Source organism: Pyrgilauda ruficollis, unplaced genomic scaffold, assembly GCF_017590135.1.
Source record: "Pyrgilauda ruficollis isolate IOZ18807 unplaced genomic scaffold, ASM1759013v1 scaffold2, whole genome shotgun sequence".
In the NCBI taxonomy this organism is placed as follows: domain Eukaryota; kingdom Metazoa; phylum Chordata; class Aves; order Passeriformes; family Passeridae; genus Pyrgilauda; species Pyrgilauda ruficollis.
This window is the reverse complement of record NW_024519206.1, coordinates 6,742,240-6,886,418: the sequence shown is the minus strand read 5'-3', so window position 1 is coordinate 6,886,418 and position 144,179 is coordinate 6,742,240. Positions and strand designations below refer to the sequence as shown.

Here is a 144,179-nt window from a genome sequence, read left to right as displayed (position 1 = left end):
GCACCAAGACTTCTTTATCTGCAGGAATGCCAACAGATAGAGCAAATGACAGATGAAGCAGTCACTTGCAACAGTTTGGCTACAGAATTAGGGATACTTATTTTCCCCATTGTGAAATGCCCTTTGGTACTGGCAAAAAAACTCCAACAAACCAACACAAAAACAACAACAAAAAAAAGCTTGAAAAATTGGCGACATTTTCAAAGGCATCCAAATTAATTAGCATCCAGATCTCACATTCCTTTGTACCATAGCATGAGAGCTCCACATTTATTTTTCATAGATACACAAATTGTTGAAAGTCACCAGTTACCGTCTTGTTAAGGAGAGAAGTGTCCTTACTTTCTGAAAGGCTAGGGTTACTCCTGTTAAGTTTTCTAGTTCACCAACTTGTAGAATGCCATGGGAATTCTACTGCAACATAGGGAAGACAAATTTTTTAAAAGGTAGTAGCACTGTATTTCAATCTTGTCCTGTCTTAAATCCTATAAATTTTATTTGAAAGGTTTTCCACTTAACATTTTTAGGATTTCTGATCTTCTCAAAAAGAGATTTCTTATTGCTAAACTTTCATGGAAACTTCCATTTTCATTTTTATTGTATTTCATTTAATTTTATTATTAGTTAGTAATTAGTCCTTGTGAATTCTTTTGAAATATTCTTGTACAAAACCACAAATTAGAATCACAATATAATTTAGATTTATACCACTCAAGATCATCAGGTCTTAGCCTCTTGCTTAAACTAGTCTTGCAGACCTAACGCCCTTCAGGTTAGACAAAGGCCTTGTTCGGTTGAGTTTTAAATATGTCCAAGGGTAGAGGTTCTAGTTTGTCTCTACTACAGTGTCCAACCACATTCCTGGGGAAGATCTCTTCCTAGTTCTAACAGTAAATTCCCATCCTGCAGTCTATTGCCTGTTCTCTTCTCCCCTGGCTAAACTGATCAATCTGCAGTGACCCAGCTCTGCCCTTCCTGAAAACAGGTGTGACATCTGCCTGTCTCCACTACTCAGAGAGCTCCCACACATGCTATTCTATTCAGTGACTGAAGAAGTGTGTCTCAGTGAGGCTTGCTGGCTCCCTCAGCTGCCTCTGAAGATCAGTCTGGTTCCATGGATCTGCCTGTTAAATTTGCTTTGAGTCTTCCATGCTTCTTATTAATACAAGTAATACGTGTCCCAGTGTTGTTCCCCAGTATTAGGGGCTGACCTGAAAGAAGCCTTTACAAGTTACAGCAAAGCAAAGCAGACATCATGTTCCTCATCCTTTTCTTGTCTTCTGTCATTAAGTTCCCTGGCCCATTCAACAATAGGTCTACACTTAGTGTTCTGAGATAACAATAAGTTCTTAACTGCTTCTGTTGTACTTCCTGACAGCTGAGCTTTGGTTTTACTAATTTTACAACTGAATGCCCAAGAAATATTTTTGGGTAGCTCAACATTGCTTCCAATTTCTGTGCAACTCCTTTTAGCATTTGAACTCACACAGAAGTTTCCTATTCAGGCAAGCTGGCTTCCTGTGCTTGACCTTTTGGTGCACTGGAATGGACAATTCTTTTTCCTTCTTCTGTTGCTGAAGGTCAGCCAGCTCACCTGGCCTCCTTCAAGTCAGTTGCTCATGTGATTCTGCCTAGAAGTTTTACTTGACTATTTGACTTCCTCAAGTCTCTCAGGATTTTGAACTCTGTCTCCTCATTTCTGCCAAGGTTATCCTTAACTATTGCATTCCCAACCAGTTTTTATTTCTGAGTAGTAGCTATGCCAAGAAGGAATTACCCCTCCCTGCATCTTCATTGCTTGCACAAATTTTCCCTGATGTACTCCAGGAATTTTGTGTGTTTGTGTTCTGAGATTTCCCTACTCCAGCAGATATCAGTATGATTCAAGTTTTCCTTAACAAACAGGGTCTGCAGCTACAAGCCTTCTTCCAGATTTTTCAAGAAGGCTTTGTCCATTTCATATCAAACAGTATGTCATCCATCCATTGGAACCCTCCAGTCATGGTGTCACCTTCTGTCATGTCAAAGCAGGCTTGTGAATGTAGTCAGAAATTATGACCATGTCCATAACTTTTTTTTGTCACTGAAATGTAGAGCACAAATTCTTGTGCTGTTTGTTTGTTTACATTTTGTCACCTTCTCAGAAAAATAGCTTACTCAGATTGGGGGCTTGCTTTAAACCATCTGTGCATTCCCATGTTTAAAACCTTGCTGTCTGAAATGCAGGTTAAGGCACAGTTTTTCTGTGGTCTGCGTGCCCTGAGTTTGTAGTATAATGCAGTCTGAATGTTCTGAGTGTTGATAACTCTCCAGTGAATCTTTAGTTCTCTGCCAAACGGACCTACACATAACTAATGTGAGACCAGGAAATAATACAATAGTGTCTTATCTTGAAGGATGCACTAGGTGCCCCAGCGAGCACAGGGACCATGACAATACAGAAACCAAGATATGGCATTGGAGTTGGGCTCTTGTTCCAGCTTAGCCTGATGCCTTAAGTTTTAGCTTTTATCTTTTTCAAATTCTGTTCTGCTTCTGTCTGTAACTCTGAGCTTCATATTAAGTGTTAGCAAGCTCTCTTCTCAGGGCAGGTAGACAAAACAATCATTTTCCAGCTTGTCCAAGGACAACTGTTACAAGCTCCAGGCCCAAAAAGTATAAACAGTGAATTGAAGAGAGAAAAGCAAGGAGCTAGAACTTCATAATGTAGAGCTGTAATTGGACAATTAACTCCAACATGCAAATGGAACAAAACTTACAAAAGTGTAAGACCTTGTGACCGGTTGTCCCTTTTTGTGACCATTTTGTGTTCACCTTGGGTGTAGCCCTGGCCAGGCCCTTACACTGCCCAAGGTGTATCCATTGAGGCCTTTGAAGAAATACCCACTTTATTCATTTAGCTCTGTCTAGCCTTTGTTCTTGGTCAGCCTTCTCAAGGCATAAAGCCTGTACTATCTGAGGTTCCTGTCAACAAACTCTACTATGCAGGTAAAGCTTTTGTATTTTATGTATGTATGTGTAGCCATATGACTGTACTATGCCTTGAAAAATAATACCCTCTCTTACATCATGAAAACATAAGCTGTTAAGACATTGTTTTGATTTACTGAAATTTATTCTTTATCTCCACAATGAAAGAAAAACAATTACTTTAGGTTATGTTTCACAAAACGAGAGAAAATGTTTGTTCTGTCTTGAAGGAACAAAAAGACTTTCATACAGCCATGTACATAAGAATAACTGAACTTTGAAGAAACCAGCAAATGGTGGTTTAATAATTGTGTGTTTGTTTTCCTCTTACCTATTCTGTTGCTCAAAGATTTCACCTAGAATTTGCTAAAGATCTTAAAAAATACCTGGGTGATCTGGTGTAAGAAAAAGGCAAAGTTACTCAGTTAGATTGCATAGACCAGCAGTGGTTTAAGAGCAAAAGCTGACTGCAAATCTTAATGACTGCAAGATTCACTTGTGAGCCTCTAAATATACAGAACTTGTATATGTGATGTATATAATATATGGTATTTCCATATATTGGAACTCAGGAATCTTGGACTCATAAAAGGAAAGTTTGTATATGACAGTGTCCTTGTCACTTGCCTGCGCTGAAGTGGAAAATTCTGGTTCTTTTTGAGCCAACTCAGATCTTTGGGAATTGTCTTTTCTCTTAAATACTTCAAATAAAATGCTAAATATATCCTCAGCTTGCTAAAATTAGTGCAATCTGGTTGCTAGCAAAGGAGACAGTAGCTTGGTAGATGATTTAAACAGATGACATGTATGTGAATGATTTCTTTAAAGACAATGGGTTTATCCCCATTGTGAGAGGAGAATATGTCTTTAGGGTTTTTTCTGTAATGGGGTTATTTTTTTTTTTTTTTTAATCATGATCCAAATTTTTTTTAGTGATCAGAAGATACTCAGCTACTACAGACAAAATAGCAATAATCCTTTCTTCCCCTTCTGTGTAGGAAATAGCTCAGTTAGCTATTTTTATTTGCTTGCTCCTATGTATGAGAAAGTAGTTACCATCCCTGCAGAAGTTGGGTCCACTCAAGACAGCAAGTCTCATGAATTTCATCATCATCAAATGGGGTCTTCTTAACAATGCCTTGAAACAGTTTTCTAGGATTTATGTATTGGTGAAATATTTCTCAATTTTATTTCTAGTTTTCATGCCTTGAAACAGTTTTCAATGTCTAGGATTTATGTATTGGTGAAATATTTCTCAATTTTATTTCTAGTTTTGCAGATTTAAAAGGCACCTGAGGGCTTTGTTTGGAAAGAAATTTCCTTGCATTTCAACCAAGATTTTAAAAAAAACATTTTTTTTTATCCTTCTTGCTTTCATTTGCATGGGATAGTTACTCAGGATGAATAGGAGCGTACATTATCCAGCTGAGCAAAGGAAGTATTTTTCATTCAAGCAGATCAAATGGGGTTCATAGATGCAGATAGAAAGGTGGTCTCTGTTCATCTAACATCAGTCAAATGAAGATGGGACCCTGGATGTTTATATGTTGATGAACAACTGCAGAAGTCTGTATGTAAGTTTAGAATTAGACCAATTTAATGTTTTACCTCAATGCTTTGACCTATGTCTTCTATTTACTACCTTTTTTATGACAGAGGTGAGTTATTCCAGCCTGTTTCTGATTTTGAACTGGAATGCCTGTTGATTCAATCAGAAATTCAGGCAAATTTTGGAGTATATAACAAAGGGGTGGTTTAGTTTTCTGAAACCTGAAGAAAAACATGGTGAGAAAACTAGAAGGGAAGCTCCACAGAAGGTGCACAAGAGGCATCAGGGGAAATTTCTGACTTGTTTGAAAGCTCACATCATTAAAAAATTAAACAAGTGATTTACCAGAGCAATAAGGCAAAAATCTGAGGGAAAATTGAGGCTTAGATTTTGTAAGGATAGCAACAAACTACTCAACTATTCTTGGTCTTGTTTCTATAGTTGCTTGTCTGGCATACTGTCTGGAACCCTTTAATTCAGAAACATCTGGCAATAAAACTTAGAGATTACCTTTCGTGTTTTCATCACTTTCAGTCTCTAAGTCTTTGAGCACTCTGCTTCCTTGTCTTTTGAAAAATAAATATAAGGCTTTTTGAATATTTTTCATAAGTTCATGGAATTGGATTTCACTTTTGTGTAACAATACAGATATTTAATCACTGCAAATGAGTTCCAGGTGCTGGAGTCTTCACTCCTCAGGCTAAGAATATCTTTCTGGAATAAGTGCATCTCAGTAATTTTGTTCCTATATAAAAATGTTCATTTCATCTCTCACCCCCAACTGATTGGTGGTAGCATTTAACTATTTCTATTTTTTTTCATCAAAGATGCCTCTCTTCTTCATACAAAGCTGTACTAGTTGATTACAGGACCAGAAAAATAAGTTATGTTTTGTGTTACTTTGAAATATTATTTAATTTTGCTGATTAACGTATGGAGTCTTACAGTTTAAAAGGAGATGCAGTGATTTAAGAATATAAATCTAGAAAAAATGGAAAGTTAATAAAGATCTTTTTATTTTTAATGAAAAAAAAAATCTTCCTAGAGATTTCTGGGTAGTATTTGACCCAATAGATGTATCTCTTAAAATGCAACATTCCTATAAGATAAAAGTATTGTAATTTTGGAAGCAGTTAGGGGTATCTCTGTTCTCTATTTTTTTTATTTGAACATTACACTACTGAATAAAAACATTCATCCTTACAATTATCTGCTACTTATTCCATCCATTTTGTTCCAGGATCCACTGCAGATTACTCCTTTTCTCAAGCAAATTTTCAAGAAATATATTGCTTGGTTAGTTTATTATATGACTCAGTATTGTTTCTGCCTTGAATTTTGGCAGTTTTCTTTGGTCACTGGGTGAGAGCTGAGCCTTGTTTTTCCCTCAAGCTGCTGTCTACTGTTCTCTGCATGCTACACAAACACACATCCTAAAAAGGAGCAGTGCTCCAAGAGAACTGATGGACCTCTGGCATAGAATAGATCATGGAATTTGATTCTCTTCAGTATAAGTGGGTTTTAGTTGTTGTTTTTTTTTAAATTTCTTTTCTTGATACGAGTTGCATTTTGACAAGCATCTAAAGCCATAACAAATTAGACAAGCTGCGACCCATCATTCTTCTCCCTACTCCCTCAGTCAATGTGGAAGGAAAACATGACATGACCCTTTTGCACAAGCAGATTTGCCTCTGATGTGCTTGGCCCACTACTCAAGGCAGGGAGATGTGAAGTGAGAGTCATTCATTTTCTTTATTTCATTTGTTCCTTTCTCAGCTTTTTGTTACAGGAGTTACAAATTGAATGCTGCTGAGGGAGGGGATCATTATTTCGCTGGATAACCTAAAAAGGCAGTGTGGATTTCCTTCCCTGGAATAAATAGTCAGTGGTCTTGTCCTTCCTTGCATTTGTTATTTGCCAATGAGAATCCAGGAAGGATAGGAAAAGCACCTGTGAAATGCAATAATTTCTGTCAGCTCAGGAGCAAAAACAGGAGTACTTCAGCAGCAAGCACAAGGGAAGCATTACTCTGTTTACTGTTTGTTCCTTGAGATACATGCATACTCATGCTCTTAATTTGGGAGAGGGGTGTGTGTGGCATGTGTGAGGGTTTTTTTTGCTGGGGGAACAATCATAAAGGCAGCTTTTCCCTCCATGAATAATTAGTAGTTTGACTGGTCACACCCTGGGCTCAGGGAGAAGACAGGCTCCAGTGCTGGTGGGAGCAGCAGTGTGGCTGTGATAAGACAGAGATACGCTCAGCCAGGTAGTGTTTACCAACCTATTTTCTGGCATTCCAGCAGAATGGGCTTATCTGTTCAAATTACATTACGTTATGAGCAGCAAATAAATTTGCATTAGATTTCTCTGTTGCTCGGTTGGGTTTTTAATACATCAGTGCTTCAGATATTTTGTTACTCAATCTAATCTAACATCTATTATTGAATTTTCGGTTTCCTAATCTGACCTCCATTCTTTCTCAGACTTTTCCTTCAACACATTTAATGCACAATAAAAACACATTTTCACTCATCTCTGTCTTAATTTAGAGCACAGTGTACTTTTGATCTTGATTTGTTCCTTTCCTAGACATAGAAAAATGAGAACTTTAACAAAAAGAAGACAGAGAACATTTTGTGCTCTTTTTTTTATTCTGGTTGGTTTTGTTTTTTTCTTTGGTTGGTTTGTTTTTGAATTTTGGGTGGGTTTTTTTGAGTTTTTTGTTGAGGATTTTTTGTTGTTGTTTTGTTCTTGGTTTTTTTGTTGTTTTTTTTTGTAGGTTTTTTGGTTGGTTGGTTTGGGGGGAGTTGGATTTTTGCTTTTTGGAGGGCTTGTTTTTTTTCATCTGCTTGTAACTGGCATTTTTTGTTCTCTTGACTTCATAATTTGTGGTAGTGTTTGTCTTCTATCATCTTCTGTATATAGGGCTTGTGAAAAGTGACAAACTAGACCAACCTGTGAAAGCAAAGGCTTCTGATAATCCATAAAGCAGGAGCTCATAAGCAGTAACAGAGATTCTCATTCCTTTGCATATCCTTAAAGACTTGATTTTTGGGATATTTTTAAGGTTTTCCCTTGATATCTTGCTTGTGGACATCACATATAGAAATAATGGCTGCGTTACTGAGGCAAACTACTGTAGTTGACTTGTATTTACAACAAAGTCTTATCTGTGAAAAGGAATTCATATTTTCAGGGGTTTTTTTTCCTAACAGCCAACTGATCTAAATTCACCTGGTTTAAATTCATTCAGCAGTTCAGGAAAAGATCATTGATTATCGGTTCTTTAAAAATTCCCTTGTGTTCCAATTCTAGTAGACAGTTTCCATCTTGACTTTTTTTTTTTTGCATTCAAGAAACTGGTTTTTAATCCAAATACTGTATTGCTGGCAGACTGGTGCTTTGAGGGGTTGGGTTTTTTTGGTTATTTTAACTTTTTAAAAATTTTCTGGGTTTTACTAGAGCAAGAGAGAGAAATGTGTATTTGAGTTTATTGCACTTTAATATATGCACCAAGGTATCTAATAGTGCAACCTACTGCCTCAGACAAGAAAACCTCTGTTACTCAGAAATTGTAACAGAAGGCATCCAGCAGCTTTAACCTGGAGTTAATGATGGATAATAAGTTGATGACAATACTGATAACAGAATTTAAGTATTTTACCTTCAAGTGAAATTAGAATGAAATACCAATTAAGTTTGTTTTAGAGCCTTTATTGTTGTTAATTTGCTTTGCAATCCAACTAAACCTCTCACATTTCTTAATTCTGCATTACATTGTGGTATCCAACTAAGTGATTTGTCTACAAATAGGAAATAAAAGCCATATGATCATCATTTAGTTTTCAATTTGAGGGCATATACTGCTGGTTAAAATAATCTTATGGAACTTAACTTATGGAGTGGTATGTCAACTTTGAATTAAACCATTCAGAAAAGTTACACATCTTAATGATAATTTCTGATACCTCTTTTCAGAGTTTTTTAGTAGATTCTGCTATATTAAAATTCATCCTTTTTTAGAGCTTTTATAAGGACACACTGGGTACTTAACTTCTAAAGCAGCTTTGTTCAATGTATGAAAGCTCTTTTACAACTCAGCAGGTTTATCACACATGTTTATTTACCCCAAATGTACCTATTCATTCAATTGGTAGAGACTGACAGACTACTTTACTGTTTTTATCACTTAGCAGTGGCATCAACTGGCTTCCTTCCTGCTTTCTACATCAATGGAATAATGAGTCAAGTTTAATTCTTACTTCCCTTTCTTAGTGAAAATGATAACCAAGGAAGACTTTGGGTTCCTGTCTGACTGTGTGACATCTATTTTAGTTTGAGTCAAGTACATTTGTGTGCAAAATGCTGTGCAGAAATGAACTTCTTACTGAAAAGTTCATATTCCTTAGGTTTCAGACTTTAAATACAGACTCTCTAAATTTAGGGTGAGATTTGTCATCATGCTGAGAACAATAGCCATTCTAAGATTATAGCCCCTACTTTGTAGATCAGAAGGAAGAAAGATCTTTCAAACTGTAGCTTTTCTATTTAATGTGGTTGAATCCCAATTATTCTGAATACACAGAGTTGAACTTTTCATATAGTTACTGGAAAGATAAACATTTTTACCTAGGGATGAGTTGGATCTTGTTGGGTTCCTTGTTTTGAAACAAGCAGGTATTTTCACAGGGTGCAGACTTAATATTTTCCTCTGAGCATCAACATCTCCTCTTCATTTAAATTGGTGGACTGCACAGACACAACTTACATACTCCTTGTGCATGTGTCACACAGTACTAAGATCTTTTGTGGTCTGCTTTCTACCAGCATTCTACCAGTATTTTGTTTGCAGGGTGCTCTTGTGACAGGAAGGAATGATGAATCTGATTCCATGATTTTAGAAGGCTAATTTATTATTTTATGATACTCTATTATATTAAAGAATACTAAACTAAACTATTCTGAAGAATATAGCAAGGATACTTACAGAAGGCTAAAAAGATAATAATGAAAACTCGTGACTCTTTCCAGAGTCTCGACACAGCTTGACCCTGATTGGCCAATAGGTCAAAACAATTCACATGAAACCAATGAAACAACCACTGTTGGTAAACAATCTCCAAACACATTCCAAAGGAGCAAAACACAGGAGAAGCAAATCAGATAATTGTTGTTTTCCTTTTTCTCTGAGGCTTCTCAGCTTCCCAGGAGCAAAATCCTGGGTGAAAGGATTTTTCCAGGAGGTATGACTGTGACAACCAGCCCAACAAATGTTTCTGAGAACAGAAGTTGACAATGTGATCGTATCTTTTACTGATCTCCTTAGACAGGGTGAGAACATGCTCTTGGACAGCACAGGGGACTTTAATACCTGCTGTAGTGGGCCACCTCGTGTTAAGGAAAATATGACAGCGCTGGTGTGGTTGAGGGTGCAAGATCTCTGGACATACACAAGTCTGTGTGTCTCATCACAGTAAGCACCCTTTTCACACAGTTCAGTTCCACTTCTTACATCAGTGCGTCTTTTGCAAGCGTTGGTTAAATATAATACATAGAGCAGCCAAGGAAGCTGTTCCTTAAACCAGAATATCTCTTGCTTTGTTTGTCTGTGGAGTTATTTGGAGAAGGGCTTGTGTTGCTAGCAAGGAAGGGAGAGAAATTTCTTTTTGAAAAGGAAAATGTTTTCCTGGGGTTTCTCTTGCAGTACATTTAACTACAGATGGGTGTCAATGAAAATTCCAGGCAGAAGATTTCTTGTGATATTGTCAACAAAGTTACTTACATAACAAAATGATTTATTAAAAATAAGTTGCTCTGATTATAAAAGTGCCACATAAATATCACTCCTATTCCTACAGCACAAGAAAACAATGGACCCAGAAACTTCATGTATATAACAGAGTCTGCTTTAAAGTTTTTGACAACATTTGGCAAATTTCATTCCTACAGCAGGCACAATAGTTATTGGTACTAAGATTCAAGTTGTTATTCTTAGCTACAAACTTAACCACTAATAGTCGTCTACTATTGTCAGGCACCATATTACTGTTGCCAGAGAAGACATAAAAATGTTAATAAAAATTAAACTTTTAAAGTAAGCAAAAAAATCCACCAAATCCATGGATAAAATAAAATTGTGCTATCTTACTAGATGAAGAATAGAATTAAAAAATATATTTTATTTGCTCCTTCCTATTTTTTAAGTGCTTGTCTTTAGTACTGGGACTGTCTCATATATAGCCTCTGTATAAATAAGCTAAAAAAATAATTTGAAAGTAAATGAGTAAAGAAAAATTGAGTACTTATTTCATGTGATATGTATAACTGTTGATGAAATTGCTGATCTAAAACTAAACTAAATACCTCTATATGTATATTCCATTTTAGAAGTATCAGTGTCACCTAATATTTCAGTTGTCTGCACATCTAAGCATTTAAATAAGTTCTACATGAAGTTTACACTTAAAAAAGAATACCTACCTAAAAAAAAAAAAAATGCAGGAACTACATGTGTATGTCTGCAATATTTTTTATGTTAGCAATATTTTTGTGAGCTTGGGCACTATTCAGCAGTGGGATGCCTGTACAGGACTGGAGGATGTGGCCAACAGAGCTTACCTAGTAGCAATCAGAAGACATCACTTAAACCCAAACTTTTAACTTACTTGCCATCAGACTGAGACATACTTGAGCTCCAATTTTTTGAATTCCACCTAGGTTTTGATTATTATTACCTAATAGTCAGTATTTGATACCTCAAGATACAGATAGAAATTGCTCAAACCTCAGAAATACCTGCTGTATGAAACTTCTGTTTCATAGACCTGTGGTTTTTTTTCTGCTTTATCTTGTGAACCTTACCACGTGTATGTGCACTACTTGTGTAAGATTTATTTTGTCAAGTTAGACATTTAGCAACAAGCAAGCATGATTGCTTTTTTATTTAATGTCTTTTTTTCTGTTCAAAGATAAATATTTTCTCCTTGAACTTTCTTTCTTCACTGTGGTACAGAAGAGGAATTCAGGTACCTTTTTGTTCATATGAGTTTTGCAAAAGCAGAAGAATCATTGCCTGTACTGTTATTTCGCGTCTATGTCATGATCTTTGAGCTTTCAACTTTTACCCTGTTGCAAATCAAATTTCCGCTAGCACAAGCAGCTCCTGAAGCAGCCACTTTGGCCATAGTCAACCTACCTGGGTTTCCTGAGGATGTTCACCCTGTGGTTTCACAGATTCTGAAACAGGAAGCAATTTAGTGAATTCTATTCACTGGAGGGGTCAAATGCCCTCTGCTTAGAAAAAGACACTGACCTAACAAGCGTTACCAAGTGGAAATAACTTCTTGTGTTTGCTGCTCAGTTCCTTTATTGTCTTTCTTACATTGTGTTGTTTCTGCTGGGGCTTTACGTTTTTCACAGCACTACTCCGTTCAATAGATGTATTATATGAACACAGTCAAAATTTTTATTTAATATCTATAAACAATTCATACTTAAGTATGGACAGATCTGCATAAAGCAGTACTTCTCTCATTCTCTGTTCATTGGGGAGAGGAAGCTGTGCAAATTAGGTGTGCAATTCCAACTGACAAGCGCGGGACTCATATAATATTGAAGTTGCTCTTTAAGCTATGTGAATGATGACAAGATTCTTGACTTTAAAACCAAGAACAGTTGCTTTCAAAGCTATTTTTCCCTTATTACTGCTGTGGGAATGAATAAAGATTGAGGTTTTCTTCCAGAAACACAAAAGATTGAGGTTTTTTCCAGTACATTTTCCCTCTTCTACATGCAGGAACAGAACTTGCAGAGGTTTGTAACTATTGCTTCATCACTATACTTTTCAGTGAATAAATATTGCTCATCGATAAAACCTCAGGCAGACGGTCAATAATGGTTGAGTATTAGGTAAGGCTACAATGAATGTCTGGATAAATTTATAGGTTCAAGGAAAAGACAACAGAAAACTCTGAAGGCTAAAGAGAATATTTAAGCATTCTACAGGGATTAGAGCCAAGTTGTTCACTGGATAGCAGGTATCTTCTTATCCTTTGGGAAACCTAAGAGTTATGTGGGATTTTATTATTAGAAATGCTAAAGAACAGTTATGTCAGCAGCATTATCTTGTCCTAAAGATTCTTGCTTAGTTCCATATATAATTTTATTTAGTCCCATTAAAAGCAAAATAGATGTTTGTTTGCTAGGCATTTATAATAAGTTATAACTTGCACCAGAGGTGCAAGTTTCTTTAAAACTTCCAAATGTTACACATAATACTGTAGAGCTAGATACACCTGCCAAACCATCCTTTAACAGATTATGAACTTGGTAAATACAAAAGCAGAGTAACAGCAGAAGTCATCCTCTGAGATGGTTTCAGATCACATAGAACTCCTTTTTTCTATTTGAATTTTTTTTTCTTTACTTGTAGTACTGGACATTCTTTTTTTTTTTTTTTTTTTTTTTTTGGTGACACTTAACAGGCATATTATCTATTTCTTTGTAGACCTGAGAGTGAGTTAGAAAAACTAAAGAAAAAAATATCTGAACTTCACATGTTTGAAAATCTAGGCAAGAAAGAGAATTCCTCTGTTGTCCCCCTGCATTATAAGGTCACACTTGAGAGCTTTATTATCACACTGGATTTTTCTCCCTCTCCTTATGGATTCACAGCCATTTAATTTGTCTGCCAAAACTATTGGAGAATCTTTGTTTATCCTCTGTCTGCAATAGGTACCAAATGTAACATTGCTAGAGCTCATTTATGTTTTTCCTGGAAGCATAACAAATCTACTGCAGAACAGTCTTTCAGTCCATCTCCGAAATGTTTTCAGAAGCCTCTCATTGCTCACCTGTTTTGACTTCCTTCGCAGCCAGTTCTGGACAGCAGAATATGAGTTAGTGTTGTTTTGTGCCTGAGCAGCCTCCTTGACTGCTGCTCTTTACAGTTCCATCAGGGAGGTGTGAATGACTTGTGTAAGAGTGTTTTCAAGTGTAGAAAGGTCCTGGAGGCTGCTTGTACACCAGCACTAAGATAAAACTTTAATTTAGGTCCTGTAAAATATATAACTCAAGCCCATGTTGCAGGTGTCTTTATAATTATCTAGTTCATTAAAAATTATCATGATATTTGACTCATAAGCACAGGATCCCTAAAATACAAAATATCATTCTTGGGAATAGTGGGACAAAGCACATAAGCTCACCTCTTTTTTAGTAGGAAGGGAGTGCGTTAAACCTGAACATTCCCTGAACCTACATAATTAGAATCCCCAAATATCATTTAGTCATTAACTATTGATGTCTTCATAGATATGTAGAAATGGAGTCCTATTCATTACCATTTTTTGCTTACAAAACACTCAGGGGACTTAAGGGGTCTCTTGGCAGCGGGGAAGCCTTGAGAGACAGATGATAACTGTTGTGTTAAAAGGAAAGTATTTCCAACATTTGGAAAGGGCCATTGAAGAATATGATGAGTTGGCTTTTGTTTTGCGGATCGTTGTCAATGATTATCGATAAGGTTTTTCTGTACATCTTTTTTACTTAGGCCTAGAAGTTGTTCAATGAAAGATATTCATGTTCATTTTCTTGAATATGAGGGATTTTTTTTCAAAGATAGCAGTAGAGTTATCTACCCAAAAGACTAGTTTAGGAAATATGGAAATGGCCATATTCCAGCACATAAAAGGCAGAGCCAAAGTGGAGCTGGAGCTGAAATTAGCAAGGGATGCAAAGAATAACAAGAAGTGCTTCTACAGGTATGTCAGCCAGAAAAGGAAGGTTAAAGAGAGCAGCACTCCTCTGATGAGCAATGCTGGCAGACAAAGGAGGAGGAAGCTGAGATGCTCAGCAGCAGTTTTGTCTCAGTCTTCTATGGCAGACTCTTTCCACACCTCTCCAGTGGATGGATTGCAAGATGGGGACTGGGGGAAAACGAAAAGGGACCTTGGCCAACTTGATAGGGGAGTCCAAGGTAACTACATGAAATTCAACAAAGACAAGAGCAAGGGGCAATCCCCAGTATCAGCACAGTCTGTGGGATGAATGGATGAAGAACAGTCCTGCCAAGAAGGTCTTGGGAGTGCTGATGGATGAGAGGTTGGTCATGAGCCCACAACATGTGCTCACAGCCCAGAGAGCCAAATGTGTCTTGAGCTGCCTTAAAAGCAGTGTGGCCAGCAGGGTGAGAGAAGGAATTCTGCCCCTCTACTTCACTGTCATGACAACCCAGCTGGAGAGCTGTGTCCAGCTCTGGCATCCTCAGCAGAGGAAGGACACTGAACTTTTGGAGCAATCCCAGAAAAGTGCCACAAAGCTGATTAGAGGCATGGAGAACTTCTCCAAAGAGGAGAGAATTGGACTGTTCAGCCTGGGCAAGAGAAGGTTCCAAGAGAGACCTTATCACAGCCTTTCACTTCCTGAAGAAGGCCTAGAAGATAGCTGCTGAGGGATTTTTTAGCAAGAGCATATAGTAATAGGACAAGGAGTAATGGCTTTAAATTGTTTAGGGTAGATTTAGACTAGATACTTAGAAGAAATTCTTTACTAGGAGAGTGAGGAGGCACTCGAACAGGCTGATCAGAAAAGTTGTGGAAGCATTCAAGGCCAGGTTGGATAGGGATTCGAGTAACCTGGTCTGGAGGAAGGTGTCCCTTGGAACAGGATTATCTTTAAGACCTCTTCCAAATTAGACCACTTAGTGATTCTAGTATAAAAATTATTAACTTGCTAGATGTATCATTTCAGAGTCTGTCCACAGGATGATGATGTTCGCTTGACAAAAGAAGTCCTTTGGTTTATCATTTAGCTTTCTCTCCTTTTCCTCCCTTCCCCCTGCTTTGTGCTGTTGAAAGGCAGCAATATATTACACAATTTTCTGGTATCATGATGGTACTCTGAATCAATAAATGAATCCTCATGTTGCACAAAGGATACTGAGCAATTTTATTTCATAATAGGATGCAGAAAGTGACCATACTTTGCATTTCCTGCCCTCACAGTGGTTTTTGGCTTTCAAGTCTCCATCAATCTCAAGAAAGTAAGAGTCCAGTGAGATACAAGAAGCAGTGAAGAGACATGAAAACTAACAATAAGGTAGGAAGCAGACAGATCTATACCAAAGTTCAGGTTTCAGTCATACCTCTGTCTCCATGTATGTTGTCACACCACCCCCAAATCCTGCATATTGAAGAAGCTATTAACATCTGAGAGACAGAGTCTCTATCTGAGGAAAAGACCACCATTGAGCTCTGCATCACCACATTGCATTTAATTAACTAGCAAAACACCCTGAAGTAAAATTGAATTAGTCTCACTTAAACTAAGGAAGGTGAAGAATTTCAGATTTAATTTGCCAAATGGTATTTCATTATTTCAAGGGAAATGTGAAATTCATACATAAAATCAGTTATGGCCAGCTTGGTCATTGATATGGTAAAATTCTTGAATGTATCTGTGCCTTAAGCAGAATTTCTTCTCTTTTGGACAAAGTAAATTGACGTAATTTGCAGAAATTTTGTACGACTCTATGTTGGCTGAGACCAATTATGTGCAATACCCTGGAAGCAAACAGACTCAGTGTTTTGCCCTCTAATTGGATGGGTGAGATAAGTTGTGAAGTTCTTGTTCTTCCTTCACTCTTGGAAAGTCCTAACAAATATGTAGGAAGCTGCTTTGGAGTGCAGAAGGGTGTTTTTGCTTACCTTCTGTCTTCATGTTTTTTTTTTTTTGCGTGTGTGTACTACATATCACAATCTATCACTCAGTTTCTACTACAGAAGCAATACACTGCCTCTTTTTGGAGTAAAGTCTGCACCAGCTATATGTTCATAACTGACAGAATACATTGAAAAGACAGTTTCCATACTGAACTTCTCCATTCCTGTTGTTTCTATAGACTGTTACCAGCATATAAATAGACATTTATATTTTAAACATGGAATGGGTCTAAAATTTTGTCTTTTTTCTTTCTTTTATAGTAGCCAAATGACACACAAGCTTTTTCTATTGAAGATTTTTCTATTGACATCATAATGGTTGAGAAGCCTAAGGAAGTGTATTAGATAGGAATATTCACAATATGAGCTCAAGTTGTATTTTTTAAAATAGATCACAAATCCAATAACCTCTGATTCCTTTCCATTATAACATCTCAAATATTGTCTTCTAAAAAAAGAGTTTAGAACAAACCTTTTATCTATGTAATACTTTAAATCCCATATGCAGCTAACGCTGATCTTCATTTGAATAGGGAGGTATAAATACTTACGTGTGGAAAAAAAGCTACTGTCATTACACATGATTTTGAACTTCCATTTCTGCAGTTAAGAGATGATGCCTGCACAAATGATAAGAGAATATGATGGAAGCTGTAAAATTGTTAGTTAAGTTGGCATTTCCCTTCATGGAAGAACTTATGCGTATATAACTGTGGTGTGCTTTCATTATTATTCTAAAATCTGACTGTAGAATGTTCATCTTAATATTGGAATTATTACTATTTTGTATTTCTATCTGCAGTATTTCCCCTCATGTTCTATCCAGTTACCTTTAATCTGTGGGCCAGAGGGTGAGTTGGGTGCAAAGATGAAAGATTTGAGGTAGTTTATTATGGAAAACAGATAATTCTGAAGAAATATTAGGGCTTCTATACATAAAAACTTAATCCCCAAAGAGAGAGGTCTCTGGATAGGGCAAGAAGTAATGTGATTAATTTGACCATCAAGAACAACAGTCTTGCTCTAAGGGACAGTTAAGCAGTGGAGCAGTTTGCCTAGGCAGGCTGGATTCTCTGTTGCTAGAGGTTTTTTAGGAACTGGTTAGACAAATATGTTAGGTGCGGGGATAGTGCCACTGGTTACTTGGAACATAGGATGCACTAGACAGACTCCTGAGGTGTGTTCCTGCCCTATTTTTTGGTTTCTTCTATAAAGGTTCCAGGACAGACTACATGAAAATCATTACTAAAAATCTATTAAAACAATTACAATCACTTTACCCAGCAAACCATCTCTTTTAATTTTTTTCAGAGATGGCTTGGTTTACTGTGGCCTGATAGGTTTTATTAAATTGATCCTTGCCATTTATCATTCACCATCTGGTCTCTCCTAAGTGTTTATATATTGATTCCTTTGTTACTTAAATCTGACCGGGTAAGAAAAGGAAGCAGTTATCTTCTGTTCAGAGAAAACAAGTTAACCAACACCTGTAGCATGGGCCCTGCAATTCTTAATGAGTTTTTATGTTGATAAATCTGTCCAGCATTTTCAGTAGTCTAGTCAGTGCTGCTTTGCTGTCCTAAGCAATCCCTCAAGTTTCACCCTACAGCAGCCTTGTGCCATGCAAGTTGGCTTTAGATACCCTTGACAGGATTTACATAACCTCCACCACCCCGAGAGGAAGTGTTTTCTTTAAGCTGCACTTGAGGCCCTTACAATATCACAAGTTTTAGTCCTTCTCACATGGACATATGTCACACAGACATTTGTTCTCTCTAGCATTAATATGAATGTCTTGAACCCAGAAGTATTGTATTGTAGAGTAACCCTATGAAAACTGGAAAGGAGTAAAAAGACAAGAACAGTTTTTCTCAGCTAGCTACAAGACCTTGAAAATAGAAGAAAAATCTCAGCTGAAATTGGCTTTAGATTTTATAAACCATTCATGTGAAAAACATTTCCTAAGAATCTTTCATACCATCAATTTTTTATACATGGATGCTGTGATAAGCATTTTACATGAAAAATGCTCAAAGTAATTTCTGTTCTGAAAAAGGAAACATTAATTTAAAAGACAATAGAACAAAAACTTATGAGTATTTTATGACGTTATTTTATTTTGGCATTCTTTTTTATTCTTGTCTCTTACAGTTTGAGTATCCATTCTCAAAGACTGACATTTTCAATCCTGAAATATAGAGTTAAGTGTTTCTCCAATTAGAAAATCAGATGTGTATTAAGTTTTTGCCTGAGCTAGGCATTTCTTGCATCATATGTGTACAGTAGCAGTACATAATTAATAATATTTGCATTAGCAATAAAATTTCAGTAATTAAGATTTTATTTTTGCAAGGTGGGGGAACTTGAGAAGCCCTTATTGCCATCAGACAGTAATGTACCTGAAAACGGAGTGCATCCTGTTGCAGACCCTGTAAAGAATGAAAGAAATTCTTGTGGATTTGTCATTTACAATTGGTGAGTCCTATTTCCTTAAATAGGCATTTTAGAGGTGTTTGAGTGTTCTAAAACTACATAAACTTCCAGGAAAACTTGTTCTTCTGAATTGAATTACTGAACGTTCAAATGTTAACTAATAAAGCAGCTTTGCTTTAAAAATTACGGTGGCACATTTCTTATCATTAACTACTATTATCTATACATAAATCAACTCCATTGCATTCACTTGTATGCCACAATATTGTACGCTTTCTAAAGTCTTTCCTTCGGAATAACTGATGTAAAGCAGGAAAATGGAACACTGAGAGCAGAGACATTGAAATTTGCAATGAAGTGTATTGACATGGTATAAGGTGTAGTGATATTAATTTGCAAAGTGGAGGCACACCTGGGGTAAGAATATATAGGTCTGCAACATCTGTGCTTTTTTCGTGATACCACAATATTGTTGCAATGGAACTCAATTCACTTTCCTCTGCTTATCCTCAACAACTTGCTATTAACATGTCCAGTGAAATGGAGGGTCATAAGGCTTTGAAGCCAGTTTGAGGGAGTGCAACTTCAGATATCAAACCCTTCTGGTGCCTCAGACCCTGAGGTTATCTGAAAGCTTCTCAAAGTTGCCTGACATCCCTTCATTTTAGCCCTGTTCTTGAGGGAAACAGTAGTAAATTGGATTCTTAAAAATGCCTCTGTCAAAGTGTGCATCCTCCCAGTGAAACAGTAAGAAGCTTCTTATTGTGACTGGTTTTTATGAATTGTCAAGAATTCCTGGATACATGTTTATGGTATGACACAAGCCAAGATAGTCTGATAATCAAAACTAATGCTTATGTTCTCTTCTTGGGCTTATGTTTCTTTTCTAGATTTTATGCTTAAGGGAACAAAACACAATTAAGCACCGTGTGAGACTTAAGTAGGCAACCTTTTATACCAAATTGCTAACCTACTATTAATGTTAAATATTTCCAGGGAAATATACCTTCCATTCCAATTAAGTTTAAAACAAGCAGCTCCCTACCTTTGCTTGCACAATACTACAAATTTAAAATTCAGTTATGGAGGCAAGTTTTACTCTAATTATTTCACACCATTTTATATGTGACCTTAGGATAAATATTTCTTAGAGAAGATGCAGTGGAAGGGTGTAAAAAAAGTGGGATTTAATGTGATTAAACCCTTCTGAAATGAACATAAATGTTTTCACCAAGTTAATATAGATATAGGTGAATATGTTGAACGAATAGAGAAGCTGAACAGTGACTGCAACGAAGTTTAATTTGTGTGCATCAGCTATGTTTTTCTGCCAAAGCAATGACGTGCAACCAGTTCAGTAAACCTTCTTAAGGCTAAAACAAATTGAAGTGCAAAATTTTTCATGTATTTGAAGGTCCTTGTTTTCTACAGTGCACTGAATTTTTGAGCACTGTAGTCTTTTAGAGAATTAGACTTGATGTACATGGAGATGACATTGTTTCCACCAAAAATACATCAAAATTTTCCACTTTTCTGTGTATTTAGTGGCTACAATGAAATTTTAATTATCCAACAATGGATGCTATTTCAGTATGCAATAGCAATACGTGGAAAAAAATTATTTGCTTCATGTACATTATTATGCAATTATTTTTAAGATGAAGAGGTGTTTTAATGCTGAAGGTGAGAGGAGTTACACTTTCTCAAGTATTACACAATGACCTTTTTTCAAAGTCCTCTTAAGTCATCACTAGAGAGTTGATGATGCTCTTACAAAACACTCAATTATTGATTTTTAAGCACTTTTAAGATTCTTGAGATGAAGCTTATACGCTTGTGTAGTTTAGAAGATGCACCACAACTTATGCTTTGAAAAAGATGCCAGATATTTATGGTTGTATGTCACACATGAGCTCCCAAGGAAGTACTCTTCTAGTTGAAGTGCAGTCAAATAAAAAGAATAGAAAAAAGTGAAATGCTTTAGCAATAATTAACAGTACCTAAATACATCAGTATTTAAAACTTTATAGACATAACAACATGAAGTAAAAATTGTACTTTTCCTTCCATGTAATTTATTTCTTAAAATATTTCTAAAAATCCTTAGAAATTTTGGTGGAAAATTCCTTTAATTCATCCATGGAGACAAATGTCAAAACAGAAAATGGTGTTTAGTCTGTGGCATACTGCGAATTACTTTTGTTGTTGTTATTGTTTAATTGGGGTGGGGTTTTTTTAGGCTTTTTTTTTTTTTTTTGCATTAGGGAAGTTAGCATACAGCACGGCTACTGTATAATGGGGTTCTTATGTGGAAGTGTCTGTGAAGTAGTGGCATTTTTACATGCTTGAACAGATGTGGATTAAATTTCCCAAACAGAGAACATAATCTCATTCACATAAATGGATAATAATTTTCTTTCAAACTGGAGACATTTATTATGATATTTATATTTGTCTTTAGACTTCTGAATATGTTGGAAATTCATAGTCACTATGGATTTCAATATGGGTTGGGAGCTAGTTGTCCATCTTTAGGCATTTTTATATCTGTCAAAATCATAGTTTTGACTCTGAATTGGATTTTGCCTTTCAAAAACATAAGGATTAAATCAGTTTTTTAATTTGTAAGAATCCACACTCTAAGCAAAACATTTATTTTGCAAAAGTACGTATCTAAATAAATTTCTGAAATTATTTACAAATACTTCTGATTTTCATTTTTAGACTAAAATTCAGAGATTGTAGGCAGACACACTTGTATTCATTTATGTGTTTTGTGATGAAATGTCAAAAACCCATCATTTATATACCAATATATGAGGTATATTTACTGAACTGTAAGTACTGATTGTACTTACAATTTTCAATTTCTGTTTGTGCTAGCTTTCAGAAATATTCAAATAATTTTCTATTTCTTTGTTGATAATCTGGTCCCTAAAATATTTTTAAATAGAGTGAGCTGTAATTTTTGATCACAGAAACTAAATCTGGTTTGCTTAGAATTGCATAGACAGGACTGAAGTGGAATAATTTACTCAGGAATTTTTCTTTTATGAATAATGAGAATTTTAAAATTATGACAATTATTTTGCAGATTACTAAAAACACTATTAATGGACTAAATTTAGGATTACTATTGTAATTACTATTATTGCTATTATTATTAAATATGCTACTTCTCTTACAAAATTTTTTAAGTCACAATAGTCAGTTTTCATCAATGAATTATTCTACTGATTTGTAAATATCTTCATACATAATTATTTTCACATTGCAACTTTTTGATAGAGGCTGGGTTGTGCAATATATCTGGGTGAATAACAAGGATAGCTCAAAATTGGGGAAATCTTAAATTGGAGAACCAAAACCACTACAGACAGATAATGTGATGTCACATGTACAGACAGAAGGATCAATTTCATGTCCATATGTCTAAAAAACTGGATGTTTCTTCAGAGATTTCTGAGGAACAACCAGCCGTATGTGTGATTTCATGACTGAGAAATTTCCCTTGCAGGCTCTTTTCTGTCTTGTTTCTCTGTAGCTTCTATGTCACAGACTATGAACAGCCACGTAGTTTGGAAAAGGGACACTCGTGTGCTTTGGCATGACTGCTGGATACTGGGCAGGGAAACCTTCCAGGTGAAAGGAGAGATTTGTTCTTTCCCATAAGCAAGTCATCAGGCATAATTAGAGTAATAAGCTCGGCAAAGCCTTCTGGGGTTCAGCACAGAGTTGCTGAAGTTCTCATTTAAATAATATTGCTTATTACAGACATCCCCATGTCTAAAAAATGTAAAGATCTTAATTTTCAAAGAGGAGAAATGAAAAGCACTCACTTCTATGACGAGTTGCAGGAAGTCAGCCTTAAGATATTGGCAAAATCGGAATGACATTGTGCAGATAAATAACAGACCATTTTGTCAGATTCCATTTTACAGCTGCCTGTGCTGTTAAAAAATTGTTCTACTGCTTAAGAATATTACTTTTTTAAAAGGGCTCAAAACTGCTTTTAAAAGTGCTTTTTTTTTAAAAAAATAGAACATACTGAAGCCTTTCCCCAGACTTTTCTATTGAAAAAAAACCCAACAAAACAAAACAAAGTCAACACCACCCAACTGAGCAACCCCTCCACACCGAATGTCTGTGTGGTGCTACCAAGGGCTGATGATCCCTGTTCTCACAGCTGAACCTGGCTGTGATGTTGAAGGGCAGAGGGAGGTATGCTACGTAGCACCCTAATTGTTATCTTGTTATGCAACAAGGACAGTGTGTAATTCTGAACAGCATTACTGGGCAAGGGTGACATTCTTACAATCCTCCTACTTTTATGTCATTTGTCCCGGTAAATCACTCTCTAACTTACAGTCTTGCTGAACCTGTGTGGTATACTGGTTCACCACCTACAGAAATGAGGAGCTGGCTGAAGTGAAGATTATAACTGCAGGCCGTGGATGCTGGTTAAAATTCTCTATTATGCTCTATTGGCATTTCATAACAGAGAATGGATGGATTAAAAATGTCTGCTGATTGCTATACAGCTGGGACTTTTTAACAAAACGGCTGCATACTTGTGGTACACCAAAGAGCTAAACTATGTTCTCAGAAGCACTTAAACTGTGAATCTATGAAGATTCTAACTGGCAGGGATGAGGTCTCAGCTTCTGTCCCTCAGTGTGCTGGGTTATGTTCCTTGTGTGGGTGATGTTTCTGGGAAGTATGGAAAAGTTCTGGGAGTCTGGTTGATGCTTTAAGTTTTAGCTTTCATATTTTCCAGATTCTGTACTGCTTTAGTATAACTCTGAACTTCATATAAAGTGGTCACAAGTTCTCTTCACAGTTTAGTTAGACAAAACAATCCTTTTCCAGCCCAACAACTGGTGCAGCTTCAGGCCCAAAAACTGTAAACAGCAAATTGAGGAGAGCAATCTGGGAGGATGGGACTTAACCTGTAGCTGTAATTGGACAATTAACCCCAATATGTAAATGGACCAAAACTTATAAAAGTGTCAAAACTCGTGACCAGTTGTCCATCTTGGGTCCATCTTGGGTCCATCTTGGGTGTAGCCGTGGCCAGGCTCTTGTACTGCCCAAGGTGTATCCTTTGAAAGCCTTTCTAATAAATACTTACTTTATTGCTTTAACACTGACTAGCCGCTGTTCCAGGCAGCCTCTCTAGGCATCATAGTTTGATATGGTGAAGAAAATTACAATGCACTCTGCAGCTTTCTGTCTCTGTTTTTTCACACACATTCTGTTCAGCTACAGTAAAGCAAAATACACCATATTGCATAAAACTATCACAAATATTTGAATTGGATTCTCTTTTCAATTTGAGGGCTTTGTTTACTCAAAATACTACGTCAAATAAGTGAACTGGAACTCACAATTAACACAGCTTATCAGGCCAAATCAAGCCCAACACTAAATACAGTTATTGCTACCATCCCATCAGTAGTGTGTGCTGTGTGAATTCAGATCTAGCAAAATTCACTTTGACTTATAGCGCAAGATAAAGTTTTTCCTGACATCTCCATCAACATTTTACAAAACTTTTCACTGATATTCTGAAGTCTTATATGAAAGTCTTACGCAAAATTTCAGACTGCAAAAATGTAAATTATCTATTATTTTGCCTGTGCCCATTTCTTCTGTTTATCTAGTGTTGATGTGATGATTTTATTTTTTACTGCACATGCTTTTTGTTTTGCCTACCTCTCTGTAACTCCTGTAGATGAAACCTCCAGGTGATATTCAACATCTCCCCTCCCCCTGTTCTTCTTCCCAGTTTCAGTGAACATAAAGGTTGTACACAATGTAAAGGTTTGCCTTCTTTGGTACAAAACTAAATTACACTGTGTGCTTTTCTAGTCCCATGAAAAGACCTCTATACCGCACTACTATTACCTACACCACACATCATCCAGGACAGCACTTCAGTTATCATACCAGACAATATTACTGAGCTCATTCTTCTGCATAATTGCCATCCCTGTGGAAATTTTAGTCAGAACAAGAAAAATTATATGGGTTAGACTAGTTAGACTAGTATCAATAAATAAAATAAAAATGGGAACTTTTGTGCCAAATTGGTATTGACAAGGTAAATTTTGATTTAGAATTAGTGAAATGTGGCCTACTCCAATAGTGACTCACAAAATTTGACCTAGGTTCTTACCGTCTTCATTCCCTTAAATTTTTAATTTCTTAAAAATTTCTTAAATTTCATTTCTTATGTAAAAAAAGAATATTAAAAAAAGAGAACTGAGACCATCCTCCCTTTTCATGTTGAAAATCACTCAGCTGATGGCTATTGAGGGAATTGATCAGCTCTTGCAATTTTCCCGATCTTGTCTTCAGGGGTGCTAGATGTGGCTTGTTTGATATTTAACACTTATGATAGCTTTCTCTTTTAAAATAATGGTTACTATTTCACTATTAAAAACCCCTGCTATTAATAAGTAGAATGTGACACTATCATCATTAGCCTAAGTAAACATGAAAGCTTTTTTTTTCCTTCTTGTTATTCACTAATTTATCATAACAGTGATAAATAGGATGAACGTGATTTTGTATTCGTGATGAGGTGAGTTTTGTTTTATGTTCCTCTCTATTGTGATGTGTAGTGTTTTCACAAGAATTGCTTCTGGAGATGTTGTTACAAATAAGAGAGGTCTTCTGAACATACTCCTGTTATATTACACTATTAAGCATTCAGAACAGCAGATGATATCCATATGGAAAGCAAGAAAAAATATAAGAAATGCTATATTCAGACAGAAAAAGAAACTGTGTTTAGTGGTCTTGCAAAAGCACCACTATGGTTGGCAAGAATACTTTTCATGTTGACAGTCTTTGCTCAGAAGTTTAAGCCTAAATGCTCATCAAGAGTCAATTGCACTCTTCCCATAGACATGTTCCTCTTGGAAAAGCTGAGGGATGCTTGTCAGCCAGAATGGCAGCACAGATTTCTCTGCTATATTAAACCTAATATAAACTGCTATTTTTTAAAGGCACAGTGTGGGTACTTTGAGTTGCCATGCTAGCATTTTCCTGAAGCGATCAGTTCCCTACAAGATTATGTGTTTTCATATGTTTGGGGTTTTTTAAAGAAAATGCCAGAAATATTTGGTCTCTCTTAGCTCTGTTTAGGGACATGCTTGTGCTTTAAGGAGAAAACTCTGAATTTAAGCTCCATAAGGGCTTTCTAAATGAGCTTGCAAAATTTGATAGGCTGCACAATCCACTAAGTCACATTTATCTGACAGCATCACGTGCAATAAAAGAACTATTGCTAGAAAAAGCCACAGGATAAATTAGAAACCCTTAGAAGTTTTAGTAAATTATCTCTAATACTCTTTACTTACTACACTGTTGCAGCAAAGTGGCATGGGAAGACTACTGAAGAATCTAAGCTAGTTTATGCGGAAACTATTTCTGTATCATCAGGAGCCCTCTGGAGAATCATAAGCTACTAGGAAGCACACATTTGTTAGTACATGGTGAAATCCCATCTCTTTGCTGAAGGTATTGAAGGAATTTTACGGACACTGGCTCATTTTTTTGGTGACCTGAGCTCTAAAAGAAAAAAAAATCTGTGCAGCCTACAGTTGCTCTTTTCTAGTAAGGATGGCAGCTAAAACAATCAGATAAGCACTGGTTCAATCATCCTTGTTACTTTGCTATTTACTACTAGAAATTAGGCCAGCATCCTTGACATTGGTCATCTCTAAGAGGTAACACCTTCTTTTTTAGAAAAATCATGGCTAATTACATTTTCTTTAATTTTTCAAGCTTTCAGCTTTGAGGTTTAGTTTACTCCCTTTTTTGCATTTGCTGGTGTGGATGAAATATTCAACTCCAGGATATAGATATGTATTTTATGGACATCCCTATTTTTACTGTGTGATTCAGCCAAAATACTTGAATATTTTATCTTTTTACCACTGTAATTTGTTTATGGGTTTTTTTTTAAGTAATTTGACTTCATGTATATAAATGTAGAATCCTTGTGTATGAAGTGTGTTATGCATGGCTGTAACAATTTCCTTATTGCTTATTTCTGAACATTGCCCAAGAATATTCTATCAAACTAACCAATATATGTAATGTACACCCCTTTTACTATCCTAAGGTAGAGATATGAGTGGAATATTTAGCTTTTAAGTGATTTTAGGTCTGGCTGAGTGCACAGGTGCTTCTTTGCAGGTGTATATTACTTCTCCTTTTCATCTATGCTATCCAAGGAACGTGTACCAAAGATGGCATGTTTATGGTCATGACATGGACTTCCCAGAGAGGCAAAGGTAATTTTTATCCTGTTAGTTTTTGAAATTAATATTTTGTCATCCTGTTAGGAGACCTTGATGGTAAAGAATGGCATCCAGGCCAGACAATAAGGCAAAAAACCCTATTATGTCAACTTAGAAGTCCTCCTTGGTAGGTTTTTCTTTGACTTGTACTAAAGTGCTACCCCCAAAATATTTGGTACGTTTTTTTGTGCAATGAATTGGATTTACACAATTAAATTAATAATCAGAATTGGTAAAACAATTGACGTTAGAAGAAAGCAAGCAAGAAAGTTCCATAACTGAGGTATGTTTTTATTTGTATCTTCCTTGTCCAAAGGGGGAAAAAAGTCACAGTGACTCAGGGGACTGTGGTTAGTAAATTTTAGCTTTCCTTTGTAAAATGTGAAGGAAAACATCTTTCTTCCTTAGGCTATCATCAAAAACATACAGATGATAATATAAAGATTCAACAGTTTGCAACAGAAACATCCTGAATAAAGTACCAGATTGCAGAGATTGTAATCTTAGATATAAAGAGACTTATATTTTTGGGCTTTTCTGAGGCAAATCTACAATCTGAGGAATTTTATGACATTCTGAGCTTCTGTTCTTATCTGCACTGGATTCTAAGTGAATGAGAAGATTTTAAATTTTTTTTAAAAATGTAGTCTGGCCTGTTCACAATGGGACTCCAACATTTTCTGTTAGAGCATAATTTATCAGGAATTTAATTAATCTCCAGTTCAAACTGTAGTACAGGCCTCTAAATTTAAAAAGAAAAATAACACTGAAAGAGACCTAAACTTAGAATTACAATAAATAAAATATATGAAAACATAAATTAAAGTTACAAAAAACAAAGATGAACCCAAACCAAAATTGGAAAAAGGAATGTCAGTCAAGCCTGTTATGCTCAAAAGCCAAAAATGATTGGTTATATCTTAGGTTAATGGTATAATGTAATTAAACACTCTCTGTCCTATAAAACATAAACTGTAGCTTTTATATTGCTGTTTTTCTTAGAGATGTTTACTTCTTGTCCTTCCCTCTTTCTCAAGCTAGATATGATTTTGAAACACAAACAAAGGAATGTCAATTCCTTTGGCCTCTGTTCTGCCATTCCATTGCTGAAATTCTGCCCAATTTAAAATTTCCATTCAGAGTGAGTGGCATTTGTTGAACTGGTGGTTGTTGTTATTACTATTTTATGTTATTTTAACACTCTTTTGCGAAAGTCATGGACTTGTGCAACCCTTGCTGTGCCTATGCATGAGATTTTAAAAAGCAGCTGCTTCTGTGGATCTTTTTCACAATAGTATGGTTTTTTCCTGAAGACACTTTGGCCCTCACAAAAAAAACCCTTTTAAGTCTTGGTCTGTGATATTTCCAAACTTGTATGTGGAGTAGGTACCACCCAATTTAATACTATGCCAACCTAAGGAACACAGAGACCAAATAAAAAGGTACAGTGAAGAGTAAATAAGATCAGAGGAAGATTTTTCAATATCTCTACCACCTTCTGCTCCTTTAAAACTATATAGGATGTTGTACAGACTTTGTCTTCAAAATGTCTGCTCTACATTGCACTTTTTATGATCAGAATTAATAGGCAGAATAATGTGCACAAGGAAATAGATGGAGCAGAATGGCTTATGAGGGTTTCTTATGTAAAAAGTGTTTTTCAGATTTACAGTAATTTTTTTCAGCCTGCAGTGCGTTAGAAAGCAAGATAAGACCATAGAATGTTACTATGCTACAGGAATCCTTCTTGCTCTTTGGGACAGTACACGTCCTGTTTGCTTATTAAGGCAGCAGCCAGTTCTCAGAAGGTGTCTTATTTTACTTATAGAACCAATTTTTTTTTTGACATGCATTAATAGAAAGCAACTGGAGAATACTTCTATGGTTCTACAGTCCTGAAAAGACTAAAATTGTGTGAATTCATAGCAATATATTTCAGAGAGCAAGAGCTCGGCAGCTTCCTTTAACCTGCAGTCATTCCACCTTCCTTGCTTCCCTATGGTGAATCTGTGGCAGTAACAGCAGCAGTTGCAGATGGAATTAGAGCACATTTGGCCCTTGTCACTTATATCAGGACTTGAATTCCACCTCCTGCTTTCAGTTCCTTTTTTGTTTGATTGATTGATTGATTGATTGAATGTGGGATATTTTAAAATATTACTCTTCAAAATAGGAAAAAAAATCTCTATGACAAAATAAAGTCCAATAAGAGCCAGTAACTTCATGCCTTATTAAAACATAGTACTTTTAAAAATGAAAATCCTAACATTCAAAGATGGCATGTTCTTCCCTTCTCCCCTCTTTTTCAAATACTGAAAACTAATGAATTGCAAAATTGTGAATAATGGTAACCTTGCGCACTCTATGTGGAAGAAGCCTCTAACATCAGAGCTGAGTTTGGTGACCCAATATAGCTAGGTCAAAGAAGAAATGAAGTCCTGAAACATTACTGGAATCCTCCCAGCATGCAACATTTGTCCCTATTATTGATCCTTGGTATACTTGCAAGAGCCTAATTTTCCTTTTTTGAAAAACAGGTATAATTATTGTTTCCTATCTTGTGAACAGATTTTGGGCCGTGTAAAAACAAGTTTTTAAGCACATTAAATTCACCAAATGAAAAGATTACTTCCTGCTTCTAAATGTTCTGTGTTTTATAATTATAAGAGTTCAAATGATATCTCCTTTGTGGCATTTATTATTTCGGTGAAGACTTGCACAATTTGCCTGGTGGGACTCACATTTTTCCTCCCAGGGAAGAATTTCCCTACCACATGACTCAACATAGCTGTTTAGTCCTCAGTTTAAACCTTGCAAACATTGGCTTTTCCCAGCCACTGTCTACCTACAGCTTTCTGAACTTCATTTTCTCTTTTGGCCTCTCTGCCTGCGTGTGTCATGTAGTGCTACCAAGGACTAGCTCCTTGTCTTTATTGCTGTCCTTTCCTGATTTCCATGCTCTCCTCAACCACCTTTCATAGATGCATCCCATCTTTGGCTCTTTGTAATACAGTTTATCCTGAGTGTGAGATTGGTTGATCTCGGTAGCTCTCTAATACCTGTAATAGCCATAAAAGCAGTAATGACAGCCTGCAGTGCCCCACCTTTTCTTCTTACTTTTTGCTTTGGATGGGAAAAGTTCTAATGGAAAGCTGAAGAACCTCATGTATTTTGTTCTTTCAAGCGCTGCTTTAAAACTTCTAATTTAAAATGGATCTGCTAGGCACAGATAGAAGTGATACATAGCTACTGTCTATTTTGTTACCTCTGCCTCTCAAGGATACTGGGTTTGGATGTGAGGGAGAACACATTTTCATTTCTGTCTTGATGACCAAACAGCTCTGCTCTCTAGGGCAGAGACGACCATTTTTGTTCAGCACCTTCACAGGAGCAGCAAAGCCCGGCTACGAAGGCCGGCATACTCGGCAACTAAAAACAGAGAACATATTAAATATGGAAAAAGTGAGAACATAATGCATATGATCTCGTTATCTTCACTAAAGTTAACATAGTCTGTTCTCCTACATTATCTACTCTATAACAAAATACACACCCTACTGCAAATGGGCACAAAAAATTTAATTCCTCGCCTGAACACCAATGGCAACACATGCATGCCTCAGCCTCTTAATAGCACAGCTACTTCCTGATTAACCAGAGACTGGGGCAGAGTTTGCCTCTGAAACAACATTTACAGTGAGCTTTTCAACTAATGTCTTGGTTTATTTAGTTCTTTTTATCATTTTACGGAGTCTTTGCTTCTTAAAAAACCCTAAGAAATACTATTCTCTGTCTTTTAATTTTTTTTCTCTTAGTAATCAGCATCTGCTTTCAGTATCTTGTCATTTTATGTGCATGGAGCTGTTTAGATTTTGTACCTTTCTTTGTCTCTTCTGTTGCTTGTCCTGGAATATTCAGGCGTTGTGCACAGCCATCTGGGCTTAGGGATGGTACACAAGTGGAAGTAGATGGCTAGGTCCTAATGGTTATGCATGTTTATTATTTCAAATGTACATATATCCAATATAATATTAATATAGCCATTGCCTGCTAATAGTAATAGTTTTGATTACTGCTGTAACTATCAAAATTCATAAATGAACAATTGTAGACAGAGGTAATATTTTTTACTAACCCAGCTGATGCAGTTGCTAAAAAAGAGGAAATAGGCTTATGGCCCTTCTTTAACTCTACAAGCTTGTTTGGGTTTTTTGTCATTATAGGCAGTCGTTTAATAAATGGCATTGCTTTTTCCTACCAACCCCTTGCTGCTATGTTAATATCTGTGCTCAAGCTCTGAGCATGTCCAATAGTGATCTTGAGTGAGAGTCTGTAATTCTGAAAGGGCACGTTGTGTCATCTTTGTGTCTTCTGGGTTTCAGGAGGGTTTAAAGGATGACCAAAACCATTTAATGTGTACTAAACAACTTATAAATGAGAGATTTTCCAGCAAACTTAGTAAACACAATCTTTAAGCATTTCTCTTCCTGTTCCTTGCTTCATGTTTGCCTCAGATTATAACTGCATCAAGAGATTTGAGGTTTTCTACAAACTCTATGAACTACAGTGGGGCAGAAATCTCACAAAGTATGTGAAGGATTCTGAAGTGTTTGCATGATTGTCTCTTGATACCCGTACGAGAGGACATGCAAATTACAGCCATCTGTGAGATTATGCACAAATTCTTTTACTGGCCTGATATTCAAGTGACTTCTAGGCTACTTGATTATCAGTTTATCTTGGCTGACTGTTTCATTAATTTACTTGCAAGGAGAGAAACCTGGAAACTCCACTGACCCTGCAAGAACCCATTGCAATTTACATTTAATGTTTTAACTTGGTTTGCTCTTCCAGCGACTCATACATTGCTATATTAGGTCCTGGACTAGTATAATTTTTATTTTATTTTGATTTTCTCAGTTGGTAAGGAAATGAGTATTGTTGTGATGGGATTAAGATGATTTATACAACTCAATCAAGAAGTCTTTTGAGTTTTGTCTAGTATTTTGCACTAGAGCACTGCCTGATTCTTCAGTGTTGGCACAGAGAGCTGAGAATTCATCCTGATCACGGATTCACAGTTCTAGATGATTCACTCTTGTTGTGTAGCAATTGTCATTGAAATTAATACATATGAGTAGCATTTTTGCTCCTCAAAGATTCAGAAGGAACTAGATTAGGAAAATCCAAGGAGCTAGATGCAGCTAGTATCTCCACAATCAATAGAAACAGACTATTATTGTCAACAGTACTTCTTGAGTTAAGAACTCAGTGCTCATTATCTCACTTTATAGGTACAAAACCCCCAGTGAGATGACAGTGTAGGTGCCTGTGTAGGATTACCCAGAAGACCATTAGGAGATCCAGAACAATACTGAGGTTACTCTGCTCCAACAGCTCCAACAACTGGGCCAGTGCTCTAAGTGAGTTGTCAAGCATTTTCCTTTCTAAAGCTTTCATACTTTGAAGTCTTGGTTATGATGAAGGCTGAATATATTATTAAACTTAAGTTACTTTTCATCTTTCAGGGAATTATAGAATGGTTTAGCTTGGACCAGGCCTTAAAGGTCATCTAGTTCCAACCCCCTTGCCATAGACAGGGATACCTTCCACTAGACCAGATTACTCAGAATTCCATCCAGCCTGGTCTTGGACACTTGCAGGGATAGGATATCCATCACTTCTCTGCAAAACTTGTTCTAATGCCTCATCACCCTCATAGCAAATAATTTCTTCCTAAAATCTAAAGTAGCTCTCTTTCAGTTTAAAACTGTTCCCACCTTGTGCTGTCACTGTATGCCCTTGTAAAAACTCCCTCTCCATCCGTCTCATAGGCCTCTTTATGTATTGGAAAGTGCTAGAAGGTCTCTCTCCCTGGAGCCTTCTCTTCTTCGGGTAGAACAACCCGAAGTCTCTCAGTCTGTCTTCATATGATAGGTTCTCAAATCCTATGATCAACTTAGTGGCCCTCTCTAACAAATCTACATCTTTTTTATTTTGGGGGCCTTGGAGCTGGATGCAATATTCCAGGTGAGGTCTGCCCAGAAGAGTGTAGAGGGGAGGAATTGCCTTTGATCTCCTAGTCACACTTCTTCCTGGAGCCCAGGGCATGGTTGGCACACATTGCAATAAAAGATTTGTTTGGAATTTTAATTTCTTGCACTCATTGTGAAATATTTTTATTTTTGTTTTCCTCTGTAGCATAATTTTCTAGTACATAAAGGTTTTCTGAAAATTGCCCTGTATTGCATTATCAGGTAAACAGACATTGAAAAGCAGTTGGTTATGGGGGCCTCTAGGTTTGTAATTCTAGGTCTAAATGACAATGCAATGTGCTGTTAATTCATACAGTCAAACACAAACAACACTGTTGTTTTCTTTCCTTTTTTCATTGAAGAAACTTGTTTGCACGTACTTTTAATTCCATGTCTTGTAGTTTCACATATGAATATAATCACAATTTTTTTTCTTCCTACTGGAACGTTCCTTTTTCCTGACTTAAGGTTTAGTCCTTGATGCTGCATTTGAAACAAAGGCTTTACAGAAAGCCATAATGTTGGGCAAGTATCTGCCCTATTAATTTATCTGGATTTTTCTTTTTAATTCTGATGTTATATACTATTTTGTTACAAGACACTATGACACATCATGATAAAATAAGCACTGTTAATCTTCTTAAAAGTCAGTGTCAAGAGGTTAAAATGTGGTCAAGGGTTAATTTACCAGACAGAAATCTCATTAGGTTTTCATGGATTTGCTGTAGTCAGTCACAAATGTAGTTGTTATTTTAATGAGTCTTCTATAGACTATGTTTTAAAAGTTGCTGCCCAACAGTTGTTTGGATGGAGGGCATCGTTTTTGTTGTCTGTCAGGCCCATCAGTGACATCAAAGTTTACTGGGGAAATGCCTGGAAGGAATGGATAAAGCAGAACAATTTCCAAAATCTAGTAAGGTTTTTTTAAATGTAGCTTTGAAATGTACCTGCATATTACGCTCCAGTTGTGACTATCCCTTTTCTGAAGGATTTTCTTTGGTATAAGCATAATTTTATGAAGGTGTCCAAAAGGTTTATTTTTGTCATCTTAAAGTATTTTTGAGTGTATTTCCATGTCTTCTTTTCAAGTAAATTGGTTATCTTTATTTTTTATTCTTTTTTAAAATTTATTATTGAACTTAGATTTTATCCTATTTGATTATGATGGTTTATTTCTTGATTTGAAAATGTGCTTAAACTCTTTCTACATTTTCCAGAAGAAACCAGTATTTATCGAATCTCCTCTTTGCTCTGTCCGGATTTACTTTTATTTTTTTACATTACAGCAATTATTTGTAACTTCATAGTGTGTCAATTTGAACAGAAAATATGTATTTCCTTGTCCATTTCAAATAAATGTGTGAATTATATATTGCCATTAAGAAATGGAAATCATATATAATTTTCAATATATAGTGAAGCTTTATAGAGTAGTTGAACATGTCTGTTTGTAAAAGAGAACTAGTATCTTATTTCTAAAGCAGTATTATTAGAAAAGTAGATTGAAAAATAATTTCTTATCGTAAAATAAATTTAGCACATTTTTTTTACATTTTCAATTTGGTAAAAAACTGTTTCACCTTTTCAACTAAAAATGCAAGTGTTTTTGAAGTTAATTTTTCAGTTTCTAAAAGGATTATTTAAAAATAAAAGATATTTAAAAATACAGTACTATTAACAGTAATGTTTTAACCACTCTTTCCAAAAAGAGTAGTTAAAACATAAAAACTTTATAAAAACCCCAGAAATTGCAAGAATTTTGAACAAACATGTAAAATTACCAAGTAATTACTATGCCTTCACCAGTTAACATATGAGACAGTTACAACTGATGAGGATACAAAATTGCAATTCAGCACACAGAACTACATCTACAGCATCCTCCTCTTAATAGTTAATGAAGTTTTTCTGAGTACCACTCAGCACAGTGGATGAACAAAGATGAGGATAAAGAGGGCTTCAAAACAGCTTTACTCTTCCTTTCCTCCCTAGCATGTGTAACAGGGCCAGAGAGAGGGAGGAGGGAAGGCAGAGATGTGTGGCATGAGGAGGAACAGCAAGCATACAGTGCTTCTCCTGCCAGGATGCATTTACTGCACAGCTTCTCCTGGAGTTACAGCCCAGCCGGGACCACAGAGAGCTCGGCTGTTTGCAGAGAGTCGACCTCCTACGGCTCAGTAAAGCAGGATGCCAAACCTGTGCACATGGAGGGTGCTGGTGGTATGTGCTGGAAGGTGGCCATGGTGCTGTGCCAGATTTTGTAAGGTGCAGGTTGTGATGTAGGGAAGTGCAAGGGGGGACCCAGCCCGTGTGAATTTCATAGGCGATTCCTAATATGTGATGGCGCTGTGGTAACTTTGGAAACTTCACTTGATGTTGGTTTACGTACCTTGGCTGACTGACACACCAACAATTTTTAGTGCACTGTTTAAAGACAACAAAATCCATTACTGATTTTCTTTGGAAGAATATGTGGTGAAGTCTAGTGTTTTGGGAGCTGGTTGATGCGTGGCTCAGCATATCCATCCGGTGGGGTGGGTGGTCAGCTGGAGACAGTAGCTTATTTGGCTCTGCTGGTCCAGGGGTTAAATTGGCCACTTGCTTCCCAGGGTCATATGTGTAGCCACAGCCTTCCCATAAACTCAGCAGCTGCTCCAGTCTGAGTATGAGTACAAATAAGAAAATGATGGCCTCGTTAGAGAAGCTGTGAACGCCCCATCCCTGGCAGCGTTCTAGGCCGGGCTGGATGCGGCTTTGAGCAATCTGGTGTAGTGAGAGCTGCCCATGGTAGGGGGTAGAATTACCAATTATTTTATCACAAAAGTGGCTTACAGGAACAGCAACTGAGAGACTTGGTCAAGAACAGAATAAAATTATTATAGGTTTTTACATTTAGAATAACATTATTCTCATGTAATTGCAGGTATGCTGGGATGGGTGTGTGAAAACAGAAGGAGCACGAACACAAAAAACATGTGGTGGATGTTTTCCCTGAGAAGGTCATATGGGAAGGTCAGGAGTGGTGGGAACATGGTACTTCGCTCTTCCTCAGCTGGACTGGACAAGTGAGTACAGATAGTGTGATCAGAAAGGAGGACAATCAAAGTGTTGTGGCAGAGAGTAATATGCTCCAGAATAGAGTGTAATGAAACAATTATAGTTTTTGAAACAAAGTACTACAGAAGAGGTGACCTGAATATTGTTAAAACCACCAGAGGGAAATTATGCAAAAGCAGGTTTCTTTAGCTGGCTTTACACCATCAGCTATAAAGAGAACCCTCAGAAACGGCTGAGTGAGAAGCTAGACTTGCTGGCTTTGGGGCTTTACTTGTTAAATGCTGAACTACATCAGATCATAGAAACCTGAAACTTTGTATCTCACAGCAAGACAGCGTCATGAATACCTAAATTTATCACCTGATTGCTGTAATACCTGGAATTTACTGCTCAAAAAAGGACAAATATAGCTGTTACGAAACCACACAAATCTGCTTTGGTGCATCCTGGCAGTTCAGAAAGGCAAGAGTTTTTGGACACAGCCTTCCAACAGCCACTCTGTCCAAAGAACAGAAAGCTTGCTTTCTTAGAGAAGTCCTGACCTTGGTAGGTCCTGGCACCATTACACCGAAAATTTCCTTAGATCCAGTGTATGTGTGCTGCCAAATTCTGTCCACAAAACCTAGAAATTATGTCATCCTTGTAGAAATAAAAATTGCTTTCTATGATTCAGTGAAAAAAAAAAAAAAAAAAAACCCAAACCAAAAAAAACCAACCTACCCCAAACCCGCCAACCAAAAACGTCCAACAAAAAAACCAAACCGAGAGCAACCATGAGCCCCGGGATGCCACCAGCTCCGGACAAAACGGTACGAAGCGTCTCTCGCCGCGCTCACCTCCGGGCGCCCGCGGCGCTTTGCGGGGCAGCTCTGCCGCCAGAAAGGGCGCGCGTGTGCGTGGGGGGTGCGTTTCGCTTTACGGACTCAGGGAGGCGAAACTTTTTCTTGAAATAAATTTATTTTTTGTGAATGGAAGGGGTTGCCTTGCCACCCGGGGGGGCGTAGGGGACGCGGCGTGCCCGCGGCAGGATCCCGGGACACCGCCGGGCACCCGAGTGCCGACTTCCGACGCGCTCCCCGGCCGGCGGCGAGGGTCGGGGCCGCGGCGGGAGTCGCCCCCCGCGGGCCGGGCGGGGCGGCGCGGGCGGGCGCGCGGCGATCCGGCGATCCGGCGGGGGGCGCGGGGAGCCAATGGGCGGCGGGGATCCGCCGGCGCGGCTCGGGGGCCCCTGGAGGAGGAGGAGAGGAAAAACCACGGGATTGAGCTCTGTCAGTGGCGCTCGCGGCTTCCAAGGGGGAAGTGCCGTGGAATAATTAATGTTTTTATTAAATTTGGAGGGAATTTTTTGCAGCCGATCGCCGCGCGTGGCCTTCAGGTGGGTCTTGCCCCGCAACTTTGTCCGCCGCCCCGCAGGATTGCGCGGCGGCGGTGGGGCTGCGGGAGCGATCCTGTGGGAGAAGGTGGCTGGTGCGCGGGGCGGGGGGGCCGTGTCTGTGTGTCTGTGTGTCTGTGTGTGTGTGTGTGTGTGTGTGTGTGTGTGAGGGCGGTGAGTGCGTGGCCGCCGGGCGCCGCCGCCGCCGCGAGGTGCGCGGCCAGCCCCGCGTTCGCCATTACGAGTTGAGCACACGCTTGCGAGAGCCGCGGCTGCCGCCGGCGCGGATCGCCCGCGGGTGCGGCGCGCAGTGTAAATAAAGCCCTGCCTCTCGCCCCGCTGCTGCCGCCGCCGCCGCGGAGTGCTTTTGCTCCGCGGTTTGCTGGCAGGAGCGTGTAACCCAGGTGAAGGCAGAGAAGGGAGGGTTGTTTTTATGAATGGGACTCTTTGAGGTTAATTAGGTATGCAAATGCAAGCAGTTCATTCATGCTTCTTTTTTTTTTTTTTTTTTTTTTTTTTTTTTTTTTTTAAATCTAAAAGCCATCTTGTATTCCCCTCTAGGCTGATTGGAGTCCAGATCCCGAGGAAATCTCCAGATCAAATGCCCAGTAAATAAAAACACTGAGCTAAGACTCGTGGAAGAGCCGCAGAATGGATGGATTTTATGACCAGCAAGTGCCTTACATGGTCACCAATGTGAGTGATCAGTTCAAAGTTGGTGTTTGTAAACTTGACTCCGACTTATTTCTGTGGGGGAGTTTTACAGACACAGTCTCTGCTTTGTTATGGCTGTAGGGGCAACTCTTCATCTGGGAGCTTTGCTTGCAAGATGAGCCTCTCTTCTTAGTTATTGCAATAAAGCATCGTGTTCTTTTAAAGACAGTTTTGGGATGATTAAAAAATCATGCACATGATTAGCGGATGAGGGAGGCGAGAGCAGCAGCAGCTGCATTCAAAGTTTCTGGCTGCGTTTGCCTGCAACGTTCAAAAGAATGAAGTTGAGGCAAACGTTAACCTTTTTTTTTCCTCTCTGTTTGTTTTTTGGTTTTTTTTTTTTTTTTCTTCTTTCAGGACTTTGCAAACAATTTTATGAGTAACACAGGGTAACAAAGCAGACTATTATAATTTCATGTCTGGGTTCTCCTGCATAGCTTATGCTATGGGGATTTATGGGCTATTGTGGAGGTTTGTATACTTTAGATGCTAAAAATACGATTGGTATTGTGTTGCTGCTTGAGCACATTATATATGTATTGTACAAATAGATGTCTACATAGATAGATAGAAATGTGTTGCATTTAGATATAGGAATCTTTGGGAGGATATTAGGTGCTCAGCAATATCTTTTGTTAGAAATTGAAGGCTGACAAGAAGTCCCTGTTTGAAAATGTAAAGAATTTATGCCAACTTTGCATATTCCTGATTAATTAAAAAAAGCCCAAAACAAACCCAACTAAATCTCAAACCTCAGATTTCTAAATTAACTGATCTTTCCTGTTTATAGAATCCGCGTGGGAGAAACTGTAATGAGAGACCGACAAATGTCAGGAAAAGAAAATTCATTAACAGAGACCTGGCTCATGATTCAGAAGGTGAGGGCTTGTTGTTCCCCCCCCCCCGGCCCCCCCTCCTTTTCTTACTAACGCAGAGAAGCTTTTTGAGAGCTCTTTATTTATTTATTTTGGAGATAAATATATCTAGATCAATCTGAATAAACAAGACAAGAAAACTACATTTACTAATGCAAAACAAACTGGCAAAAAGCAATAAATTTATAAAGTCGAAAGTCTTTCCTTGACTTACACTGTTGCATTTTGTGCACATGTGGCACACGGATGTCATGCACTGAGGCCAAGCCTTTGCGGCATCTAACACAAGTCATGGCACCTGGGTTTTCACCATCGGACCTCTTCATATTTAGAATGAATAAATCTCCCATCTTTTAATGTCCGTTTCCCTGGTATGTCTTCACTAGTGGTAGCAGGAGAGAATGTGGGTGTGGAGATTTGATTTTCACCAGCTTTACTGTATAGTCAGGGTTCTGGTGCCTGCTGGCCTGTTTCTCTTGTTGTATAACACTAACAGGGTTAAAAATCCAGGGAATTTCGATTAAGGGAGCCTAGAGTGGAGAAAGTTTTGGAGGCCCAAAGATTTGTAACTTAGTCCCATCAGTAGCCACTCAGGACTGTAGCTTGAGACCTGTAGGCTGGTAATAGCTGTTAACACTTGTTTAGGTTACAAGGTCTGTACTATGCTACGCCTACAGCCCTGACAGTACATGAGACATACAGGAAGATATGTAGAGGCCTATAACTTAGCCCTATGTAAATCTTATCAGGGTAAGAACACACTGACACACTTTTCAAAATCAATACTTGTCTGGAAAAGTAGATTCAAAAAAAAGCAACTTTCTGATTTTTCAGTCAAATAATTTCCCAGTGTGCATGTGGGCTATGAGTCCACAGGATAAATGAATAGCCACTGTCATTTAAGTAGATGTAAATAGTTATCTGTCAGCATTCATAAAAAAGGAAGTCTCTCTCAAAATACAGTAAATTAAAAATAAACCATTTGTTAGTTCAAATATCCTACTTAGTCTTAGCAAACAGAATTTTCATAACTGAGTTTCTGAGGCTTGCAAGTAAGCTGAATGATGCTCTGGTTTACACCCATTATAAGTAACTGATTTCAGTGCATTGCAAAAGATAAACTGCTGCAAAATTCAGCCCATGAAGAAAGTGGTTTTAGTTTTAAAGAAGTACAGTGAGTACAGCATAGAGGAAATAGTGGTGATTCTCATGTCATACGAAATAAAACATAAGGGGAAGTACAAAAGATTTCCCATTTCTCTTTTCTATTGCAGCATCTCAGGTCATGGCTTCAGAATTTTTATATGATAGTTATGACCCTACTATTAAAAATACTCAGTTGTTGCTCAGGCAGAACTGTGGAAGTCCAAGCAAGCTTTGTCTGGGGCAGATATTACAGGAGGAGGCCTGAATTGTATAAGAAGAAATTGTTCACCTGTAAGAAACATGATTTTTAACTTTTCTATGTGTTGCTGAATGAGCATTTTATACTACAGAGCTCTGTTAAGATTCTGGTTATTATTTCAAGTGCTGAAAATACAGTAAGTGCTTGGGTTTTTATTAATAGGTGTAGAAAAATCAGTAACTGATGCCTCGGAATACCTGCTTTTTCCGTACACTTGACTGCCAAACCAGAATTAATGTATATTGCTCTTAAGGAAAAATATATTTTTGAACCCATTTTAATCTTTTGACGAGATTAAATTTTATCTATGTCTTTATCTTTTTGCAGAACTCTTTCAAGATCTGAGCCAATTACAGGAGACATGGCTTGCAGAAGGTAAGGGAAAAAACTGCTTGTAAAAAGAGGAAAAACAACTCTGGAGGGGAAAAAAAAAGTCCTGAACTTGCTGTCTTAATGTTCAGCCCAATTAATTGAGCTCTAAAAGAGCCACCTCATGTGTCATGCATACATTAGAGCCTCTGATGAGTTTGTCTTTGGGGACTCTGGGGCTGCTCTACCCAGTGTCATCACAAATTACCAGGAGAAATTGCTTCCAGCTCACAATCACATCTGCTTTTGGCAAGAACTAATGCACCAAGACTTCAAGTTCTAAGCCTCTGTTCAGATTTTAATTGCAATTGATCAGGTTTATATTATTGTACCTCGAGAGACTACATACAGCCAGAACTGGGCTTGCTGTTTCCTTTTCAGCAGCACATATAATTATTTGGTGTTCTGGTGGAGTACTTTTCTGATGGCAGAAATTAGTTTCTCTGGGTTCATCGGGACGGGATGCTTCAAGATTTAAGTGCAAGTGTCTTCTTTCCACCTTGTTCACAGCACAGAACATTAGGTGTGTATGAAATACTTAACCAGTACTTTTTCTTTCTTTTCCTCTTTTTTTTTTTTCTTCCAGAAACCTTTAAATATTTTGCATGTTATTTTTGTCTTTGTATTTGTAGTTGTGAGATTCTGTACCGGGTGATTAGAAAATTAACATCGGTCTGCTTTACACATGCATGCTCTTTTAAGTATTTCAAAAAATCTTGCAGAGCACATTCTGGTGAAGAGACAAGGTTTAAGAACAATAATTTATAAATCTGAATTTTGAGTAATTGTTGAGATACTCATTTAACAGTAACAAAAATGAGCTGCTGCATTAGAACTTTAACAAGTTGCAAGGTATCTTTTTGCTTGTTCAAGTCTATTTGTTTTCAGCAACATTTTCTGATTTTTTTTTCTGTGATATTTGCAGTACTGTTTATTTGAAGCATAAAGATTTTTGTGCATTATCTCTTCTTAATATTTCTGGTAAATTTTTAATGTAAACTTCTGCATCTGAGATAGACATAAATTTGATGCAAGTTAAAATAATCTCTCCAGATTCATTCTAATTTAAATGAATGTGAGTATTCACATATGTTTAAATTTTTTCCTGTACAGGACTATGCACAGCTGTTTATAGAAGAGATGTTCTGTATTTGGTTTTTTTGATTTTTTTTTTTTTTTCTTTGGTTTTTTTGGTTTTTGTTAGGGGTTTTTTTTTTTTTGTTTTTTTTTTTTTTTTTTGGGTTGTTTTTTTTTTTTTTTTTTTTTTAGGTTGGTTTTTTTTTTTTTATTTTGTTTTGTTTTGGTTTTGTTTTAAAGGAGGGATGCTGGGGTAAAGTGCTTGCTGTTAGTGTTCATAGAAAGGGAAATATTGCTAACTACTTGTTTATGCCCTGGTTCTGTTTTAACAGCTTTTTGTGTGGTTTTTTTACCTATTAGTAAGTTGTGAGGTATTGTTTATTTTGATGACATTTTTATTCTGCTAGTATTAGTTTTTGTGTGGGGTTATTCTTTGTATAATCAAAAACCCCTCCTGAAATTAATGGAACAGAGGATATATTTTTGTGAACTAATACAATTCTTCCCTAATAATTGAAAACAGGCTGTCCTGAACTAAGATCATTTTTGCAGTATGATCAGCTGTAGCTGTCTCCCTGTGGGATTTTCCTAAGGAGCTCTTTACATTGTATCATCTCTTGCATGTTAGCAAATCAGAAACATGTTAAAATACTGCTCAAAAGATGCTATATTTTAATTTAGAGGTTAACTTTCAGTTTGATTGTTTCACTGGCGTGGATGGTTTTGTTTCTGAAAACTGGTTAAATTTCTTTGATCTTAAGTCAGAAAAAATACAGGCAGATTGATAATGCATGTGTAGATAATAATGGAAGTTTGAAAAATAATGCAGAATTTAAGACCAAAATTTGATCATTTCCATTGGTACATAAATGAATGTAATGTCAATTTTTATTCTGAAGGCACTGCTTATTTTAGACTAGAATAATTTGTTTGAGAGCCTTTTAACCTCTTTATCAGAAAGTATTTCACTGAATAAATTTAGATAGGTTTTGAGAGAGAAGGTGTCTAGTCCTATGTCAGCTAGGTTGAATAACCTTTATAAAGGCAGATAAAATAATCTGGGAAATATTTAAAAATTAAAAGAAAAGTTCCCTTTTTTTAACTAGAAGAAATAAATAAACCTAAATAATGCTATTTTGTCCACAGTATATTGCAACTAAAATATTACAGATTTTTCAGTGTTCTAGAAGTACTTTAAGAAATCTGTTTCGGGCCATGCCGAAACCTGGTTTGAGCTGTTTCATGAAACAAACTTTGCACAGCTTTTCATAAGGCTAAACTAAAACTGAAATAAAAAGTTAAGATGACAACTTCAAATATTGAGCTGTTAGCTTGATCCCAAAGTTTTATGGAAAAAAAACCCCCACACTTAACAACTTCTGTTAGTCTTTGTAATATGCTAGTGTTTGAGGACAATGTAGCTGTGCTCAAATGTCTATATGGATGAGCTTAGCCAGGAAACAGATTTTGAAATCAGACTTGTTTACCCATTGCTAGATGTGTCCATTTATGTTCTTCTGGACCTTCCTAGGCTAGAAGTCTGCCAATTTGGCAGCATCAGTACTGTTTACATATTTCTTTTCATAATGCTCTGGAGCCAGGGAAATGACCATGAAATTTTAAAACATCTTGACCCTTTTTAAGAAAAGCAGTGGCAGCTGACCAGGTTTCTCCCACAAATTCAGATCCCCACTGGGGTGTAACCAGGTCAAAAATCTACTTATTAGTTAGGAGAAGAAAGTGAGTTGCATTTTGTGACACACAAAAATAATGCTTGTGGATTTTTCTTTGTTTTGCTTTTCCTGAAGCTGTCCTTACTGCATCACATATTTTAGCCTGAAGATTTTTACAGTTACTGTCACCTGTGACAAGTTGGTGGTAAACAAGTAAACAGAAAAGAAATGAATTCTTTTCCTCTTGAAAATGGTGGGAGGTTCGCTTGTATTAAAGAATTAATCCAAATGTAAACAATTTGTGTAACCTGTTTAATATTTTATTACTACATAATTAACAAGCTGAATACTACTTACAGAGAGCTCACAAATGTATTCCACTAGCTGCATAGTAGGTTTTTATGGAAATGAGTTTTACTTTTTACTCTGTGTGGTATTATATATGTAAGAAAGACTCTAAATTATTTTGATGTAAAACTTACTCTATTTTGATGCAAAACAACTCTAAGATTGCCCTGTGTCAATTGTTATGCAAGACAGAAGAGAGAGCATAACAGTTTTCTCATGCTAGAAATTGAAAATGGGAAGCCTTTAATAATTTTTTCAATGTTCAACCTTGAAATAGTTAAAGTTGTCTATTGCTAACCAAGACAAATATTATTTGGATTTTATCTTTTATATTTAAATAACTCAGTGGCAGCATTTTGACATGATAATACTATAAAATGGCTTTATTGATTCCATGTATCTGGAATCAGATTGGTTCTGTCAGGTAGCAATTGTTCGGTGACTTGAAAAAAGTGGTTAAAATATTAATCTAATGTTATCTTGTCATGGTAGCTCTACCTACTTGTTGTGGAACAAAATGAAGAGAGAACAAATTGTTAGTGAGTGAGTGAGTGTCTCCTTTCTATGGCCAAAAGCATTTGGCTTTGGGGAATACTAGATTAACAAAGAACTCAGATTTTTAAAAAAATATTATGTAGACACTAATTTCTCCTGCAGCTTGTTTAAGGTACATAAAAGGCATCCCGAGCGAAGACAAATAATACATTTATGCACTAGATCTGCTTAGTTAATAAGTTTCTCAGATGTCAATATACTAAAAACTAAAATACAACTAAAATACAACATATACAACAACTAAAATACACAAATACATCATTTGTGTGATTTGAAAAACATATAAAAAGATTAAGTAAACAGAAATGAGTTTGAAATAACGGCTACAGGTAACGGGTTCGTGCCTCTACTGCAACTCTGCTAAATTGAACGGATGGCTTCTTCAGGCTGCTGGTATTCAGAAGCCACTTCTTAGTATCTGAAAGTAAGTAATTTGTCTCAAATAATTATTGGCCAACTTTGGAATGAACTTGAGGAAATAAGTTTCTTCCCTCTGTTCTCCTAATACGAAGGTCCCACCAGTGCTGCAGTGATGTCTAAGCAAGTGTTGACTTGTAGTTTGTTTCTTAATGAGAAGGTGTGAAGGGAAATAGTTCTTAGGTCTTGAAGGATTGCTTTTAATAAAAGAGAGTACTGGATCTTCAAATATTAGTCTAGTTAGACTGTCTTTGTTTAATATAGCTAACTAGCTTTTTTCTGCCAAAAAGTTGTAAAATTTAGCCAGCGTAAGGCAGGCAGTATGTAGCCACATTCAAGAGCTATCCACATTTTATAGGAGCAATAAGAGTCAAGAAATTGTAATTTAGTACCTCCATTACTGAAATCTGCCTGACAGGAACAGACACTCTTAAAAGAAGTGAAAACATTTTCAGTTTGTAGTACAGAGAATATTTTTTTTTTTTTTGTGGACTCTAGTGATCTAATAGATTTGATTTTCTAGTACTCACTGCTTGAGATCATAAATATCTGCACAAAAAAAAGAACAGTTACATTAGGCAAAAAGGAGGGAAGGGGATGTTATTAAAATAAAAATCCAAAATAAATAAACCCACCAAAAATCTACAAGTCGGGAAGTTTGTGTAGTAATAAACTTTTTCATGTTTTTCTTGTTTGCTAGTAAAGTGAATAATTTTACTCAAATAATAATTTTCAAAACCGGACAGGGGTTTGCTAACCATGAGGCATGTAGCAAAATACTAAATGGGAGTACTCCTTTTAAAGCTAACTTTTTTTCCTCATATTTAGTATAGCAGCAAATGAAGAGCAGATTCTGCAAACCCATCTTCATATTCCTAGGGATTATTCACATAAGGAAGAATTTTGAGATCTGGAGCTAGTTTTGAAATGCATTTAAGTTTATTAGTCAGAGCATCTCACGTTATGTAAAAAGGGTTTGGGTTGTTTTGACAGCAAATCCAGTGCTTATGGGAAATAATTTTTTTACCATCTTGAAATTTATCACTGTTTTACCTTGCCACTGCTTCTTTGTTAGAAATAGTTGTTCCCATGGAAAAAGTACAGCCACCAACCAACACCCCCCCCCACCCCTGCTCTTGCAGGAATACTTACAATTTAGGCAATCTTTCAGATATTCAGAACTGACAATGAATCAAAGAAAACTCAATAGATCCATTACCGTTGAGGCCCAAAGTCTTATTTTAGCTGAGGCCAAAATACTACTGCTCATATAGAATTTCCTGTCAATTTCAATTTCTTTTGCCACTTTGAATAAATGATGGATATTTTAAAACTAATTGCTCTTAGCTCTAAAAGTGAAGCATGAGGTCAGAGCACACAGTACCGCAGGAAGTGTTCTGCTACCCAAAATAAAGTTTTAAGTGAAGCATTTTCAGCTTCTTGTTTTTCTGGACAGCTTCCAGTTTGTTTTTTTTTAACAGGAACACCTTTCTCTGGAGTGCAGCTGAGCTTTTGGAAGCAGTTTGTGAGTGGGAGAAGGAAGAGTTAAGTTTAAGCCCTTTATAGTTTGCTTAACTTTTCATTTATTAAATAACGTTCCTCAGCAGGTCTGTGCTGCATCTTGAGACAAAGCAGTGAAATCACTGTGTTTATGCCTAAAGTTCAAGTTTACTTTGCTGTAGCTTTCTGGAAGGGTGTGACATGAAAAGCTTGTGGTTGGGGCCACATGGTTCATGCTGGACTGTGTTTTTGTGAATGGAGGCAGAACTCCAGTTCTGACTGCTTGTCTTGAGGAATTGCTTCGGAGATCAGCTGTCTCATTCACTGGCAGAAAGAATGACTCATACATCTTCTGCCTTGTTTGGCTCCAGGTCATTGTTACAGTGGATAGAGCTGGTTTTAATTAAATATTAACTCCTTTTGTCCTGGATGCTTGTTAATGGGGACTTTTTGTTTACTTGCAATGAAAGCAAGCTAACAGGCCTGAGTTCTAAATTTTTTTTTCCCTCCAAATTGCTTTCCCTTTGCAAAATGAGCTGTCAGTTCAGCCTTTCAAAGAGTGTTTAAAGCTTTAAAAACTACAAACAAGTATTAACTATTTTTGTGCTGTGAATGTTTGCATATCTCAGTAGGTAGTGAAACTGTAAAACTTAAACTGATAACATCTTCAAGATTGTAATTTAAATTTCTGCATGCTTTCCAAATCCTCTTGAGACATTATAGCTATAGTCAGAAGGAAAAAAAAAACCAACTTTTAGTAATATCCTAGGCTGAGTTGGATAGCTTATGCTGCAGATGTTGTCTGCTTCAGGAGTCTGAGACTTGATGCCTCTGAATGTGGAATGAACTCGTGTAGCTGCTTCTGCTATAAGCAGTAAAAGCCACGTGCTTAATATCCTTCAAAACCTTTTATCAGTCTTTTGGAATATACTTGCCTTCTCAGACCCCCATAATTAAGTAGCTCAAGGAAATGTTCTCATTCAGATGGGTGATCATTTCAGATATCTTTTTTCAATTTCCCTCTGAATGGCAAAGTAAAAAAAAAAAAAAGTTTTGCTGATTTCTGCATTGTGTCATGTGCACATTAACAGAAGCTTTTATGGCGGCCTTGCTAAGTTGCAGTATTTATGAATAAAGAGGAAATGAATGGCCTATGTATATAAATGTGTCGACAGTTGTGACACTGCAAGTTACATTGTCCTTTCAGACATTCATGTTCAAGTGTCTTTACCTGCCTATTTAATTTGCTGCAAAATCTGCCTGTAATTATCCAAAATCCAGGTACAAAAGCCCTCCTCTGCCTGAGCGATGGGATGTTGTATCCCAATGATACAGCATCCCACAGTGAGATGCTGGTGGAAGGAGTCTCTCCATGATGATGACTGCTTGCATTTCAGCAGTATGATCATATGCAAGTTTCAGTTTTGCTTGTTTAGGAATAATATCAGATTAAGTGAAAGAAATAAGTACTCATTTCTACCAGTTAGCAGGTCCTTTTAATTTCTCCATATAGGCTTGTGGGATCATTTCTAAGGTACTGATGCTACTAAATTTGCATTCCAGTTGGAAATGCATGTTCCTAGTTTGAATGTTCTGGTTGCTGTTATTTGTTATGTTTATATTTGGTAGGGTTTTAAACACTCCTTAACGTGCCTTGTTCCTTTCTCTACAGAGGCCTTTAAGGCTATGTTAATATTGCATTTAAAGTAAATTTTGACAGCACAGTCTCCACGTGTTTCTAGAGTACCGATAAAATGATGTGCTCCATCTCTATTAAATATGCCTTCATAAATTTTGGGGATCCATGAATAAAGTACATTATTCTTGTTTACCCCATACACAAGAGCAAATCAGGGGTAATGGCAGTAATGTAGTGGTTTCTATGACAGTTCAACCAGATATATTTTATTTTTTTCATAGAGTACTATGGCTGGGAAAAAAAAAGGACCTTACTTACTGATATATACATAAATCTCTACAACAGATTTTTTTTCTGGACTAAGTCAAATTAAACTGATAAAACCAGAATGAAGCGCTGGTGAAGCTGTCCAGTGCATAGAAGACGCTCTCTGGAAAGTTATATGAGATTTCTATCCCTGTTCTGCAACCACTAAATGTAGCCTCTTTATTTAAACAGAAGGGGTTTTTGTTTTCCTTGAGGCTTTTAAAGATATCCTAGATTCACAAATTTTTATATATATCTCTACATATACATGTATATATAAAATGCAGGTGCATGTTAAAAAAAAAATTCTGCTGGCCTCCTTGCTGCATTTAAAAATGATGGGTGGCTTAAGAAAAATGTGTGGGATGTCTCTTCTGTAAACAAGAAGTTACATGATTCAATTACTTTAACTCTGAATGTTCTCACAGATGCTTCAAAAACAAGTGGAAATATTAGAAATCTTAGGAACTGATTTTTAAGTAGAAGACCTTGATTTCATAATCATATTTTTCTGTGACAGTCAAATAGTTGGCATTTTTGTGAGGAAAAGGCCAAACATTCACGTGTAGTCAATTGCATGAAATGTCAGAAATTAAAATTATGGAGTCTTACTATTTGGGCTCATCCTGTCCCTGAGTTAATTCTTGGTAAAACTTCTGTAGTTTCTCTGGAAGAAAGAGAAATTGAATGCATCAAAACACTGTGAATATTGGGGTTGGTAGTGTTTTATACAGCTTCAAACTTCGAGGAGCCAATATGTCCTCAGAGGTACTGGTTTATTCTAAAAGGATGGGTTACTGTCGGGTTTGATTTTGTTCAGGTTTTTGTTTTTGTTTTTTTTTAATTAGAAACCTGAACAACAAAGCAACTATGCTTTTTTTTTTTCAAAGTAAGTCTAATTACACTTAGTGTATTTATCTCAGACTTCTGTTCAAATCTGGTTTTGCACATTTCCAAGGTCATTTGTTTTTAAGGGGTATTTGCTGCAATTAAGACAGTAGGATTTTATTTTAAAACCCAGAGCAAACAATTTTTCAGTATTATGAGCCTGATTCTGAACTCTTTACCCAGGAAAAATACTTCCAGTTAAGTCATTAGAAATATTTCCTGAGTAAAGGAGTGGAGATCTGTTCCATGAAGAGCACTGTAATGCACATTCAAAATAATTGTGAGTAATTTTAATTAAATATATATTTTTAATTCAAACAAATTATGTAAAATCTAGTAGAAATTGCACATATATAATGGGGAATATGCATTTCCTGTACTAGAAAGTGTTCCGAAGGGCATAAAAGTCACATTTTATCAAATAATGTATTTGAGAACATTTGATAGTCACAGTTTCGATAAATGGTTATATAAGCAGCATTTACCTTTCAAATCTTGTTGGGTAACCAGATCATGGCAGATGTTAACTTTTAATTAAGATCATATGAATTAATTGCTTGTCTTTGGACAAGAACTGTGGAAAGTATTTTTAAATGAGAATTTTACGCAGCTTTGCTGCGGTGATTCCAGTTAGTGTGGATGTTGAGGAAAAGATGACAAAGTTAAGAGAAGATAAGCTGGATCTCTCTTGATGTACCAGAAACAGTCATGCTCTGAGGACACCGCTTCTGTGTAATGTTCTGCAGTTATTCGAATGTATTCATCTATAATAAACGTTTAGTGCTATTTCAGCTTAAATGGTTTAAATGAGTTTACCACACAGTTTGAGAGATGGATAATGTCTTCGATATACAACAAAAAGGAAATGTGGTACCAGAGGAGTAAAATTATCTATCAGCAGACCGTGAAATGATTGTATTTAATAGCTCAGGTTTGTGATGGAAATTTCCTAAAAGCAAAGACGATCTTACAAAAGGCAAATGGATGTTAATCATGATTTTTGTTTTAAGTAAATCTTTTTCAATGTCTGAAATGTTGTCATTGAACCAGGAATTCTGTGGTCTGGTAAAATAGTTCTTTTTGAATATTTAAAACAATAACAGAAAATCCCTACTGTGTTGGCTGACTGCCACAAACAATTGGAACCACTTTTAAGTAAGCCGAAGGTGTGGTAGTTTCAGGTTAAAGAAGCATTATTAATCAGTGGGATTTGGTTTTATGTGGATTTTACGTGCAGATATTTTGAAAATAAGCACTAATGAGTTATACCAGTGGCTTGGTAGGTTCAGATCCTGGTACAGGGAGTGAGGTAGGGCCAGTGAGTCCCCACATCCTCCCATTCCCATTGTTCTGTGCCGGGACTTCTCTGGACTCACGCTGCACCACATAGCTTCACCCCAGGGCTTATCTGATATTAAAATGATGTGCTTGCCTGATTTTCATACCCAACAATGAAGAAACAAAAAATCATAATTTTAAATTTGACTGTGCTTTAAATTAAGCACGAGAGTCTTTATTTATGCTTTAATGGCTTATTTTAATTCTTGTGTTTTGTTTGTTTTGTTTTTGTTTTCCTTTCTTCAGCTCAGGTACCTGACAATGATGAGCAGTTTGTGCCAGACTATCAGGCTGAAAGTTGTAAGTATACTACAAATCATCACTTTCTTGAAATATACATCTTTGTATATTTACATCTGCATCTTCTATTTGTTATTTATTTTGTCATCTGTGGTCATGTGATAGCTCTTTTTGCTGATCAGTGACATCAGTGTGATGAGTAGATGAAGCAAGTGGCATTTTGATGCGCAGCCAAAAGAACTTCTTTGGGCTGAAGGTATAACTTTTAGCATGGGGCCCTTCCCTGTCATTTCCACCCACAGCCCCAGGGAAGAATGGAAAAACTTAGGTTGTGGTGAGGAAGGAGTTTCTTTGTCTGTAGAGTGTGCAGAGGAGCTTTTTAGCCGGTACAGATCAGATACTGTGGGATGTAGGATGCATCTCTGCTGAGCAGAAGTCAGGCTGCTCAACACGTTTTGTGTATGAATAAATAAATAAAATTCTCCACATAATCAATCAAATACAGCCGCAGCTGAAGCATTTTAAAGTTGTCTTAGCATGTGGCATTTTCTTGCTCAAACAATATTTTCCTCTGAGTTAATCGGTGAAAACAGGAGTTATATTAAGCTGGGTGCTCTGCATTGTTATCTACTTATTTAACAAGAGTCTAAACTTATTTTTATCAGCCTGTATTCCTCAAGTCTTGCATTAACCTATTAAAATACTCCTATTCTGCTAAATGCTGGCTCCATTTTGCTGTACCTGGTGTTCTGTGATATTGGGTGATTGCAAGGGCATAGTATCAGAAACATCTGACACTCACAGGCTTCTTGGAGCTTCTTTTCGTAGTTGTGGTCTTCATGGGAAGGCTTCTCCCCGTCATCAGAGCTCTCTTCTAAACAGTGTCTGCTGATTGTAGCAGAGCACATGGCAGCTTTTCCATTTTGCTAAATAACTTAAATAGTTTATCCTATTGGAGTGAATCACTAAACCAGATAGCTGTTAAACACGGCATTCATATACTGAAATATTAAGATTAATAGTGAGAGATTAGGAAGAATTACATTTAAATTGTCTTTAAACCAAAAAAAAATCACACTTACTGAATTTTCCTATAAATCTTTTAGATTATTTTTTCCAGTTATTAAGAAGCTCTTTTAAGAAGAATTCATTGAGAGTATTCATAACAGCATTTTGTGAGGAAAAAAAAAACCCACACTTTTTTTTTAATCCTATGGAATTGTTTAACAATTGAAATCAGTTTTTCTCTCAGAGTTCCTGTACATGTACTAACCAACAATCATGGTCACTTTTAAACTTTGAAAATTGCCTTTTATAACAGAGGTTGTTTTTTTTTTTTTTACTTCTGTCTTCAAAGACTTTTTTAAAAAATTAAATTATAATACAAAAAACAGAACAATCTGTGAATTGAAAATCAGATATGTTACTTTACATATGGATCTGTGTCCAAATATAGTCATTCATGCATATGCCTTTGTGTAAGAGTACAAAGTTCAACTGGGGCTTCTATTAACCCACAATTATCGTTACACAACAAGTCAATGATTCTTGGAAAATAATTTGTGGACTATGAAAAGCCCTATTGAAGCTGGCCACTGCTTTTGGTGATAAAGAAATTCTCCTAATATGGCTATTTTATTAATGCTGTTGTGTTTCAAAGTTCCTTAGCCACAGCTTACACAGTATTATCAAAGGAACATTTATTTCTTCATTTCAGTTGGTTTCTTTATCTTAAGTAAAGGTCAGGAGAGCTTCCTGGAGAGTTACTCTGGCAAAGGTTATGGAGTTTCAGACATATACTTGGATATAATGTATGTAGCTGTGGGCTCTGCAAAACAGGAACGAAGATCAACATAACCAAAGCCATGGGGAAATTACTGCTGCAGAAGTAGCACAATTGTGGCTGTTTTCTCTAGATCCAAGCCTGCCTTCAAACTCCATTATAATGACTTGCTCTATATAGTCTATAACTGTGCAGTACTGAGCCCAATACTGACAGCAGTCTGGCAGAAGCACTTGATTTCTTTTTTTAAAAATCTACTAAAATTTATTTTACTTTATTTATTTTAATTTTTATTTTTACATGGGAGAGAATGAACAAACTGTCATAGATTTAGTGTTTAATACATTTATTTGAGGCAAGAATGAAGAAGGACCAGTGTAAACTGATGAAGGGGGTCACTTTAGTTTAGCCACTTTAGTTTAAAGGCATCTAAACGAAACTGTGCTTTGCTAGAGAAATTTCATTTATGGAGCTGGATATAGATAGGGGTGTGTATGTGATGTGCAAAGTGTGTAAAGAAAACTGAAGTGTTCCAGCGAAACAGTTACAATCTGCAGTCCAGCTAGAAAAAATAATGACATTTTATTTATAGTTTCATTGCTTGAGAAAGGGGCTTTAAAGCCGAGACAGATCTGTGCTGTTAAATTGAAAGTTGTGATGTTAAATTGAAACATTAGAAGGAGACTTAAGAAGCTTCAGTAACAGTGGCAGTTTTGGAACAATGTGGTTAAAATTTTCTTGCCTAGAAATCACCAGCTTGGTGATCTGAAGAAATCAGCTCTTGAAGCAAGAAGTGAAAGATAGTGGAGGAGCTGATATGCCAAAATCATGTGCTGTGTCCTAGCACTGAGCTGGATTAAATGCCCCTTAAAGTGCTGTGGCTTTTGCCTTTATTTTCTGTAATAATGATTTTAACTAGTGAAACTGCGCTGGTATTAGTAACTAGGGGAAACATTTAGTTTAGATTAGATATACAGTCCACTTTGTCCACTCAGGGATTTAACTTCAAAGCTAGCTTCGGACCATGAATATTTCAATTATGACTTGCTATTAAATTTCAATCAGTTTTTGAAAAGCAAACATAATATGTGTATTTATAGTTAGGTGTGGGCTTTAGATATTATGAGTGAGACCAACAGCTAGCATAACTTCATGTGGTATTATTGACGTTATTGGAATTACGCACATTTCTATTAGCTAAGGATCCAGCATGTCAAGCTTTAAGCTGTTTAAAAGCAAAATTTGTTTTGTTGCTCCTTTATGTCTTCTGGAAAGAGGCCCTTCCTACCATAAGAATCTTAGTAATGACTGCACTTTCAAACCTTACTTTTTTGTCATCAAAGCCCCGTCTTCTCTTACCTTATTTTTTAATTTGGCATACCTATCACAAGGAACCATTTTGTAATTTTATTTAGAGTGAGTGGAATTTAGAGCAGACAATAGCTAGCTTGTTTGGCTGAAATTTGAAACAAAACACAGTTTGGTTTCTTGTACCTTTCTACTTCCTTGAGCCCTGAAATTCTTGAGTTCTAAGAGACAACAATGTGTATAAAAAGATTTTTTTGTTTGAAATTATACTGGAAAAATACTGAATTGCATATTAAATAGTGTCATTTTCTCAGATTTTCATTCTTGCAAGAAATAGAAGTTCCACAGAAAGAGTGAGGAATCTTCCAGGCTTTTTCCCAAAAATTCTGTTTTAGGCAGGTTGGTTTTGTCGTTTTCTGAATCTGCTTCTATAATGCAGTTCACTTGTTTGCTAAATATTCAAGTAGCTTCCTAATGACTATTCTTTAACAATAACATGAGAAGTTGTGTAAAGCAAAGATATAAAAAATCTGTTTGTTGTAAAAAGGTGAATGTTTCGGTGGGTTTTTTTAATCAACATTCTGCATGTGACACTTTTTCCTAATTCTTATCCAATTCATAAAACCTAATTAGGCTGGTTTTCCCTCCGTGTAAAGTCAGTATTCACTTTTGGAGAAGGGTGACCTGTGTTAACTTCCCCAGATAAGGTTTCCTATTGTTTCAAGTCCATTTTCATATACTGAGGAGGAGCCAGATCCTGAACTGGCTGTAATCAGTGGCAAGGCTTTCAGATACTGTAGAACAGTAAGGACTTTCCACTCCAGGAGCAAAAATGAATAAAGTGTTCAGTTTGCTCGAAGTCAATAGCTGTTGAGGTGAAGATTACTTGCTCCCATTGTTTGGATGGTTTCTGTGACAGACACAAGAGGAAGTAGGTAGGATTTGCTGATGTTTAAAAGATGTAGTTGGCAAAGAAAACTTGGTATTGTCAACAAAACACTGAATTGTAATGCAACCTTGGTACAGTTGGTTATAAATGGGGATTACTCGGCACCAGACTTGGTTGCCTGGTGTCTTAATACTATAATCATGGTTTTTTTTTGTTTTAATAATATGTATTTGCATGGATCTTTTTTTTTCTTTTGCCCTGAAGTGTTAGTTACATATTTAAAATGATTGATAAATTCTAGATTTTGCCTTTTATTTGCTACCGAGTTTCTGTTAATGAGGATTTGTCTTGTGCTTCACCTTCTTGATCAGTTTCCTTCCTTCTCGTTTATTTTGTTCCTGTATTGTTTCCGAGATCATCACAGCCTTACCTTACCACTGCCAAGGGGTAAATGTTAGTGTTAGACCACATCTGTTGACAGTAAATGGGAAGGGCTGGCTGTGAAAATCCATGCTTCTCCATGTCTGATTAAACTTTAAGATAGAAAAAAATACTTTTTTTAGTAGTGATTTTGTCACTGATCTTTCATGACCTTTATTCTTTCTCTTACCTCTTTTTTTTTGTTCCTCCAGGTTTAGTAAAGGGGCGCTTTCAATGTAGATGCCAGGAATCTTAAATTATTCAGGGATGTGCTTTTTAGATGCTCTGGCTTCAATCTTTAAAAGCCTGTTAAAGAGAGATTCTTTACATAGGCTTCAGGTAGCTGTATTCTTCTGTCATTTTAACTAATGGTGTAGGATATTCCAAATGCAGTTTAAATGAGGAAAAGCTTTAATATTTATTTATATATTTGCAGCATACAAAATAATGATTTTTTTTTTTTGCATTACCATATTAAAAATGCTTCTTGTGGTTCTCTTTCTTTCTTTCTGTGATTTAAATTTCAAAAGTGAATTTCAGAATTAGAAGAGCATTTTCTTCTTGCTTTAGTATGGTAAGAGCTGGTGAGAAATTGATAGAGGTTAATTTTCCCTTATTCTGACATATTTTGGAGAAGAAACTGCACACAATAAAAATAGAAAACATCAGAATACTAGGAGTTCTGACAGGTCTACTGAAGTCAAAATGAGGTATATTTACTGGAATTGTTTTTTGTTTTGATGCAGAATAGTTTAATTTTGCAGCTTCTAGAAGAGATTTTAGTGGACTAAAAAAAATGTCATTTTTTTAATGTGATGATTCACTTCATAGGCAGCTGGTAGTCATGTCTTGGTAGTGCACAGTGTTCTAGAAATTACAGTTGGTAGCGTTTTGGTTGTCTGCGTGTGGCAAGTTGCACACACCAGCATCTTTTCAGGTTGTTTTTTCGAGATTTTTTTTTTTTGTTTTAATTTTATTTTGCCTTTATTTAGAGTCTGTGTGTCAGGAATAACCTTTTCTTTGAGTGTAGCTCTGCAAGTCTGGTGCAACTGCAGGCAGTCTGACAAATATCCTGCAAGGTGGTGCTACTTATTCCTGGTGCTGAGCTATTCCCTGGTAGGGCTTTCTGCTGCAGCTGTGTTTTGTTTCTTGCCACTTGTCTTGAAACTACTTCCTTCCATAGGTCAGATGTTGTCAAATACAGAGACATTTGCTTACTTCTTTTAGTGCATGCCCGACTGTGATGGATTCTTTCTTAAGGGCTGTGAGACTCGGGGCTCTGTGGTTTGTTCCTGCCTTTAGCTTTGCATGACCTTGGGCATGTTGCTTAACATCTTTGTTTCTGGTTTGAAGTAGGTACAGAAATGCATGTATCACTCTGCTGTGAGATACACAGCTTTCTTAATGATCACTTATCTGGAGATCTCAAAAGCATTTTACAAAGACAGTCCAGTGCAATTGCTGTTGTAAGAGCCGGAGAGGTCAGACTGAGGAGTCGATGCTGACCACCTTATCTCCCTTCATAGTTGCCTTAGATAGCCTTGCTTCTTTCATTGTATCCCTGAGCACTTGCTTCCTTTGTTTAAAGCCGGACTGAAACTGTTACCACCTGTTAACTTTCTTTTTTTCTTTTTTTTTTTTTTTTTTTTTTTTTTAATTTAATTCACATTCAAAAGAATTTAGGATTTGGTGTCTTTCAAAAAACTCATTTTGTAGCTCATTGATGGGCATTAGCCTGTGCTGATAAGGGTTTTGTTTTTCTTCTTTTTCCTCTTGAAGATTTTTGGAAATATTTAAATCTGCCATACAGTTGTGACCATAATTGCAAGATTTGATTCTTGAAAAAGTTTTACATGAGGGAGAGTGTCGACTGTAATGCCTTTAACTTGTGATCTTAAAAGTAGAGAATTTGTGGGCTTGCTTTGATTTTAATAAGCAGTTTCTGTTTATTTGCTTATCTGCTTGTATTTTTATACTAAATTTCCAGCTTTGAAGGTGCAAAGATTTAAGATTCTCCTGGATTGCAGTAGTGGTAGTGTCTCACAGATTATGTTAATACTGGTGGTGGCGGCAGTAGCCCTGTGAAACAAATTAGAAGACTCCCATCAAGAACATAGCTTTTGATTTTTAAAACTTCCAAAGCGGAAGCTTTCTTTCAGAGTGCCCAGCAGGCTGTGATGTGAATTTTACTGCTAATGGAAAGGTACCTCTGGCATCCACAGGCACAGCAGACACCTCATGCAGACCGGTTTAGCACAGGACCAATGTGAACCTGATGGTCTCCAGCAGTGTGGGGCATGCGGGAGCCCAGGCAGCTGGACAGGGCTCTTCTTGTGGGGTTTTGTGCCCCTGTCTGCCCACTGCCCTTCCACTGCCATGTCCCTGCTCATCCAAGCTGAGTTAGTTTCCTTTCCTTAGAGCCCCATCCTTGTTTGCTGCTTTATTGCAGATTAAAGGCTTGGGTTGCATGTGAAGGTTATCAGCTAATGAATAAACTTCAGTCATCCTGTCCTGTGATAAATCTGTCTCGTAGATCAAAGATGAAGCATGTAGACCTTTTTTCTTTCACATGGTAATTTCTTAAGGCTGTCAGGTCACTTCCTAATGGCTGTTCACATGAAAACAAAAACATTAAACATATTTTATTCAAAACGTTGAATTCTCAGTTTTGGAAAAAACCTTCTATTTCCTCTATGAGGAAGCCTCCCCTCCTTCCTTCTGTGGAGGTCTCATATGTGGAAATACAAGCGATCCTCACATTGTAACTTGTGGTCACGGCAGTATTTTTTAATGCTACCGTTATTTCTGTTTTAAACCAGATAGTTGTTAATTTCATCCAGAGTATGTATATGTATTAGAAAATTTTTTCAGTTCCAGTTGTGTTAAAATGTGCATAAACTTCTTTTAGCTGTATTTTCACACTGTAACCAAGCAAGGCAGACTGAAGGGTCTTTGTGATTCTATTTTGATACAAAACCCTTATTCTCCTAAAGCTTATTTCCATGCAGTGTTTTTGCAAAATGAGTTTTGTATTTCAAGAGCAGTGTAAATACTGATTTGAAAATCTATAAGCTCTGGAATGGTCTAAAATAAGGAGGCAGTCTGCAAGCTGAGTTCATCCACTTCTATATATCACATATGTTTCTTTATGTAAAATGTGTTTGCGGTCTGCATAATTTTTTTATCTTTTTATTTCTGCTTGCTGCCTCAGCAACTGGAGATAGAAATCAGGCTCTCCTGCAGAGTGCTGTGAAGTTTTCAAGGGATATAGCAGTTAAAAAAAGGAAGAGAGAGTGAAACTCCTCAAGACAGTCAGTTAAGCACTGATATGCTTAACACACATTTGTGTCGTGTAGGACAGAGGTAGCCCTCTGTAAGCCTACAGGAAAAATAGCCCTTGTTTCAGGTTCCAAGTCCTTTTGTTTTGGTCCTGTGCATTTCAGTACTAGGAAGTACTTACAGTGAAGCCATTTATAAGCTGATAAATATGCAAAAATGATTATATTTATTAATTCTTTTGAAATTTAGCAGTCATCAGTGGTTTTTTTTTAGGAGTGGTCTAAACCTAGCTGAAACTTAAATGGAAAACTGATTATTTTGTCAAGGCATGTGCTCGTCTTTTCCCTGGGAAGGATTCTTTTCTTTTCCTTTCACTTATTCTTCATTCTCTTTGTCTTCAAGACATTACTCTTACCAGTTCCTGGGCTCTAGTATGACCTTGGTGAGGTGAATGGAGAAGTGAACTGTCTTGGTAAAGGATATCTTTATTCTTACGTATCTATTTCTTCTGTAAGCTGAGGATTATGCATGTTAGAAAAGAGTGAATCATTAGCAGCTTTATTTCTGGTTGTCTTTTTTCCTGTGGCTGTTTATGAACTTATTCAGCAAATGTGGTTGCCAGTAAGTTAATGTAGTGAAATATTTTCTAGCAGTGACATTTACTGCCGAGTCCTGCAGTCAGTGAATAGGAAGGTTACTGACTGGCCAGGTTTTTGTCTTTGAATTTATATATTATGAGTCGTCATCAAGGACATTTGAAAAATTACATGTGCAAAAACAATTCCCAGTCTTGCTAATTTGATCCTCTTTGCTCAAAGGTTGTTTCCTTTCTGCTTATAATGTATACCTAGAAAAGGTAAACAGTTTAATTCTTTTTTAATACTCTGTCTTCATGCTGTAACTGAATGCAATGTTTCCTTACTAACAATCTGTTAAAAAATTTCACATGACCAAAGCAATAAGAGAAGTGGAGACAGCAAGGACTTTTTGAAGTGTCAGTATTCTGGAAAGACAAAAAGTTTCAAGCATTTGGCATTAGAATTTGGGAGCTGGATTAATACAAGTCTATACAGTCAGTGTGTGTGTGTGTATATGTGTGTATATATATATATATATTATATATATATATATATGCATACAGGAAATCCAACATGTAATTGTCAGTCTTACTGATTGTATGCACTTACAAAATAATCATAAAACTTTAGGAATGCTTATGCACTTACAAAATAATCATAAAACTTTAGGAATGCTTGGCTTCAGCAAGTGTATTGGTAATGTATGTTCAGCGAGTCTCATATACATTAGGAATGCTTTAAGTAGCAGCAGAAGCCTTAAATATCTGTCCTGAGAACGAGCACTGGTTGCAGGTGGTCAAGCTTCCACTGGCTCCAGAAAGAGCACTTTGCTAAGAGTCTTTGAAAATCGGCCTACTTAAATATAGTCTTGACTTTATGTTCCCAGACGTAACCACTTCTGACAATGGCTTCTTTGTTTCCCTGTTGAATCAGTGATAAAAATTGTGAGCTGAATTTTACTGTTGACTTATTTCAATGGCCCGCACCTTTTCCACTGGAGACTGCAGGTTTTGCAGTAGTTTTGGTAGCAAACTAGAGAATTAGATTTCAGCCTTGCTTGAATGATTTGTAAAAGATCTGTTAGAGTTATTGCTGGTGAGCATTTGTGAAAATTGAACATTGAAGCATGGAGGACACATGTATTTGGAGTGGTGACAGTCCCTTTCTCCACATGAAGTAAACAAACATCCCATTAGCTACTCTGAGTTAGTGTTAGTGGTGTTTTATGAATATATACTTATTGTTAAAGGCAATATTGAATTAAAAATAATCTCAAAATGTAGTTTTGTTCCATTTTAGTGCCCAGCACTGAGAGCTGCTACAATTAAAGCAATTTGTAAATAATCTTTTAAATTATTTCTTTAATTCATGCTAGAGAGCACTCAGTGTGGAGTCCATTTCATTATTTATTGTTTTTTCTTGCTTTTGCATATACTTGAGTAGCTATCTGACAGGCATGATTATCCTTAAGGATAATTTTTTATTAGGATGCTCTTGTATTATGAGGATATTCCTGTTTTTATAGGGATGCAAACTGACACGGTGGTTATGGGTCTCTAAGGGTAGGCTCCAGAGGCTGAGCTACTTCAAACTAGAATCAACCTTCTGACACCGGTTGTTTGGATTATGGCAGAACCAGCAATTAAATCCAGTTTATTTCACATTTTGTCCAGCTGCAAGAACGAGATCGGTGGCCCTCTCATTTATAGGTGGCTGTTATATCCTTGCATGAATACATCAGAAAAGAACAACAGAGATAATAATTATATTGATGTTACTTGAAACTTTTCCGTAAGAGGGCAAATGAGGCAGAATCAGTTCCTGTTTGTTTTCTGCTGTGGGCATCTTTCCTAAATAGCAAGGTGATGATACCTTTAAAACAATAAATAGAAAATACAAAATTGTTCATTTTAGAGTTTATTGTTATGCTGGGGAAAAATGCTTGTTATAGTTTCCAGAGTTTTCTTCATAATTTTGTTTCTACAAAATCTATTTAAATCTAGACCTGAAAGTGTCAAACTGCAGAGTTACCTGAAGTGGAAAGTGTGCATGTGTGTGTATGTGTAAAATGCTGGGATATTATTGGGTATTTTAGTAATGGAAACTACGCAATGCTTAGCCATTACCTCTCACAATTTAAATTAAATTTTGAAAATTGCTGCAAATGGAAATGCTGTCCTCAGAAAAGCACACAGACCCTGATATAGTGGCCAGCTCTTCTCTTTGCATTTAACTTTATTGATAATTCCCAGGTAGGAATACAATTTAAGTTTTCTCCCAGGCTTGATCTTACATTAAGAACTTCCTCTTTAGCAGAAGCTCTAAAAGTGGATTGCCTCTTTTTGCACCGTGCCTGGGAGCCTTTGGAGCCAGATACATTATCAGTAACTGCGGGAACAAATGCCCCGACCTCCTCCCAGGACTTTAACAAAGCAAATGCCGGTGAAGAGCAGCCCTGTTTCTCTGTGTGGACGACGAGGTTGCAGATCCAATGTAGAAGGATTAAAAATTCTTTAGGTTTTTTTTTGTTTTTTTTTTCCCTCCCTATAATCATCTTCAGCTATCCATGTATTTTAGTTCAATTGCTACAGAACCCAGCTGGTTTAATTTTATTAGGTTACCGCTTCCTCCTCCAGAGAGCCTTAAGCCTCTGTTTATTTTGGGGGCAGGGTGAGCTCGTCCTGCCTCACCTGCTCTCCTCAGACATCAAAGTGAGCCAGTTCACTCCTCCTAGCTAAATCCTTCCCTTCTCCCTCCCACCAATGTTCTGCAAATTTCCTTGTATTCTTCCCAGTAACCCAGTACCCGAGGTATTTGTCAGCAGGTTCACTTTTGCCCTGGAGGTACTTGCTAGGAGGCAGAGACCCTCTGGCAGCACTTTCCACTCGACTGCCTCAGCTGTGAGTCTCCTACAGCTGGACAGGTAAATTGTCTGGAAAGGAAGGAGAGCACTGCAGGAAGGGGACATAAATCGGAATAAAACAGTGCCTGTGACAGCATTTCTGTGGGATTGCCTCTTTTGGAAGCTAAGAAACTATTGGTAACGGCAGCTCCTGCCACCTGAAAATACCTTCTAGACAATTCTTAACGGGAAAGTGGAAATCCTTTGGGGATAGAGGCAAAGAGGGATCAACTAACCAAAACTGTGCCAAAATGTTACGTGCTCTTGGGGCTAGAAGAGTAGAGACAGTTTTCTAATACTGTGTGGCAGTTCAGCCAGGTAGCAGCTGTCCAAATACACTGTCAGCTTATGACAAAGGACCTATAGTGCCTTACCTAGGTATTTACTGAAGCATCTAGAAAAGTTTGCCTTGGAATTGCTCTACCTTTGCATTTTAGTGAGTAGGTTATCTTTTATTGATATTTACTGAAAGTTACTCCCCCTACCCCCCAGTCTGGTGGCTTATCCTTTTGGGTGGGCTTTTTACTTGTTGTTATACTGAATATACTCAGTGAATATATGATGAAATTTTCGACTGACATGGTCCTTTTAAATGAGAAGCCAAATGGCTACAAATATCGGAATTATCTCAGTGGTGCCTTCAGGACTTCCAGTGTCAGAAGTCTCCAGGTGTACCATCAGTAACTAATGAGCATTTCAGAAATTGCAACAGACAAGCAAATCAGGGATATCTTGCACTAAAAGTGAGGATTTAGAGCAGTGAACCAATTATTAAGCTGAATGGGTATGATCTCTAATACTGTGCTTCCTCTCCCACACTAACTGGGAACCCCTCCACCTCTCAGGGGAGGCTACATCTGTCATGGCAAGAGGGTCTTGGGTTAGCTTACCAGAAATAGCTATACTGGCAGAATTTTTTAGTGTCTTAGCACGCATGCTTTAGAAAATTCCAGTTAAAGAATGACACTTTCGTTTGTGAAGAAGGTCCTAGAATAATTTCTTTGCTGAACAGGGGCAGGAACATAATGTTCAATTGTCAAATAAGGTGTCCTGCAGGGAAGTGGCATATGCTTGCATTTTAGTGATGTTTTTGTTGGTCACCTTTTCCCTGTATATAAATGCCCTCCTATAAACCTGCCTGATGGATACTGATGCAAACTTGATGAGCTCTAGGTGCAGTGAACTCTTCTCTGTTTTCTATTTCAACACTTTTTTTGGCCTCAGGTGCTAATCTCAAAGACTTCATGTTAATGCCAGATCATAGTCAGGATAGGAAAAATTATTGTGAATATAGATAATTAACATAATCTAGAGATGAACAGGTGATTCAATTAATTTAGAGTTGAGTTTCATCAATGCGGTTTTTTTGTCTTTTAGTTGTTAATCTGTAATGCTTTTTGCTTGAAAAATTAGGAAAGAAGAAAAACTTCACTCCAAAGCAAGAGCAAGTTTTTTTAGCAAACAATGCTGGCTAAGATAGGATGCATTACTGTAGATCTTAATGTCCAGAATTTTCCAATATATATTGTAGGAAAATGGGCTGTTATTTTCCTTCTTGCAACTCCTTGTTAGTGTATATATTGTAGGAAAATTTTCCTTCTTGCAACTCCTTGTTAGTAAACAAAAATAAATTCCAGCTTTTGCTGCAGTTTATTTTTACCTGCTTGCTAATTTTTCCTAAGTCAAATTCAGAACAAATTTTTTAATTCTATTCTCATACCATGTAATCTGAGAACAGTCCATGTAGGCTTTGTGGAAAAAATCCCACACTGTTGGGCTGTCTTTCATTCTTTACCTTCCCCCCCATCCTTTCCCACCCCCTAAGGATTGTAAAGGCTATACCATTGCGTAGTGTTCATGCAATTCAAGTAGACCATTAATTGACATGCACAATATTGTAAGCTTTAGTTTGGAAGAGAAAATAAGCAATTTGCTTCATTTTGCAGTGTGAGTTCTAACTGTTATTAAAGTGCATTTGTAGTTGCATATTTTCCAGTAAAGGTGACAGATTACTTCAAAGCTGGTATTTTCTTTTTGTTAAACAAGGTTCTCAAATAGATCCATCTTGCCCACATATTCTATTCTTGCCAGTTGGCTTTGAAAGCTGGTGCTTGGGCTCATCGTTCAGAACTAGCTTCCAAAAAATGAGGTCCCATGCTGTTTCTATCTTTTGAGCTAGTAGGGGCTGGAAGGATCTGATCTGAAGCCAAGGCAAAGACTGAATTGATGGAATCATATATAATGACTTTGCCAAGTGCTGCCCAGTCATGAAGTCCCACTTTCTGGGAAAGAGCACTGAGACCAGGGGTGGCAGAGCATTCTCTGTGTTAAGAGCTGTCCAGAGATTTTATTTTCTGGACTTAGAATCAGGCTACCACATAAGAAAAACTAGCTTTTTATTGAATGCTTTTTCACACGTTTACGAGTTGTTACTTTCTTCTGCATGCTGCTTACCCATTTTCTCCCCAGTTATACATATCCATTTGAAGAGGAAAAAGCTTTCTGCTCTTTATTTCAGTATTGCACATATTTTTGCCATATGTAATGTATCATTGCAAAGGCATGCTTGCACATTCAGTATGCTTACTTTCATTTGACTCTGTGTGCACACACAAATACCAAACACACATGCAGACTGTTTCAGGTGAGTGGTCACTACTTGGTGAGTCTAGATGGAGCACAGCTGTCTTTAGGTCTAAATTCTGGATCTTGAAGGAGTTCTAATTTTCTAGATGCAACTGTAAAATGGAGAATAATATCAATATAATGTATTTCTTCAAAAAGATACTTGATAGGAATGCATAGATTCCTCCCATCCCCACCCTCCCTTCCCTTGCTAGCAGCTTTCATTTGTAAGGTAGTGAAAGTTCAGGTCTCTTGTCTGTGTTCAGCTTTTCTATAAACTGCCAGGATAGTCTCTGAAACCACAATGATGATACATATCTGTGTGTCAGATATCCAATTTGTCACCAACTTCTTCCAATATCTGGCAGAGAGCAGGACCTAAATGAAATCCAGTTGACTGGAGCTCAGCTAAGATCTGATAGAGGTGACTTTGATAGATAAATGGTTGAAGAACCTGGTGGAGTCTGTGTAGATGTAATCTCTTCAGCCACTTTTAAATCAGTCCACAGCCTTCAAGTCTTGCTCATTTCTGCAGCTGTTGCAGTGGTCAGAAACAAAACGTTTTTTTGCAAGAGATCGTGTAGGGTGAAAACAACTGCAGATCTTGCCTCAGTCATCCATGCTTGCAGTCACTTCTGTCTTCAGCTATCTTATGTATTTATAGGCTTTTTATTCAAAATCATTGGGAACAGTTTAGATGGCAATTCTTGATTACTAGCCTTTACTGTCCTAGCTCTCTTCATCTGTCACCTCTCCTACATGATATTTTTATTTCAGGTTCTGTTAGTATACGAGGCTGCATACCTCATCCAGCTGCAGCTCAATCACCTCTGGAGTATGAATGAATGGTCAGCTATGTTGAGTACCTGCTTCTGATGACTCTTGAGCATCTCAAAGTTAACCGTAAAACTTCTCATCAAAATATATAGTACAATGAAATTGAAAGAGCACACTGCTTCGGCATCCTGTCTTTAATCTGATTCTTATTAAATGATTGTTGAAATTCAGAGTGCAGCTGTCTACAAAGGTCTAAAGCTCAAATCATAATGATCTAGAAATAAATAATCAATAAATGCCTTCCGGAATGCAGAAGGCTATTGTTTCATGAGTTGAATGCACACTTCTCAAACCTCTTTGAAAAATTATATAAAACCTGGCATTCCCACCTAGAAAGCTATAGAGGAAGTATTTAGTTTCATAGCTCATTGCTTGAAGTAAGCAAGTACCTATACTGAATGTATGATTCAAATGTTAAGGTGACTGTTGCAAAAATAAGGCATTTCAGAACTTGTGAACCCATAGTGTTGTGCTTGGATTTTTTAAAAATCTTTTCTGACAAGAGCAGCTAGGTCACTACTATCACCTATGACATAACTAGCATTTTATGCTCTTTGACAAAGTGTTCAATAAACTGTTTAAAAGCAGATTTTTTTTTTTTTTTTACTAATGCCTACCTGTTGTACTTATAGCATAAATAATTTGTTTGAATCATCAGGTGAGTGCTGTTAAGTTATAGTGAGCGAGGAAAATGGCAAAAACATGAATTAGGGTCCCTGTCCTTAAGTGTATTTCAGTTTGCATTTTGATAGCAGTTTAGAAATGTTATCGCCTGTTTTGTCACAGACATAATTCACATCTTTCTTCAGGCACTGTAAACAAGAGAAATGGTTTAATGGCTCCATAAAAGGCACTCTGTGCTGATAGCTGAGATTAGACCCTTTAGTAATGGATTTTTGTGTGTTGGGGGAAGGGGAGGGCTTGGCAGAAGTAAATGTACTGGAAAAGAATCTTGGAGAGACTCTGATGTGTCTGAAGTGCCTGCTGCATTGCTGTATGTATCGAGAGATAGATTTAAAGTGTGACAGTGTTTGCTTTATCAGTACAGGAGTCTTTCCTTCTTGCATTTGAAATTTTACCAAGTATTATCTTGGTTCACCTCAGTCAGTCTAGTACCTGGAGTTGCAGTGGTATCAGCTTCAGTATTTTTACATCTTCTGTCTTTTCATCTTGCTGTTGAGTCAAGTCCCCTATATTCAAGTGTGTTGAAGAAATCTCTCAAAACTTATATTGCATATTAACAATTTTGTCTCAATTGATGATAAAATTGGTGAGTTTATTTACAGAATTGTCTTTAGAGAATGATTTGAGAGCATAAATTTGAAAAACAGCTCAGAAACAGCGCATTTAGGCCATGACTTACTGTTACTTTCTTTTCTCTTCAGGTGCTCAAAGTCCTCAAACGTAATACATGTGAATGTAATATTAAGAGACATCCGAGTTCACTATCAGGAGCAAGTGTGGTACAAAATCAACTGCTGTCAATTGATTTTATACCATATAGTAAATGTTCTTTCCTATCCACAAGTGTGGATAGGACATCTTTGTATCTTTGGTCAGTGGAGAAAACATTGCCTGCTATTAGCCAACATCACTGAATTACCAGTTATATTTCATGGCTTTTAAAAGTATGGTTGAAACCATTCTTCCTCAGAAATAAGACTTTATCATGTGTTCTGAGCAGGAATCTGAAGTTTGAAAGTTAAAACGTTGCTTTTTGTTCAAAGGAGAAATGACTTGCCATTTCATATAACATATTCCTAATTTCTTCTTCATCTTGAATAATCATCTCTTGAATTGAAAAATATTTTAAGCCATTGCTTAATGCAGTGAGTTTCAGGGCTTTCTCAGAAGAAGTAGATTCAGTTCTGTCTGTACAGAGGTGGTACACTTCTGTTTCTCAGGCTAGAAAGTGTACATATCAGACTACTCTGAGACAAACCAATTCCTCCTTTGACTTCAGAGTTCTTAATAAAATTGTTCTTCATTTGAGTGGTGTGGTTCTTTATTCTTCGGGTGTTGTTATGAAGAAAATGTTCAGGGATTAGGCTGTTGACAGATAGCAAACTAGAACAGCACTTCTGAAGGATGGATGGCAGGTTCCACCCCATGTTTTTGCATGTTATGTGTGAGCTTACTTTGTGGTGAAATCATTATTGCTTTGTATAAAATCTAGATCTGTACAGCAGCACATTATGTATAATATGCAAGCCCTTTTACTCTGCAGATATAAACAGACATATTTATGGACAGAGAATATGCATACAGTAATGTATTATACCTTCATCAATTTGCTACAAATGGCAGCAGTCCTGCTTGCCTTCTAGCTGTGTGTTGGCTTTAGAGATGCTCCAGAGAGGGTCTGTGGGACAAGGGTCTGTTTCTGATACCGATAAGCCTGACTTTGCGTGGTAGTTGAGATGAAGTGTTGAAGCCATCCATCTAAGTACACATTGTAAGATTGCTTGCCTTTCAAGTTCGAAGGTAGTTATCTGTAAGTAATCACTCGGGATGAAATCTTGGCCCTTGGTCACTGTTTCATAAGATCATTATTAAAGCAGAGGGCCCTTTACTTTAATAGGGTTGAGACTCTTGTTCTGGGGTTAAGTAAAATGAATTTACCATCAGGAAGAAAGAAGTGGTAAGGAGCTGGTTGTTTAAAATGTCATTTTGTTAATATGAATGTGTTGGTAGCTGGTATGCTGCACTAAAATTAGACTGTATAAATAAGCAACCCTGCTCTCCTCAAAAGAAAGAGGATTGAGAACATAATATAAAATTCAGTTTAGCAAAAGAGTATATGCTTAAATTCTCTTTTAATAGGTGCACTATAGAATGAGTGTCACACTGAAATCAGAAGTGACGGGCAGAGGGTTTCAGTGATGATATGAAAACTGCTTTGAATGTTTGAAATTGTATTGTTAAAATAAGTCTGTCATCTTCAGCCACACTTAAGACATGTCCTGAAAGGGCAAGTAGCCTTCAAGAAAGGCCCCCAAAAAAGCAGTAAGCATTTTTATCAGCCTATCTTTTTTCCTTTCTACCTCTAAAAGTGGAGTTACAGATAAAGCTTAGCATGGTGACTGTGTCAGGGGACTGCCCGAGGAAGGCTTTAAATTTTACAGCTACATTATCTTTCTGGCTGTAGTTAAGATAAAGATCTAATATAAAATCACTTTGGTCTGTAATGCTTTCTCTAAATGAAGTGAAGGTGTTAACCTACTTGATTTGATACACTTTACCCTAGCTTATAAAGCTGGGAGGAAGGTGAGGTAAACTTTAATTAAAACTACAGCACAGATGCCTTCTAGCACTGTGCCCTGTACCTTACTAGGACTGTACAGTAAGCAAAATAAAATGTACCTCGCAGTTGAGGCAGCAGGCTGGAGCCGTGTTCAGTGAAAGTAATTTAATTAGTGTTGATCATGACTCCAGATGATGGTGATTTGATAAGGAATAATTTAGTACTTAACAGCCTTTTACATGCACCAACTCCATGTGGGAAGGTAAAGCAAATTGCACAAAATGAATGTGCTGCTTTCACTTGTGCCTGTGCCAGTGAGCTGGAAAACTGCCTGTTAGCAGACGTTCAGGCTCTCAGCGCTGTGATGAAATACCCAGCCAGTTCTGCACACAGGGCTGTAGTGTGGGAGTCTCTGTACTCCCGTTATTTAAAAATAAATAAGGGAAGTAATTTTTCATAACAGATTAACTCCAAGGAAGTCGCAAAGTAAAAAAAAAAAATTAAAAAAAAAATAGAGCAGCATGTGGCCTTTGTGCAAATATGTGATACTGGCTTTAAAAAAGAGTCTTGTTGCAGTTGTGTTTTAACTTTTTGATTCAAGTTAAAGAGATTACCTACCTTACCATCGGAGCCAGCGTCCCAGAGTTGTGGGGCCCATCATATACATTAAATGTATGTGCATGCATTATTTGACCAAGACATACAAAGGAGAGTCAGCAGTAAAAGTTCACTAGAAGTATCCTGAAATAAACTACTGGATATCAGCCTGCTTTGCCGTTGCTTTGGAAAGCTGACTGAGCTGCAGTTTGCCATATTATTAAATCTGAGAATCACTTTTCAAGAAGTCCATGTGGGCTTCTTTTTCGTGCAAGTTCAGACTGTTTTATTCAGGAAGAATTATTTCCTTCTTGTGATGTTCACATTTTCCATCTCTGTTTCCTAAGTTGTGCTGTACATACGCATTTCTATATGTTTTATTGTCTTCTTCTCCTTACTTATCTTTCCACGTAACTGATATTATCCAAAAATACAATACCTGAATAGGAGTTTTCTGCTAACTCTTGTGAGTTTTGTGAAAATATATGTCAAAATAGAATAGTGTTATGTTGCAGATGACTCAACTGAAAGGCAATAGTAGAAGCTGTCATGTAACAGGGTATGAGAGGATCTGTTTGTGAAAGAGCTCTCTGAACATTGCCTAACCATGAGAAACCCATGGCAAAAATCTGGAATCTTACTCACAGATGCCAGAGTTTAGTGGTGCTGATGCTTACTTCTTAGACAGCATTTCATTTATCTCCCCACTGGAGATAATTTACTGATTTCATTTATCTCCCCATACACACTGGTGTGTGTATGCAGATGCATTAGTATCAGAAAATATGTAGTCTATAACAAATCATCTTTCCCAAGTTCAGGTGCAAGAGAAGAGGTAAGATGCTACTTGGTGGTAATGATAACCTGACTTTTTGCTGAGATTCTCTAACAGGAACTGCTGCATGTACGTGGATTTTTATGGAGATAGAAGTGTCTATGTCAGGCTGGAATGTGATGTTCATACTATGCTGTTTTGGTGACAACATCAAAGTGATAAAATTATCTCTGAATTCTAGGCATCTTGGAGATCAAAAATGCATTTTATTTAAAACTTGACAGGTGTATTTTCAAGCCAATACATACCTGTCTTTTAGTCCTTTGTCCTCCTAGCCACTTACTTAGGTCTGTCAGTGTCAGGTGAGCTTTTAATTTTCTTCTTCTTTAATTTTGGTTAAGATTGGATACGAAATAAGGAAAGCTGTCTGGTGTAAACTAATTTGCTGGTTAACCTTGCCGTTACCTTTGGCCCTTCTCTTAGTACAGACCAATTTGTGCTTCTAATTAATGCTGCATTTCTGTCACACCCCCCTCTGGGTTTTTTTTTAGCTTTTAAAAAGCATTACTTTTTTTTTTTTTTTTTTGGTTTGTGTCTATATCACATCTACTATTGAATTTGATCAGGCCAGGATTTTATTGTGTTTATTTTAAAGAAAAATTACTTAAGCCATTTCTTCTGAATTTTTCAAAGATGTTCTTTGTAATTAAAAATGCATATAATCATCCAGTTTCAAGGATTGTGCTGCAAATTTTCAAGCATTCTGTGGGACAAAAACATTACTGATCATATACTTGAGGCTGATATATCTCAAATTTATTTTGGAATCATTTTTGTGACACTCTTTGAAGTGGACTACTATTGCATTTATAGCTAAAAGCAACTTCTGATATTACTTAGAAACATTTGGTGCCTGGGAAGTATTTTGTCTCTGACAACATTTACAGTAGTTAAGCCAAATATAAGTGGGCTGTTATTTTCCTGCTAATGAGATGGGATGCTGGCCATCATTCTATTAAACAATAGAAGTGATAATAGCCAATGTAAAGTATCTCTGGTCTGTTTTTCAGTTGACACTCAAAGAAATATTTGAAATGTTTATTTCCTATATTGTTTTTATTATTACAATTGTTTAATTAATCATGTGTTTAATTAGCAGTGTCGAGCTTACTTGGAAAAGTTAATTGTTGATATTGTACTCGGATTTTAATTGCATTCTCCTTCTCTTCCAGTGGCTTTTCATGGTCTCCCTGTGAAAATCAAGAAGGAACCCCATAGCCCATGTTCAGAACTTGGCTCCGCTTGCAGTCAAGAGCAACCATTCAAGTTCAGTTATGGGGAAAAGTGCCTGTACAATGTCAGGTAAAGTAATTAGGAGCATGTTTGCAGTGAGAACTGCTGGCTTAAATGAGGACTGATGAAAGAGTAATAAAACCATAACAGAGATCTTAGAAAAGTTACCTCTTCAGCAGATAACAGACTGATGAGATAATGCATTTAGCTGATGAACACTGATGGATTTGTTTACAGTTGTGTCAAACACTTACATAATAATTTTAAAGCAGTATTTTTCATCAAAATGCACATCCTCCATTCCTCCTCCATGGGAGCTAGCCAGAGTTTAAAAACCCAGGGTACAAGCATGAAATAGAAGAAAGGAGTATCTTGTTTTCTGTGAGCTGTGTTGAAAGTACTTTCAAAATGCATTATGTGCATTAGGAAAGAGTGATCTGTGTAACAGGCAAGGGATTGGCAGGTCTGAGCAACACATTAGGTATTTGACAAATTGTGCAGATGTTGTATGTGTATATTCCTGGGTGATACCTTTTAAAACAGTGTTTCATTAGTTGCATTCAAAAGCAAGTTGTCTTCTTTTATAGGCATAGATAATAAAAGCTTTATTTATTTGTGAGTGGTGGAGGGGCTTGATACCTCTTCATTCCTTATTGACTTTTGGTTGCATTTATGTACCACTCCTTCCTTTAGTGTCAGCAGTGAAGGATTTCTTATTGACATTTCAGTCTATTTTAGAATCTTTCATCTAGTTTTGATTCTCATTAATGTAGTATGAAAACTGTTAGCACTTAAAGCATTATAACATTTAACTTTTTGGATATGAATGAGGGGAAAAAAAGGAAAAGACTGTCACTTTTGCCAGTTACAAGGAGTGATTTTGGTTTCAAAAATCAAATGAATCCAATGATGGATTTGATGGGTGCTAAGGGACTTGACTTAGAAGAGTATGCAAGCTTGTGCTTACTATATTCCTAATGTCTGCATTTCTCCTGGTTAGAAACAGGGATGATCAAAGTGTTCTCAAAGTGTTCTGATGTGAGACACCCTTGAAAATAGCATCTATGTATTTGTAGGACCAGCAGTTTATTTTTGAGAGAGAGAGGGGTAAAAAAACCTGTCAGGAGAGGCTGCTGACAGCCTAGTATGGGTAGCTAAGCCAGCATACCATTGTTTTTCTGGGTCAGATCCCTTCCCTCTGGCTGTATTGTTTTAGTGTCTCACTTTGTGGTTTGTGCAAAAGAAAAAGAGCCTTGACAGGCACTGTCGGCTCTTTGTGCTCTAGTCCAGGTGCTTCTACTTTTATGTATTTTGTATACCTCCTGTTAGAATGTGAGTGTATGACTGAGTCCTTTAAAAATACATTTCTGTGTCTCAGAGAAGCAAATGCTCTGCCAAATCACTTTCCTCTAACATGACTTCTTCATTGCTCTTCTTAGTGTAAAGTTGAGAATTCTTCTGCCCCAAACTGGTTCATAAGAACTATAATAAAAAACTTCTAAATGGGGCACTTGTGATGATTTTTTTCTGGATGTTGCTGCTGTGGTTTTGTATTTTCTTCTTTCTTTGGAAAAAATAACCTACCTTGCTTTTCTCTTGCCTTACAAATAGTGCCTATGATCAGAAACCACAAGTGGGAATGAGGCCCTCCAACCCACCGACGCCATCCAGCACTCCCGTGTCACCACTGCACCATGCCTCCCCAAACTCCGCTCAGACTCCTAAACCTGACCGGGTTTTCCCTACACACCTCCCTCCATCCCAGTCCATTCAAGACAACAGCTTCCCTATGGACCACAGGTAAAACACAAAACATGTGAAGGACCCATGCAGAAGGTGTTCAGTTGTGGCTCTTATATAGGGTAGTACTGGCTTCCTGCCCACAGCTCTTCCCTTTTAGGTTGGGGGACTGCGGTGGAGACCAGCAAGGTTTGTAGTGTCAGAAGTGTGTGTGTTTATGAAAGGCTGGCACCCAGCTTGGTGCACTAGTGTATGAGTTCATATTGGCGGTGACAGAATTTAAATTACAAGTTGGTTCTGTCTTGTGATGGTGATTACAGTATGCTGGATAATCTCATCTAGGCTCCTTTTCCCATGAAAGGTTGGACCCGATGGTCTTTCAAGATCCATTCCAACCTGGGCCCTTCTATAGTTCTGTGATTCACTTGATGCTATAAAGCCCTTCAAGGTGATGAAGTCACTAGCAAGCATGTTCCTAACTATAAATATCTGGCCTCTTGCTAAGCTGTTCACCTATCTAAGGGATAAGTGGCCATGTTACAGTGTTCCTGCTTCAGAATATTCTTTAGAAGGGTGGATCATTTTTCCAAGCCCTTTTGTAGTGTAGCATTTCAAAAAAAGATGCCAACATAAACTGTGCTTAAATAACATTAGTCTGAGTAAAAGCCACAAGAGTTAGAGACTAGAATTAAAGCTTAAACTGTCCTTAAGTCACCCTGTTTTGTTTTGATATGTTAGAAATCCCCAGACAACTGTCTTAGCTCAGTATTGCAACAGACATGTGCAGTGGATTCCCCTGTTTTTTCAGTCCAAACACTTGTTTGTGGAATTCTGTTTACCCTGGCCTTTATTGCATGAACCTGTTTTTGTACGCTGAGTTTTGATTGCTCTTGAACATGTAAAATTCCATTGGTGTGTAAAGAGATATATGTTCAGAGACTTGTTTTGCCTCTTTACCATTATCAAATTAAGAAAGACCTGAAAAGAAAAACAGTTGTTGGGAGTGTGATTTGCATGTTTCTGCTCTAATAAGGGCTGTGTTATCTCCAGGGATTTGGGCAGATCACTTTTGAAGGAGGTTGCTAATGTTAATACTGCTGTGTTGTGCTCTGCTGAGATAGCTTTAAATACCACCAAGGTTCTCCACAAGCCCTTCTGGCCATCAAGAAACACTGAATTGGCCCCTTCACCTGTCATAGTCCCCATCTCCTCCCCAGCCATGGATTGTGGTCTAGCCACAAAGGCCCCCCGTGAAGCCAGGCAGTGGTTTAGATTACAGGATGGTGGATAATGTGTTCCTGTACATACACCAAAGTCAAGCTGCCAGGAGACTGAAATCAGCAGAAGCTAAATGGCTGATGTGCAGAGAACAGTAGCAAGATTTTTCAGATGAAAAAAATATTTTGCTATAAAGCTACTTGTAAAGAGGGCACTGAACCTGTATGTCAGCCCTGACTGCAGTATTTATAGACATTTGCATGCATCCTAGTATAGTTTCTGTACCCACAACCCTTGCTCTGTGCAAGCTTTGTAGGCTCTTTACATGATTTCTGCTCCCTCCCTCCTGTCTTTGATATCCGTGTTCTTTAGGGCATTTTGCACTAGTGCTTCCCTTCTATTACAGAATATCATGTGTCCTAGTGAAGTCCAAAATATCTGACTCAAGGAACAAAGAAAAAAAAAATCTAATTTTTCTCCATTTTTAAAGAAAGGTGGAATTGTAGTGGAAGATATTTTTCCCGATTTCCTTATTTATTTTGAATCTTGTGTATGAAGCAAACGTGTACTTCATATTTTTGTGAAATACAAATTTTTGTGGTTTACAAGGTGAGATACTACTACAATGAGTGTGTTTGGGAAATGTCATTTAAACAAATGACCTGCCTATGTGAGTTCACATATGCATCTATAACTCAAGGCACAGGTTTTGTGGAACATGCATTGGTGGCATAGGATAGCATCAGTATCTAGTGCATACAGCCCATACATCTTCATACAGGGCATGAGTATATGAACGATAAGTGGTCCTGACAAGTACCAACAGGAAACAAATCCACTTGTATAAACAAATGGCTTGATTCCATACAAAGCTTCCAGTACAACAAGTATTATTAACTTCCTTTGAGGCTTTGTGAGTGAGCCTGTTTCTTATTTTATCTTCAAGTTGCAATTTTCTGATTCACTCCTTGACAGTTCTTAATGATAATTTCTGCTTCTTTTTTTGGCTAATGAAAAAAGGAAAAAAAGGAAATGAATGCAGTGCCAGTCAGCCTAACTGTTTCATAATACATTTGAGTTTCTAAGTTTATTTTCTGCAGGTGTAGGTGGAATTGCAAACCCCAATGTTACAGCATGGTACTCTTTCTACTGCAAAAATTATAGTATTTACAGCAGCATTGGAAAAATTCATTTTGTCTCCACTACTGCATGGTAATAGTTTCTATCTCTGTAGTTTCTACAGTATTTATAATTAAGCTATGATAGTAAATATTTGTCAGACCAAGTTACAGCAGTATTATGACAGATGGTAGTAGAGTTTAAATTGTTGTAGAAACATGTACTACCTATGAGTTGATAGTCAAGGATTTTATTGCTTGTGCCATCAAACCCCTGCATTGTGCTTTACTCACACAGTTTTCTCCAAAAGAATGTCTTTTGCATGCGTGAACCAAAGCTGGTTCAGACCCGAAGTACAGGAAGCTCAGGAATGATTAGGTCTCCATTTTTTTTGAGTGACAGTAAGAAGCTTCCAAAGAAACACACAAGTTGCCTTTTTTTTTTTTTAAGTGTCTTGTTTATAATAAATGATAACAGGACTAGTAAGCAGTTTGTTGCAAGAACATTGCATTTTCTGTTTGTTAGTGTGGACACAATATTACTGCTGTGGTGATTACTACTGTGGTAATATTGTGGTCATGCTCTGGTAATATGCAGGAGATAACAGGAAGACAGCATGCAGTTCATCAGGGCCCAGTGGGAAAAAAGCATCCTGGTATTCTTCTGTATGATTCTGAACCTGCAGATGTCCAAGTAATTACATTCAGGCCTTTTAGTTCAGGTAGATAGGTTTTATGGAAGAAAAAAAAAGCATAGGTTCTTGAGAGTAGCATTTTGTGTAAAACAAGACAACTTTAAATGAAGTTCTCTTTTTATTTGCCTACTGAAGAGCATTTGGGAATAGCAAGTGGCAGTGTGGCTTGTACAGATTACAACTTTCATGTAGAAATGACTAAGGGGAAGAGTTAAGGCAGGAGCGTAATTAATTGTGGTAGCAAAAATTTGTACCGTCTCCTTTTCCTGGGGTGCTGACATTCCCTTCCTGTTACAGCTGGAATGCAGTGCCGTCCTTGCCAGTCAGTCTCTCATGACACTACCCCTGAGAGGACAGAACAGTGGACTTTTACTCTGGAATGTTTCCAAATGTAGAGCAGACAATACTCTATAAAAAAACGTGTTTATTGTGGTCAGAATGGTTTCTGTGTAACCGTAAGATGGGTAAGAGTACATTACAGTAGGAGCAAGATGTTGCTAACATTTGTGAAAGAGCAGAGAACTCTGACTACACCTCCTTCATGTCACTGTGGTAGAATGTCAGTCTTTCTACTGATTTGAAGCTGGTGCATTTTCTGTTTGCCTCTTCTGTTGAGGGAAGATATTGAAAGCAAAGAGGATGTGGTGGGGACAGGTCTTAGAGCTGGTATTAATAGGTGGAATTTTTGTTTGCTTGCTGCTGTTGTACAATGACAGTGAATCTGATGGGAGCACTTGGCATGATCATAAGCAAAATGTTCGTTATTGAGAAAGTGATACAGCCACTAATAATGACTTCTGAAGATCTTTGGGAAATGGAACGTAGCTGGAGTCCTTTACATGACCTCTCTAATTTGTGTTCTAGATTTCGCCGCCAGCTCTCTGAACCTTGCAATTCTTTCCCACCTTTGCCTGCAATGCCAAGGGAAGGACGTCCAATATATCAGCGCCAGATGTCTGAACCAAACATCCCTTTCCCGCCTCAAGGTTTTAAGCAGGAGTACCACGATCCAGTTTATGAACACAATGCTATGGTTGGCAGTGCAGCCAGTCAAAATTTCCCCCCTCCTCTGATGATTAAACAGGAACCTAGGGATTTTGCGTATGATTCAGGTAGGTGAGATTCTCCTTTAGTTCTGCACAGCAAGACAATATTTGACTCCAAGCCAGTGCTATTGATGTTTTGATTGTATGAATTGAAACTTGCTCTTTTGACACATCTCAAAAATTATGTCTGAGGCAGCTTACAAAATATTAAGATTGCTGTATAATACAGTGTCACTTGTGCCACCATTTCTTGCTCTTTAAAGGGCTTAATTTTCTAGAAATCTCTGTCCAGAAACATTAAAGAAGTCGAGGAAGAAAGTAATGAGTGCAAATTTGCTTTGTTAAGAGGGAACTTGTTCTGTACTATGTCATCTTTGACCTCTGAATTTGTGTGCTCCATTTTATGAGTTCTTCCATTTGTGTGCCAGAAATAGAGAACTCTTTCTCCTCTTGCTTGCATTACTTTAAATCAGAAGTAACTCCACTGAAGTGGGGTTTATACAGCTATAAAACCGATGAGGGAGAAGAATCGGCCAAATTGGTGTCAGCTCCTCAGTTTGTGCATACTGCTGTGTTTTGTGGAGGTACATAATCTGAGATGCCAGGTTGCTGATGTAGAGAATACACTGTTGCTATTAATAATGTTTATTATGATTGTGCTTATGGGGCAACTGGAATGGAACCTTATTGCTCTATAGACAGTACAAAACAGAGGAGGTGGTGGCAGAGTCTGATCCCAATGGCTTCTGACCAAAATAGAAAAGATAAGCAATAGGAAGGATAGAAAAATAAATCAAGGGAATAATGTTGTAAATGTTTGGTAAAATGTAATATTTATATTATACTTGGGAAAAGAATGAAAAAATTAAGAAGTAAAAAAAAAAAATTTAGTCGTGAGTACCAAGTAACAAGGCAAAGGAAACTACAAAGAAGAAAGCTGGAAAGGTGGTATAAAAAGAAGCTGAGATTAAAACATGAGGAGTGCTCTAGGTGGGGTTAAACAGTTGATTGAGCCAAGATAATGCAATCAAAATGTTGTTCAGTTTTAGTGTAAGTGATTTCTGCAGCTGCTCTTCAGTGTCTGCCCTTGGTCCTGCTTTGTGCATGCCCCACTGTTGAAAGGGAGGGATTTCAGCATGTCCCAGCTGTGCTTCTGGAGAAGGGTGCATTGCTTTCATACACATCCATGCTGACTTGGGCAGGGGGAATGGATGGCTCTGTCTGACTTCAGTCTGACTCCTCCTTCTTCTTGGTGATGCTGTACTCCCAGGGCTTTCCTTCTGGTTCAGTCTCTGGCTAGATGCTTTTGCAGTTTATTTTCCAAAGGCTATATGACAGCTGAGTTGAAGTGTCCTTTGAAATTTTAGCTCATGAAGGACTATCTTGCAATTTGATATATTGTAGAACAGTTTTTAAATTTTCTTTCTGTAGCTAACTTAACACTGTCTATTTGGTGGGGTATTTTGTGGTTTCATTAATGTAAAGTGCGTGTTGTAGAGTTCATCTCGATGTTAGAATGGGGGAATTTGGAAAGTAGAGCTGCTGTTCCCTTTCTTATTCTTAACAAGCAAAAAATCAATCCTTAGGAAAATTTGAGTTAGCCCTTAACAGGGAGGGGACCAGGGGTGAAATATTTCTCCAAGCTGAAATATAAGACAAGATGAAAGTGAAATGGAATTACAAGGATCAGATCCAGAACTCAACCCATTAATTGATGAAGGTTCTGAGATCTGTGGCTTTGTGGAGTTGTGTGTCTCTAGTCCTAGAGCATATGGGAGAGACTGTGTAGTTCATGTGGCAGCAGATAATAAATGGGGGACTGCAGCTTCAGGCACTTCCAGTCCCTTGCAACCTTCACAAGCACTGTTATTCATCTTGCTAAATTAAAGGTCAAAAAAAAGCCCTTTTGTAAATATGCTTCTTATTTGGCTCAGTAGTGGGATCTCCTTATTGCATACTGTTACTTTAAATCTGGATTGGCTGCTAACATTCATCTTTCTTTGGAATATTCTGTATGGAAGAAAGCAGGAAATTTTGTTCTGAAATGAAGATGTACAAACTTGTATCCAGTCCTGTCATGTCTATTTATTTTGTGCCAGCAAGAACAACATTCCACTTTATAATAATTATCTTCAAGCAAAATTGTTGCTTCTTTTGTAGATGAATGATTAGTTTTTAAAAATGTAATAGCTGTGTAACCAGTGGTCATGAAAAATTAATCTGTTGGTATCAGGAAGTACTTTTATTGGCCTCAGAATCACTGCATTTAAGTTGACACATCTGTACACTCCATAAATTGCAGTCAACAACTGTGGTCTGTTGATATTTTGTCTTGTTACCATCTGTTCTCTAGAAACCATCATTTTCCATTCTTGCTAAGAGTACATTAAATAACCCCTTAGGAAACATAATGTATTTGTCACTGAATCATTGATTTCATTTTTCACCTATGGATGTTCAGGGAAGGAGGAATGCCAGAGTAAAAAGTCTTTTTTTTTTCATTGTATTTTATTGCAGCTCAGATAAGAATATAGAAACATATTTTAAAAGTTCATTGTGATGCACTGAGATGTTCCTTTTGGGATGTTTTTGAAAGGGACTCGTAAAAGTTCATTGCTTTTGTGCACTATTCTTTTATACTTTGTGGGAAGCTGGTGAATGAAAAGCATTATTATAGAATGATTACAACTCTATTAAAACATGACATTAATTATGACATGGGAAATGGCAGATCAATTAGTTGTAATTGTAATTGCAGGTATGCAATTTCTACTGCAGAATAGAGATAATGGAGATGTTTGAGATAATGGAAAAAGAAAAATGTCAACAGAGTAGAGGCTTTCCCTTATCCATCCACGCTTCTGGAAGACACAGTGCATCATATAGATTCAATCAGACATTTTCTGCCATGGATTTTTTTTCATGTCAGACAGTCAGATGTATTTAGTACTTGATGGTAAAGCTAGAAACTTTAGGAACAGAAGTGCAGCCAGGGACATACAGAGCTTTGAAATTTTGCATAATTAATGAATATACTCCAAAAGGCTTCCTAAGACCTTTGTTTACAAGGCCTAATAGTGGATATTCTTGTACAGTTAGCACTTCTAGAATTCAGTAATGTATTCAGGTACTTAAACAAAGAGGCCAAACTTGATATAGCTTGTCTCTTCTGTGCTTTATTTTTGAGCAGGATCTTCACAGGCTTAACCCTTCCTACATGATGTAGGATATTTGCAAATATAGTAAGGTATGACTCTAGCTGTATGTGTATCAATGAGTACTAAAAATCAAGTTTTAAAACAACATCTTAAATTATTAAATCTTATATTTGGTTTTGCCCAGTCGCCCAATATTTGGTTTTGCCCAACTGAAAATAGTTATTTTGGAAAATTGAAATAGTTATTTTTCTTGCAAAATTTTTATAACCATGTCTTTGAAAATTAAATTTGTCACACAGTGGTAATGGAGATGAGTAGAGGAGGAACTGTTGCTTGCATATACTAGTCATGGATTGCCAGGAATTTTTCTGTTGAAATTTAGGTAGATTCAGTACTTCCTGAATGTGTTACAGGCATTAGCAGGGCTGTTCTCACAGTTTCATTTCAGGGTAGCCTTACAATTAATACGCTTGAACGGACCTTAGAAAATTTGGATTCTCTCCCTGTCACTTCTGAGACAGTAGTCACATCACTTAAAGAATGAACTCTCCAGACAGAATTATTAGCCTCCATGTCTTTCTTTCTGAGTTGCTCATCCCTTTAATTCCTGAAGCCTCTCAAGCAAATACCTTGTGTTGGCAAGTGAGAATGGATGGGCAACTGCCCCTTTGTTAAGAGAAATGAGCGGAGGCTGAGAGACAAATCAGATACATAAACCTGTTTGTTTTGGATACCCAGTTAGAACGGGATGATTTTTAAAAGAACATTATGTACTACATATGTTCAAATCCTAGCTCCTAGGGACTTTCTTCATGTTTCTAGATGAAGAATTATGGGAACATCAGATAAGGGTTTCAGTATAAGCAATATAAAAATACCTAATACCAAAAATCTGGCAGAAGCAATGTGGCTACTTAGAAAAACTTTGTTGGAGCTGGAATGGCTTTTGAGGAGCCTAAAGTTGACCATTCAGCTGCATTATCTTTTCTTTTCTTGAAAACTTTTGCCTCAGTACATAGACAACTTCCAGCCCTGTAACAAATGAAGCAGGGGCTCCACCTGTTAAGCTGTTTGCAGCATGGCTCTCCTTCTCACGAGGAGTTTTGACCTGTGCTCTCAAGACAAGAGTGATGGAGCAAAAGGCTGTATCATATTTGCAGCAAAGGATTTGTATAAAGTTTGTGCAGGAAGTTGTTAATTATGACACTTACTTAACCTCCTAAGTTTGCTCTTACAGGTATAGAATGTTGTTAGCATTCTACCATCCATGTTGTAAATGTAGTTACCTAATGATGGGAAACAGAATAAAATGCAAGAGTCCTCTAAAATACCTGATGAGGTGTTTTTTTGGAAAGCAAATCAGTGGTTATTAGGGTGGAAAAAGACCCCTAGTAGCATATTCTTCCCTATGCATCAGCCAATGTATTCTTAAATTTGGGAATTTGCAGAATAGCGTAAGAGAAAGCGTTGAATTGAAATTTCAAGGGGAAAAAGCTGTTTTTTCAGGTTATATTTATTTGCAGCTTGATTCCTCCCCCCTTTATTTTTTAAACAGTTTGTTATTCTATTGTACTTCTGAAGGCAAAATTTAGATACTTGAAGATGCTAGTGTGAAGAGAAAAAGTAAATTTGAGGCAGTCCTGGTTTACTTTTTCCAGGATATTCTCCAGTGCTGCATTAAATGCATTGACCAGTGCAGCATTTAAAATGGGACAAGTCATGGTGCTTCCACTACTGTTTTTGTTTATATTGGCTAATTTTTGTACCATGCTCTGAAAAGATAAAGTTCTGTGTGATTGCTAAGTATTATTACTTCTATTTTTGCCCCTGGGAGATTATTTCACAGACAAATAGACTTCACAGTTAAGAAATATTTCTTGATCATAAGCCTAAATTTTCTCTTTGATTGGTTGCATTCCCTTGCTCATAGGTACAGCTCACTGAAAACAATTTATTGGTATCAATGTACCACCTCTAAATCACTGTAGATGGATTGTGTGTGTACTCTGTCATTGTGACTCCAGATTTCGTGTCTTGCTTCAAAAGTCATCCAGCTGCTGAGTCTTTTCCCCAAATTCTCTCCAAGTTTCCTTTTTTCTTTTTCTTTTTTTTTCTTTTTTTTTTTTTTTCCTTTTTTAAATCAGGCTGCAAATACTTGCAGTATTTTTGAACACATTTTTTAAAATGCTTTGTGAAACAGAACTGACTCAATCCTTTTCCTGGGTATGGGGCTTCAGTACACACATCTCAAAACTGCATCTCCTTATGGCCTTAAAGAAATTCTTATACACAAAAGTACAATTGTTCTCAGTGAAAATCCAGATGGCATAAAGGCAGGAGGGGAGAAGGGACAGGGTTTTGCTCTTGAGTTAGGAAGTTTAAGAACTCTCCCCACCTCAAATTTGGTTTTGCAGTTTTGCCTGCGGTCTAAAATATTTTATCCTTGTGTTTTGGGAAGTTGTCTTTGCTGTGTTGCTTCAGTGAATGAGTATGAATTTTGTTCAATAGTTAAGCTGCACTGGACTTTGTACTTGCTTTTAAAATACGAATCTGCTGTCGGACTATATGGCGGCAGAAAATAAGAGCATCTGACAGGGAAACCTGGGAATCTTGGACTTCAGAAGATTGCTGTGAAGGGCAGCAATTTAACTTTTCACTTACTGTCAGTCTGGGTGATTTCCTCTATTCACTATTTCTGTCTGAAATAAATCTGTCGTTAGAAATTATTTCATTTTGCAGTGTTACCTTTGTGAACACAGGAAAGCCTGAATACTAAGTTAATGTGAGTATACAGGCAGGAGACCATATATGTATTTTTGTTTTCAAGGCAGACAATACGATCTGAAAAATTGTCCTGCAGTCCCTGTTTTTCAAAGAAATGGATAAATATCCTCTAAATCTACAGTTACAGTAAGTGGCACTGGCTAATGATTTGATTTGAGGATTGAGAGCGCAGTCTGGATTTACTCTTTGTGCATTAAGGCAGGTCAAATGGACACAGGCTGCATTTTAAATCAGTAATGGAAGGCTGAAGCCTGCCTTAAACCAATCACATCAGCCTTGCTCAAGACCAATTGATCCCGAGAGACTGAGCCCTGTGAGCATAGCTTTTATATGAATGGACTCTGTGCAGCCTGAAGTTTCATTCATAAAATGGATGCTGAAGGAAAAAAAAAAAAAAAGCCAACCCACACACGCCAAACCCTGGAATGTCCATTTATGCGGAGCTGAAGGGTGTAGTGTTCCCTCAGCTGCTGCTTTTGCCAGTTGCCTTAAAGTAATGATTAATGCTGCTTGGCCCTGCCTGCCTGCAACCTGACACCATTTATGGCCTTGGTGTGTTTCTAATGTATAGTGAATGAGAAGGCTACATTCTCAAATCAGAAACATAAACAGGAACTGGTTGGTCTGAATTCCATTCAAATATGTCACTTCAGCCGTGCAGTGTTTGTCCAACTTCGATTTTACAGGCAGGGAATGGGGCGGGGGAGAAAAAGCAACACAGACATTTTTGCAGCAAGATTACCAACAAAAGGAGCGAGGGAGAGAGAAAATTCTGCTGTTGAATTCAAAGGATTGCAATGTTTAAGACACATTTTACAGTTACTGAGGTTAATAAAAACAAATACATGATTTTAAAGTATGCTCAAAAGATCAGCTCCATGTGGAATTTCAATTCAGAGCTGAATGTATGAGCCTTTGTTTTCCTGTTCTGCTGTACAAAAAGTTACACATCGCCTAGACAGGCTGTTGACATCTGGTCTCACAAAATACATTGAATGTTGTCACAGATCTAAAAACCAAAGTTGTGGAAAGGAAGATGTTTGCTTAAGGTTTTTTCTGTATCTGTGTAATATTTCCACTTTGACATGAGCCGGTGGGGCCAAACTTAATTCTCTGACAAGTTTTTGTGAAATTAGGTGTAAGAAATTAAACTTTAACAATTTTAATCAGCTGTTTTTAGAAGGAAGTGTATGTGTATCTATGAGTGCACATTCTTGGAAGTTTGGGGTTTTTTTTCGTAGATTGCTGGCACAAAGGCTGGTGACAGAGAAAATGAATAAAACCTTCCATTCTGAATGTTTCTACATTGCATAATGATTTGGGAAAAGATTGCTTAATTTTTAAATTGATTTTTAGAAAATTTTTATTTGTTTTCACCCATGTAATTTCAGTGCACCTACATTTTTTCATGCTGAATCTGCTACTGAAAAAAATAATGCTGACTTTTGTATTGCCAGGACTTTGCCAATTTGTAGGGCTCTGTTCATTACATAGCTTGTGAGGGGATAAAGCTTTTAAAGGTGGTTGAACGAAAAGTTGATCCACCAGCATTTGAGTGGTGGGTCAATTGCTCAAGCAATTCTTGTATAAAGAGTTTGTAATTAGTTCCAGTATTTTTACCTCAATATCACCTTTTGGGGAGATATGAGTTTCAATCTAAATGTGTTCTGCAGGTTTAAAAATAATAAAAAAAAAAAAATAATTTGTTACTTCTCCCTGCAAAACACAAATCATGCATTTTTTTAGTGACTCCTGGTGCTACCTGAGCAATTTGTTGTGATCTTGTTTGAAGAATTGCCATTCTTACCTAAAAAGGTTCTTTTTTTCTGGTGATTTCACTATTATTAATAATAATAGTGAAATTTCACTATTATTAATAATAGTGATTTCACTATTATTTCACCCTCGAGCTGATCAGAACTTCTCAAGGATTTTGTAAACAGCTGCTTTCCACCAGGAGGCTGAATGTGTTTCAGTGGTAGATGAAGTGCTCCTTTGTAAACAGTTTGTCAGTGCTCATGGAAATCCATGAACAGAAAATTTATTTGCAGTGATATTGTGATGTTTTAAGTTTAATGCCAAAAGTATGATGTGTTCTAGTTTGAGCATTTTATTTTTAAAAGGCTACTTTTGTCTCTGCACTTGGTAAAAATCTCTCCCAGTACACCAGCCACCTGCTCATGTAGCAGAGAAGTGCTTGTACTGTGCAAGGGAAGCTCTGCCAGGCACCAAAGGGATTGCTGGTGTGTTCACAGGGTCAGGCTGGCACATGGGAGTGACACCAGGTTTGTCCCAGCTACCCAGGGGACTTGTGCATGCCCTTCTGTACCCAGTAGCGCAATGGGAGAGAATCTGCATGTGCTGTATTTCTTGTCTATGGGAAGACAAAGTGGCATATTTAAGTCTATCTGTATAGACACACAAACTCTGAATTAATGAAATAGGGGCTAAAATTCGCACAATTACTTTTCAGACCAAAAGGACAATTTAGAATTACATGGTATAAGCCAAATTGCAGGGTTTCCAGTGAAGTCCCTTCAAAGTTTTGGGGACCAGGTCCTTTTGAAACAGTTCCTTATGGAATCTGATTCTAATATGACTTACTTGGTAATAAAGTGTAACTGGAAAAGTGGGCAGGAAAACAGTAAAAAGGTTGCAGTCTTATTATCACTTTGTTTAAAATCTTTAGGGACTTAGGCATGTTTCACTATGAGTTGAGTGTTTGGTGAATTTGAGTGACTTGTTAACAGGTTCCCTGACTAAGGCAGCTGCCTGCCAGTGCAGCACAGTCCTCACCGAGCTGTCACATGGAGCATGAGGCCGGGCAGGCAGTTCCCTTCTTCTCCCACCCTGTTTCAGGTGGCCTGTGCCTTCTAAGGCTCCATCTCCACGTCTCTCCCTCTGCACGTGCACACGTGCGATGCCTCTGTATCGCACTGTGCTTTGTCACCAGCCCATGGGGCGTGCTCTGGGCCTCCAGATCTTCAGCTGATGTTGATAAAAGTGAGTTGAAAAATAATTCAGGTTAGAGTGTAACATAACAACCTGCCCTTCAGTTAGGGAGGCTGTGTAAAGCCAGAAACGGGAACTGCTGAAGAATAAATCCTGGTTCAGGTTTCCAGTTCCTGCTTTGCTCTGCCTCATTCAGAAGACAGTCAGACACTTCATCCCATAGAATACAGTCTTGTCATTTCATCCCTTTGCCTGCAGAAGCTCCATCTTCCCTGTGTCTGTTCTGGCTAGGGACACAGGCTGAAATTCTGTTTTTTTCTGTGCAGGGTGGGATTGTGGGAATGAAATCTCATCCTCATCTCTGAAAAACAATCAGAAAAGAGGATTTAAGGATTCTTTAGCTGCTCTGAGTTATACAGGGCTGAGACAACCTAACCCCTTAAATTCTGACATGATAATTAATATGAACTACCTTACCAAGGGACCACTCAAGTGTCTTACTTGATAATGAAACTTAGAATCTGTGCCTGCTAAGTTCAATAGCAGATTTTTCTTGTCCTGAGAAAGTCAGCTTGCACTTTTTCTGCTTGGATGTATTTTGATGGAGGCATAGCAGAGCTTATTTCCATTATTTTTCTCTGTGACAGTCCAGGATGAGAAGGCATTTTTGCAGTGTCTAGATTAGGTGTACTTTTTAAAACAGCACCTATTGGGAAAAGAATGGTTTCATGGTCTAGGATATAAGACCATATTCATTTTTTTAAGATGACTGCTATGTTTCTGTTAATAAGAAGAGCAGTTAAGAATGACCCCCTAAGTATTCCAAAAGGATAATAAAAGATTAGCAATTTTTTAACATTTCCATATTTTTAGCTAGTTTTTTGTTGTGTTTTGGTTTTTTTTAAGGGGTTCTACTGTTCTTGAGCAGATGTAACCTTACAATGTGAATTACTTCATTAACAGTCTGAAATAAGCTTGTTGTATGTCTAAATCCAGGCACATTTTTCTTCAAAGACCAAAACTTGTAAAAATATGATAAATCAGTCATCTCTTGGATCTTGCCCAGGAAGTATTTCATGCCTGCTTCTGTCTTATTTGTTGTCTTGAAACAATGGTTTAAGAAGAAGGAAACATATAATTGCTCTGTAATTTCTACACTAAAATGTTTTCTTTTGAAGTAGCTCTGCTTAGCATGTAAAAATACTTCTGGGTCTTAGTCAAGCATTTAGTACGATTTAAAACTGCAATACTAAATTTCATTGGTTGGACTTTTTATTAGATAAGGTAGAAATGAAAGCAGCAGGCAATTTAATTAGCAGTAATTTTTCTGGGCAAGTCATTACTTTGATGAACTTCAGAGCAATGTTTATGGCTCCTAATTAACCATGTTAGTCATTTGATTGAATAATCACTTTGGAAATGTTTCTACAATTTGATTAGAGTCTGACCCACTCTGATAGTCATAAATTAACTGATAGCACTTTAGGATAACAAGACTCTAGTTACTTTACGAGAAATAAACTCTTCGTTGCTGTATTTTTTGGTCCTCTGTGGACTGTTTAAGCACAAGCTAACCAGAAGATTAAGTAATGTTGGTACAAACAATGCTTGCCTTAAAGAGACTCCAGATGTTAATTATAATTGACTTAGGAGTATGGGAGATGAAACCCCAACTTGGCTAAGAAGACAACTTGGTGGATGCATGCATAATTCTTTATTCAGTGTACTCTGCTCTATTACTTTGCAGGAGTGGAGTTCATGAGTCAAAAAGGGCTTTGCTGCCAATACTAGAGAAGCTTTACCTAAAATAGAAAATAGCATCTGTTTCAGTTCTACAGCTTCCTCTTTTTTACGTAGATTTTTCCATTCTCCTCAGAATTCAATCTACTTGCTAACATGAATGATTCCTTGCAGGTGAAGCACTCCTTGTAGCCTTGACTTCTAGTCTGCAGAGCTATACTTGACTGGGGTGATCACTGAGTCACTGATTCCTGTGGTTGCTCAGAATAGCTGCCTGAGACATTAGAGATTCTCTAGGCCCGAGGCACTGAGCGTTTTATCGAGAGAGGAGGTAATGAAGAGTTTGGCACAGATGTGCAAGAGGGACCATGGACTGTTAGAGGAAACTTATTATTACTGCCCTGTGTTTCACTTGTTTGTGAAGTCAGTGTAAAACCTCATTTTCTTATCCTGCCAAATCTTTGATACTCATCACTAGTCAGTGAACAGTGAAATTTGGAATCACAGTCTGAAAGAGTCTGTAGGCGGTGTTGGAAAAATAATGTCTGCTCTTTCGACCTCTGTTTGCATCTCTTAAAGAGTTACAAGTTACTGGTAACAGATTGCATAGCTTAGGGTAGGAGTTCATCGCAAGATCAAATAGACTTTGTTAAGCAAGACTTTTGATATCCAAGAAGTAGGTTAAACATGGTCTAGAAGGGCAAACATTTACAGTGTGTTTCTGTTTGCAAGTCCCTGTGCACAGGATGTGACTACTTGGAGACAGTGCAAGACACGGAGAAGAAAAAGAAAGACATTTAAAGAATACGCTTTTCATTTGTTCTATTTGGCTTTTCTCATTCTTTCTGCAGATTTGAGCAGAGGTGGAGAATAGCAAATAAATATCAGTATTATTTGGAATATGCACAGTATTTTTTTTGGGAGGGTGCCATTTTTGTTTTAAACACAAGTGGAGAGTGATATAGATAGACCCCTAAATTTCTAGATAAAATTCTTAGCAACTGCAGAAAATTTCATTAACCCTTCAAGTCCTTAACCAGAGTCTAAAAAGCATTATCCTACTCTAAATTCACTTTGACATCCTTGTGTAAATGTAGTGTTTATAAGTCTCCAGTGTGACACAATTGATTAAAAACTTTGGGTTGAATTAGCCATGAAGATAGATATACAAGCACAGGGTTTAAAATATTCATAATCACTGGTGCGAGTTTTTTGGTGAATGTTCCAAAGTGTAATTGCCATGGGAGTCAGCTTTTAGCAAAGTTGATTACAAGAGGTTTGGAGTTCAAGTGCCTATCGTAGTTAGGATCTGCGAGCCTCACATCATGACTTTCTCCTTGGCCATGCGTGGTGTGTGCTGCTATGAAATGCTGTGTGTTGACAGGTTCCCTCTCACTATAAGTTGCATCCTTTTCTGTTGCTGTTCTGCTTGCAGCTTGTCCCACTGATAACCTACACACTTTTAATTCCAGACAGTCTTTTGACTTGCATTGTCATCTTCTCCTTTCAGAAGTGCCTAGCTGCCATTCCATTTACATGAGGCAAGAAGGCTTCCTGGCTCACCCAAACAGAACAGAAGTTAAGTGTTCTATTATGTATCACTTTTGTATGAGAGAAGTGTAAAAAAATTAAAAAACCTGGAGGTATCTGGGGCTCACTGGTTTAATTCTGGTGCTGGGAAGACTTGCATCATCCTTCTTTCCCGTTTCATTGTTGAGTTTCTGATGCACTGAATTTTTTGTAGTTTCTTTTAGTGCCATGGGTTGATCAGGATAGAAGCAATTATATCATGAACTTAACTCATTTTGCTTTTCAAGGCCTCTAGCAGTTGAAAGGAAGGCACACTTAAAAATTTGTCTGTTTCACCCATTCTGCTCAAGTGATATTTTCCAGGCTGTTAGCATGATAGGCTCAATTAACTGTGTTAAGTAATCCATTTTATACTTCAAATTCAGTGAAGGTTTTGAGTTTTTTCCTTTTGTCATTATTTTTGCAATTTTTTGATGCACTTTATGCCTAAATTGAGACCTACCAAAATTCCCAGTGATTTCACTAGAACAGAGCTTACATAATTGTCAAAATTAATAATTCTGAGTGACAGCACTTTATATATACTAGAAATAAGAAGTCCAGCAGAACTAAGATGACTGTGAGAGGTTATAGCCTCCACTGTCCTGTTTTAGTTTATCTGTCTTAGCCATATGTTATTTTCTGCTTGTTTGTTTAGGGTTTATTTTTCTTCCAGTGGGCAAAGTTCAGAAACATGAGGAATCTGGTTGTGAGATTGATGAGAATCCAGATAGATGTGTGAATCAAAGTCTTCCAGGAAGACTTCATTTGCTGGTGTAAAGATAGAATCAAAAAGATAGCACATCTGGCTAAAATCCCATCTGCTTCTGGGTTGAAATAAAGACAGAAAAAAAAAATATAGTGTTTAACAAAGAAGGTAAAACACGAGATGGAAATGTCTTAGTCTTGTTATATGAAATTATATGAAGTATAAAATCTTGATAAGGGAGGTGAGAGACATCAGGAAAAATATAAACAAACTGCAGGGATAAGGGCAAAAGATACTGAGTTTTAATCATAGCACTGATAGGGGAAAACCCATCTAATCCATGTTATGGTCTTGTAAAGAGTTGGAAGTGGCAGAATTTTCATGAATGACGTAAAAAAAGTAGTGATATTAGCTAAATATTTGTTTTCTGTATTTGGAAATCAATCAACATAATTTTACAGAATAAAGGTCATGTCAAATCTGATTCTGTTCTTTGCTGAAAATAAAAGTTTGATTGATAAAGATGCTTGTATCATATAGTTTGACTTTTTATGGCATTCAATTTGCCTCTGCATTACATTCTGATCAAGAAGTTAGCACAAAGCAATATCAATAAAGTACACATTAAATACATTAAGACCTGGCCAACTGACAGATCTAAAAGAGGCTGTCAGCAGCCAATCATCTCTGAATGGATTGTAGTTCTGTAGGAATTGATATCAGGAGTGTTGCTATTCAATATTTTCAGTAAAGATATGGAGCAAAGTTAATAGATAACTTTATGGCACAAAGATAGAGCAGTAAATAACGGGCAGGACAGGGCAGTCACACAAAGCAGTTTGAATTGTTTGGTTATCTGGGCACATTAAACAAAATGGTTTTTTAATACATGAATGTAGACCTGGCCCGTGGAACAGGGAAACAATATATTGGAAGAAAGGATTTTGAGGTGGGGGCCTCCTCCTCAGCTTCACAGTGGGAAACTAGCCCAACTGAGCACTGTGACCTTAAGGCAAAAAGCCTTCTGTAATAGTTAGGCAGTCAAAAGGAGGGTCAGAGGGGGGCAGGAGAGGAGAAGATGTTTTGTCTCACTCAGTAGCACTGGTGAAACTGATACTGATATGCAATACAGTTCTGGTGAAGCAAAACATAAGCATAATAGAAATGTGTACAGAATGGTGTGCTAGAAAGCCTGCTGGGTTGTAGACAGTGTCTTTTAATGACAAAATAAAGTTTTACAAAATTATCTTAGTTGGAAGGAACACCAAGAGCAGTGTGAGAGGGTGACCTGTGGGTGTGAGGAGGAAATACTGAGTGGTACTTCTCTAGTCTTGCAGGGAGAAGATCTGCAGGAACTAATGGTTAAATGTCAAAGCCATGCTAGTTCAAACAGGAAATGAGCAAACATTTTGTAATAAATCATAGAGAAAAATGGGTGCTTTTTCATTTTAGCAGGTGGAGATTAACAGTCTTTTGGGAACGCATATGTTAATTAAACAGCCTTGTACTTAGGCCAAAATGTTGGGATTGGGCGGTGTCTAAAGGATGTGGGATATTAATCTGATTCCTGTATAACGTAGTGTTCCCTCTGGCATTAAGCCTGTGATCTCTTTTTTCTCCATGCATCTTTTATATAAACACCTCTCTCTTTGTAACTTACAGGCTGTATGTATGAAAAGGGACCTAGGCAGTTTTATGATGACACTTGCGTTGTTCCAGAGAAGTTTGACGGTATGTATGACACATCTCTTTTTCCTGTGTAGGGAGATGAAAAAGAAAGAGATGAGGGACTTTTCTCTGTTGCTGATCAAAAAAGCCCAGTAACGTTCCAATTTAGAATTCCTTAACACACCATTTGTGGTGCGCCCAACCAAAGCTGACCTTTGTCTCTTGAAACCAAAGTCTTCTCTTCAATAGGATGTCATTTGGCTTTTGGCAGTGAAAGATGCTGCATCCAGACTTGTGGCAGAGGAGCTCAGTTCTGTACTGTTGAGAAGTAATAAGAGGATTTCCATTGCACTGATGATCACATACTAACTACTTGTTGTTTGAGATGTAATGAAAGCTGTAGTTATAATTAACAAAACAGCAGAGAAAGCAGCAGCTTTGGTTTTACTGAGGATTAAGCCTCTTGCTGTCTATGAAGTAATGAATAGTGGGAAGTGAGTATATAGGGCATTTTTTGTGTTCATGCCAATGTATTTGCACTAGGTTGAATGTATTAGTGGTTTATTTTTTGGTGGGATTGATAACAAATCAATGGCCTATTCACAACACTACCAATTACAGCAGATTTTTTTAAGAGGAATTCTGAGGTCAATTAAAATGAATGGTCCAAATTATCCTCAGTTACTCTGACGTAAAATCAGTTTCCTGGTGTAACTCAGTTGATTTCGGATTTATTTCATTAGAAGCAAAGTAGATGGACACCATATTTCTTGCTAGTGACTCTGTTAGTCTGCAACTTTGGGAAGTAATTTAGAGACCAGTTACTTAAATTTGCTAGAATGGCATTATGGTAGTGGATGCATGCTAGTGTAGTGTTGTTAGTGTAGCTTTTGTGTTAGTGTGTGTATGTCTGGCTTTATTTATTTCAGTAGGAAAGATTAGCTACTTCCTGATAAACTTGTGAACAAATCTTTGACCACAGCTAAAAGTAGGGCTGTAGAATTGGTGTTTTTCTCCTACCTTGTTTTGTCCTGAGACTCACTTATGGATTACAAAACTATTGTGTGTTTAGCAGCATTTGTTGTATTTGCTGAAAATCTGGAGACTCTGAAATGAAAGTATCCCAGAGAATTGCACATTCTTCAGAGTATCACATGTATTTTTATGTTGGTAAGAAATAGATAAAAGAGTTTTAGACACTATTAGACCTAACTGAAGACTGCTCAATCCAGTATTGCATTGTCACTACATTGACACAGTCACAGAAAGAGTGTTCTATTGAAAGTCTACTTTATACCCTGGCTTTGTAATGTGAGCTTGTTTGGGTTTTTTAAAGCACATTGTGTCAGGTATTTTTTTGTTCCCCAAAAGTGATTGTGGATCTGATCTGAGTACCAGTGTCAGATTTATATGTACATTTATGGGAATGGGATGAGGCTACTACAAGAAGTTAAGACTCATTAACAGTAGCATTTGTTTATGTCTTCCTTAAAAACCTTTTTAGTTAATTTGGGTATTATACAGGAAAGGGAATGAAAATGAAAAATAAATACAAATACAGTAAAAGTATTTTTGTGCCTGCAAAGCAAGCAATCTGCTGCTAGTTTCTATGACTGCCCATTGAGAAAACACTTTGTACTCTAGAAGATTGATCTTGTGATGCAAATAGGTGTGTTTATGCTTGTAGAATGATGTTTTGAGGGAAAAATAGCAGATGTGTCATAATATTCTGGCCAGTAAAGCAAAAGTTAGATAAGCCCGGGACTAGTCTTGATGTTTCAGAAGAAGATTCTCAGCTGCTTCATTTGAAATCAAAGATCAGCACTAGGAAAGAATTTGATCCTGTGTAATACTGTGCCTGCTATTTGCACATTGCACAGCTATTATTACAAGGAAAAAACCTGTCCTTGAAAAAAAAAGGACTTTCAGCACTGGAACTTGAACCTCACATAAACCAAAAAGCCTTGTGTTGATTTATTTGTTTTCCACAGCTATTGAGTCAATTTTCTTTCCTGATTACAAGAGGAAGTGCTCCATTTTTAATATTATTATTCTGCCTTTCACTACGCAGAGCCATTCTGTAATGGCTGTCAGAACATCCTAATGTTGTGGTTGAATTTAAATTCCTGACTTTCCTTATTAAACAGGTCACACTATTTATTGGAGGCTTTTGCTGTTCTGATAGTTGAAATGAGGAATTTACCAGTATATCTAGGATTCCAGTCCTTGTGTGGAGAAAAAAATACTGTCTGCTTCAGCAGACAGACCTTTCAGCTGTTGTTGTTTGCATGAGTTGTTCAGTATAAATATGATTTAAAAACAACAAAGACAGTAATGATGTAACAGGATGGTTTTCTCATTGGCAATTTGTGGAGCTAGTAGAATGTTATGGATATTTTTTAAAATGTTTTTCTGGACTTAAAATTTTGAAAATATTAACTTACTGCTTTTCAGAGGGACTACTAATTTAATATGTAGATATGAGTAAAAGTAATTTTTGCTGATATGCAAGTCTAATATGCCACAAAGGAACTTGTGTATCTGCAGGATTTACATGCCTATACATAAAGCACATGCTGTTTAAGTCCAAGTCAAATACTTTGTCAAAATTTCCTTAGAAGCATTTGCATGCAAGAGAAGTTTCACTCAATAGGGTTTTGCACCTTTATGAAGCCTACATTACCAAAACTGGGGCCTGTGCAAATTATGGCACACAAACACAGTTCTTCACATATCTGAGCTGCTTCAAAAATAGTTTGGGTGCTTTCAAAGAGAGGATATTACAAAATGGTTTGCAAGAGATTTGCATTTATCAAACCTACATGGGGAGAGACTTAGTGAGACTCCCATAAATCATGAATTAATTTAAATGCTTTTTAGTATATTAATATGTTATTGTAAGTCTCCAGCAAACAGGGGAATGTTGCATTTGAGGGTGGCTGATTCTTCCTTTGTTTTGTTACCCTTAATTATTGCTTTGCCAGCTTATCTGACAAACTGAGTGGTGGTGTTCCCAGGGATTTCTCCTCTAACGTTGTTGCTGTTGTGTGCAGGAGATGTCAAACAGGAGCCAGGCATGTATCGCGAAGGACCCACGTACCAACGGCGAGGCTCGCTTCAGCTCTGGCAGTTCTTGGTAGCTCTTCTTGATGACCCATCAAACTCTCACTTCATAGCATGGACTGGCCGAGGCATGGAGTTCAAGCTGATTGAGCCAGAGGAGGTGAGTTAGACAGACAGCATGCATGCCCTCACATCCACTGCCCCTCCTGCAAACTTAACTGTGCTCCTTTGGACTTAGGACTTCAGTTTTCCTTCAGTAATTTGCTTCAGTAGTGCTTTTGAAGGGTGAGAGAAAGGACTGGCAAGAGCAGTGCTTCAGTTAGGACAGAGATGTGGTTTAAGCATAGATTTGACTCCTAGTCCCACAAAATAATAAAAATGTTGCAAGTACTAGAGTTAGTAAATAGCTCACATTAATTGTGGGGTCTGCATTTTTCAGAATCACTTCATGGTTGTAATTGTATCCCAAAATCCTTTGAAAACTTGTCCCTTACTAGCCTTTCAACACCAAACATTAGATTCATTAGATTGAATCATTAGATTGTTTAGTACAGGCTTAGATCCTAGCCTTGCAGATGCTCATGCACATGCATGGCTTTTCTGAACCATGGGGTAGATAAAATGGCTTATATTCATGAACATTTGCTGAAGCGTGTCTTAGTTCACTTGTGTGATAAACAGGAATAAATTGAATGTTTTATTATGTAAACTGTTTTGGACTAGGTAATGTTATGTAACCTAGCCTGCATTCTAAACTGTCATGGAAATTGTTGGAAGATCAGGTGTATGTGAATTTTGTTGTAAAATTTAAGTGGAGGATTTAATTAGGGTTGTCAAAAGGCAGTATCATTCTGCTTTAGTTTTCTTGCCTGTTGAATAGGGGTTTCTAATAGAGAGGACTACATCAAATTTTCTGACAGGATCCCCTCCGAGTTAGAGCTGAGTGGGAAGGCTTGGGGGTGTATGGCTGCTTCTGCATTCCACAAGCTATTTCTGCTGTTTGCCATCCATCTACTGGCATTAGCAGTCTGAAAGCTTCCTTCCATGTTACTTGCATTGTCTGCTAACTACTCTGAGGAGTGTTAGGTGTCAGGACTGATGTCCCTTTCCTTCCCGACATGGTCTGGCTGAGGAGGAGGTTGCTGCAAGGACCCCGGTGCTGGCTCTCGTTTGTTTGAGCATTCCCTGCTCTAGTGATAGTCACCATGGCAGATCCTGGCATTGTGTATCTGAGGATTTGAACTCTGAACAGTCTTAGTCAATATGATACTGAAACTTTGCTGGCAAGCCTGCAGCCTTAGCAGGCTGCATGGATTCCTTAGTTGTGTAACCTGTCAAAGAACAGAGTGAAATCTTTGGAAAGTCTTTTGTTTGGTTTTGGTGAATGATGCACATGATTTCCCCCCCCCCACCCTAGTCTCATATTTTTTACTCTTTTAGTTTTGTCTTGTCTTTGAGGTATGTCCAATTTTTTTTAAGATTGAAGCATTTTATTGAGAAATGGTTTCTAGCAGATGGTGCAAAAACTTTATAGATTTTATTAGCTAAACCCCAAACCAAACAATAAGTTTTCCTTCTTATGTAATTCCCTGAAGAACTGGATATTCTAATTTAACTTAAACAGCTCATCTGCATGTTTGACTATGTAGAAATTGCTTTGTATTTTTGAGCAGCATTGCATCCAAGATCTGGAGGCGGCTTGAAGCTTGCCTCACTCTGTGTGTTCCTAGAAGTACAAAGGAGTTTAAGTTGTTTTCATATGAATGTCATGAATCTGACAGAAACGGTCAATTGAAATAAGAATAGCCTATGGGAAGTCACACAGTTCTGTTGGTTGCCAAGTATAAGTTGAAGGGAAATGAAAGAGCTTGTTGGTTCTGCTGTGGCAAGCTAGGATGTCAGTGACATGACCTTTCCATCCATTCCTTACTGGAGGTTTATGCCCTTGTAGAGAGTGACAACATAAATGAATATGTATCAGCTCCTGGAGTGCCACAGTTCATTCAGGAATTAACTGTGAACTATGGAGCCTGAGAATTTGGCATAGGTCCATTTATGTGGGCTTGTCACAGGGACAGCAACCTTCAGCAGGAAGGTAGGGTGGAAGGGTGGAATCCCTTCCACAGAGCAAGACTAGGTAAATGCTGTGCACTTCAGGGATGGGAACTGGACCTGATTGCTTGTTTACCACACAGTGTAAAGTATTCTTCACCATTACTTGCTGTTTATGTTTGCTGTGTATTTATTTATTTTGCAAGGCTGTCCTTTTAGTACTCCAATTAATGCAGAAAAAAACCTTGGAAGGGATTAAAAATGAGTGATGTGGTCATGTGTTACAAAAATGAATAGGTGAATCAAAGTTAGACATCTAGGCCAAATCTGCAGCTGGAAAAAATGTATGTGATTGGAGGTGTGTTTCGGTACAGCTAAAATGTAGCTGAAGTTAGCAGAGCTGTGATAATTTACATAAGCCTGAAGAGCTGCACCACTGAAAGGAAATAATGCTTTCAAAAGAAATTTTAGAAATTATAGTCCAGGTGGACACCAAAATCATAGATTTTTCTTAGTGCTGCATGTTGTCATGGCTTGTATCAAAAAGCTCCAGACACCTATGGGAAGTCTCACAGAGCAGTCTGAAGAGAAGCTGCTTGGCTACTCTGTCCTTTTTCCAGAGCTGTATGCATATGCATCTCTCAATCATTTTTATAAAAAGTGCTTTAAAGAGTTCATCAGCTCTACCTTTTTTCCCCTCAGGTGATATTATAGTCATTTTTACAGACAGTAATTGAAATGTCACAAATAGCCGATTAAATTTCAGGCGAGGAATAAGAAGTTAAGCTCTTTAAACAAAGGGTCGCTCTGTCCAAAGCTATCTTTAGCAATAAAACAGGAAGCATAAAGTCAAGTAGAAAACATAAGTCAGAGCAGAAGGCATATTGTTCTCTGTGGAATAGTTTCATGAGTTACTTGCAATTAGTTTTTTATTGTTATTTTTAAGGGAAATTATACAGCTGAAACTATGAAAATTCTGTTCCATTCTTCATACTACAGTATAGTTCTTCCAAGCAATTATTCTGCCTCCTCAGATGATTCTTTTTTTTTTTCTGAAGTAATGTTTAGGACTGGGAGTTGTCTTTTGAAATCACTTGATCTATAATCACAGCGTTTCTGTCATTCCAAGTACAGTCTGTATTAGTTCATGAAGTAAGTGTGTATGCATGTGTGTTTAAAATAACTTACTTTTTTTTCTGACAGCAAGGAAAAGATAGGCACGGAACAATTATCCATAGTGTCAAACTGAAGAAATATTTTGTAAAAGTTTTCTGGTGGAACTTGATAAATGTTTTTTGTCCATTATCTCTTTGTATGGCTTTATTTTTTCATTGGTTTTCTTAATTAAAAGGCAAGAAAAACCCTAACCCTCCACCACATTGTCCAATAAGTCTGTTACAAGATTAAAGATGATGTACATCCAATTAAAATTCATAGTAATACATGGGAAATTCAGGTCATGGCAACCTTTTCCTATTTGTTGCACCTGCAGGGTTTTCCCTCCTGTATCCCCAAATAAAGTATCTGATGATAAGATCTTCTTGTTAAATGCATTTAACAAATCATTGCTAATCCGTTTTTGTGGCAGGTGGCGCGTCGCTGGGGGATTCAGAAAAACAGGCCAGCTATGAACTACGATAAACTTAGCCGATCGCTTCGCTATTATTATGAAAAGGGAATCATGCAAAAGGTGAGTAGCTAATTTTGTATTACATTTCACCAGAGTCTTGCATGTTAATGCATAGGTCAGTTTACAAGGAGTTCTTGTAATTGCATGGCTTATGTAGTTTTTTTCATCTGTTTAGGCAAACACTAAGCTTTTGGAACTACTAGGTCCAGCATATGCATTAAGATTTCTTTTTTCCTATGTAAAAATCATCTGTGGTTTTAGTTCACACAATACATTTCATGATTATAAGGAAAGAAGTAACATTCAAAAATATCCAAAAGAGCTTCCTGGCAGCTGGAAAAGGCAAATGGTAGAGTACAGTATGATTAATGTTTTGCAGATCTAAATTAGCTGCCCAGTGCTTGGGTACTTTAGCAAGTGCAAGATAGTGGAGAATAATTATGCCTATTAACATACCAAGTACTTTAATATTTTTACTAATAGTGTTGTAGTAATACTGGTTTTGAATGGAATTTAGTATTTATAATAACCAAATTAGGAGAAATATTTAACAATAATTTATATATTACAGACTAGTCTTGCTGCCAGTATTCAAGCCATTCTCCTTCTGTGGCTTACTGATTTTTAAATCTTGCTGTGTAGTACCATGTAGATTGACTGAGAAATCAAGAGGAGAGGCCAGTCTCCTGAATCTACAAAACTGCCAGGTGTGATCAAAGATCATAATAAACACCTTGGACTGCAAAACTTATTCCACGTCTTTTCACATTGGTCTTGTGACCAGTGATGTTGAACATGTTTAAACTTGTCATATGCCAATTCCATGAATGGAAACAGTGCTCTTAGGTTACTGGGAGAGTTACTCAAGTTATCCTTTTCCATTAGGATTTGTGAAGTCTGAAAAGTTCTCTTTCTTAGATTGTAGGATTTTTGTAGTGCACTTCTTTCTCATTAACAGTAGTCAACTTGGACAGCAATCTGGGCTAGTATTGGCTTACAGTTCTTCAGCCCTGTAGCTCAGCACCTCATTCATTTTTGTGTGTCACGTAACTGTGCACAGAGTCTTTGTAAAGCGGATTTGAGACTGGGTCCGACCAGGGAGAAGCAGAAGTGCTTGGTTTTGCTTACTGGTGCTTCAGGCAGAGGAGTTCCTTGTTGCAGGTTACAGCTCAGCAGCATAGGCAACTGTGCTGCCAGCACACTTCAAAGGCAGCAGAGGCAAAAAAAAAAAGTAGCAGAGTGAAGCAAATTCAAAAGGTGGGGATAGAAATACCAGAAGGCTGATAATGCTGCCCCAACCCACACATCCATTTAATGTGGAAAGTTTACAAATACTTTGGACCGCTAGCTTGCTAGATCCTGAACTACTACTTTATTATCTACAAGAGTGGGTTTAACACACGTTTTGAAAGCTAGCTTGTATGTTTATTTTTCTGACATAGCAATGTTTCGGATTTGTCCTGGGATCACTCTATCTGGCCAGTTCATGTATGTTAAAAACTAATAGGGGTTGTAGATGCAGAGCAGGTTTCTTTATGGCAAAGTTTGTACGCATATTTTCCCTCCTTTTTTTAAATCAACAATGATAGCAGGTTATGCAAAAAGCTGATTTCTGAATGCAACCTCTAGTCTATCAAACTTGCTGGAATTAATTTGATTTTAAAAATTCTGCTGCAGATACAGTCCCTACCAAATTCTATTTGTAGAATAAATAAGCTAAAAGTTTAAGGAGGTGCTTCAAACTATTTTGCATCCATAAGTAGAGAGTTAAGTTTGCAACACTTTTTCCATCGTCACTAACTCACTTCATTGCTATAGTAGCTAGAGTTGCAAGAAACTGACAATATGATTTTATTTAAAATCATTTTAATAAATTGTGAGCATGCAATCTAATGCATATTTTTAAGCACAATTTTTAAAATAAGGTACTTGAGAAGACACTATATTGACTTCTGTTTGTTGTTTGTAATAAGACAGCAATTCTGTGTTGTTTTTATCATTCTCTAGCTTTTAGGAAATTGAAACGTAGACATGTAAGGCTGTTTCTGATTAAGGGAAAACTTTAGGATCTTTGGACAAATTGCCCCTCCATAAGCAAATCCAAATGTCCCAGCTTTGCATGAGCAATTGCTAAGTACATATTAGCCTACGTATTTGCTTACGCTGTCCCTGTACAATCAGCAGGCACTATAACTAAAGTGCTTTTATACGTAAGCATGAATCAATCTGTGTGAAGTGAAATCCAGATCTCTGCTGTGCTATGTGATTCTTTTTTCCACTTCGCACACGGGGTGTGTAATTTTATTTTGCCACTGTAGTGACAATTTGTTTACATTTTCCAATAAGAACAATTCCATTTGTGGTTAAGTATAGGAAACGATCTCAAACAAATGTTTAGAAGCAGAATACTTAGTTCATCTTCCAACAGGATGTCATGAGTGGCAAAATCAAGAGCGTTCTGCGCAGTCTGCTTTGCCAGGTCCCTCTTGTCTTTGCTAGGTTGTTACCTTACCAGTTCTGCTGTCACATTATTAATTGTGTAACAAAGGTGAGTTCTTTGCAAGACTGTTGAACTTGGAGCTGCAAAACACCAGGCCTTATGCTGCACCTTTTTTCCCCTTCTGTTGTCCTAAGGTGGCTGGAGAAAGATACGTCTACAAGTTTGTTTGTGACCCTGAAGCGCTTTTCTCCATGGCTTTTCCCGACAACCAGCGCCCCTTGCTGAAGACTGACATGGAGCGCCACATCAATGAGGAGGACACTGTGCCTCTGTCCCACTTTGACGAGAGCATGGTCTACATGCAGGACGGAGGCTGCTGCAACACCCACCCCTATAACGAAGGCTATGTCTATTAACAACAGTGACGCTGAAGGGGTGCTTCCCCCTCCCTTAAGCTTCTCCTCTTTCCCAAGACCCAGAGGAAAGCTGAATCGACTTCAGTTTGTTTTTTAAATAGTACACTAAAAGGGGCTTTTCCTGTTGCATTACTCCTATGGTCTGCCATGGACAGCGCACTTTATTTGAAAGGGGAGGGTTGGAACCTAAACGTTATTCTGTGTAAAAGGAGGAAAAGGGTGGGTTTGCTTTTTACTTAAGTTTGGGAAGGGAACATACAGGTTTTAAGTACAAAAAAAGCTATATCATGTCTGTTTTGTTTCATATCAGCATAAGATATTGTACATTTTCTCTGGGTATCCGTAGTACAGTTAATTCTCATTGTGCAAAATAACCGCTTTTGATGATGATATCAACACAGCATGCCTGGGGCATTTGTTTCTTGCCATTCCTAATTGCCTTTCTGCAGTAATAAAAGAGAAGCAAACCATATACCACAGCATTTAATTTAGAAGTTTCCAGTGGCAGAACTTGTACCTTGTCTCTGAACAACCAGATAGTTTTCCTAATTTTTTTCCTTTTTTTTTTCCTCTTTCTTTTTCTAATTTTTTTTGTGTATGACTTGAAAAAAAAAAAAAAATCCTATTTAATGACAGACTGGCCATAAGTACAGTGACCAAGCAGTGAAATCCCCGACTTCAGACTGCAAGCTGCATGCTGTATCTGGTGCCACATTGCTATACATATATGGCCCATGCTATGGTGTTGATTTTTCAAGATCCATTTGAGGGTAGTTATTACATGGAGTAGGCTTTCTGATGATCATGTCAGCATTAAATACAGGATCATGATCAGGAGGGAGAAAACATTTTGTATCCTTCCATTTCCTTTGGTACATAAATAAGTTATTTAATCAATAGGAATTAACTGTACTAAGTCACATATCTAATTATGCTGTTTAGACACAGCAAGCACTCCTTGAGAAAAATATCCAATACACTAAATAGGTACTTTAGTAATTTTTAGACACGGTACCCATTAATATGCATTTAAACCTTTTACTGCTGTGTTATGTTGATAACATATATAAATACTAGATAATGCTAATGCTTCTGCTGCTGTCTTTTTCTGTAATATTCTCTTTGATGCTGACTTTACTATGACCATTTATAAGCAATGCTGTAACTACAGGTAGCATTTCAGGACAAAATAGATGACTTGAACCATTTATTGCTTAGAAAATAGCTTACGCCATAGCTGTGCTATAAGCAGCTTTTATGCGCATCCACAAATGACTAGTAAGCTTCAGCTTGCTAAGGAAAGCTCTGCAGAACCTTTTGTAATTTTCGGTGGAACAGAGATGAACTGTCAAAGAATACCATGAAGTTGCTGTATGACGTTGTAGTGCTGGCACTGGTGTTACCAATCAACTTGTTTTGGACACTAAATGTAAATGTGATCGGATGTGCTCAGAAGACAATTTAAATTTTGAGGGGTTTTTTGGGTTGTTTTGTTATTTTTTCAAATTGTTTTATTTTTTGAGAGGGGTTACCTTGGACACAAACCACACGTGCTATTCTGTATGTAAAACAAAAACAAAAAGCGGCAAAACCCCAAAAGTTTAAAATATTTATGAGCACCTTTTTTGAAATATAATCATTCATAGGTTGAAGGGGTGGAGAGGGACCTAAGAATTGGATTTCATTTTTTGCCCAGTGAAATTTAAATAGTTTTTATATGAAGTACCTCATTTTCCTAGATTGTCAAGAAGTGGGAGGAAAGTAAATACATAACCATAAAAAGACAAGAATAACTTTCATCATAATGGATGGATTTCAAAGACAGTCGTAGGTGGTGGGTTTATCTTCCATCCTTTGTCAGTTAAGACACTACTTAAGTTATAAATATTTTAATACACATTTAATCAAAAGTAAAGAAGTAGTGGTCACTAGAAACCACAGGTGCATAAAAAGCATTTGGGCAGGTATTTAATTTACGGAGATCCATGAGACAACATATTTTATGAGATATGCCTTAATATGCCACCTAATTCTGTCATTCATAGGTCTCAATGGCACTTAAATAGTTGGTGATCAACTGAGAAAAAGAAGTCTAAAATGGCAGAACTAGCCAAAAGGAAAGGGAAAATGTTGAGTAATATTGTTTTAAAAAAAATGTGGTTTCCATTGAAATAAGGTTCAAATGAAACATGCTTTGATGAAAAGTCCTTGGATTGGTTTTGGTTCTTTAATGTCAGCACAGAGCGCCTCTTGCCTGTGGCAGGATGTGGGTGTTTGGGAAAGGGGTTGGACAAAAAAAGGAAAAAAAAAATATTTTAAAATTGCATCGAATGTGTAATATTTAAGAAGAAAAAAAATATATATATATCTGTATACGGTAGTGACTCACTGAACAAAACAAGCAGTCAGACCAACATTACATGATCTCTCAGCAGAAGACAAAAAGGTCTTTCACTGAACTGATTAACCCTTTTAAAAATGTACCTAAGAGGTTTATTTAAAGTCTATTTTTATTCCACTTTTTTGTTTGTTTGGGGTTGGGTTTTTTGTTTTGTTTTGTTTTGTTTGGGGGTTTCCAGGTAGAATAATAAATCTGGCAGCTGATTTCTGCAAGATTGTTGTGTATTGGATTCCTAACCATTTGGATTGGAGAGGCCCCTGCAGGAAGGTTATTCTTTTGAGAGGATGGTCTGTCCCTAGTGCCTAGAATGGCTTGCTTCAAAGTGTAACAAAAAAAGAAAAGAAAAAAAAGAAAAATGAAAAAAAAAGAATGGGGAAAAAAAAGGTGGCATATGAACAATTCATGTGTATGTATATATGAGTTGTAACAGGGACTTAGATTACCAAAGCATTGTATTTGACTGACAAAAGGGAGGAGGATGGTCTGTGTAAATTTTGGGATTGATTCCTACTAAGAACACTTACACATTTTCAGAGGGCATTTTAATATCCTACTGGATTTGAATGTGGGATGTTTGGGGCTGGGGTAAGGGGCTGGGTTTTCATTTGGTTGCTTTGGGGGTATTATAATTTTGTTTTCAAGCTGTACCACAAGTGGAGGGAATATGGGGCTTTCACCTGTTTTTAGTAGGAGCTGTAATAGAATGAATCTGTTTGCTCATCTGTCTCTGTGGTGGGCAGAGCATTGGAGCAGACAGGGTAGAGCTGCTGTGAAGCGGAGTCGGGGGGCATCGCTGGAAAGACCCAGCCCTGTGGAACAGCTGAAGGAGCTCAGCTTTCATGTGCCATCACAGATCACTTGCACCAATAGCTGAACACAGGTGAAGTTAGTGAAGGACTTGGCAGATTCCCTCAGAATCCATTTGAGAGAGCTAACATTACAAGTTTAGGACAATTTCTTTTTCTTCAGGGATACGACTTCCATGGCAAAGAGTCTGCCCTTTTCTCTCCAAGGTTAGACACCAGTCTAAGTTTCTTACATTAACAATCTTAACATTGCATTCACTGAAAGAGCAAATTTCATCTGCTTCTCAGACCACATCTGCCGGCTGTCCTGACCGTGGTCTGGTGAGGTTACCAGGGGAAACTGGGGTACATAAATGCTTTTCTCCAGAAATTCCCTGCAAAGAGCCCATTGCTCAGAATCTTTCCGTCTTTGTGGCTATTCCCCAGAGATTAATGCTTAGAGTTTTATTGCCCTTGACATCTGACTGGGTTGGGCTTCACGTCCATTTTCACAGGACAATATCATCTATTAAGTATTTTTGCCTTCTTTGTGGTTTTTTTGTTTGGTCGGTTTTTAATAGCAGGAAACAGATCAATGTGTACAAAAGGTATTATGAGGAAATCTTTGAGTTGTTAATGGCTACTTTCTCCTCTGAAAAGCATTAGCTTCAGTTCATGTATTACAGGTAATAGCACCCATAAACAGACCTATTCAGTGCTCACATTAATAGTACTGAGGACTTTTCTAAATAGTCTCCTTCAAAGATTTTTTGGGAGTCTTAATTAATATGATATCTTATACTCTAAGAATCATTGCTTTGGAATATTCCACTAACATAAGAGCCTAGGATCTAGTAATAACAGCCCAGGAAATTAATTTCTCAGTTCTCTGTTTATCTGAGGGCTTTTCTGTTGTGTGTTTGAGTTTTTGGTTGGGATTTTTTGGTGTGGTTTTTTTTTTTTTGGGTTTTTTTTTTGGGGTTTTTTTTTTTTTTTTTTTTTGTTTTTTTTTTTTTTTGGTTTTTTTTTTTTTTTTTTGGGTTTTTTTTTTTCTGATTTTGTTGGTTTGGTTTGGTTTTATATCAGAAGCTACTCTGCTTGGAAAGGAGGTAGCAGCTGAGAGCAGGTGCCTCTGCATCAGAAACCCCAGTTCAAAGTCCACTGCATTTTGCTAAGCTACCAGGCTGAGAACTGGAGTATCTGCAACACAGCACTGAGCCCCCCCTCCCTGTGCTCTTACACAAGAGGGGACTACAGCACACTGTCTTTTGTTTCTTCTGCTATAAGAGCAGTAATCTCTGGCAGAGCAGCAGGATGGAAAGCTAGGGGCAGTAGCATTTTAAAACTGCAGGATTGCCCAGATCTGTCTCTCTGAGACTCCAAAAATGCATCAGCCAAGTGCTGTCCCTTACATCCCAGCTTTCACAATTGTGTAGGTAGGGAAAGTTCAATTTTCAGGAGATTGAAATATTGGTTTCCTCCTTGAACACCAATTTAATTTCTGTAGGAAGGAAATATCTGTGACATCTTCTTATGTAATAGTCTGAAAATGTCTATGAAGTATCTTGTTGACATTTTCCCAAAGAACTTTTTTTTGTGTGAAAATGCCACAACATGCATCACCAAAAGAAAGGGTAAATAAACTCCAAGAAGTTATCCATACATCAGGCTCTCCAAAGCTATAGTAGTATTCACTCTAGCAATGTATCATGTCTTTAACACTGCTGTATTGTCCTTACTACATAGTTTCATTGGGCTGACCTCAAAAATACCCAGTGTACCTTGAAATTTTGTTCGTTTTAAATGAGCTTTTAAATGAGTTACAGGAAGGTAACCCTGAGGCAGGGTTACAATCAAGCATTTGGATCTGGTAAGCCATAACTGTGTGTCTTTGTCTTTGCTCTTACAAAGCTCTGCGGGCACGTATGCCCATGTAAATGCTTGTTAGTTGTGTGGTGGAGGGGAAATTGCAGCTGCTGCCTGGATTTGGGGGGGTGAGGTGGTTTGGTAGTTTTTGAGTATCTACAACTCGTTTTGTTTCAGAAGGAATGTCTGTATGTATTACTTGCCACAGTTACTTTCCAAGTAACCAGGTAGAGAATTGGTGTCCAAAATAGCGTTTTTGCTGTGTAATTTACAGTGGAGGCTATGGTATTTCCTTGCTGCTGCCCTAAAAAGGAAAGAGTTGAGGAGATTTCACCATTTTATTTTCCCCTCCCTTCTGTGACAGGACACAGCTGATCTATCTGAAGATAGTTCAAGCCAATGCTTCACTCTCCCATGGTATTTTAGTGAACAATCTGCTCATCAGTGCAGTGGCACTTTGTAGAAGCTCAGGTACAGAGTGTTGTGTGTTTTAGATGTGCTGCAAAGGGCTTTCTATGGTGGCTTTCAGTCAAAAACTTGCATGGGCAGTGGCATATGGCTATGCCACCTAAATAGAGGCAGAGAGAGATTTTTTGCAGAGGCACCAGCTCCTCAGAGCTTGAGATATTTGCTGAGATCTGCAGTTTAGGCTAGTTCCTGGCCAGCCAGGGTGAGTCTGCCCTGGAAGATCTGGCGAGGAACTGTGTGTATGTAGAAGATGACAGAGAGCATGATCCCAGCATGCTTGAGTGAGGAAGCACAGAGATGGGAAAAAGTCTGTCAGGGGCAATCTGGCTCTACCAAGTGGCTACTCCAGAGCTGATTAGTACAGGAAGAAGGAGGTTATATGACCGATACAGTAAATCACAAAGATAATTATTTGAATGACATGCTGCAGGAGAATCATAAGAAATTATGGAAAGTAATAAACTCTGTAAACAGCAGTGATTTTTTAAGACCCTGGTGCTTGTGGGAGTGCTTCAGGAAAAGGAAGAGAGAAAGTAAAACACTGAAAGGGATGATAATATTAGATGAGAAAAACAGGAGTCAAACCATGAACTGCATTAAGGGACTTGGAAGATTGCAGTGTTTTAGATAAAAGGAAGGGACTAAGATAAGTGCAGAGTCAGTACACTGAGATAAGAGCAAGAGAGAAAAGGTAATTGGAGGCAGTGCACTTTGTGGTCAGTGGGCCAAATGTGTTAGGCTCAGAGCTGTGCTGGGGATGTGTATGGATCTGGTAGCACATCCCCAAGGACAGGAGTATCAGTTCTGACTTTGGAGTGATTGTTGGTTATTTAGTAAAATCATCTGCACAGTGTTTGGTAGTTGTTAAAAACAAGATACTGGAATATGTAGAGTGTTTGGGGCTGTAAATGTAATGTCTTTTTCATCCCACTATACTAAAAAAAAACCAACAAAATCCACAAACACAAAAGAAGAATACCTTTCACGATAATGGGGCAGATTGTGGGTTGGTATAACTCAGCTTGGTTTCCTTGAAATCAGCTATGTAGCTTTATGTTAACAGAGACTATAGCCTGTATTTGGTAATGTGTATGCTTGTCTAGCATAGTATATACACAGGACTTTTTTACTTGTTGCATTATTCAGAAAGTTATACAAATGATCAAGACCTGGGGCATAGCATGAGACCAACAATAAAACATGAAATTAAACAAAAGTACATGTCTTCTGAATTCTACTGATGTAGACAAATCATTCTGATTTTGTATAAAGCTCTCTGAATGAGCTCTATACACACCTCTAATCCTTGCAATTAACTTTTCTGACCAGCGCTGGCAGACTCTGTGTGCTGGAGTCCCTGCTCCTGGTGGCTCAGCACTAGTCTCTGCAAAGGTATCTGGGATCTGTAGGGTCAGGCTGCCTGCCCAGCTTGACATGTTGAAATGTTCACAAAGACCATGTGAACATTTACAAGTCTTAAGGACTGCACTAAGCTTCCAGCCATTCTCCATATTAGCAAAAATCAGGTATTTTGCAGATTTAGCCAGAAAGGCTAGACCAGCAAAGGAATATATATTTGGCTACAGATGACTTGGATGTACCTGAACATGAGTATTTGAAATGAAGGCACACATTTGTTGGTACAAGGTAGTTCTGTGTATGGCATTTTGTTTGGGTCCTCTAACTGAACTGAAAAGGAGGTAAAACAACTCACTTAAGTAGTTTGGATTTTTTACACTGAATTTCAAAGGCCTGTGCATGATTAAAAAGCTGCTGACATTGGGGTTGGAGTTATTTTTGAAGGGAAAAGAGAAATATTGCTGCATTTATGTTTAGCTGGGAACTGTATGTCTTTCAACAAAGAAGAAATGAAAAAAAATCAAGAATAAAATTTGACCAATTAGTGAGTAATACTCATTTTATATCACTACCACTAACAGCTAACTTTTCGCCATAATATTTGCTCTCTGTGGGACATTTTTTGATATAGGAAGCTAAGGCTATATAGTAACATAAAGGGTTAAAGTAGGGCTAAGAAGTTATACCCCCAAAAGTAAGGAGAGAGAGAAAAACACGCTAATAAATGTCTTTCCATTCTCATATTGCCTCTAAATTTATCAATTCCATATTCCATAATGCTCTAAGTTCCAGCCTCAACAGATAACATTAAGCAGTACGTATTGTAATTTCATCAGACTTGGACTCTGCCTTAAAACCTTAGGTGACTTCATGCATTTATATCAATTTTATCAAGAGAACAGTGCATCTTACGCTCTGAAAGCAGGTGTGGATCCAAGACCAGATTTCTCATGACAAGACGGTTTGTATTTTGATGGGATGCTTATGACAAAAACAGCAAGAGACCCAAATCTCTCACCTACAATAATACGAAAAAACTCTGGAAATACTGTGTATGTGATGTCTTCAGTTAGTAATATTTTTGGAAGACTAAAGGCAGTTTTATTTGGCTGATTTGTGTTACTTGGGGGTGACCATGTGCATAAACTATAACGGGAAGTCAGTATTTCTGAAAATTTATATAAGAGGATTTAGCCAGAGAAGTGTGACCTGCTGACTCATTGTCCCAAAATGGTATCAGTCTAAAATATCATTGCAAGTGTGAGCTGAATTCTCATACAAGCCCTAAATGGGACAGACAGTAGCTCCATACATTAGGAGGACAGGCTGTCGTAGCTGTATCCAGTAAAGAAGAGTAAGGAAAGAATCCTAGAACCATTAATCTTAAGGAAAACAGATTAAAACTTTCAGTCTTGGTGCAACAGTCTTGGCAACTGCAAGACGTAAATTGTAATTCATGAGAAACAAAAATTAGCTTAAAATGGCTTGCTAAGAGACCTTTGATTCTGGGACAGCAGATGAGTTCAGCTTCTGTTGGACTGCACACCTAGGACATGTAAGTAACTTAAGCCAATGAATTTTTGCATTATGTGAAATGGTCTCTGGTTTTTTTGCTTATAAAAAATCTGGAGTGTTCAACGAGATGTGCTAAAAAAACCATCATCACGTAAGAAAAGGAACCTCTATACTGATAAGAGAAAAAAAATAGTGGACAGTAACATTATTGTTAAAGAAAAGGCCCTTGGAAGAGCCTATATACATAACAAAAAAGGACACCAAGAAAAGCAAGCCTTTCCAGCACCTCAGCTTTTAAATGTTTACAGGTACAGGGTAGCTTCCTTTTCTCATGACCCTGCTTTTGAAGGAAAAATAAGCTTCCACTTTAAAATTCAATAGCTATCAAAATTCGTACTCTTTTCCTTTATTCTTGTTGTTGAAAGGTAAAATTCAGATTTAAAGCTAAAGCCTCTAACCCACTCTACTGAATACAGCTGTTGCTATGTCATAATTATAGAATAATCATAGAGCAATGTGGTACAGGATTTTTATTGACATGGAGATGAAGGAGTTGTATTACTGTGCCCAAGCTGCTTGTTACTTCCATGCTGTTTGTTTCTGGAGACAGAAGTACATTTTACAGCTTTCCCACTGCCCAAATAAAGAAAGCTTTTATAGCAACAATCCCAAGCAATTTTTTTCCCCTGAATCTCATATGCTAAAAAAAAAAAAAAAAAAAAAAAAAAAAAAAAAAAAAAACAGAGAAAGAGAAAACTATTCTTCAAGTGTTTAGAAAATTTTAAATAGTGGCACAGGTTTAGGTTTCTTCATTTTCTGCTTATAAAGTTAATGACTGCAATGGAAAGTCTTAAGTCCTGACAAAGAATTTTGAAAGTGAGGTCAAAAGAGAGCATCTCAGAGAAGTAGTACAGAGGTGCTAGCTAATATTTATGCGCTCACACAAATATTTGAGCTGCTTCTTTCCACAAAAGTTGTCAGTTATTCCAGATGTTTGTAAGATACAAATTGGTGTTTTCTGTTTTGCCTAAAGTTCAGATTTTATGAGAAAAGAAGGAAAACTTTATCAGAAAATGAAAGAAAGGAAGACTAACTTTTCTAGATTGCTGGAATATGAGATTGCCCAATGGAGCAGGAAAAAGGAAGTTAAAAATGAATGGATAATTACAGTTGACATATAGCTTTGTGATTTACTGCATGGATACTATTTATGTACATAGACTCTATAGGCACTTTATATAATAGCCATGTAATTAATGTATACATTATTAATATATAAGTGCTTCTATTAAGGAATGTCATTAATGATTCTGCCATCCTGAAGCTGTAAGATACAACTTAGTGTGATCCCCATAAGGTATTTATCTGATCCATCAGAATTAAGACAAAAAAGCTGCACTAAATTCTTACCAGTACATAAAATCTTCTAATAAAAGTCTAGGAAAGTAGCCAGTCTAATTGCTCTGGAAAGGAAGCACACAGGCCAATTTTTTGGTGAAATGGGCAGAAAAGATATGAAAGTGGATGAAGAAGGACTTAAAATATACTCAGGCCTCGAAATATAGTCAGATCTGTAAGAAAAGGCTTTAGGCAGGACTTCACTGGTATATATTCAAAGTTTAAAAATAGAAAACTTTTTGTTTTTCCTGTGTCCAGTTTCAAAATAACTGTAGAAATTAAAAAAGGACTGAGCAGTTCTGAGAGGAATATCATTTAACAGATTCCCATTACTGGCATAAGACAATCCATTTATTTTTTGCAAGTTTCCGCATAGCAATAGAAAAATGTTCACCTTCCACTGAGAACTGTAAAACAGAATGACTTCACAAGACTTCAAGAAAAATAATAATTAGTGAGTTGAAGGTTAGGTATAATAATTACAGCTGGTAGCAGAGAGTTTAGGACTGAAATTTCATCAGCTCTGTCAAAATAAGTTAAAGAGAAGAATATTTAGTCACAATGTTTTAATGTACACAGTTCAGGTGTTTTCTCTGAGTCTGCCTTGAGGTCTACAGACTTTAGGTCCCTCTGTCTTTTTATACCTGTAAATGATGTACGGTTTCCTGAATGCATGAACATTCTCTGCAAAGGTGAAACTCTAAACTATGGAGGAACAGAGTTCAAAGGCCAAACACAATCAGAAGCATTGGGTTTTGTCAGCATTTTCTGGCAGCAGAGCTCCACTCAATGGCTTGGTAAGTTCTCCAGCATTTCCAGTAGTTCTATGAATTTTTCACAGTTTAGTTAAAACAAGAACTCAGAAGTCTATTGAATTCAATAGGGCAGGGCCCAAGATTTCCCTACTGCACCTCATTTTCATATGGATGAAGCTAATCTTGTATGCCTTATTGGATTTTTTGTGTATGCCTGCTATGAGAAGACTAATTCATTCTGCCTCTGCCCCTTCTTTATACATTTATTCTTGTGTAGAGGGTGTGAATTGAGCAAGGTCAAGCCAATCAACACAAATGCAAATGAAGATAAAAATGTAAAGAACTGGGCTGTGGCATCCAGTTGTTTTCGATCTTCTCCATGCAAATCCAAGAGTTTTTCTTCCTCTGCTTTTTAGCAGTAACAGACTATTACTTATTTTTGTTCTGTATCTCTGTCAGCACCAGAGCACTTCAATCTGTTTTTCCAACTCTTCAGATGAGAAAAATCTTTTTTTTCTTTTTATCCCATATATTTCCATTTGCTTAGGTTCTTCTGTGTTTCATTCATTGTGAAAATCCCACTTTCAGGAAACTAAGGCAGACATAACATACTCAGGTTAACATATCTTACTGGGAGTACTGAGAGTGGCAGAAAAACGTTACAAATGGCAAGTATCTGTGATATTTTGTCTTAGAGTATTAACTATTCTAGCATTGCCCACTAAAATAAGACCACTGTAAGACTATAGAAGGATATTATGCAGTATTAAATACTTCCTTGCTGAAACCTGGACAGAACAATTTCAAACACAGAGAGTGCATTACACATCTCTGCCTTGTCCTGTTCCTGTTTTTGAAGTGACCATCATCCTGTAATGGGATGATGTTATTTTTACACTGCCTATTGCCATCAATATATCTGAAAAAACTCTTTTTATTGTCCTCTGGCCAGCTTGAACTCCAGCTGAGTTTTGGCCACACAAATTTTTTCCCTCGAGAAAGCAGCATCTCTCTATTCTTCCCATGTCACTTGACCTTGCTTCCACTGTACATGCCCCTTCATTTTTTGCCCTGTTTCCAAAAGAAAATCCCTGTTCAGCCAAGCCAGCCTCTTGCTTCACCTGCTTGGCTTCTGACATTTGGGAATTGCCTACTCCGGTGCTCTCAGGAGGTGATGTTTAAAATGTGGCCAGCACGGATGGACCCCAGCAGCCTCAAAAAACGGGGGCCAATCCCTGATTTCTGCAGGAGTGCTGTCAGCACAGGCATCTCCTGCTAACCAGGACCCATGATGGCAGCTCCACTCAACTGATAAGTATGGAATAAAGTTGGAGATGTTGGAGATTTTGGAGGCTTTGCAATCTCAATAAGAGAAAAGATCAATCAAAGGGCTTGTGTATCAATACACTCTGGACTTACTAGGAGGTTTTTCTATCCTCTTCCAATTCCATCTATGCCCGAGGTATTTTGTGTTTTCAAAGGAATGATGGAGCAATACTGAAAAACTAACATTTTTACTACCATTCCCTGACTCACAAAGCAGGATCTCTTTCGTCTCCATATTCTTTATTCATTAAGGAGGATGGCTCTTTGTTTTTCATTGTTACTTTTAATAAATTGACTAAGTAGCTAATAATAAGAGGGTCTAAAGATCTATTGTGGCATCCACCCAAATCACAGTGACCTTTCTTTGATCATGAGCTATCAAAAGTACATCATGAGCATGACTCATATGAGACCTCAAAAATTGTTTGCTTTTGTGCCTAATGCCAGAACTTAAACTCTGTTCTCCCAAGGCTGAAAGGCTAATGTACTAATTCACAATGTTGTGCAGCTGCCTATTTGGTTGAGTTTTCTGTTCTTCTCACAGAAGGTTAATTTCCATAAAAGGGATTTTGATTTGACTGGGCTTGTTTGGATAAGATTTTATGGGATTTGGTTTCAGTCGTGGTGTTTGATGTCTCATTACATAGAGAAATACAGCACAAGAACAGAAAATACTGTTGAATTTTTCACTGCATGAGCTTTTTGTATTGAATGTGTGTGCAGGGTATGTTGTCCTGGGCTAGTGGAGTATTTTACTGTGTCTAACACTTAGCAACATTATGTTAAGCCAGAGCTCTTTATCATTCTGGTTTTTGTGGTGCTTATTTTCAAGGGATATGTATCAGAAGATAAAACTGATTGAACTAGGTGATAGGCAGTAGGAACCAAATAGTTCCACTTATCAGGTTATGGGTTCATAGTGATCTGGGGAAAATATTTGACTGCCAGAAAGTCATTGCAGAAATCCCAGGATTTTCACATCCATGTGTTAAGGTGTGACAAATGCACAACCCCAATGAGACAAAGCAAACTTAAAGCAGTTGGTAGATGTGCACCTGATCAAGGCATACAGATCTTGAAGATGTTAATTTCCATCAGTTGCCTTGTAATTAGAGCTAATACCATTGATTAATAGTAGAAGGAAGGTGAAAGAACCTATAGATTTTTGTGACTTGGATTCCTCTTGTGTTCTGGCCTCTCCAGCATGCAAGAATCAAAATGTAGAACAAAACTTCCCATCAAGAACCAGTAACATAACTAAAGTAGAGGAAAGGAAAGTCTCAAGGCAGCAAACAAATTCGTCTTCTTTAACTCTAGTGGATGAAATCTAAGTTGAGATCAGTCTTCTACAATCTTGCTGAATTTAAAGCCATCTGCACAGGGGTAACTGATGGCAGCATTTGCCCCTGCAACTCATTTAGAAATACATCTTCATTTGGCACAATCCAGCAGAGATGAAACACAGCAGCACTTTGTGAGCTCTGCTGACCAAAAAGGTTTAAAGCAGCTGACAAGCACCATAAGATATTGTTGTACCAGTTTGTATTGATTGTGCTGGAGGGCACCTCCTTCTGGAAGAGGATTGATTTTTGTGTGTTTTCACAAGGAGATTTTAATAGTCTTTGTACTTGCTGTCATATCGCAAAGACCCACAAGCAAGGCATGCCTGACACCACAGCTTTAAATGATCAGCCATCCAGCTTGCAATAAGCATCAATTAATACTGTATAAAAACATCTCCAATGCACTTATACCAAAACCCAATTTTTATAAGCTATAAGGTCAAATTTCTGCTATAGCAAAGAAATCAGCATCATCCAGGAATTAAATTAGCTCAGCTTCAGAGAGTGATTAAGAGAAAGAGTACTCAGTTTCTGATTCTTTGTTAAGAAGGTCAAATTCTTTCTTAAACTCATGAAAATGTGAAAGCTGTTAATTGCAATCATTTGAGTCATTGAATAGAAAATTGTTCCTAGAGTTTTTTCTTTTGTTACTTCACTCAGAAATTTAATGCCTCTATAATTTCCTGAGGTAAAAATTCACTGCAAAGAAATGACTAGCTAGATAACTTTTTAAAATTTGGACAGAAAAAGCACAGAAAAGAGTGTATGGTTTTTGTGCCTAGGTTTTTTGTGCCATATATGTAGGTTAGGTCAAACGACTATAATATTACTAAAGCTTTATCACAGATCATTGATACTGCTATCAGTACAATAGTACTTCTCCATTTGGAAAACTCATAGAGAATTTAACAGAACTGAAACCAGAAATGGAACACAGATTGGAAAAAACCCATCTTTTCAGTCATATGAGAGCTATAGTAACTTTTAGTAGGTGTGTCAGAAAAAATTTATTCTCATCTATTGAGCTTTTCCATAAGATGAGGAAATCCTTTATAAATCCACGTCCAGTCTGCCATCAGATGCCAGCTCTGCTGGGGTGCACTGAAACATCTGCTGTAGGAGAGCTGAGGCACTGGTGGTTGTAGATGCTCCAGTGGTTAATTTGTGGTTTCTCCTGACCACAGTAGGTGATGCCCCTTGCTGAGCCTGTAGTGACTTCTGGAATTGCTTGTCTGCTGCAGGTGCTTAAAAACAGAAGTGAATGTGGCACCTGGGGACATGTTTAGTGGTGGACTTGGCAGTGTGGGGTTAGTAGTTGACCTTTACAATGTTAGAGGTCTTTTTCAACCTGAATAATTCTTTGAATTCTCTGAATGTCCTCATGGAACATGCCGTGAAGAACTGAGCCCTGTATCCCAGATGCCATTCCAGATGTCACATCCTCTTCTTCCATCCCTCCCACAGGTATAATTCTCACCTTCTTTCTTCATGTCTCTTACTATGGATATTGAAGAGAAACTGAGGTTTTGCCAGAAAGCCAACAGGTAGTGCTATCTTTGTTTTCTGATTTGGCTTTTAGAAGCAGCACTGACAGTGCACATGCTTAAATTAGTTGTCCAAAGTCAGGGAAAATATTCTCTGCTGCTTTGGTTTTGTTTTGTTTTAGTGTTTACAAAAGTCTTCTGAATTTTCAGGAGATTGTATGTGAGTAGCTACCATTATAATGCAAATTACAGATTGAGCCCAAATCAACATGGAGGTAAGTAAAATTAATAGGACTATTTCCACCAACACCTATAGTAGGTTGATCAGAATTGAAAAGATTTCTGGATAAAAGCTTTTCTTTACTATATATTCATGCAGTATTTTGTGAAGTGGGGTCTGGAATCTCTTTTGTACTGCTGCTGCACTAAAAATAGCAGTGATGTAATGTACTTAGCAAATACTGAGCTTCACTGTGGAACCTAGAGTTGTAGCTTCTAATTTTTTCTAGTCTGTAGCTGCAATTTGTCACAACTCTACCTGCATATTTGGACAAAGAAAGCTCAAATGCTTGAGTGTTGGGAAAAGTAAAGAGCAAAGAAATGAGATGATGGAAAATGTTGGATGGTTCTTAGGAAATAAAGACAGTTTCTATTCAAAATAAGTGAAGAAAACCTTCTTTTAGTAGCTCATTTGTCTAGAACATTGAGGATGTGAGAGTGGACAGAAAAAAATATGTCTTAATTATAATGAAACACAAATATGGAATGTATCAAGATAAATCATACTCTGGTTATTATCAGAACCATCAACACTATTTTTTGTGGAACAAATATGCAAACAAAGAAAAGATTGCATCTTTTGTACAATACTGACCAGAAAAATAGGGAAAAGAGTAGAGAAAATGTTGAAGACAGACAAAGAAAGAATGACTAACATGACTTTGTGAATCAGCAAGTATTGGCAGTGCTCCTTAAACTCTTAACCAGCTGGGAAAAGTTGGCTCAGACTGTAAGCTTAGATTCAGAATATTTATATTCTTCAGTATAACAGAATAAAAAAGAAAATATATTAACTAATTGTTTGAAGATGAAGGAAATGATAAGACTAACTAATATACATGCAACATTCATTCTATCCTGTATGTTGTATATGATATATTTTACATCTTGTAAACACTCAACAGCTGCTATCTCCTTCCAAACCATGAATCTTAATTCCTAATATAAGATGGTAGTAGTTCTTCCATTATAGTGTAGCTTTCATCTTTTCTTCAGCAGCTCTTTTGGGGGGAATGGAAGGATCAATTTATTAGAAAGAGACTAGAAGAACAGTAAAAGAGTCTTGAAGTGACAAGGTTTTTCCCATGCAAACCCAGCAGAAGAACATTCTGCCTCAGAGTTAATTTTGAAAGACCGTTGGGGTTTTGTGTGTGTGTCTGTGACACAGCCTAAGAAGTTTTAAAAGACAAGTGCTATGTGAGAATATCTGGGGATAAAAGCAATGAGATCCAAGGCACTTTATCTAATTAAAAGAATGGATCTTAAAAGGCAGCTTAAGATGTTCAGGGATCAACTGCACAATACTGTCATTCAAGGAGTATAGAAACTTGATCACAGATGCTTGTAAATATCATCTATTAGAGACAGAAAAATACTGTAGATGCGTTATCTCAGCTCTCTGCTCTGTGACTGTTTCATACAATATTCATTGTACTGTTTTAAAAATATCACTGTTTAACTTCTAAGTCTGCCTTTAAAAACAATGTTGAGTAACTGAGATAATATTCTTATGCAAATATGATGCTTTATTCTTAGAATTAGCATGGAATAGATAATGAGAGAAAGGTAATGACTTGTGATTATATAGTTGATACTGCATAGACTTTAACAGCTACTGTTGTGTGTATGAGATAGATGTCAAATATTTTCTTATGCAGTCATCAAACATTTCATGTTTGATCCTCTACACAGTCAAAGAAATTCCTGGCTATTTCTTTCTAGTCTCTCTGCACCATTAGAGATACATCTGGATTCTGCTTTTAGGACCTTGCAAAGATCTCTGTGTGTATCAGCAGATATATTTCTCAGAGAAGGGAGGTAGAGTGATGATAATTACAGGTCAACCTCCTGTGAAAAGGTGAGAAAGGAATGAGCCCACGGGCTCCATTCTTCACCCAGAAACATGGGCATGTATTATGAGTTTTCTGTGTTCCTTGTCAATTTAACTCTTTTCATTGCACGATGTTCTCAATGATGAAGTATGTTTTCATACCTAACAGTGGAATTAGTTTCTAGATTATATATTTTCACCTTGGTATGGAAGATTTCAGGTGGGTGACTTTTCTTTAATGTTTATCAGGGGAAAGTATGCTTAAAATTCGTTGTCAAATATTTGTCATATACACTAGAGAAAATGAACAAATCTCAGAGCTATGTGTCCAGAGACCTGTGTGTTCATTCAGATCTTTACTGACCTACTTTACAAAGATGGTCGCCCTCTTAATTTTTTTTTGCTCAAGTTCTCCATCCTCAAAATGGGAGTAATTGCATTGATTTAATATCCCCAAATATTATTGTTAAGCATAAACAATTGTTCATGAAACCTGCTACAAAGACTAGGCTTTTTCAATAATGGAAACAGGGGAGGTTGAGAGAAGAGCATCTAAGCATTCAGGAAGTACTGAAAACTCAGTAAGTTTTATTAAGCTGTTGACTGATTTTTGGAGTGTGATTGCTGACATCCACAGGACACGTGTACATATATAACCACAAGGGAAAGGTAGAGCACTGGCAAGGAAGGGGTGAACAGAGAAATGTGTGTACTTTTCTAGGCATTATGAAGGGAGATGCAAAGTGAAGAGGAAATGAAGTGGAGGGAAAGTAAAGAAAACAAGGAAAGGATCATTCTGTGACTCAAGCCATATGAATAATTAGGATTGTTGGAGAAAGAATAGAGTTTCGGGGGAATATCAATAAAATACTTAGAATGGAGAGAAGAGAACTGGAGATTCATAAATTAAAAAGAGGCAGATGTATCTGAATGAGGACTCCATGGTATTAAGCTCCTCCTGAACAATCTGGCCTTCAAGCAGCTTGTACACAGAAGTTCTTGCCTACTGCAGGAGGATATGATCTGGTCATGAAATCAGATGAGGTTCTAGACTGGCTCAAGGAAGTTATAACCATCAGACACTGAAACCCATCAGTCCCATTGCTGCTTTGTGCTCGGTTGATCATCTGCTTCCCTAAGGATTTGTAACTGTGATGAATGCACAGGCAGGAATACCCAGAGCCTGTTTATTCCAGACTGGTCCCAGGACTGGAGAGTCTGTTATGTGCCAAAAGATTTGGATGAGTACAGTAGTTACAGGAAAAGGGAGTACAGATAGTACCTATGAATACTTTCTGTGGCTCTAGGCAGCAGCTACTGCCTCACATGGCTCCTTGGTTCCTCTTCCTTGGTTCCTAGCTCAGGTCACATGTGGCCCATCCTGTTTAGGATGTTGATGCAATAAGTGACATTTCTAGGTGGTCCATTCACCACCCTTCTGTGGAATTGAAAAAAGTGCCACAATATGACTCATTTAATGTTAGGAGGCTTTATTGCCACAAGTTTTACTAACAACTTCCATATGTGCAGCACATTTATTTGTACAAAACCTAAATAGGGAGTAGGAAAGTGTTGTTATTGGTAGAGGGTTGCTGCAATTGTGCATCTTGTACAGTATTTCAGGAGAGTCAGTCGTGATGGAATCCAGTCACTAAAATACTGCTGAAGCTACTTGAGAGGAAAATCTGATCAAATTATAGGAGTTCAAATAATATTTTTAAAAGGGAAATTTTGAGATTCTGAAAGTTATTAGAAGTTATTTCTAGCTAAATGAGATGGATTTGGTCTCAAAATTATGTATTTGGAGAACAAAAAAGCCAGCAATATTATCCTACTGGTTTATTATACTTTGAATAACTGCAGAACACTCTTGGGGGAAAAATAAAAAAAAAAAAAAAAGAAGAGGTTATGTTTAAATGGACCATGGGAACTAATTTGTAACTGAAACACTGATGATATTTTTATGCTTATTAGCTTCTATCATTTAGGAGGGAGATTAAGCTTTCTACAGAACCCATAAACATTTAGTTTGTTGTAACTACAGATTTTAATGTTTGAAAAACAGGCTTATCCATCTGTTGGAGACCAGCAAAACAAGTACCTTGAGTTACCTGTATAAGCTGCTTTGTCTGTACATGTAGTTCTAAATAAGCGTGACATGATAATACTTATCATTTTTTAGACAGGATGTCAAATTTAGGGTAAATGATGCTAAAAAGTATTGTAAAATGGTCCCTAGCCTCTCTCAGTGCAATAAAATGATCACAGCAGGTTTTTTTTTCTCATCAAAGCAGATGGCTTTAATGATTTTTCAAGCCATGCTTAATTCATCTGCAAACAACAGAGATTGGTTTCCAAATGTGTACTGAAAGAGAGATGTTACTGTTCATAAATGCTCTGCAAGTTTGTCTTGCCCCATCATTAGTGGCAAATGGTGTTTACTTAAGGTAAATTATTTTTTGTGAACTGCCTTGGAGTTAGTGTTGCAGTTGCAATAAATTACCTGTAAAATGAAATGAGCATCACCTGGTTAATGTGGCTAATAATAGACCTGATGGAATATACAAAATTATCTATTGTCTTTTGAATTAAAATTGCATTTTAGGAAGACTACTATCTTTTCCAAATACTTGTTTGTTTTGTACTATAAAACTGAATGGTTTTGGTTTTTTCATAATTTTCCATTGTGAGTTTGTTATTGTTGTCATATTGTTCTTTAACAACAAGTAGAGAAAGTAGAGAAAAACACAAAAACACATGGCCAATTCACATATGTGTTCATATTTTAAAAATATCTTTGTTTTTGTATTGTGTCAGAAGTTAGTCAGGGAACAACTGAAGAACTAGTCTGTATAAGATATCTTACAGGAAGGGAAACATTAAAATGCACTGAGTAAATAAAAACAATGATTCCAACTTCTTTATGTCTCCAGAGGAGGAAATGCAGTTATTCCTAAGATTATATAATTCCTCCATTTAGCTAGTGACTGAAATATAACTGGAGCAAGAAAGTTTGTGTTTAATGGATGTATTTCTGAACACTGAAACTTATGTCTGCAGAGGCTTCTTCACATTAAAAGCCTTGATTTTATCAATAATATTGTTGCTCCAGGCCATAAAGAAATGGAAAAATTTGTTTCTTTCCTTAGATATATACCAAAACTCTAAAAAAAAAAAAAAGTTTTCCAGAACAGGCATTTATCACTTATAGATGTGAGTAATGTACACACTTAGGCCATAGAAGACTTGTTTTCTTTCTAAACTGATCTTAGTTGAAGTTAAAATATGTCTCATGATTTATGATTGATGGCTTGCCAGCTAAACCATTTAAAATGTAGCAAAAACAGACAAAGGTGCGGGGATGACACTGACTATAATAAATAACATGAGATACGTGTTAAGAAAACTGTGAAATTAGATATTGAAGGGCATTGATGCTTGGGGTTGTAGATGTTCTTGATTTCAAACTGGAATTATAAACAAAAGTTGTACTAAATAATTTCAAAGAAAGTTAGATGCAGGTGGTATTCCTGATATGAGCATTATGTGTTTTTTCATAGTCTTGACCTTCATACTCAAGCTTCATAAAATACTGAAGCATGTATGCAATTAATATGAGCTTCTCACTTCCTTACTGTGTCATATTCTGTGCTCTTCCCCATCACTCCCATTGAAAGTATTGTGAAAAGCCATGGTCCCAACATGTCAGAAAGGGAAGTTCAGGGCTATGCCTGTACAGAGTTTGGGTATGAAGAACAGTCAAGCAGAGGTGAGGACACCTGACTAAATCAGTGTCTACACAAAAAAGGATTTGTTGACCACTCTCATTTCAGACCATGATTTTCAGATTTTTCCGTCCTGGTAAGTTCAGTCCTTCAGTAAGAGATACTCAGGGTTTATGTGTCGATATACAATTTTAATTAGGCAGACAATAGAAATTATCTCTTCCAAATAATCTTCTTGTTGCACAGTTAGAATATTTTTAAATCATCTTTATTTTAAAACCTTGCTGACACATTATTCATGCTGTCAGTTTTCTGGGAGAAAGATAGCAAGCCACTACATGCAAAGTTGTGACATTTTTGAGTCACAGCAATTAGTTCAGTTATCTAACACAATACAAGTGGAAGTGAGAAAGAATGGACCAGAACAGGAATAATCCTCAACATGTCTTTCAATTCAGAAGGGGGGTCAGGGTTAGAAACATTGCATTCAAGATGTCAGAGACAGTGTTAGAGAGCATAATTTAGCAGTGACATTCATGGCTAGAGCCAGGAAAGCAGCTGGCATCCTACAAGAAATACACTTGAATAGAACATAGTTCAAGACACTCAAGACCTTTCTGAGAAGTGAAAACCTAGATGAAAATACAGCCTCAGAGTATAAATGGAGGATCTGTCTAGCACTGTGTTGTTGACATTCTGTTAAAAAAAAAAAAAAAAAGAAATAACCCACACCAAAACCCACAGTTGGAAGGTGGGAGGAGGGGATTGTATCCTGCTAAACTGTGAGTTTCAGTAATAAGGCTTCACTAAGAAAAGTGCAGCATAACTAAATTTAACATGCATTCTAGAAGAGCAATCAAATCATATAGCCAGAGTTTCAGTGAATTATTCATGTGAAACCTGATGAGATAAAAGGACTGACATGAGAGAACACCATAAATAACATACTGTAAAAAGACTGAAGACCAAAGATCTAGGCTTTCATCAGCAGATATAAGGCAAAACTCTATTTTGGAAATGATAGTGGTTCTTCACTCAATCTAGTCAGCTTGCATTTTCACAGTTTTTAGCTGGGAAACTGACAGAAGACAAATTTCCCAGCAGACAAATTTAGTATTGCTAACTTGCTACTAAACTCTAATTCTTGCCAATTCCATAATTTTCTCAAATTGACATTTTGCTGAACAGGATAATAAATACGGGATCTTGTTGCCATTCCCAGTGAGTGTAAACACCAGAGTGATCTCTCCTATTCGGTCTATAATCCACACCACACCTTTAACCACTTCTTGTATTTGGCGTAGGATCGATGCCTCCTTGTCTGAGTCACACTGCTTTTCTCCATCTGATCTTCTAGGTTAGAGTAGAGAGATGTAAAGCACACACTGAAAGACTGAAAATCACTTTTCTGGGAAAAATGAACTTTTTTTTTTTTTATATGTCTCTGCTGCAAAAGATTAACATAAGTAAAGAAGCACTTTAAAAATAGTGATAATCCACTACTGCAATGAACCTAATGGCAGTAGTGGAAGAGCTGCATTGACTATAAGTCCATCCCTTCCCTTCCACAGCTCTGTTGCTCTTACCTGGGCTTTTTGGTTGTGGTGATTAAGACAGTGTGTGTTTCAAGTTTGTTTTTCTTCTGACCTTAGCAAGAACACCTGAGTGACCTTTGTCAGCATCTGCCAAACTGCAGCAGCAACAATCTGCTTTATTGCTTCTGATAAAAAAGGACATCTATGATAGTGTAGTTTACCCCAAAGCCAAGCTGAAGAAGGTTGTAAAATTTCTTTATATTCTAGATGTGTTGTGATGTGGTGTGAATTCTTTACAAGGTGTAAACCACTCTTCTCAAGTATTTGCCTTGGTCAATGTACTTCTGACTAAATGCTGGGATGGATGAAGGCATAGTCCCTTTTTTCTTTGTAAGCAAATACTGATATACAGGGAATAACAGTGTATCTCTGACTTCGACAGGGTCTTTTGGGGTAAATAATCAGACCAAGGTGTGTGGTGGCCCACTGAATGAGTTTCCACTGATGGGAGTCAGCTAGAAACCACAGTGAATTGCAAATTATGCAAGTGCAGTATAAATGCTGTTTAAAGTTACATATACTTTACTCTGCTTTACTAGAGCAAAGCCAAGATGCCCAGCACTTCGTAAACCCTAAGGGCTTATAGCATTTAAACTAGACCTAATCATACTATTTTCAATTAACATGTTTATTCTGTTCAAAAATGAAGATTTCACACACACACACAAAAAAAAAAAAAAGGCAGAAAAAGAAACAAAACTACTTCTATCAATATGGTGTGGCAACTTATAATCTCATAATGATATTTTTTGTTAACTTAAGTCAAATTAATTTCTTTTTTAGATAAATTTAACATTAAACAGTAGTTTCTGACTTGGCTTTCTGTGAAAAATTTTTTAAGTAACTCAATTTTACATGGCCTGGGTTGTTTAGAGCATTGTCTTGTCTGCAATGGAAAGGAGAATTACACTGATCACAGCATCTTTGGAAATCCAGAAAGAGTGGAACAGTATCACATGGCTCTGTAAGACATATTCAAATCAGATCCACTGTTTCATAGAAGGAAAAATGTCTTCCAGCTTCCCTTCTACAATGAAATTGTTTGATGCAGAAATGGCCAGAATCAAATTGCTTCCCCTTTAATGCCATGACTTTTTTTTTTACACTATACTGTGTGAGTAGTTCTGTTTTAAGTTGTCACCCCAATTTGAAATAATGATAAATATTGATGTATGGCTATTGCCTATACAGAATATCCCCACTCCTACCTAGGTCTCAAAAACTTTTCTTCCTGGTCTGTCAGAGCTATTGCATCTTAGTGAACATTTTCTAAACCAGCAAAACAGCCTCCCACAGCCCATTTGGATTGCTGTGGTGGGCCAGTGCTTAGTTCACTGCAATGCAGTGGTAAGCCACAATGTCTCAAGAGATACTGGACTCTCTGGAATGCAAAGCTAACATTTGTCATTTTAGTCTCCTGTACATTGCGCTGAACATTTCAGCATTTGTACATTGCACCGAACAGCTCTGCCTGCCCCAAAGAGAAGGGACAGAAACTAACCTTCGTTAATCATTGGATTCATTCTTCTGGCAGTTCTCTCAACTGATACTCCTTTCCTTAGTCTATTAAGTTATTTCACAGGCTTTCTATTTATAATGCATTTAATGTCCCCTACTGGTGGTTTTTTCGGGGAGTATAGTGGTACAAAAATATGTATTAGAAGCAGACGATATTAGTCCTAGATGTACTTGTAGTCTCTGAATTTTATTGAGCAATTGCTTCTCTTGCCTGCAGGCACTGATTCATTACAATGCAATCCAAAAAACAACCTTGGATTTCAAATAAGTAACTGAGGTCAGAAATTTGGCGCAAAGCTCTTAAACCAATAGTGGAGGAAATTACTTTATTACAGAGTTCGGCTGATATTTTCAGAGGCAGGAATAACTCCCATTAACATTGTTGGCAATCACGCAGCCTAATCCCAAGCACGTAACTTAGAAAACTTCCCCCTGTGTGGACAAGTGTTCTCAATGAGTTTCTAAATTTATAGAAGCCTCAAAAGCCCACATTCTCTTTGTTTTGTTGTTAGAGTCTGCAGTCAATTCCCAAAGGTAGGACTCCATCAGAGCAACAAGCAGCATTTTTATTAGGCCAACATGCAGCAAAGTAACATTGTTTATATTATACATTCTTATTTTTACACATAATTTTCATGATTCTATTTTAGCTCTATTCCCAATAGATGTCTGAAGTACCATTGCTCTAATCTCTACTGACTAAGAAAACATGCAGTAGATTAGGCAGTGGTAATGGTTACCAAGTGTGGGGCCCCTGCTGTTGAACTCAAATGACAAGCTCATCATGAGCTGTTTCTGACGTTCAGCTGTTTTACTTCAGTATTCTCCAAGAAGCAAAGTTGGCAAGCTCTCTGCTCTAAGAACAAAGTGACAACATAAGAAAAGTCAAGGCCCAAATCACGATTTTCACAGCCCTAAAGATTCCAGGAAAATTACTTTGTTAGTATGATCTGCTTTTAACTTTCAAGGACAGCATGAAAATGACTTTTAAAATAACAGCAACATCAGCAAGAAGTCGCCATGACCTATAAGCTTGTGTTGTAATATCCATTCTCCACAATTCAACAGTCTGTCTGAAATCTGAATGCAAGTCAGGCTTGTAGTACTGCCATGTCTTGGAGATCATGAAGCAGAAGTTCCTTGTGGAACAATTATATTCTTGAGTAATATAAAATTGCAAAAGCTGTTAATGTGGCAGAAAGAGAAGAAGCTGGAACCAGAATCTAACATCTGGATGTACCCTGAAGATGTTCCCATTTCTCGAAGAGGTGAGGTATTAATTTCTTTGCCTTTTTTGGTATTGTGATTGCTATTAATTCTATTTAGATAAAATTTCAGAGCCTCACACTGCTCACCTTCACAAAGACAGGACTTTTAAGCTGTCTGTAGAGAAATATTGAGTCAGGGAAACTAGAAACTCCTTTGTGTTTCCCATCTTCTGATTTTGAGGCCTGTCTGTGTACATTCATATGCAGCTACATTAGGTATATTCCAGAGGCTCCTGAAACATTGGTCTTCATTTTGCTGGCTGTCAGCGTTTGTATTCAATTACTAGGAAGAAATCTTCCTGGGAGGGAAAATGTAGAGGAGAAACAGTAACATTTGCAAAATGCATGAAATAAATAAGTAGGATGCACAGACGAGTCTTCTAAAATTCTGCTGGTCCTAGTCCTGGTTCAGGCAATAGCGACTATGTGATCCTTGAATGATGGATATGCCAGTATCCAGCAACGTGGTTCCACTCATTTGCATTTTAGTATGAAGATCAACACAATTCCAGCATTACCAGGAGTGCTCAGGATCCCAACTTTCTCCAAGGAGTCAGAGAGTGCTGCTCACCCAGTCCTTTGTGGGACTGATAAAACCAATCCTGAAGCAGTGTGTCCACTGTCTGGTTGATGTTTTGGGAAGGAAGAAGTGATGGCTACAAGGAGCTGATGAAACCTGACAGAAGCATATATGGTATGGACAGGAGAAGCAACCTGGACAGGTAGCAGGGGTGGAGACCTACAGGCTCAACCCAGCCTTTGAATGAGAGTAGTGGTGTGTGGTTACTGTTGCTGTCTGGGTTTGGCCAGGATAACAGAAAGTCTATTTGGTCTTGATAGAGTGAAAGACAAATATTTGGAGTGAGATAATATTGGACTGAGAAAGACAAATAGGGTGTGGATGATGAGTTATGTCTGAAAGAAGATAGGAAATCTCTGGAAGCCATGCAGGAAGCCTACAGGTGGGTAGGCCAAGGAAAGTGGACAAAAAAGCAGTCAATAGCTCACAGGATGGAGAGGATGAAATGGTAGAAGGGAGGAGTGCAAATGGAAGTTCTTATAAGTAAAGGAATATGAAAATTCAGGAGTTTCCAGTTTTTTTAATGACAATGGGAACAAAAAGGTAATAATTGACTGAGAAAGAAGGCATTGTATTGCTGTGGTTGATCCAGCTATTGTTCTGCAAATTATCTAATAAGCAGAGAGACATGACTCCAATAATGCTTTTTACTTTTTGTTTATTAGCTTGTTTGGTCTTTGGGAGAGTTTTTTTTTGTTCCCAGAGAAGCCATTTTGAGAAGAATTTTCACTTTTGTCTTCCAAAAAATGTAATTTTTTGAAGATTCTGGGAAATAGAGATCTGATTTTGATCCACTGTGCTTACTTTTAACTGTGTTGTTCAAATGAGGAATATTTTTAGTTTAAGAGAACCAGATGCTATATCTTAATAAAACTTCTGGAATCCTCTCATTCTAAATTCTTCATTATTTTGATTGTACAGAGTACAGGGATACCTTAAGGAATAACTGTATAAGCAAGTTAGGTGCAATCCAGCACCAAGGTTAGATTAAATATTTGCTACATATCTGTGGTAAGAAAGAGCCACTTTAGTTATATTTATGGCTTTTACCTTATTGTCAATGTACAGTTTGGATTTTTTTAAAAGTGGAATCTATTAACCCTGTGCTTCAGAATTACTATGTGTACTAGGAAAGGTGATGCAGAAGGACCAGTATGGGCTCAATATGTAGCCTTGCTTGTGACAACTTCCCAGCTTCTTCCTGAAAAGCCCAGTCCTTTCTGTATTCATGTCAAAGCTGATATGTGCAAATTTCTTTGCAGTGGTAATTAACACATTAATGGTAAAAGGGGAAAAAGTAAATTAATTTCCTCTGAACGCTGAGCTTGGTTATGAACAGTTCAGGCTTACACAGTAATTGTTTAAATTCTGGGTTTTTAGGAAGTTGATTCAAGACTCATGATTCAATCTTTAAGATACTGTCTACCTAGGTTTTCAATGATGCTAGTTAAAGAGTGTGTAGTGATTCATAAGACATCCCAACAGAATGCCTATTGATGTCATATATATAGCTGGAATGAAGCAAGATGTTATGAGCACCACATTTGGAAAAAACCAGATCAGTGTCAGTCTGGATGATGTTCACGTAATCAGAATGTCTGAGGTTGGAACAGACCTATGGAGGTCATTTGGCTCAAACCCCCCCTCAAGTGGGACTCCTGGAGCCAGTTGCCCAGTACTGTGTCCAGACAACTTTTGAATATCTCCAAGAATGAACACTTTTGAGTTTCTAGAAGTGCTCCACACATTCCCCTTTGTATCTGTTGCTGAAGGAGCAGGCTGTACACCAACGTGCACAATGCGTCACTAAAAACTCACAAGTAGACTCAAGAACTTTGGTGTGAGCAGGTGTTTGCCCCAGTGCTCAGAACATTATTTTACAGTGGTGCACAACCAGCCAAAATCACAGCTCTACCTCTCTTCCCCAGCCTTTAGAAAGAAAATGATCTTCTGCTGAGTCAGCTCCACGAACTAGCTCAGTGCCAAATCACAGACACGCCAACAAGGGTGGTAAGGAGGGATTGAAACTGGGTGGCCAGGGGAGAGATGAGGAGTAGACAGGATTACTGTAGTTTGTGTTTGAGTATGACTTAACAGTCACAAATGACATAAGGTGGAGAATTGAAAAAATCTATGGAAAAATATGAAATGCAGTTTATTCCCCTCATTGGTGAAGAGCTGATCGTCTCTCAATCCACAAAGTGCCTCTGTCATCTAAGTAAGAAAAATATTAAGGTATCTTTACTGAATTTTAAAAATAGCCAATTGCAATTGCAGAGTAGGCTAGAACACAGTATAAATAACAATGGTAATCATATTGATAGCTACATCTTTTCTATTCAAACTTACTAGCTTTGGTTAATACCCTTAGGTTTTTGTTGTAAGAGTTTAAGTATTTTTCTTCAAATATCATGGACAAATTGAAACTAAAGTATCTTTTCTCATTCTGTGTCATGCTCAGCTACAAGAGTCAAACCAAGTGACTGCAGTGATTTCTGAAGTAACAAATTATGTTACTAATGTGAGCAAATATTGTAAGAATATGAAATTGATTAGATTGAAGAGATTGTTGAATTTTGTATTTCAGCTGCTTTGGATTTTACCAAGAGAAATTTAGGTGTCTCTTCCCTAATGCCATGTATATTCCATTTTTTCCCCTGCCTGTTATTTATAAAAATATCATTATTCCAACCACATCACTTTTCAATGTAGAGACCTACATGGGCAGTGATTTGTGAAGGACTACTTGCAAAGCTTACACTATAATTGCCTGAAGTAAAAATAAAATAAAAAAAAAAGATAAAATAAAGCTTACAGTAAGGTAATGTATACTCATAATATCACATTGATTCTACATGCAGAGTATTAAGCCTGCTGTGTTTGCACAAAAATATTGTTTCAGTTTCTATATGTCAAAGAACAATAATCCATCTGCAAATAAGGATTTGCTTTAATCTGTCTTGTATATCAAGATTTCAGCAAAAAAACCTGATAACTAAAATTTGTAACTTCTATTGTTGTTATTATACTTAAGGGTAAAGGGGCCATTTTAAACCTATGAAACCAATGAAATTTCTTATTATGATTAGAATAACGATAGCACAACTATGTTTGCACCCACCCTGTACTAGATACTTTGTAAATCCTGAGGCTTAAACATCAAAGCTGTTGTTCACTGTGTGCCTGACCAAGGGGACTAGGTACCACCTTGTTCATATAAAGAAAATAGATAGGATAACTAAACTAATCTCTCCAGCTACACCACTGTAATCCTCAGATACAGCCTCACTGCAGTGAACTGAAACTGGCAGCATATCAGCTGTGCTCAGTTCTCTGTTGCACTGCTCTAGCTGGAGGAAAAACATCACTTTACGCATCATTCCTAAAAATATAGAGTCTTTTAGAAATGTAAAAGAAGAATATGCAGTAAAGCTGGCACATGTCACTGGAAAGCATATGTGTAGAGGCAATCAGGTGGTTTCAAAAGTGAATGACATAGGAGGAGTGTCAAATTTGGTCTTGTCATCTGTCTATGCAGCACAGTGTAGCACTGATGCAGTGAATGATGTGCTGTTTGCAGCTCCTTGTCTTCTGTGATGTTTCACTGTCTTTAAGACTGGTGTAACATCTGTTCATCTGGTACTGTAATGTACTGAGTTTCATTTTCTCCCTGTGGGACAATCAGCTTTTTTTATTTTGGTTTTGTACTTCTTCTTACCTGTATCCAGACACTGTAAATCTTAGGTAGATCTATCTTAAGCTTCCATAAACAAAATTGATATTTACCTCCTTCCTTGGTTGTACCAAAGATGAGGAGCAGGAACTTTACAAGATTCAGGACTCTCTTACTGGATGGGTTAAAAGTGAAAATAACAAGATAGGCTCTAAACTTTCTAAGTGACCGGTACCAGCCTGTCTTTCTTGACACTCAGCATAAGCCAAAGAGGCAGTGCAGTCATGCTCTAGTCTGCTGCTGGATATTTATGCCTAGATCTAATCTTCTTTATAGCATCAGAGCTCTGTAATAATAACATAGTTTTTGTATTTCTCAATGGCTTTGATAATTTTGCTGATCTTTTTGATCAGATCCTCAAGGGCCACCTCACTTTTAATTCATCGAACATTAGATACCCAGGTGCAAGCTGGGCATACAAATAAGTTTGAGGACTAAGTGAATGTTTTCTTTGCTGTGTACTCTCCCCTGGCCCTCCTTTTTAGGTGATCCTTGACTTTCCTTACTTTCTTCACTGTGGTAAATGTTTCAGCCATGTATTTTGCTTCACTATTTGCATATTGCAAACAGACAGCCCTATAGTATTTTAGTGCAGAATTTGTTCTGGTGAGCTTCAGATTGATCATAAAGCAGTTTTCCTATTGACTTAACTTAGATTTAGGTCAGGCCTAGATGCTGGGATGGGATATATATTTAAGGATACAGAGTTATGCAAATTTCTGTATTTGAGTAATGAAAAAGTAGGAGATGATCCTTTCAGAGAGTTACCTGCCTCTTAGGAGTGAAGTGTAAGGCACAGTGTGTTCTACATGGTGCTGTCCTGGGTACCTGAAAATGTCATCTGGTTTAGGCAGTGTTTTTAGTTTCTGAATATGTGTATAATTGTTGGTATCACATAGCCTAGGCATATAACAATTTGTCTCTGAACTCTGGATTTCCCTAAAGGAGTGGCCCAGGCTTATGTCCAGGCATGGAAAGTCAGGGCAAAAGGAGGGAAGGATGGGTAGCAAGTGAAGAGAGGCAGGTAACTAACACCTGCAATTATTTACAGACATAAGAAATTTGGAATGGACTTTTGAATATTTCTAAAGCTGTTAATGTTGCAAACAGGCATTTGTAGCAGTGAAATGGAAGCCAACAACCAAATCAAACAACTCTCTTGCTTCTAAGCATTCATATCTTTCTTGGGAGGTTTGAACTTCTGACAACCTAAGTATAAAAGTTGCTCATTTGAAATCACGTGATCCTTTTCCAAAGAATAGATCAGAGATTGAAAAGAAAGAAGAAAATAAAGCAAAAAAAAAAAAGGCAGAAAATAAAAGGATTCTTTCTTCTATTATGTCTCTCTTTACCTCTCCTCTCATTCTGCTTTCCTGCTCCACCACTTGACTATATCATACTGTGTTGCTGGTTGCTGAGGTGCTGCTTCACCTTCTGCAATGTTGCTTGATCTTTGATTTCCTGTGAAGCACAATGAATCTTACATTAGAGTGTGCAGAGTCAGGTGGTGCACCATCTGTTCCCAAGCTCTGAAAACACTGAGTAACAGAGAGCAACAGAAAGCAACAGCTACACCAGTTTCATCAGAATATTCATATTCACACAGTAACAAAAAAACAGATGACTCTTATTTTCAAGCAGAAAAAAAGCATTTAGTTTTCCAAGTTACCTATTAAATCTAACATGTTAGGGTGGTTTTCATTAATTTTGTTAAAATATGCTTAATACTCATTAATATGGCTCAGACATAAAATATGTGAACCAATTCATACTGCTTAAGTGATTTGATGTTATGGAGACCATGTGACATGGACTGCAAGTAGTGTTAATTTAACTGTATTTAGGAACATCTGTGCATGCAGCAACCAAAAGACTGCTGGAAAACTATGGTACTAACATTGTGAGGAGCAAGTAATGCAGAGGATTGGTAATTCCCTAGCCAACAACATGTGATAGTATTTTTTCTTTTATTGTGCACTAACATTCTGTTGAGAAAGCATCATGTATCCCTGACTTAGCTGTAGAAATCTCTGTGCTACCCTACTAAAGATTGATTATGAATCATAGGCTAGAACTATTTTAATTATATGTTTTCTTACCTGTGGTTTAATCAGACAAAAGAGAAATACCTGAGTGCCTTAGAACATGCTCATTGGTTGAGAGTAAAGCAGCTGCAAAGTTGCTAACAAAAGTGCCTCTAATTCTTCAAGGTTCCTCTCCATATTAATGCTAGAATGGCTTAAGTCAGATTTACAGGAGTCCAAAATTGCTTTAACTACTTTGCTAAACATTGTGCTTATTATAGAAGAAACTAGAAGAAAGATTTATCACATTTTTAGAAACCATTTAAAAAGCTTCATTGATCTTCCTGCACTTTAACTTTCTGACACTCTTGTTTTGAAGCACTATATTACAAGAAGAATATAAATGTTCAAAAATAAAATTGCTTCTGCCAAAAATGAGGAAGTCAGGGAAGAAAGAAACACTGTTTTGCTTAGCACTGGTACATCAGTACTCTTTCTAATGTCTTCTATCTCTCAATACACAGCACTTTGAAAATACACAGCAATTTGAAAATAAATTGTATCTCATGGGTAGGGTTGCCTATTCCCAATTGTGCTCATGATTTGTTGAATGATCTTAAGAATTTGCTATGTGCTATAGCTCATCCAGACATGAGTAGAGATAATGATGATTGTATATACAATGATTTTGTATATCCAGGATCGTTGACTCAGAAAGGTTCACATATTTTACAACCACCTAAATATCTTACCCCATAATTTCCTTGAGGGAATACATATGTCTAGCTGGCAACCACATATAGCATTGTATAATCATATAATGCAAAATGTGTTCTAATACTTGTATTATTTTACATATGTGCATATGTGCGTGTGTGCTATATGGATTTTACATAATGTGTATAAGTTTAGTTATACAGATAGACAAATATGCAACCCCCCAAGATATGCAGTAAGGTTACTGCATGGCTGTAAAACATTTGAAGATATCTGCATCAAAGTTATTGTACTATCACATAGTGAAAAAACCCTCCTTACCTTAAAAAAATGCTGAGCTACTCACTGTTGCAAACAGGGCAGTGGGGGGAAAAAAGGTAACTCAAAAAGCTGACACAAACATATTCTATGTCTTGGCAAATGTTGGTTGCAAAATTGATTTTGCATTTTCTGAGTTTGGAATGGTTAATGTTGAGATCAAGCTGCTAGTCTGCAGTGGAGCTAAGACTTTTGGCAGATAGGAGTAAACACAGCATGTGCAAGTAAAATGCAGGACAAAAAAAAGACCCCAAGTCCAGTTAAATTAGAGATAACTTCTGATTTTCAACCTGGACAGTGCTCAGTGCCCAGCTGGCTCAGCCTTACACTTCATGGCTAATCGGGATAATTAATTAAAATATTTCTCATTGCTTAATATGCATGTCCTAGATCAATGAGGATTAGAAGTCCTATAATCAGATGTCCTAAGCTTTTAACCTTTAATAATTGAGCTGTAAGAGATGCTTCCTCATTCTTCTCAAAGCCTTCAGGAGCACGTGTCAGTTTATTCTTTGCTTGTTAATTGTTCATTTGAATGTAAGGGAGTCTGACCCTGTGTTTGCTGACCTAAACTGCAATATTTCCATTGAACTCAATGGATTTGGCTGCACTGTTGCTGCCTGGAGGTTGGTCGTCTCTGAAGCAATGTAAACACATGGATGTTGTATATGGAAACAAGCAAACAGCCAGCCAGAGATAAGCTCTTAGCAGGATAGGTTTGCTGCTTCTGCAGCCTGTGCAGCAATGTTTGTGAATATAAAGCGCTATGTAGACAATACTGAGTTACCCCTAAAGAAGGAATTAGGATTACTTCAGCTGCAACACTGAAATGGTTTTCCAGCATTCAGGGAAGTGTCTGTGTCACCAACCCTGGAGATATTTAGAAGATGTGTAGATTTGGCACTTGAGGACATGGCTTGGTGGCGGATGTGGCAGTGCTGGGTTGGTAGATTCCATGACCTCAGAGGTCTTTTCCAACCTAAATTATTCTGTTATTCTATATGCAAGCTTCATCCTGGCTAGTTTATTTTGCTCTGAAAAGTAAATGTGGGATGTCTATCTCCTTTGGTTTTCCTACAGCTATTACATAACTTTGAAAGATTTACTCCTTCAGAAGCAAGGAAAAACAGTCTCTGGTCTAAAAACAGGCTACTGAGGCAGAGTCTGGTCCATGAATTTGTCCATGCTCCTACTGGAGGTCTGTGTCAGAATTAGAAATCAGTGACAAATATTGCTGTATCAAGATGATTTGAACATTATTCCTGTTCTACTTATGGCAAAGGATCCTTGTTGTGTGTTAAGAATTGAACATCAACACCACCCCCCAAGCTCCCCAGTCATGCATTTGTGCATATAAGTTCACCAAACAACATTCATCCCATTCATCTGGGACCAAGTTCTGAATTGAGCCTCCTTGTACTCTTTTTAGAAATGGGCTGGATTTGTTGAACAATGTAGTGATGACTAGAAGAGGTAATGTTTTCCAAGAGCTAGTCTCACAACAATCAATTTAAAGTTAATTGATCTGATTATTACATTTTTCTCTCAAAGTGAGGGTAGAAGGTGTGTGTGAATCTGTAAGTGCAAAAGGCAGAAAAGAGTTTATTCTTAAGCTCCCTCAAGGTGCTGTGGGATGTCAGCTTCTGTTCAGGAACTCCTGGGACTGTATCATTTCAGCAATTGCTCTGGACTGATCTGAACTCTGGTGCAGATGTGTTTGGGGTGGGACTCTGTACAAAGATCATCCAGTTGCCAGGCTAATGGCACTGAAGGCAGCAGTGAATACATTCTCTGGGAAGAGAATGGACAGAGTAGGGAGGGGCAGCAAGGATGGTGTAAGATTGGACTGATGCATATATCTCTTTGGATTTAAAACTTTAACCATATAATATTTTTCTATGTTGATTTTTAAAATTTCATTATGTACTGCAATAGAAGCTTAAATTAAAATTAATGCTGACCCATTGACTTGAATAGGTGATGGCTCTGAATTTCAGGGAGCTGAATTTGCCTGTGTTCACATTTCCTTCAATTATAATGACAGCAGTTTTAATTTAGAATAATATTATCTAGTACATATTTGTCTTTCTGCTGCCAACTAAGATCTCCATGGAGAAACTGAAAGATTGTGACATGATTAGTAGAGACAATTTCCAAAATGCCAGAAGTGAGTAAAGTTGCAGGCAATCCCCTCTTGAGTTTACCTGCCAATATTTTTTCTAAAATGTGTTATGATACCCATTTGTTTAATATTTATGAAAAACTACAAAGTACTTTCCAGTAACTATGTTCTGCATTAATTATATTTTTACTATTATACCTGTTTATGACTTAATTGATTAATTAATTATCATTAATAATATAAATCACATTTACCTTTATTAATTCTTAAGTATATTAATGAATTAAAGGCAATTTATTAAAGAAAGTGGAAGTGAAATATTTTGAGGCCCAACTGCCTCTTAGATTTACTGTAAAATCTTGCAATGATAGATGCAACCTAAAATTATCCCACTGATGAAAAGCTATCCTGTGATTTCAGAGGGCTGCCTGACACAAGATGCCAGCAATCTCTACCATCATGGACCAGGCTCTGAGCCCCAGCTGAGATTTCACCAGACTGGACATGTTCTGTCTGAAATGTCAAAATGTTACTGAGTCATGGGTAGATGTATATTTTGTTTGATTTAACCTACGGCAAGGATCAATCCTGCTCAATAAGAGATTTCAGAATGCAGCAATTCATTTTAGGATCTATGCACTAATAACTACTTTAATTCAAACATAGGCTGACAACTGGCGTCTCACTGACAAGAACAGTAGAAACAAGTTTGCTCCTTTCGGCCACATGAAGTCAGAAGTCCGATACCACCCTCAAAAATATTGGAAGGTAAAATCGCATCAATTGTTTATTCTACTATAAATATCCCTTAAAAATTTTAACCTCATTTTGCACTCTACCACATATGCTTAAGGAGAATAGTGTATCTAGATTCAAGCTCAGTTGTGAATCTATGTCAAAGGTTTTATATGAAGTTGACAAAAAACCCTATTTGTTAAGATATATTTCCTTTATCCAAAGCTAATAACTAGTTTCATTTGCATTAGCTGCAGACAGTATGTGTGAATCTGGCACTGAGATTTTGCTTTTTTTGACTGAAATGAGGCAGGTGAAAGAAAAAAAGGAAAAAAACCTAACAGCTGATTTTAGAAAAATTCTAATTGGAGGGTGTTCATTTTGCTGAAAAAATTATTGCTCTCACAGCAAGTCTTGAGATTGCCACTGAAGTATAAAAAACATAATACTGCTTTACTGGGGGTTGAGTTAGAGCAGCAACGTGCAATATGTTGTCAATGCCTAGTAACCCCTCAGCTGTGTTTCTTCTTGTGCCTGCACACGTGGGTGGTAGATTACCCACCAGCAAGAACTCTCCTGTATGAGGTAACATGTCTTGATATTTTAAGTGCCTATAAGTAAGCTGAACCTGAAGCTGAATCTAGTCTGATTATATTTAGTGCTTATTTTATTTGAATAGCAAATTTGGGGTTTTGCCCCTCCCTCCTAACATTAAAATATAAAAATATCTATCTGCCCTTGTATAAGTGTGTTAGTGATGTTTAAAAAATAAATAATTTTCACTGTACGTGTTGGATTTATTTCAAAGGTTTGGGAATTTGGACTAGCACTTACAGCCCTCTTAGTAATAAGAATTACTGGATTTGAAAGAAGACAAGGACAAAATTATATTTTCATCGTTTGATAAGGTTACGAAAATGTTTTAGATCAAGATAAATCTGATCTGATAATTGTGTAACATAAACATTTTCTTGAACATGAGTGTGATTTGGAATTCAAAGAGAGACCCTCTTTTCATCTATTCCTACCAGCAGCTGAACTGAATATAATGTAGTTATGTAGAGAAATTACAGACCCTTTACATTCAGGACCCATGGAATAACAAAAGGAAAAAAATTGAGAAAGCTCTTCAACTTGGCAGTGGTTCTGTGAATTTGCCCACTGGTTTTCAGGAATACTGACATTACTTAGGTTTTCTTACACGTGGGAGGACTGAAGAGTCCTATATATTTCTGTGCATATGAAAATTTTGCTCAGTATAAACCAGATATAATGTAGGATTTAACAGCACTTTTCCCCTAGATTTGTGCAGCCAGTAAAACAAGTTGTTTGGAAGTTAAACTGTTTATTCAGCTTTTGACATCTCTGTACATGATGACAACCACCACCAAAAGAAAACACCCTTCTTCCCAAACACAGGTAAAATACCATTTTTCTACTCCTCCTCCTGCAGCATGCTATACCTTACAGATCTGCGTGAAAGTACATTTTTATGTGAAAAACTATCCACAGGTTACAAGAGATGTTAGGATGAAAGCCTCCTAAGGAATTTGCATCATGGGGTACAAACCTACCAAGAATCCTAGAAAGGGCAATGCATACCTAAAGTTAACAGTGTCTGAGAAAACAGTGCTGGATTTTTAAGAAGTAGTGTATTATTACAGGTCAATACTCCCTAAATTCATAAGCTTTTAACAGCTCTACTTGTGCTGCTTTTCTCTGCCCAATGATGTATCTTTTGTTCTTTGTAGACTGTCTTTAATTGGAAAATTGTTCAATAAATCCTCACATTTTATCTCATCAAAGACAGACATAGAGTGTGTAAATATTCATTACCACTTCATGTTTAAAACCACTTTGATAAATTAACTTTATAACCTTTAGAGAACAGGAAGAGACAGGAAGCCTGGATGTAACAGAGACGGTGCATAAAAAAATGGAATAAAATAAGTAACCCAACAAAGTCATTTGAAAATGTGTTTAGAAAGATTTTGATTGTGTCCATTAGTCAAAAGGAGATTCACATGAGCTGTCTTAGACTAGAAGATGAATTATCTTCTTGAGCTGCCAATCTCAGTCTTTTGTCTGTAGATGTGGCTTCAGACACTGGCTTAATATAAGTTTAAGGTCACTATTAATCTAAATTTTGTGGATATTTAATAACTACAAACAACGTAGTACTGTAGGATGTCTTAGTCCAAGTTTTACAAGAGTCTGGTCTCATGTCAAGTGCTGTTAAAACTATTTCTTCACCTTCTTTCTTCAATCCTTTAAAGGATCCATTTTTTCCTTTTTCTGCATCTTTTCCCACATTTGTTATGAAATTTATTACTTTCACCATTAGGTTTCTCCAGATGCTGTCTCCACCATCGGTATCCCTCCTATCCACACCTGAGTTTTCACTATTCACTGGTTTTATCTTCAGTCACCTCTGAACTTCTTCTCCCCCTGCTCTTCATCCTGGGGAAAAGCTTTCTGTTACTATATATACAGCTACTTTATCACCCTCTTTTCATTCCCTCCTTAAAACCCTCTTCTTTGGGACCATCAATTTTAGTGAACAGCTGACAGCAATTATGATGTGAATGTGCTTTGACCCCTATCAATCTCAGTGACCAATATTGCCTCATTTTTCCCTTGTATTTCCCCATATGTCTGTGTCTGTTGTCTCTTATCATACCATCTCCATAATATTTATGGAGCTAGCTGCAGAATAGAAGGAAAATATCTGCAATATCTTTAAATGAAATGACTTTATCATGAGCAGTAGTCTCCTGTACAGTATAGACGTATCCTTAAATTGCAATCTTGCTGAAGCAGAGCCTGCTTTTTTGGCAGGAGTAGCATAATTTCATCTTGTAAATAAGTCTCCTAAGTACCAGGGCAATGCAAATAATTATCAATAATGCCACCAAAAAAAAAAAAAAAAAAATCCCGTAACCAGACAAACTGATTAGCAGCTGAAGCAAAAGTAGAGGTCTTGTCTGCATGAAGTGTTAAGAAACAAGCAAGTAAAATATCCTATATCACTTTGCACCAGCCCTCTTCAAGGTTTGCTTGTGCTAACGCTTAGCAGCATATGCACATCATGCAATTTCTTCTGCTTTAATTAGAGATCTGTGAGGAGTGAATTCTCTAGAGATAAAACTTCTGCTTATCTACCCACTAATTATCTGCTTTTTTCTTTGAAAAAAATATTTGATATATTAGAATCTACTGTTCTTGAGTAGGAAAAAAGTTACTGTGACCTTTGATGTGACATAATGCGTAACAAATGAATTTAGAGAATATGATGAAATGCAGTTAGACCAGTCTTTGCAGGAGTTAATATACAGCACATAAGAAGAATTATATGAGGAAACTTGAGAGATTGCTACCTTTTTTTGCATTTTTCTCCACAATGCTAGTGGGTGAATCATGTTTGACTATTGCTGTAGGAAATAGGAAATTTACAGGGCTTCTTGCTGGAGAGTAGGACAGCAGGACAGTGGTGTAGTAGTATAAATTCTCGTTGTGAAGAAGGCAAAACAAATTGGCAGTACAAATCATGGCCAGTCACCACTTCCTAGATGCAGTCAGACCTCCCTGCTCAGTGCTGGCCCCAGAAGCTGTGATGGCTTTTCCACCAGCCACATGCTGCTCAGGGGAGCAGGAGGAAGGAGACACCCCTTGGGCTCTGTGGCTGGAGCAGCTCCTGGAGCTGCTAATTTGATGCCCCCTCAGGCTGAAGAGAGCAGGGTCCCCCTTCACTCTCCTTGGGGAGTGCTTCTAACCACTGAGCTATTACATGTGGCTCCTCCTTTGGATTTATTTTTGAAATAAAACAATGAGTTCTGCACAAAAGAGCAATTGGTAAAGTTTCCTTCAGGAGAACATTTGGGACTGAGGGTCCCAAGTGCGAAAGGAGTATGTGTCTGCTCACAGCTCAGATCAGAAAATCAAAATTCCAGAGGAGAGAGAAGGGATTACAGACATGATTGACACTTCCTATTAGCTAGACATAGGAGATTCCCAGCTCCTTAGGAAGCCTCCCTTCACTATATGATTTTGTTAAGGATATGTTTTGGTGGTGCTTAATTTTTCATGTAAATGGCTCAGAGGTTAGGTATCTAGCTCAGCTCTTGGGACTCCAGCTGAGGGGTTAGAGGTGCCTGGCATGAACAATGGTGGGAATAGTTGCAAGAGGCTCACGCCCTGCGTCATACTCTCCATCTTCACTTTGATTTATTAATTACCTTGGATCTGATAAATTATGACTCTTTTCAAAGGGCTCAGGAAGAGGACATTAAAATACAGGGAAATTTTAACTTTGTTATTAGACAGTGTCAGGTTGCTCTCACCCTGATGAATGAAGTCTTTATATGGCAACCACTGACTTAATAAATTTTTGACCTCTCCTTAATGCACAGCAGTTTTGTAAACCAGGCAGAGGACCACAATTGTAATTTCATATGTAAGAAATCTCCAACCAAAGGCCTTGCACGAGTTTTAGGTCAGTTTGACTTCTTGGACTTCTGAAGTGTTACTCCTAATACATACTTATCAGATGAGATCTATACCAGGCCCACAATGCTGCAGATTGTTCAGTGTACTACCCTCACATCTTTGTATTTAGGGGTGTCAACAACTTCTCTGGACAACTTATTCTGGTGCCTCATTGCCCTCACAGGAAAGAATTTCTTCCTGATATCCCATCTAAATCTACCTCTTTTCAGTGTAGGGTGTGCATGTGTGCTCTGGCTTACTCTCCTGAGGTGAGAGGAACATCTTAGCCAGTGAGATGCCTGTATTTTATTTATCATTGTGGCTTTGAGCATCGCTTGTTTAGCCTGAGAGTACCTCCACTTTTCAGGTGGAGTCTAGAAAGCTAAGCTCTGGAATAACATTTTTTCATGCTGCTGGGAGAGGTGTAGCCTATGGTAGGTTTAGGTGAACTTACTTTCTCTAGTTTACCTGCTGTTTGAGCCAGATTGCCTTAAGCCACATAAAGATATCTCTAGATCAGTCAGCTATGTTTGCAGCACAATGTGCTTAATTGTGGAATCCTCCACAGATTTAACTGTCATACAGGGCAGATAAGATGTATCATGAATGACTATTTTTTGTAAAAATATTTCTGATTAAAAAATTCAAATTTCACAATGTCTTTTTTTGATGCTACTCTTGCAAAAAAACACTTTAAAAGAGAATTAGAACTTTCAGAAGCAGAAAAAAATTAAGAAAAGCATGACAGACAAAAAATGCTCTTTGATAATTGATCATAAATCCTGTAATGTAGAAAATTAACTCTACTGCAGCCAAAAACCAGCACAAGCATCATGTCAGTTATCACATTACTGGCAGCAGTTGGTGGGGATGGATCTAAATATCTTATTTTCTTTCTCTGAGACACTGTCATTCATGGGTGCCTGTTCATGCATAATGTGATAGCCCTGGGGTCACATACTACACAACCTAGTATGACAATGCCATGTGCTTAACTGAAGGTTGTATGATATTACCTTTAATGAGAAGAAAAAAAAAAAAAAGAAATTAGCCAGGGACACAAACCTACTAATTAGCTTAGTAATTTATTAATGAAATTTGCTATGTTTTCTGACAATGCATTCTACTGTTCTGTCACTCTGCTAGCTGTTTTAAATCTTTGGAGGATTGCCTAGCAGAAAGGATGTCCAGTTCTGGGGAAGGATGGAGGGTAGGTAATTCTCATAGAAAACTAAACATGTTGACTGTTATGCTGCTTAACATAGGCAGTTGATTTACATGTTTCTTAAGCAGATGTAAAAGAGATATGGTATAACTTAGTTTAATACATGAAGTAGTAATAACAGTTTTGTCTGTGAAATAAAGAAAACCCCTTTATCATTGCTAAAATTTCTAGTTTTACACTCTCAGCTTAAAAATGGTTTTAGTATCTTTCTTCTAGTCACCAGTGACAGCAGAAAAGGCCAGATTCATTCAATTCAGGGGTTCTTTGCAAAATAGTAAAATAAAATCATGAACAGAAAACTGATTCAAGGAAAGTTTTTACAGAGAATTTACAGAGAATACACCATGGTCATGGTCATATTTGAGAATCCTTCCTCACTCAGAATCTTCAGATTCCTTGTTATTCTGTAAAGTAAGTTCTGTTGCACAATGGCCTTCTAGGTATGAGGTCTGCCTTTCTAGTGGTTTTCAAAGTGTTTTATAAATGGGTATTTAATATATTGCTGTTGCTCTTTTCACTTCAGCAAGATGCTTTCCTCCACAATCTTGTTGAGGACACTAAAGACAGACTGTCATAACTTCTCCCATTTTTCCAGGCTCTGCCCTAACTTGTAACAGGAAGGTCCAGCCACATGAATTTATCCTCCTCTCCTTTTCTTTCTCAAGACACAGGAGGGCACAGAGATGTGTGTCACTTACTGTCCCAAGAAGGCAAGGTAGAACTAGTAATCTCCTTCTCTATTGGCTTATTGTAAGTAACAAAACAATTATTGCAATGGGAAGATATTAAAGAAAAGAGAAGAAAACGTATCAAGCTGTGTATTGAACCAGTGCAGATACTTTTAAAAATATAATTGAAATGATAATTTTATTTATTTAAAAATTAATTAATATTCAGTCATTTTTTTAAAGACTGGGAACAAATCATTGATATGATACAATGCAGTGGTACTTCTAACTCTACTTTTACTTTTTATTTTTCTATGGTGAAAAAATTATTGCTTGGTTAAAACTACTAAAACTAAGTTCCAGATGGATCTCCTCACTTATGTAAAGCCTGAAATACAAAGACTTAAGTAAATGATATAGTAAAAGCTTTTTCATTTTCATTTTGTTAATCTGCCCATTGCATAATTAACACACGAAAAAGAATTATCTTCTCAGCTTCTTAAGTAATGATTTGATGTTTCAATGTTGTTGTATGGTTTGAATAATTTGTTCATTTTTTAAATTAGTGATTTTGTTAGTTTTAGAAGACTATCTAGAATAAGTTAGCATTCTAATTCTTATATGGTGGTATACAATATATTACTATTTTACTGTATCAAATTATATCACTATATATGGTCATAAATTATAGGTACATTTATATATGTAATATTCTTATAAACAATAGTTGTAGTTGGGACATTAATTATTTCTTTATGTATTTGTTTCTTGCTTTTTTAAATATAATTAGTTCCCTGTCATTGAATGCAGGCAGAATGTACCCAGAAACTTCTTCTCCTTCCCTGTGAATCCCTATTCAGCTTTTAATAATCAAGTTGTTAGACCATAGAGATAAGTCTAGGTGTTAATGGTAATTAGTTACTATGCTTTCTTTTTTTCCTTCTAATGACAAATATGGGAGGCCACAAAGGAACTGTGCTCCTATTGCTCTAAGCAGACACAGTAGGATGAGTAGCAGATGTAGGTAGCCAGCCGGACACGAGCCAGCAGTTTGTCCAGGTGGTCAAGAATGCCAATGGCATCTTGGCCTGTATCAAGAATAGTGTGACCAACAGGATGAGGGAAGTGATTGTGCCTCTGTACTCAGCCCTGGTGAGGCTGCATCTCAAGTTCTGTGACCAGTTTTGGGTGCCTCACTTCAGAAAGGACAGAGAGGTGCTGCAGTGTGTCCAAAGGCAATGGAGCTGGTGGAGGATCTAGAAATCCTCTTGTGTGAAGAGGGACTGAGGGATCTGAGGTTATTTGGTCTGGAGAAAATGAGGCTGTGGGGTGACCT

General features: G+C 37.3%; 1 protein-coding gene across 2 annotated transcripts; it reads left to right on the top strand.

Annotated features, from left to right (window-relative positions):
* The first annotated feature begins 37,321 nt into the window (after nucleotides 1-37,321).
* Nucleotides 37,322-103,525, top strand: ETV1 (ETS variant transcription factor 1). 2 transcript variants are annotated; one of them, XM_041466706.1, is made up of 13 exons: nucleotides 37,322-37,451; nucleotides 38,010-38,144; nucleotides 38,953-39,040; nucleotides 40,770-40,817; nucleotides 50,799-50,852; nucleotides 71,262-71,391; nucleotides 72,934-73,122; nucleotides 76,958-77,205; nucleotides 89,284-89,352; nucleotides 91,714-91,782; nucleotides 94,773-94,942; nucleotides 98,423-98,524; nucleotides 101,099-103,525. In XM_041466706.1, the coding sequence occupies exons 2-13, from the start codon at nucleotides 38,100-38,102 to the stop codon at nucleotides 101,318-101,320; spliced, it is 1,434 nt and encodes a 477-aa protein (XP_041322640.1). In that variant the 5' UTR covers nucleotides 37,322-37,451; nucleotides 38,010-38,099; the 3' UTR covers nucleotides 101,321-103,525. The 2 variants fall into 2 exon arrangements, with proteins under 2 accessions (XP_041322640.1, XP_041322641.1); XM_041466707.1 differs by lacking the exon at nucleotides 89,284-89,352.
* Nucleotides 103,526-144,179: the final 40,654 nt, after the last annotated feature.

Coding starts and splice junctions, on each gene's coding strand:
- ETV1 (XM_041466706.1), top strand. CDS start 38,100: ATGGATGGATTTTATGACCAGCAAGTGCCTTACATGGTCACCAAT. Junction 39,041..40,769: donor CCTGGCTCATGATTCAGAAG/GTGAGGGCTTGT, acceptor ATCTTTTTGCAG/AACTCTTTCAAGATCTGAGC. Junction 89,353..91,713: donor TCACCCAAACAGAACAGAAG/TTAAGTGTTCTA, acceptor TGTAACTTACAG/GCTGTATGTATGAAAAGGGA.